The 144,179-nt window shown below is 47.3% G+C and overlaps 1 protein-coding gene across 1 annotated transcript; it reads left to right on the top strand.

Annotated features, from left to right (window-relative positions):
- The first annotated feature begins 26,829 nt into the window (after nt 1-26,829).
- Nucleotides 26,830-142,936, top strand: LOC135057128 (uncharacterized). Its single transcript, XM_063963024.1, has 17 exons — nt 26,830-26,904; nt 27,022-27,119; nt 40,061-40,670; nt 42,073-44,888; nt 45,242-45,317; nt 47,808-47,945; nt 69,754-69,836; nt 71,629-71,670; nt 76,385-76,544; nt 77,010-77,135; nt 77,475-77,893; nt 81,605-81,711; nt 102,194-102,416; nt 128,609-128,726; nt 128,807-128,904; nt 130,417-131,293; nt 139,900-142,936. The coding sequence occupies exons 1-17, from the start codon at nt 26,862-26,864 to the stop codon at nt 141,573-141,575; spliced, it is 7,710 nt and encodes a 2,569-aa protein (XP_063819094.1). The 5' UTR covers nt 26,830-26,861; the 3' UTR covers nt 141,576-142,936.
- The last annotated feature ends 1,243 nt before the right edge of the window (nt 142,937-144,179 follow it).

Below are 144,179 nucleotides of genomic sequence, written 5' to 3'. Positions count from 1 at the left end.
TCTGATTTTCCATACGGATAGGGCAGAATTGAGGACTCGTCCCCAGTTTCTCCCGAAGGTGGTGTCAGCGTTTCACCTGAACCAGCCTATTGTGGTGCCTGCGGCTACTAGGGACTTGGAGGATTCCAAGTTGCTAGACGTTGTCAGGGCCCTGAAAATATGTTCCCAGGACGGCTGGAGTCAGAAAATCTGACTCGCTGTTTATTCTATATGCACCCAACAAGCTGGGTGCTCCTGCTTCTAAGCAGACTATTGCTCGTTGGATTTGTAGTACAATTCAGCTTGCACATGCTGTGGCGGGCCTGCCACAGCCAAAATCTGTCAATGCTCATTCCACAAGGAAGGTGGGCTCATCTTGGGCGGCTGCCCGAGGGGTCTCGGCTCTACAACTTTGCCGAGCAGCTACTTGGTCAGGGGCAAAAACGTTTGCAAAATTCTACAAATTTGATACCCTGGCTAAGGAGGACCTGGAATTCTCTCATTCGGTGCTGCAGAGTCATCCACACTCTCCCGCCCGTTTGGGAGCTTTGGTATAATCCCCATGGTCCTTTCGGAGTCCCCAGCATCCACTAGGACGTCAGAGAAAATAAGAATTTACTCACCGGTAATTCTATTTCTCGTAGTCCGTAGTGGATGCTGGGCGCCCATCCCAAGTGCGGTTTATCTGCAATACTTGTACATAGTTTTCTCTGACGTCCTAGTGGATGCTGGGGTTCCGAAAGGACCATGGGGAATAGCGGCTCCGCAGGAGACAGGGCACAAAAATATAAAGTTTGACCACTAGGTGGTGTGCACTGGCTCCTCCCCCTATGACCCTCCTCCAAGCCTCAGTTAGGTTTTTGTGCCCGACCGAGCAGGGTGCAATCTAGGTGGCTCTCCTAAAGAGCTGCTTAGAAAAAGTTTTGATAGTTTTTTTATTTTCAGTGAGTCCTGCTGGCAACAGGCTCACTGCACCGCGGGACTTAGGGGAGAAGAAGTGAACTCACCTGCGTGCAGGATGGATTTGCTTCTTAGGCTACTGGACACTAGCTCCAGAGGGACGATCACAGGTACAGCCTGGATGGGTCACCGGAGCCGCGCCGCCGGCCCCCTTGCAGATGCCGAAGACAGAAGAGGTCCTGGAATCGGCGGCTGAAGGCTTCTCAGTCTTCATAAGGTAGCGCACAGCACTGCAGCTGTGCGCCATTGCTCTCAGCACACTTCACACCAGCGGTCACTGAGGGTGCAGGGCGCTGGGGGGGGGCGCCCTGGGCAGCAATGAAAATACCTACACTGGCAAAAGATACATCACATATAGCCCCTGGGGCTATATGGATGTATTTAACCCCTGCCAGGATCTCAGAAAAACCGGGAGAATAGCCCGCCGAAAAGGGGGCGGGGCCTATCTCCTCAGCACACAGCGCCATTTTACTACACAGCTCCGCTGCTAGGAAGGCTCCCAGGCTCTCCCCTGCACTGCACTACAGAAACAGGGTAAAATCAAGAGAGGGGGGGCATTATTTGGCGATATTTTGATATATTTGAGCAGCTATAAAGGGAGCACTTATATTAAGGTTGTCCCTGTATATTATAGCGCTTGGGTGTGTGCTGGCAAACTCTCCCTCTGTCTCCCCAAAGGGCTAGTGGGGTCCTGTCTTCTATCAGAGCATTCCCTGTGTGTCTGCTGTGTGTCGGTACGTGTGTGTCGACATGTATGAGGACGATGTTGGTGTGGAGGCGGATCAATTGCCAATAATGGTGATGTCACCCCCTAGGGAGTCGACACCGGAATGGATGGGCTTATTCATGGAATTACGTGATAGTGTCAACACGCTGAAGCAGTCGGTTGACGACATGAGACGGCCGGACAACCAATTAGTACCTGTCCAGGCATCTCAAACACCGTCAGGAGCTGTAAAACGCCCATTACCTCAGTCGGTCGACACAGACCCAGACACTGATTCCAGTGTCGACGGTGATGAATCAAACGTATTTTCCAGTAGGGCCACACGTTATATGATCATGGCAATGAAGGAGGCGTTACATATTTCTGATACAACATGTACCACAAAAAGGGGTATTATGTGGGGTGTGAAAAAACTACCTGTAGTTTTTCCTGAATCAGATGAATTAAATGAGGTGTGTGATGAAGCGTGGGTTACCCCCGATAAAAAACTGCTAATTTCAAAGAAGTTATTGGCTTTATACCCTTTCCCGCCAGAGGTTAGGGCGCGCTGGGAAACACCCCCTAGGGTGGATAAGGCGCTCACACGCTTATCAAAACAAGTGGCGTTACCCTCTCCTGAGACGGCCGCCCTTAAAGACCCAGCAGATAGGAGGCTGGAAAATACCCAAAAAAGTATATACACACATACTGGTGTTATACTACGACCAGCTATAGCGTCAGCCTGGATGTGCAGTGCTGGGGTAGCTTGGTCAGAGTCCCTGATTGAAAATATTGATACCCTGGATAGGGACAATGTTTTATTGACTTTAGAGCAAATAAAGGATGCTTTTCTTTATATGCGAGATGCACAGAGGGATATTTGCACTCTGGCATCAAGGGTAAGTGCGCTGTCCATTTCTGCCAGAAGAAGTTTATGGACGCGACAGTGGTCAGGTGATGCGGACTCCAAGCGGCATATGGAAGTTTTGCCGTATAAAGGGGAGGAGTTATTTGGGGTCGGTCTATCGGACTTGGTGTCCACGGCTACAGCCGGAAAATCCACCTTTTTACCTCAGATCACCTCCCTACAGAAAAAGACACCGTCTTTTCAGCCGCAGCCCTTTCGTTCCTATAAGAACAAGCGGGCAAAAGGACATTCATATCTGCCCCGAGGCAGAGGAAGGGGTAAGAGACTGCAGCAAGCAGCTCCTTCCCAGGAACAGAAGCCCTCCCCCGCTTCTGCAAAATCCTCAGCATGACGCTGGGGCCTCACAAGCGGACTCGGGTGCGGTGGGGGGTCGTCTCAAGAATTTCAGCGCGCAGTGGGCTCACTCGCAAGTGGATCCCTGGATCCTGCAGGTAATATCTCAGGGTTACAGGTTGGAATTCGAGACGTCTCCACCTCGCCGGTTCCTGAAGTCTGCTTTACCAACGTCTCCCTCCGACAGGGCGACGGTTTTGGAGGCCATTCACAAGCTGTACTCTCAGCAGGTGATAGTCAAGGTACCCCTCTTACAACAAGGAAAGGGGTATTATTCCACGCTATTTGTGGTTCCGAAGCCGGACGGCTCGGTGAGACCTATTCTAAATCTGAAGTCCTTGAACCTGTACATACAAAAGTTCAAGTTCAAGATGGAGTCGCTCAGAGCGGTGATAGCGAATCTGGAAGAAGGGGACTTTATGGACATCAAGGATGCGTACCTCCATGTCCCAATTTGCCCTTCACACCAAGGGTACCTTAGGTTCGTGGTACAAAACTGTCATTATCAGTTTCAGACGCTGCCGTTTGGATTGTCCACGGCACCCAGGGTCTTTACCAAGGTAATGGCCGAGATGATGATTCTTCTTCGAAGAAAAGGCGTATTAATTATCCCTTACTTGGACGATCTCCTGATAAGGGCAAGGTCCAGAGAACAGCTAGAGGTCGGCGTAGCACTATCCCAAGTAGTGCTAAAACAACACGGGTGGATTCTAAATATTCCAAAATCCCAGCTAACCCCGACAACACGTCTGCTGTTCATAGGGATGATTCTGGACACGGTTCAGAAAAAGGTGTTTCTTCCGGAGGAGAAAGCCAAGGAGTTGTCCGAACTTGTCAGGAACCTCCTAAAACCAGGAAAGGTGTCTGTACATCAATGCACAAGAGTCCTGGGAAAAATGGTGGCTTCGTACGAAGCGATTCCTTTCAGCAGATTCCACGCAGGAACTTTCCAGTGGGATCTGCTGGACAAATGGTCCGGGTCGCATCTTCAGATGCACCAGCGGATAACCCTGTCTCCGAGGACAAGGGTATCTCTTCTGTGGTGGTTGCAGAGTGCTCATCTGTTAGAGGGCCGCAGATTTGGCATACAGGATTGGATCCTGGTGACCACGGATGCCAGCCTGAGAGGCTGGGGAGCAGTCACACAGGGAAGAAACTTCCAGGGCGTGTGGTCGAGCCTGGAGACGTCTCTTCACATAAATATTCTGGAGCTAAGAGCAATCTACAATGCTCTAAGCCAGGCAGAACCTCTGCTTCAGGGTCAGCCGGTGTTGATCCAGTCGGACAACATCACGGCAGTCGCCCACGTCAACAGACAGGGCGGCACGAGAAGCAGGAGGGCAATTGCAGAAGCTGCAAGGATTCTTCGCTGGGCGGAAAATCATGTGATAGCACTGTCAGCAGTGTTCATTCCGGGAGTGGACAACTGGGAAGCAGACTTCCTCAGCAGACACGACCTTCACCCGGGAGAGTGGGGACTTCATCCAGAAGTCTTCCACATGCTTGTGATCCGTTGGGAAAAACCAATGGTGGACATGATGGCGTCCCGCCTCAACAAAAAACTGGACAGGTATTGCGCCAGGTCAAGGGATCCTCAGGCAATAGCTGTGGACGCTCTGGTAACACCTTGGGTGTACCAGTCAGTGTATGTGTTTCCCCCTCTGCCTCTCATACCCAAGGTATTGAGAATTATACGGCAAAGGGGCGTAAGAACGATACTCGTGGCTCCGGATTGGCCAAGAAGGACTTGGTACCCGGAACTTCAAGAGATGCTCACGGAAGATCCGTGGCCTCTACCTCTAAGAAGGGACCTGCTTCAGCAGGGATCCTGTCTATTCCAAGACTTACAGCGGCTGCGTTTGACGGCATGGCGGTTGAACGCCAGATCCTAAAGGAAAAAGGCATTCCGGAGGAAGTCATCCCTACCCTGATTAGAGCCAGGAAGGATGTGACCGCACAGCATTATCACCGTATTTGGAGAAAATATGTTGCGTGGTGTGAGGCCCGGAGGGCCCCGACGGAGGAATTTCAACTGGGTCGATTCCTACATTTCCTGCAAACAGGATTGTCTATGGGTCTCAAATTGGGATCCATTAAGGTTCAAATTTCAGCCCTGTCGATTTTCTTCCAGAAAGAATTGGCTTCAGTTCCTGAAGTCCAGACCTTTGTCAAGGGAGTGCTACATATACAGCCCCCGGTTGTGCCTCCAGTGGCACCGTGGGATCTCAATGTAGTGTTGGAATTTCTCAAATCTCATTGGTTTGAGCCACTCAAATCTGTGGATTTGAAATATCTCACATGGAAAGTGTCCATGCTACTGGCCCTGGCTTCGGCCAGGAGAGTGTCAGAGTTGGCGGCTTTATCTTACAAAAGCCCATATCTGATTTTCCATTCGGACAGGGCAGAACTGCGGACTCGTCCGCATTTTCTCCCTAAGGTGGTATCAGCGTTTCATCTGAACCAGCCTATTGTGGTGCCTGCGGCTACTAGCGACTTGGAGGACTCCAAGTTGTTGGACGTTGTCAGAGCCCTGAAAATATATATTTCAAGGACGGCTGGAGTCAGAAAGTCTGACTCGCTGTTTATACTGTATGCTCCCAACAAGTTGGGTGCTCCTGCGTCTAAGCAGACAATTGCTCGTTGGATTTGTAGCACAATTCAGCTTGCACATTCTGTGGCAGGCCTGCCACAGCCAAAATCTGTGAATGCCCACTCCACAAGGAAGGTGGGTTCATCTTGGGCGGCTGCCCGAGGGGTCTCGGCATTACAACTCTGCCGAGCGGCTACGTGGTCAGGGGAGAACACGTTTGTAAAATTCTACAAATTTGATACCCTGGCTAGGGAGGACCTGGAGTTCTCTCATTCGGTGCTGCAGAGTCATCCGCACTCTCCCGCCCGTTTGGGAGCTTTGGTATAATCCCCATGGTCCTTTCGGAACCCCAGCATCCACTAGGACGTCAGAGAAAATAAGAATTTACTTACCGATAATTCTATTTCTCGTAGTCCGTAGTGGATGCTGGGCGCCCATCCCAAGTGCGGATTGTCTGCAATACTTGTACATAGTTATTGTTAACTAAATCGGGTTATTGTTGTAGTGAGCCATCTTGACAGAGGCTCCTCTGTTATCATACTGGGTTCAGATCACAAGTTGTACGGTGTGATTGGTGTTGCTGGTATGAGTCTTACCCGGGATTCAAAATCCTTCCTTATTGTGTACGCTCGTCCGGGCACAGTATCCTAACTGAGGCTTGAAGGAGGGTCATATTGGGAGGAGCCAGTGCACACCAGGTAGTCATAAATCTTTCTAGAGTGCCCAGCCTCCTTCGGAGCCGCTATTCCCCATGGTCCTTACGGAGTCCCAGCATCCTATACGGACTACGAGAAATAGATTTACCGGTAAGTAAAATCTTATTTTTCCTTTGTAACTACAAAAATACCTATCTATGCACTTTAGACTATTCACCAATATAGTGGAAGATTCAATCCGGATGAGGCAATAAAATATTCCTGTCATTTCTTAGCAATGCATCAGCACAGAGTTAGGAAAATAACAACAAAATGTATAATTTATCATCTAGTATTTTGATGTGTGCTATTTATATTTACTTATGCATGAATAATACATCACCAGAACTCACCAACATACGGGTCTCGAGTTCAATGACTAGCGTCCCATCAGCTACAGAATACTTTGACCAGGCAACAGAGCAGAGTATTATTTACTGTGTGTATAAAAAAGGGTATATAGTTACCTTCAAGTCGCGGCTGTCCACTCTGTCTGTGCCTGGGAAAGGTGGCCTCCGTAGGAGATGGGTGGTCGTATCCAGTCGGACGTAGCCACCAAATGATGATTCCTAAATATTTAAAAGAAGTGGGGAGTCTCCATAGTGATGATATTCAGCATATAGAATTTATTATTAAAGAGGCCACGCCTATTTCATCTGCGCAGAGTGACGTGACCCAATACAGACTTCAATGATGCCCGTCCCTTCAGGGGAATTCAGGCTCACATATATAGTACAGAATTATACAATAGTTCATAATTGATTAATCAATGGGGTGTATTTTCAGATAACAAGGGGAATATTGATTGGCTGGTGATCACAAACAGGAAATCCAAATATGGTCAGCTGGGCTTAGGTGAAATGGCTGATCTTTTCCTGAGGATGGCAGATTGGTTCCACTAGTCTCGGATCTCCCATTCAAACCAATGGAGTTTCTTAATATGCCTTGTAAGCAAAAAGGTCATCTCTGTTCATGTGTCATGATGCTCTTTTCCAAAACCGAAGGTCCATCTGATATGTACTTATCAAAACCATAAAATGTCATTAAGTTCTGGTTATCTAAACAAGAGGGTCTTTATCTAAGTACCACGTAGGCACGTAGGCATTTATGTTCTTAGTCACAAGCTAGGGCAAAGGTTGGCAGAAACTTTCCACTGGAAGAAAGCTGATCATTATTGGAATTTAAAAGAGCCATTTACAGATATATAATTATAAGTCTGAAAGCAATACAGATATTTGATTTTTCTTCATCATGCAGTAATGTTTTTTCCTACCTACAGTGCATCCGGAAAGTATTCACAGTGGTTTACTTTTTCCACATTTTGTTATGTTACAGCCTTATTCCAAAATGGAATAGATTAATTTTTCCCCTCCAAATTCTACACACAATACCCCATAATGACAACGTGAAAAAAGTGAATTTGAGATTTTTGCAAATTTATTAAAAATAAAAAAAAAAGGAAATCACATGGGTCGCTGCGCTGGCGTGGACCCCACTAGACCACCTGGGCATATTGAGTACAGGTCAGGTGTACTAACACTCCCATTTAATAAGGCTCACAGAACCCCGGGTGGAAGTCCAGCATAGGGGAGCCAGCGCTTCACCTGTAGCCCCTCCCCCGGCCCAGGGTGCCATTTACTGCAGATTTCCCGCCCTGCAGCTTCTTCACACTCTCCCTCACTCCCTGACTGAGACGCTGGGCGCCATCTTATAAGCATAGCTGCAGCTGGTCTCCGGGACTTCAGGCCAAGGTCTCCCTTGTAAAGCCACCTGTATACAGCACTATGTCTTTACAAACACTTGGGTATTCTACATGTCATTATACAGACAATGTTAGTGATATATACCTCCGGTCTAGGACCGCGCTGTGTTTTATTTATATATATATATATATATATATATATATATATACACACACATACTAGTCCAGTGCAGCTTTATTGTTGTAATATTTTCTGCATTGCCTGTGACTGTGTGTGCCTGTATCTGCTCTGAGGTTTCACTCTCAGTGTTTCCCAGATATAACTGTCACTAGATTCTGTACCCTACGAGGCTAGGTGCGTCAGGGTCCGCTAATATAGTGCCTCACAGTATTTATCCAATACCGATATTCTACTGTGTATTCAGTCACATACTAACCGATTTATTTGCAGGTATTGTACTTTGTCTGGCTTTATGGTGGTCATTCCAAGGTGATCGCAGCCAGCAACTTTTTGCTGCTGCTGCGATTAACTAGCCCACGCCTATGGGGGAGTGTATTTTAGCTTAGCAGGGCTGCGATCGCTTGTGCAGCCCTGCTAACCTAAACATTTTTCACACAAAACAAGACTAGGCCTATACATACTTACCCTGTGCGATGGATCCAGTGATAATGTGCTTGGCTTTGAGGTCACTCCTCTGCCCTCCGTTCACCTGGGCACGTCTGTGTTTTACTCACCACTCTCTGAAAACGGCTCCAAACGGTCCTGATCCGCCTTGCACCGCCGTCTTCCTGTCGATCTTTTTTGCTGTTCGTCCTGCGACTGCTTTCTTCGTTAGCTGTGACATCACCCGGCGACCCCTGTCACCGGGGCAACGTCGCACACGCGCACTGTGGCCACCGCGCATGCACATTCTGCACCCGTTCGCACTGCAGCAATAAACCGCTACGTGCGAACGGGTCGGATTGACTCCATAAGTCGCTCTGTTGTATTTATATACATTGTCTAACAAAATGGGAAGTAAATCAGTGTAAGCTCCTGCAACATGCAGAGCGTGCTCCAAATATTTACCAGAGGGGGAAGTGTTATATGATGGTCATATGCCTCCCAGTCATCCCGCAGCTCCTGCATCTGTCAGGAAGCCACCCTGTGCTGCATTTACTAACCTACTGGGTACTCTGGTGGTACATCTAGTGCCCCCTTTGGGACCACTGGTGCCATTGCCACCTCATACTGTCCCTATGGTTAATCCGCCTTGGGCGGAAGATTTGTCTAACCAACTGCAGCAATTGAATCAGTCTCTGGTTAGACAGAAACCTACACCAGGTCACTCCCGTGTCTCTGGGTCCTCTAAGCGGGCTGCTTCCTCCTCACAATCCACAAACCTCTCTGATGTCTTATCTGAAGAGGAGGGGCAGCATACGGTCCTGTCAGACACTGAATCAGGTGTTCCTGACGAGGATTCTCCATTGCAGATTGATGTCCCTGCCCTAGTGGCTGATATTAAGCATATCCTACAAATCACTGAAGATGAGGATTCCACTACTGTGGCAAAGTAAACTGATAAGTTTAATCAACAGAAGGTGGTTAAGACTATATTGCCCCATTCTGATTATCTTGTGGACATCAGAGGGGAACCCTGGACTAGTCCAGGGAAGAAATTTCCCTTGCCTCAATGGGCTCTGGCTCGCTATCCTCTCCCTGCAGAGTTATGTAACAAATAGGAGACTCCACTGCCGGTGGATTCTCATGTCACTCGCCTCGTGGTGTCACCCACTCTGCCTGTCACCACTGTCACCTCACTGAAGGAACCAACAGATAAGCATGTGGAGGGATGCCTGAAGTCTATTTACTCCCTTACTGGAGCCATTCATAGACCCACTATAGCAGCCACCTGGGCTGCAAAAAGTACTGAGGCATGGATTCAGGCATTAGTGGAAGAGCTGCCCGAGGATATATCCACCTCCGCCTATTACATTCAGGAGGCGTCCTCTAAAGGCGGGTGTTTGGCAGCCAAGGCGTCGACCAAGAAAAGGAGTACCCCTTTTACTGGGGACATTTTGTTTGGGGAAGACCTGTCTGAATTGGCAGCCGCTAAGACGGCATTTCTCCCCACTACTAATCCTTCTGCACAGAAGGTAAAAGGTACCACTTTTCGTTCTTTTCGACCACAAGGGAAAGCGAAAGGCTAGGCATACCGAGATAATCTCGTGCTCCCAAAACCACAAAGCCCAAGGGAAAACAATCCTGGGCATCCCGTCAGCCTGCTTCTAAACAAGACTCCAGGGTGGGAGGCCGACTTCTATAGTTCGCCCATGTCTGGTAAAAGACTACTTCAGACACATGGGTACTGGAAGTTGTCTCTCACGGGTACACTGTCTCCTTCAAGAGACGTCCCGCTTGCCAGTTCTGCACTACGGCCCTCCTTTCGGATCCGTTAAAGGTGCAAGCTCTACAAACTGTGGTGAGTTCCCTCCTGAATACAGTAGTGGTTGTGCCAGTACCTCAGTCCCAGAGAGGCAGAGGCTATTACTCGACCCGGTTTTTGGTCCCGAAACCCAATAGATCCTTCCTGCCTATACCAAATTTTTGAGTTTGTGAGAGTGCCTAAGTTTCGTATGGAAACACTGCATTCCATTGTACTGGCTATGGAACCCGGAGACTATATGGTATTCCTGGATATACAGGGTGCATATCTGCATATAACTATTACCATGCCGCATCAGCAGTTCCTGTGGTTTGCTATTGGCATCCTTTACTACCAATTCCAGGCTCTGCCATTTGAACTGGCTAAGGCTCCTTGGATATTCACCAAGGTCATAGCAGCGATGACAGCCCACCTCTGTCACCAGAAAGTCAGAATCCTGCCGTATTTGGACGACCTGCTGATTCTGGCGAACTCCCATGAAGTCCTCCTCAGTCATCTGCAACTGATGGTAACCTTCCTGCAAGCCCTCGGGTGGCTTATCAATTGGAAGAAGTCCTCACTGGTCCCAGCTCAGAGCATGGTACACCTGAGTGCACTCCTGGACACACACAGTCGGAGACTGTTTCTATCTCCAGAAAAAGTCCTGAAGCTTCAGGATAGGATATGATGCTTCCTTTGTCGCCCCAGAGTGTTGATACACTCGGCAATGCAAGTAAGACATGGTGGAATACGCTCAATTTCATTCCTGCTCACTACAGAGGTTATTCCTTTCCAAGTGGGACAGACTGTCTCATCGGATCAGATCTCACATGATTTCTTTGACTCCGGAGGTTCGTCTGTCGCTGACCTGGTGGCTCCAGGATCAGCATTTGAGCATGGGCCGTTCTTCCTGGATTCCCGACTGGGTCCTGCTGACAACAGACGCCAGTCTGAGGGGATGGGAAGTGGTGTTGGAGCAACACTCTTTTCAGGGTCGTTGGACCAAAGGAGGTCCTTCCAATAAACATTCTAGAGCTATATGTGAGTGTGTGTGTACTGCGGATTCAGACTCCCTATGTCCCTCCTGTGGCTCCTTGTGATCTAGCTGTTGTACTAAATGCCCTGCAAGAGTCTCCATTCAAACCTCTTGACTCAGTGGACCTTAAATGGCTCACGGCCAAGGTCCTGTTCTTGCTGGCTATTGCCTATGCAAGACGGGTGTCGGACTTAGGCGCTTTGTCCTGTCATCCGCCCTTTCTGAAATTTCACAGTGGCTGGGCAGTTCTAAGAATTTGCCCAGGATATTTGTCTAAGGTGGTGTCATCTTTTCACCTTAATAAAGATATTGTGGATCCGCCCTTTATCTCTTCAGATTTGTCCTCCAAAGAGAGGTGTTTGGATGTGGTAAGGGATTTCCATATATACGGTATGTGGAGAGGACTTCCTCTGTCAGGAGGTCAGATGCCCTTTTTTGTCCTGTTTATATATACAGGACAATATGTATAATAACACTAAAGACAGACACTGGGAGTCTTGTTGGGGGAGACAATTTAATAGCAGATCATCTTAATAATAATTTTTGCTCAGTATTTACTACTGAAAGGGAGGGGAAGGGGCCACAGTTAAGTTGCAGAGATATTCAGGAAAATGAAACAAGTACATTTACAGAGGAGAAGGTCCTAACAGAACTCTCAAAGCTGAAAGTGGACAAATCTATGCTGGTAGCACCATTGACAGAATTATTCAACCAGTCATTAGCTACAGGAGTAATTCCAGAGGACTGGAAAAAAAAAAAACGTCCCACTGCACAAAAGTGGAAGCTAGGAAGAGGCAAACAACTACAGACCAGTGAGTCTTACATCAGTAGTAGGGAAATTGATGGAAACACTCTTAAAAGAAATAGTTGTAGATTATCTCAAATCTGGCAATTTACAGGATCCCAAACAGCATGGATTCACTGGGGGTGAGATCATGTCAAACAAATCTTATTGACTTTTTTGAATGTGTGACTAAAGTGATGGATATAGGTGGAGCCATGGATATAGCTTATCTAGACTTTAGTAAGGCTTTTGACACAGTTCCACATCACAGACTGCTAAATAAACTTGAAAGTTTGGGATTGGATATTAGGATTATTGAATGGATAAGATCTTGGTTGAAGGATAGAAAACAGAAAGTTGTGGTAAATGGAGTGCATTCACAGGAGGGAAATGTTACCAGTGGAGTACCCCAGGGATCTTTACTTGGACCAGTGCTTTTTGATATCTTTATTGGTGACATTGCAAATGGCATTAAAGGGAAAGTATGCCTTTTTACAGATGACACAAAAGTATGCAACAGGGTAGACACACCAGGTGGGGTAAAACAAATGATTGTGGATGTAGGTAGGCTAGAGGAATGGTCAAGAGTGTGGCAATTACAGTTTAATGCCAAAAAATGCAAAATCATGCACTTGGGTCTCAAAAATCCTAAAGCTAAATACAGTATTAATGGCACTATACTGGAAACTACTGAGGAGGAAAGGGATCTAGGAGTCACTATTTCAGATGACTTAAAAGCAGGTAAGCAATGTAACCAGGCAATGAGGAAGGCTAGTCAGATGCTTGGCTGCATTGGGAGAGGAATCAGCAGCAGAAAGAAAGTAGTAATAATGCCACTGTATAGGTCATTGGTACGGCCTCATCTAGAATACTGTATTCAGTTCTGGAGGCCATATCTTCAAAAGGATATTAATACATTAGAAACTGTACAAAGGAGGGCAACTAAAATGGTGCATGGCCTACATCACAAAACATACCCAGAAAGACTAAGAAATCTCAATATGTATAGTTTGGAGCAGAGAAGGGAAAGGGGGGACATGATAGAAACTTTCAAACATATCTAGGGTTTTAACAAAGTCTAGGAGAGAAACATTCTCTAAATGAAGAGAAGCAATAGGACACGAGGACATGCACTGAGACTGGAGGGGGGTAGGTTCAGGGGAATTTTGTGGAAAAATTACTTCACAGAAAGGGTAGTAGACAAGTGGAATAGCCTCCCATCAGAGGTGGTAGAGGCTAAGACAGTAGAGCAATTTAAACATGCATGGGATAGACATAAGGATATCCTTACAAAGAAATAAGGATCAAATAAGGTTAGAGATAAAAATAATGTAAAAAAAAAAGAAGGGGCAGACTAGATGGACCAAGTGGTTCTTACCTGCTGACAAATTCTATGTTTTTATATATATATATATATATATATATATATATATATACAACACGTTCTTTTATGTTTCATTGCTAGTGTGACTGCTGACTTTAAACTCTGTTTCGGTTAGCCGTTTCTCTCTGTTATTCAAATCCTCAATGCTGGTGCAAAGCGGGATAGTATCTGATTGTATTTAACTTTAAAGTATTAAATTGAGAATGGTTACATTCATGCATAGACTTACACTGTTTATTGTGGTATTGTTGCTATGTCCAAGAAAGACAAAAGTGACGAGGCACCTACATTCACATCATGTCCTGCAAAGCTGGGTTACCCGCCCAGGATCTGGTACAAGATGACTTGTGTGCAAAGTGCTATAATTTCCATAAAAACCATATGAATAAACCAGCTCCAAGTCAGGTACCTGGTCAGTCACAGGAACCTCCTTGGCCAGCATTTGCACAGACGTCTAAATTAGTAGACTGTATTGTGCCTGCTATGGTATCAGGTATGGGGTTCCCACTTAACCCTTACATGCAACATCCCCCCTAGGTCTTACCATATCCAGAGTTAGGTTTAGGTCTGTCCTCGGGAGTTTTCAGCAGAAACCCAAGCCCAAGGATTGGAAGTCAGATAGACATGGAGATACACTGTCGACACACCTTTCAGTTTCAGAGGATACTTCAGGTGATGAGCCTGAATCCTCCCATTCTGAATCTGCATCTAGAAAGGAGGAGCACTCTTCTTCGGTGGTTATACCTAAATTTAATGTGGCGGTAAAGTAAATTCTGTTAATTGAGGAGGCAGCAGAGCCTGTGTTAAAATCTATGGCTCCTGTGTTTAAATGTCCAAAAACAGTAAAAGTATAATTTCTCTGACGTCCTAGTGGATGCTGGGTACTCCGTAAGGACCATGGGGTATAGACGGGCTCCGCAGGAGACTGGGCACTCTTAAAAGAAAGATTAGGTACTATATCTGGCGTGCACTGGCTCCTCCCTCTATGCCCCTCTTCCAGACCTCAGTTAGTATCTGTACCCGGCCAGAGCTGGATGCACACTAGGGGCTCTCCTTAGCTTCTAGAAAAAGAAAGTATTTGTTAGGTTTTTTATTTTCAGTGAGATCTGCTGTCAACAGACTCACTGCTCCGTGGGACTGAGGGGAGAGAAGCGAACCTACCTGCGTGCAGCTAGCTTGGGCTTCTTAGGCTACTGGACACCATTAGCTCCAGAGGGATCGAACACAGGCCCAGCCTTGGTCGTCCGGTCCCGGAGCCGCGCCGCCATCCCCCTTGCAGAGCCAGAAGACGGAAGACACAGCAGAAAACCGGCGGCTGAAGACTTCGGTCTTCAATAAGGAAGCGCACAGCACTGCAGCTGTGCGCCATTGCTCCCAAGCACACCACACGCTCCGGGCGCTGGGGGGGGGGGGGTTGGGGGGCGCACTGGGCTGCAATATGTATATACCTTTTTTGGGCAAAATGCACATAATACAGTGTGTAACACTGTATATGTGCCAAATCCCCTGCGGGGCTATCTTCCTCAGCACACCGGCGTCATTTTCTCTTCACAGCTCCGCTGGAAGGAAGCTCCCCAGGCTCTCCCCTGCAGTATATACTACAAGAAGGGTAAAAAAAAGAGAGGGGGGGCACATAAATTTAGGCGCAAATTGTGTATTATAGCAGCTATTGGGAAAAATCACTCAGTATAGTGTACATCCCTGTGATATATAGCGCTGTGGTGTGTGCTGGCATACTCTCTCTCTGTCACCCCTAAGGACTTAGTGGGGTCCTGTCCTCAGTCAGAGCATTCCCTGTGTGTGTGCGGTGTGTTGGTACGGCTGTGTCGACATGTTTGATGAGGAGGTTTATGTGGAGGCGGAGCAGGTGCTGATAAATGTGATGTCACCCCCTGCGGGGCCGACACCAGAGTGGACGGATATGTGGAAGGTTTTAACTGACGGTGTCAACTCCTTACATAAAAGGTTCGATGACATAACAGCTGTGGGACAACCGGCTTCTCAGCCCGTGCCTGCTCAGGCGTCTCAAAGGCCATCAGGGGCTCAAAAACGCCCGCTACCTCAGATGGCAGACACAGATGTCGACACCGGAGTCTGACTCCAGTGTCGACGAGGACAAGACTAATGTACATTCCACAAGGGCCACCCGTTTCATGATTACGGCAATGAAAAATGTGTTGCACATTTCTGACATTAACCCAGGTACCACTAAAAAGGGTATTATGTTTTGGGGAGAAAAAGCAACCAGTGGTTTTTCCCCCTTCAGATGAGTTAAATGAAGTGTGTGAAGAAGCGTGGGCTTCCCCAGATAAGAAACTGGTGGTTTCAAAAAAATTACTGATGGCGTACCCTTTCCCGCCAGAGGACAGGTTACGTTGGGAGACATCCCCTAGGGTGGATAAGGCGCTCACACGCTTGTCAAAAAAGGTGGCACTGCCGTCTCAGGATACGGCCGCCTTAAAGGAGCCTACTGATAGAAAGCAGTAGGCTATCCTGACGTCTGTATATACACACTCAGGTACTATACTGAGACCTGCAATTGCTTCAGCATGGATGTGTAGTGCTGCAGCAGCTTGGTCCGATACCCTGTCAGATAATATTGTTAACCTAGACATGGATACTATTTTGCTGACCATAGAGCATATTAAAGACGTAGTCTTATATATGAGGGATGCACAGAGGGATATCTGCCGGCTGGCATCTAGAATTAATGCAATGTCCATTTCTGCCAGAAGAGTATTATGGACTCGGCAGTGGACAGGTGATGCTGATTCTAAAAGGCACATGGAGGTTTTGCCTTATAAGGGTGAGGAATTGTTTGGGGATGGTCTCTCGGACCTAGTATCCACAGCGACAGCTGGGAAGTCGACATTTTTACCTCAGGTTTCCTCACAGCCTAAGAAAGCACCGTATTATCAGGTACAGTCCTTTCGGCCACAAAAAGGCAAGCGGGCCAGAGGCGCTTCCTTTCTGCCCAGAGGCAGGGGAAGAGGGAAAAAGCTGCACCAGACAGCCAGTTCCCAGGAACAAAAATCCTCCCCCGCGTCCTTTAAGTCCACCGCATGATGCTGGGGCTCCACAGGCGGAGCCAGGTGCGGTGGGGGCGCGTCTCCGGAACTTCAGCGACCAGTAGGTTCGCTCACGGGTGGATCCCTGGGTTCTGCAAGTGGTATCTCAGGGATACAAGCTAGAGTTCGAGGCCACTCCCCCTCGCCGTTACCTCAAATCTGCCTTGCCGGCTTCTCCCAAAGAAAGGGAGGTAGTACTGGACGCTATTCACAAGCTGTACCTCCAGCAGGTGATAATCAAGGTACCCCCCCCCTTCAACAGGGGCGGGGTTGCTATTCCACAATGTTTGTGGTACCGAAACCAGACAGTTCGGTGAGACCCATCCTAAATTTAAAATCCTTGAACACTTATATAAGGAAGTTCAAGATGGAATCGCTCAGGGCGGTTATTGCAAGCCTTGAAGAGGGGGATTTTATGGTGTCATTGGACATCAAGGATGCATACCTGCATGTCCCCATTTACCCACCCCACCAGGAGTACCTCAGGTTTGTGGTACAGGACTGTCATTACCAATTCCAGACGTTGCCGTTTGGTCTGTCCACGGCACTGAGGGTATTTACCAAGGTAATGGCCGAAATGATGATACTCCTTCGAAAGAAGGGAGTTATAATTATCCCGTACTTGGACGATCTCCTGATAAAGGCGAGGTCCAAGGAGCAGTTGCTAGTCAGCGTAGCACTATCTCAGGAAGTGCTGCATCAGCACGGCTGGATTCTGAATATCCCGAAGTCGCAGCTGATTCTTGCGACGCGTCTGCTATTCCTGGGTATGGTTCTGGACACAGAACAAAAAGTTCAGACGTTTGTTAAGGGAGTGCTGCATATTCAGCCTCCTTTTGTGCCCCCAGTGGCACCTTGGGATCTCAACGTGGTGTTGGATTTCCTAAAATCACATTGGTTTGAGCCACTTAAGACCATGGAGCTAAATTATCTCATGTGGAAGATGGTCATGCTATTGGCCTTGGCTTCGGCCAGGCGGGTGTCAGAATTAGCGGCTTTGTCGTGTAAAAGCCCATATCTGATTTTCCATATGGACAGGGCGGAACTGAGGACTCATCCCCAATTTCTCCCTAAGGTGGTATCAGCGTTTCATTTGAACCAACCTATTGTGGTGCCTGCGGCTACTCGGGACTTGCAGGATTCCAAGTTACTGGACGTAGTCCGGGCCCTGAAAATCTATGTTTCCAGGACCGCTAGAGTCAGAAAGACTGACTCGCTATTTATCCTGCATGCACCCAACAAGCTGGGTGCTCCTGCTTCGAAGCAGACAATTGCTCGCTGGATCTGTAGCACGATACAACTTGCACATTCTGCGGCTGGACTGCCGCATCCTAAATCTGTAAAAGCCCATTCCACAAGGAAGGTGGGCTCTTCTTGGGCGGCTGCCCGATGGGTCTCTGCTTTACAACTTTGCTGAGCTGCTACTTGGTCGGGTTCAAACACTTTTGCAAAATTCTACAAGTTTGATACCCTGGCTGAGGAGGTCCTTGAGTTTGCTCGTTCGGTGCTGCAGAGTCATCCGCACTCTCCCGCCCGTTTGGGAGCTTTGGTATAATCCCCATGGTCCTTACGGAGTACCCAGCATCCACTAGGACGTCAGAGAAAATAAGAATTTACTCACCGGTAATTCTATTTCTCGTAGTCCGTAGTGGATGCTGGGAGCCCGTCCCACTTGTGGACTCTCTGCAATACATGTATATAGTTATTGCTTAACTAAAGGGTTATTGTTTTGAGCCATCTGTTAATGAGGCTCATTTGTTATTAATACTGTTAACTGGGTATAGTTATCACAAGTTGTACGGTGTGATTGGTGTGGCTGGTATGAGTCTTACCCTGGATTCCAAATCCTTTCCTAGTAATGTCAGCTCTAAAGGCACAGTTTCCCTAACTGAGGTCTGGAGGAGGGGCATAGAGGGAGGAGCCAGTGCACACCAGATATAGTACCTAATCTTTCTTAGAGTGCCCAGTCTCCTGCGGAGCCCGTCTATACCCCATGGTCCTTACGGAGTACCCAGCATCCACTACGGACTATGAGAAATAGAATTAACGGTGAGTAAATTCTTATTTTCCTAACATGGATCAGCTGGAAGAAATTATGCAAGAGGCATGGGTTACACCCGGTAAGAAGTTTAAGATTCCCAAAGAATGGGGTTCTTTTTATCCTTTTCCTACTGTAGACTGGTTAAAAAGGGAGGTTCCTTCCAAGGTAGATGCACGCGTAGTGCGACTTATGCATAAATCTACATTACCCCGGCCTTCAACATCATTAAATGATGTGACTGACGGAAAGATTGATGGTTTTCTTAAGACTGTGGTTTCCTTAGCAGGGTCAGTGACTAGCCCAGTTATGGCTACAGCCTGGGTGGCTAAAGCAGTGGCAGGCTGGGGAGATGCGTTGGAAGATCTTTCATCAGCTACAAGAGAACATTTACCCCATATTGCATGTATAAAGCAGGCAGCTGCTTTTATTGAAGAAGCTACCCTAGATATTGTTACAGTAGCTTCTCAGGCTGTGCCTTCTTGGTAGCAGCTCCCAGAGCTATCTGGCTACGTGCATGGAAGGCTGATTCGGAATCCAAGAAGGTCCTGGAATCTTTGCCTTTTGTTGGAGAGATTCTATTTGACACAGAATTAAATATTATTCTTGTGTCTGAGACTCCAAAAAGGTGAAGTTTCCTTCTTCATGTAAGCCAGACTTCTGGCTTTCAGGCTCATAGTAAAGCAAAGGGAAAATTTTACAGCAAGCAGCCTCAATCAGATAAAACTGGTAAGATTAAGACCAAGCAGCCTTAGTCAACCAAACGCGCTGCTTCTAAACCAGAAAGCAAGCCATTGGCCTTATGGCGTGGACCTCCACCTGGGGAAACCCAGGGTGGGAGGCTGAATTCTTTTTGCACAGGTATGGCAGCAGTCCACCACAGATATCTGGGTGCAAGGAGCAGTGTCTCACTGTTACGCTTTTTCCTTCAGTAAAAACCTCCATCAAAGATTCTTTTGTACCAGCCCATCTCCGGTGGAATCGAAAGCCAGGGCTTTAGATGACGCAGTTCGGAATTTGCTGCAGTCAGGAGTAATAGTGCCGGTTTTCTACAGCACAGAGAGGACGAGGTTTCTATTCCAACCTGTTTTTGGTTCAGAAACCGAATGAATCTTACCAACTCATTTCCAATCTTAAGACTCTGAACAAATATATCTGGGTGCCCCGATTCTGTATAGACACCTTGCGGTCCATTCTAGCTTTTGAGCCGGGGAATTTTATGGTGTCCCTGGGTATTCAGGATGATTATGTCCATGTACCGATAGCTTCTCATCAGTGTTATCTCAGGTTTTCTATTCTCCAACAGTATTTCCAGTTCCAGGCTCTACCTTCTTGACTGGCTTACAGCTCCAAGGGTATTTACCAAGATCATGGTGGGGTAGCTCATCTCCGTCGTCAGAGAGTAAGGATTTTCCCATATCTAGATGACTTGCTTATCCTGGCTCAGTCCCAGGAAACTTTGCAGTGCTATCTCCAAGTGACAATAGCCCATCTACAGGATCACGACTGGCTCATAAATTGGGCAAAGTCCTCGTTAGTTCCATCACAACGAATGACCCATCTAGGGGCTGTATTGGATACCAGTATTCAGAGAATCTTTCTACCTTTGAGCAAAATAAACACATTACAGACGAGGGTTCAGGAATTGCTACACAATCAGAGAGTATCCATCCAGGCTGTAATGTGAGTTCTGGGATCAATGGTCTTATCATTTGACATGGTAGAATATGCTCAATTCCTTTCAAGACCCCTTCAACATCTGCTTCTCTCCATATGGAATAGACCGCAGCAGACGATAAAACCCCAGACAATTTATTCTTCCTGAGGAAGTGCATCGGTCATTAGCCTAGTCGCTACAGACACGTCTGGATAAAAGGTGACCCTTTTGGATCTCAGATTGGGAGGTGCTGACAACACACACAAGTCTTCATGGCTGGGGAGCCGTGACAGAACAGTACTGGTTCCTGGGACGCTGGACCAAGGAAGAAAGTCATCTGCCAATCAATGTCCTGGAGCTTCGGGCCATATACATGGCACTCACCCAAGCAAAATAAATACTTCAAGGCAAACCGATTCAGATTCGCTCGGACAATGCCACAGCAGTAGCGTACTTCAATCACCATGGAGGTACTGAAAGTTGAATGGCAATGGAAGAGGTAAGCCACATGATAAAGTGGGCGGAACTTCATCATCCAGCCTTGTCAGCATTTTTCATACCAGCAGTCCTAAAGTGGGAAGTGGACTTTCTCAGCAGGCGCGGTATTCTTGTAAACTAATGGGCCTTACATCCATGAGTCTTTCAGATCCTGGTCAACAAGTGGGGACTGCCGGAAGTGTATCTCATGGCCTCCTGTCAGAACAACAAGGCCCCCGCATACGGGGCAAGAACAAGGGATCCTGAAGCAATCTTCTTGGATGCTTTATCAGTGAGATGGAATTTTCATCTGGCTAACGTGTCTCCACCAATTTCTCTGGTACCCAGAGTGATTCGAAGTATTCAAACTGGAAGGGGGCGCTGTGATACTAATAGCTCCAGGGTGGTCCAGGAGAAATTGCTACACAGATCTGCAGATGATGTCTGTGGACGCTCTGTTTCTTCTGCCTCAACGTCCAGATTTTCTATTTCAGGGTCCCTGTCTCTACAAACATCTGTCTTGACTGTCTCTGACGTCATGGCTCTTGAAACATCTGTCTTAAAGGCAAAAGGTTTTTCACATGAGGTAATCCAAACAATGCTTAAAGCAAGGAAACCATCCTCTGCTCACATCTTTTACCGAATATGGCATGCTTATTTTCTGTGGTGCGCTGCCATAAGTTTAGATCATAGGTCTTTTAGAGTTTCTAGAATTCTAGGTTTTCTTCAAGCAGGAATGGACAAGGGTCTCCGTATAGCTTCCTTGAAGGTACAAGTGTCAGCATTATCTGTATGGTTTCAAAAGAAAATTTCTAACCTAGAGGATGTTCACACTTTTTTCCAGGTATTGCTTCACATTCAACCTCCTTTTGTTCCCCCCTACAGCTCCCTGGGATCTAGAATGAGTTCTCAGGGCACTTCAAGTTGCTCCTTTTGAACCACTGATTCGAGTGGATCTCAAATGGTTGACAGCTAAAGTTCTTTTCTCTTACGTCCTAGTGGATGCTGGGGTCCATTTTAGTACCATGGGGTATAGACGGGTCCACTTTGAGTCATGGGCACTTTAAAAGTTTGATAGTGTGGGCTGGCTCCTCCCTCTATGCCCCTCCTACCAGACCCAGTTTAGAAAAGGGGCCCGGAGGAGCCGGTCACAGCTAGGAGAGCTCTTAAGAGTTTTTATTGTTTTCTGAGTTGTTAGGTCACAGTCAGGCTCCTGGCAACAGCCTCCCTGCTTCGTTGGACTCAAGGGGGGGGAGTAGGCACCAACTCTAGAAGTTAATGGTTCTCTGTCTCCGCTGACAGGACACTGAGCTCCTCAGGGTGTTGATCACAAGCCCCCGAGGCAACTGCTCATTCCTGCAGCACGGACGCCACCCCTTAACAGCCAGAAGAAAGAAGAGGTGGTGAGTATGATGCCAGCGACCCAGTTAGAGGGAAGCCGGCGGGTATGGCTGCACAATTGTGGGAGCGCAGCTCTCACAGGCTACGCTCCGGCTGGCTCAGAACACACTGTGTTGGTGCGTGAGGGGCGTCTTGGGCCGGCGCTTGTACCCTAACACTGGTCACGCCAGCCTGGGTATCGGTTCATCAGTGCATTCGCCTTCTGGTGAAGATGGTAGCGTCTTAGGAGGCTCTACAGTACAGAAGATTCCACGCACAGTCTTTCTAACTGGATCTCCTGGACACATGCACCAGCGGAAACTTCTGTCGCCGAAAGCCAGGATTTCGCTCCTATGGTGGCACCAAGCTTCTCACTTTCTCGAGAGCCGCTGGTTCGGAATTCAGAATTGGATCCTTCTAACCACGGATGCAAGTCTCAGAGGTTGGGGAGCAGTCACCCAAGGGGAAAACTTTCAAGGAAAGTGGTCAAGTCTAGAATCCATCCTTCCGATAAACATTCTGGAACTGAGGGCCGTATACAACGGTCTTCTACAAGCGTCACATCTTCTGCAAGATCGGGCCATTCAGGTTCAGTTGGACAATGTAACGGCATTATCCTACATAAACCGTCAAGGCAGAACGAAGAGCAGAGCGGCGATGTCAGAGGTGACACATCGTCTGCAAGATCGGGCCATTCAGGTTCAGTTAGACAATGCAACAGCAGTGTCCTACATATACCGTCCAGGCGGAACGAAGAGCAGAGCGGCGATGTCAGAGGTGTCAAGAATCCTCCTCTGGGCAGAAAAACACGTGCTAGCGCTGTCAGCCATCTTCATTCTGGGAGTGGACAACTGGGAAGTGGACTTCCTCAGCAGACACAATCTCCATCCAGGAAAATGGGGCCTCCACCCGGAGGTGTTCACAAAGGTAACAAGTAGGTGCGGAGTTCCTCAGATAGACATGAAGGCCTCCCGCCTCAACAAAAAGCTTTGGAGGTACTGTTCCAGGTCAAGAGACCCACAAGCAGTAGGGGTAGACGCTTTGGTAACTCCGTGGGTGTTCCAGTCAGTGTATGTGTTCCCTCCACTTCCACTTATTCCAAAAGTTCTCAAACTAATAAAGAGAACAAGAGTTTAGGAAAGCCTCATTGCTCCAAACTGGCCAAGACAGGCTTGGTATGCGGATCTCCTGGAATTACTGCTGGAGGATCCGAGGCCTCTTCCTCTTTGCGAGGACCTTCTCCTATAGGGGCCATTCGCCTATCAAGACTTACCACAGCTATGTTTGACGGCTTGGAGGTTGAACACTGGATTTTAGCTCGGAAGGGTATTCCGAAGAAGGTCATCCCTACCTTGATCCAGGCTAGGAAGGTAGTAATGTCTAAACATTACCATTAGATTTGGAAGAAGTATGTGTCTTGGTGTGAATCCAAGAAGCTTCCTACAGTGGAGTTTCAGCTGGACGGTTTCACCTCTTTCTGCAAGCGGATGTGGATGTGGGTCTACGCTTGGGCTCCATTAATGTCCAGATTTCGGCCTTATCCATTTTCTTCCAGAAACAATTGGCTGCTCTCCCTGAGGTTCAGACTTTGTTGAATGGGGTTCTGCACATCCAGCCACCCTTTGTGCCTCCTACGGCACCTTGGTATCTTAATGTGGTGCTGCAGTTCCTACAGTCGGATTGGTTTAAGCCTTTGCAGAAGGTGGAAGTCAAGTTTCTTACTTGGAAGGTGGTCACACTGTTGGCTCTAGCATCTGCTAGACATGTGTCGGAATTGGGAGCTTTGTCCTGCAAGAGCCCCTACTTGATTTTTCATAAAGATAGAGCCGAGCTCAGAACGCGCGAGCAGTTTCTTCCTAAGGTTGTGTCAACGTTTCATATCAACCAACCTATTGTGGTGCCAGTGACTACTGACTCCTCAATTTCCTCCAAGTCCTTGGATGTTGTGAGGGCTTTGAAGATTTATGTGAAGAGGACTTCTCGTCACAGGAAATCGGACTCTCTCTTTGTCCTTTATGATCCCAACAAGGTTGGGTGTCATGCTTCTAAGCAGACGATTTCTCACTGGATCAGGTTCACTATCCAGCATGCTAATTCTACGGCAGGATTGCCGTGTACAAAATCTGTTAAGGCGCACTCTACTCGTAAGGCGGATTCCTCCTGGGCGGCTGCCCGGGGTGTCTCGGCTTACAGCTTTGCCGAGCAGCTATTTGGTCAGGGTTAAACACGTTTGCTAAGTTCTACAAGTTCGATACTTTGGCCTTTGAGGACCTGATGTTTGGTCAGTCTGATCTGCAGAAGTCTCAGCACTCTCCCTCCCATACTTGGAGCTTTGGTACATCCCCATAGTACTAAAATGGACCCCAGCATCCTCTAGGATGTAAGAGAATATAGGATTTTAATTACCTACCGTTTAATCCTCTCGTGGTCCGTAGAGTATGCTGGGCGCCCACCCAGTGCTTCGAAAACGCACAGCAGCGATCAGATCTGAATTAGGCCCAATGTGTCTGGCCACTTTACTCATAAGGTAGGACCTTCTTGGACAGCCTACCATGTCGCCTCAGCTGATCAAATTTGTAAGGCAGCCACATGGTCATCCATTAACACATTCATTAGACATGCCTTTGACACATTTGCCTCTCAGGATGCTGTATTTGGGTGAAGAATTATTTGCAATCAGGAGCATCTCCTCCACTAGTAGCTACTTTGGGATGTCCCAAGGTAGATCCTGTAGATCACTGTGGACCCAGATAGAGAAAGCAGAGGTTATGGTAGACTTACCTAGATCAGTGTTCATTCTAGCACCCTGCACCTTTAAAAACTTGTGCAGTTCCTCTTTCCTGCCTGGGGTGTCACTCTGCTCTGGCGCTTCTCAGAACACTCTGCTCTGTATCTCAGCACTAAAATGCAGAGCAGAGTGTTCTGAGAAGCACCAGAGCAGAGAGCGACACTCCAGGCAGGAAAGAGGAACTGCACGTGTTTTGAAAGGTGCAGGGTGCTAGAATGGAACACTACCTAGATAACCCTCTTTCTCTGAAGTCCACAGTGTTCACAGGGATCCCACCCTGAGGCACCTGATTTGAGAATCTGTACACTTACTAACCCCTTCCTGTCCTTTGGTATAGAAGTGTGTATGTTCTTCTCAGTAATAGGTCTCCCTCTTGAACTGCTCCTGCCTTGAGCTTTGAAACAAACTGAATTGCCTGAGCCAGGAGGCGGGAATATAGGGGGCTGGCCCATAGCATCCTGGGAGTCTGAAAAGCTTAGCTGTTTGGTGCCTGTTCCGCTGTCGCTACTATATATCCCAAGGTAGATCCTGTGGACTTCAGAGAAAGAGGGTTATCTAGGTAAGTCTACCATAACCTCTGCTTTTGTTATTTATGGGCTGTTTTGTGAGGATTTCTATTACCGTATATACTCGAGTATAAGCCGACTTTTTCAGCACGTTTTTTTGTGCTGAAAAAGCCCCCTCGGCTTATACCTGAGTCAGTGGAAGGAGGGACACGGAGGGCACAGCGCGCGGCTCTCCTGTGTCCCTCCTGCGTCTCCGTCTCCGGCAGCGCGTGTGTGTGTTAAATGAACTGCCCTTTCGTGAGCTCTGATTGGCTCACGAACCGGCACTTCATTTAACACATACACGACGCAGGAGGGACACAGGAGGGACACAGGAGAGCCGCGCGCTGTGCCCTCCGTGTCCCTCCTTCAGAAGACAACGTGGGAGCGATGGAGGGTAAGTACCCTTCCTGGCACTGTGGGGCATATCTGGCAGCATGAGAGCACATCTGGCACAGTGGGGCACATCTGGCAGCATGAGGGCACATCTGGCACAGTGGGGCATATCTGGCAGCATGAGGACATATCTGGCAGCATGAGGGCACATCTGGCAGCATGAGGGCACATCTGGCAGCATGAGGGCACATCTGGCAGCATGAGGGCATATCTGGCAGCATGAGGGCATATCTGGCAGCATGAGGGCACATCTGGCACTGTAGGGCATATCTGGCACTGTGGGGCATATCTGGCAGCATGAGGGCATATCTGGCAGCATGAGGGCATATCTGGCACTGTGGGTCATATCTGGCAGCATGAGGGCATATCTGGCAGCATGAGGGCATATCTGGCACTGTGGGACATATCTGGCAGCATGAGGGCATATCTGGCACTGTGGGGCATATCTGGCAGCATGAGGGCATATCTGGCACAGTGGGGCTTATCTGGCAGCATGAGGGCACATCTGGCACTGTGGGGCATATCTGGCAGCATGAGGGCATATCTGGCACTGTGGGGCATATCTGGCAGCATGAGGGCATATCTGGCACTGAGGGCTGTGTACGGCTAGAGCTGCATTTCCCACCCTAGGCTTATACTCGAGTCAATGAGTTTTCCCAGGTTTTTGTGGTAAAATTAGGTGCCTCGGCTTATATTGACTTATACTCGAGTATATACGGTATTTTAATTACTTTTTAATATAAGCTTGTGTTTTATATATGAGATGAGACCGGCGCCCATGCAGCTGCAGATTTCTGCTCTTTGTGTATAAACTGTGGTAGTAGGTAGCGTCTCCTTAAATTCACATTGACTAACATAACACTAAGAGAATGTCAGGATAATCTGTGAGGATGTTCTTTTTCTATAGTGTGTATCATTGTGTGTGTCAGGTGCATATAAGGTGTCAGGATGTCACTGTCTATCTCTCCATGTAGGAAGGGGAGTATATAGAGGAACACAGGGGTCTGTACATGGACGTGATGATGGAGAATCACCGGCCCCTCACATCACTGGGTAAGAGGAGACTGCTATGTATTGTACAGGGAGAGCAGGTATGGGGGCCCCTATATACACACATCATCTGATAATCACATATATACACTGTACTCAGTCACTGTGTGTCTCCTACAGATGGTCCCAGTAACAGAGATACCCCAGAGAGATGTCCCCGTCCTCTGTATTCCCAGGACTGTACAGAGGAGAATCACAGGATCCCACAGGAGGATCAGGTAGGTGGGATTTAGGGTCTCACCAATATACCAAAGTGACTATCTGTGACCGGACACCTGCGACAGTTCCGCCATCACAGAATGGGGTCCAGGTCACAAGGGATCTGGCCAATTAGGGGATTCCCGCTTACCGCCAGTAACCGCCTGTTACTGACTCCACCCACTGCGCAGTGGGCGGGTACTATGCTGCTACCACCAGACTCCTTCCTGTGGTGTCTGGAACCATATTTCTGCTGTGTATGCGTCGACACGCTGTCTTACCACACCTGTGTGGCGTTGACTGATCCCCACTAATCGCTTGCCCAAGCACGGAATGGTAGCTGGCGTAAGGCGGAGCTTGGAGACGCTGGGTGTACCCAAAACAGCCGAATAACGGGACTATGTTTGACATAACCCTGCAGGTCAGAAGATGAAGCGTCGTCTTGAGGCAAAATATGTTTATTCGCTCAAATAGTTCTAAAAAGAACTCTTCCCTAATTCTAGGGGCAGCAGCAATACAGCAGATGTTCACAGCAGACAGAAGATGGTGTATATCCCCCTGAGGCTCGCAGGAACCTTTTTATACAGTAAAACCACTCTGAATCTCATGGGGTAGTCCCACCCTGAGTCTTTTCCACCCAATCACGATATCTTACAAAATATAAATAAATAAATTACATTTCTCTAACGTCCTAGTGGATGCTGGGGACTCCGTAAGGACCATGGGGAATAGACGGTCTCCGCAGGAGACTGGGCACTCTAAGAAAGATTTAGGACTACCTGGTGTGCACTGTCTCATCCCCCTATGACCCTCCTCCAAGCCTCAGTTAGATTTCTGTGCCCGGCTGAGCTGGATGCACACTAGGGGTTCTCCTGAGCTTCTAGAACAGGCCTGGCCAACCTGTGGCTCTCCAGCTGTTGTAAAACTACAAGTCCCATCATGCTTTGCCACAGTTTTGCTATTAAGGAATGCTAAAACCGTGGCAGGGCATGCTGGGATGTGTAGTTTCACAACATCTGGAGAGCCACAGGTTGGCCAGGCCTGTTCTAGAAGAAAGTATAGTTTAGGTTTTTTATTTTCAGTGAGACCTGCTGGCAACAGGCTCACTGCATCGAGGGACTAAGGGGAGAAGAAGCGAACCTACCTAAGTGGTGGTAGCTTGGGCTTCTTAGGCTACTGGACACCATTAGCTCCAGAGGGTTCGAACACAGGCACCGATCTCATCGTCCGTTCCCGGAGCCGCGCCGCCGTCCCCCTTACAGAGCCAGAAGCAAGAAGAGGTCCAGAAACTCGGCGGCTGAAGACTTCTGTCTTCTCCAAGGTAGCGCACAGCACTGCAGCTGTGCGCCATTGCTCCTCATGCACACCACACACTGCGGTCACTGATGGGTGCAGGGCGCTGGGGGGGCGCCCTGAGCAGCAATATTTACACCTTGGCTGGCAAATTAACACCATATATCCCCAGGGGCTATATAGGTGTATATTAACTCCTGCCAGATACATTAAAATAGCGGGAGAAAGCCCGCCGAAAAAGGGGCGGGGCCTTCTTTCTCAGCACACTGGCGCCATTTTTCCCTCACAGCTCCGGTGGAAGGAAGCTCCCTGGCTCTCCCCTGCAGTCCTGCACTACAGAAAAGGGTAAAAAAGAGAGGGGGGGCACAAATTAGGCGCAGTATAAGTATATATGCAGCTATAAGGGGAAAACACTTTTATAGGTGATATCCCTGTGATATATAGCGCTCTGGTGTGTGCTGGCATACTCTCCCTCTGTCTCCCCAATGGGCTTTGTGGGGTCCTGTCCTCTGTAAGAGCATTCCCTGTGTGTCTGCTGTGTGTTGGTACTGCTATGTCGACATGTATGAGGAGGAAAATGGTGTGGAGGCGGAGCAAATGCCTGTGAATGTGCTGTCACCCCTGAGGGGTCGACACCGGTGTGGTTGGACTTATGGAAGGAATTGCGTGAAAGTGTCAACTCCTTACACAAAAGGTTTGACGACATAGGACAGCCGGCTGCACAGCTTGTGCCTGTTCCAGCGTCTCAAATGTCATCAGGGGCCTTAAAACGCCCGCTACCTCAGGTGACAGATACAGACGTCGACACGGATACTGACTCCAGTGTCGACGGTGATGAAACTAGTGTACCCTCCAATAGGTCCACCCGTTACATGATTGAGGCAATGAAAAATGTTTTACACATTTCTGATAATACCCCAGGTATCACAAAAAAGGGTATTATGTTCGGTGAGAAAAAACTACCTGTAGTTTTTCCTGCATCTGAGGAATTAAATGAGGTGTGTGAGGAAGCGTGGACTTCCCCTGATAAGAAATTGATAATTTCAAAACGATTATTGGCAGCGTACCCTTTCCCGCTAGAGGATAGGTCACGTTGGGAAACACCCCCTAGGGTAGACAAGGCGCTGACACGCTTGTCAAAGAAGGTGGCACTACCGTCTCCGGATACGGCCGCCCTGAAGGAACCTGCTGATACAAAGCAGGAGAATACCCTAAAGGCTATATACACACACTCAGGCATTATATTGCGACCAGCGATTGCATCAGCTTGGATGTGCAGTGCTGCTGCTGCGTGGTCAGATTCCCTTCTGGATAATATTGATACCATGGATAGGGACAATATTTTGCTGACGCTTGAACATATAAAAGACGCAGTCTTATACATACGTGATGCACAGTGGGATATTTGCCGGCTGACATCACGAGTAAGCGCTATGTCCATTGCCGCCAGACGGGGGTTATGGACTCGGCAATGGTCCGGTGATGCCGACTCAAAGCGGCACAAGGAAGTTTTACCCTATAAAGGGGTGGAACTGTTTGGGGATGGTCTTTCGGACCTAGTGTCCACAGCTACGGCTGGGAAATCGACCTTTTTGCCACAGACTGCGCCACAGCAAAAGAAAGCACTGTATTATCAGGTACAGTCCTTTCGACCCCAGAAACACAAGAGGGCTAGAAGCTCCTCCTTTCTGCCGAGAGGCAGAGGTAGAGGAAAAAAGCTGCAACACACAGCTAGTTCTCAGGAGCAGAAGTCCTCCCCTGCGTCCGATAAGTCCACAGCATGACGCTGGGGCTGCTCAGGTGGACCCGGGCACGGTGGGGGCCCGTCTCAGAAATTTCAGCGCACAGTGGGTTCTCTCACAGGTGGATCCCTGGGTCCTTCAAGTAGTACTTCAGGGGTACAGGCTGGAATTCGAGACGTCTCCCCCCCGCCGTTTCCTAAAGTCTGCCTTACCGGCAACTCCCTCTGCCAGGGAGGCAGTGTTGGTGGCTATTCAGAAACTGTATTCACAGCACGTGATTGTCAAGGTACCCCTTCTTCAACAAGGAAAGGGTTACTATTCCACACAGTTTGTGGTACCGAAACCGGATGGTTCGGTGAGACCCATCTTAAATCTAAAATCCTTGAACACTTATATCAAAAGGTTCAAGTTCAAGATGAAATTGCTCAGAGCGGTTATTGCGAGCCTAGAGGAGGGGGACTACATGGTCTCCCTGGACATCAAAGATGCGTATCTTCATGTCCCCATTTACCCTCCTCACCAGGAGTACCTCAGATTTGTGGTACAGGACTGTCACTATCCGTTCCAGACGCTGCCGTTTGGGTTATCCACGGCGCCGAGGGTCTTTACCAAGGTAATGGCCGAAATGATGATACTCCTTCGCAAGAAAGGTGTTTCAATTATCCCGTACTTGGACGATCTCCTGATAAAGGCGAGGTCCAAGAAACAGTTGGTAGTGGGGGTAGCACTTTCTCAGGAAGTGCTACAACAGCTACAAAGTCGCAGCTGGTTCCGACGACACGTCTTCTGTTCCTGCGAATGATTCTGGACACAGACCAGAAAAGAGTGTTTCTTCCAGTGGAAAAAGCAGAGGATTTGTCATCTCTGGTCAGAGACATCCTAAAACCAGGAAAAGTGTCGGTACATCAATGCACACGAGTCCTGGGAAAAATGGTAGCTTCATACGAAGCAATTCCATTCGGAAGGTTCCACGCAATGACGTTCCAGTGCGACCTGTTGGACAAATGGTCCGGGTCCCATCTCCAGATGCAACAGCGGATAACCCTGTCGGCAAGGACCAGGGTGTCACTGCTATGGTGGCTGCAGAGGGCTCATCTACTAGAGGGCCGCAGATTCGGAATACAGGACGGGGTCCTGGTGACCACGGATGCCAGCCTTCGGGGCTGGGGGGCAGTCACACAGGGCAGAAATTTCCAGGGGCTGTGGTCAGCTCAGGAGATATCGCTGCACATAAATATTCTGGAGCTAAGGGCCATTTACAGTGCCCTAACTCAAGCAAGACCCCTGCTTCAGAACCGGTCGGTGCTGATCCAGTCAGACAACATCACTGCGGTCGCCCATGTAAACAGACAGGGCGGCACAAGAAGCAGGAGGCCAATGGCAGAAGCCACAAGAATTCTCCAATGGGCAGAGAATCATGTGCTGTTCATCCACTCCCGGAATGAACAGCAGTGTTCATTCTGGGAGTGGACAACTGGGAAGCAGACTTCCTCAGCAGGCACGACCTCCACCCGGGAGAATGGGGACTTCATCCAGAAGTCTTCCAGATGCTGGTAAACCATTGGGAAAAACCACATGATGGCGTCCCGCCTCAACAAAAAGCTAAAAAGGTATTGCGCCAGGTCAAGGGACCCTCAGGCGGTCGCTGTGGACGCTCTAGTGACACCGTGGGTGTACCAGTCGGTTTATGTTTTTCCTCCTCTACCTCTCATACCCAAGGTATTGAGAATAATAAGAAGGCGAGGAGTGAGAACTATTCTCGTGGCTCCGGATTGGCCAAGAAGAGCTTGGTACCTGGAACTTCAAGAGATGCTTGCAGAGGACCCATGGCCTCTGCCGCTCAGACAAGACCTGCTGCAGCAGGGACCCTGTCTGTTCCAAGACTTACCACGGCTGCGTTTGACGGCATGGCGGTTGAACGCCGGATCCTAAAGGAAAAAGGCATTCCGGAGGAAGTCATCCCTACCCTGATCAAGGCAAGGAAGGATGTCACCACATTTGGCGGAAGTATGTTGCTTGGTGTGAGGCCAAGAAGGCCCCAACGGAGGAATTTCAACTGGGTCGATTCCTACATTTCCTGCAAGCAGGTGTGACTTTGGGCCTCAAATTGGGGTCCATTAAAGTCCAGATCTCAGCCCTGTCAATTTTCTTCCAAAGAGAACTGGCTTCACTGCCTGAAGTTCAGACTTTTGTCAAGGGAGTTCTGCATGTTCAGCCTCCTTTTGTGCCCCCAGTGGCACCTTGGGATCTCAATGTGGTCTTGGAATTTCTAAAATCACATTGGTTTGAGCCACTTAAGACTGTGGATTTAAAATATCTCTCGTGGAAAGTGGTGATGTTGTTGGCTCTGGCTTCGGCCAGACGTGTGTCAGAACTGGCGGCTTTGTCCTGTAAAAGCCCCTATCTGATTTTCCATATGGATAGGGCAGAATTGAGGACACGTCCTCAGTTTCTCTCGAAGGTGGTATCAGCTTTTCACTTGAACCAACCTATTGTGGTGCCTGCGGCTACTAGGGACTTGGAGGATTCCAAGTTTTTGGACGTGGTCAGGGCCCTGAAAATATATGTTTCCAGGACGGCTGGAGTCAGGAAGACTGACTCGCTGTTTATCCTGTATGCACCCAACAAGCTGGGTGCTCCTGCTTCTAAGCAGACTATCGCGCGCTGGATTTGTAGCACTATTCAGCTGGCGCATTCTGCGGTAGGATTACCGCAGCCTAAATCAGTAAAAGCCCATTCCACGAGGAAGGTGGGCTCATCTTGGGCGGCTGCCCGAGGGGTCTCGGCTTTACAACTTTGCCAAGCTGCTACTTGGTCAGGGGCAAATACATTTGCAAAATTCTATAAATTTGATACCCTGGCTGAGGAGGACCTGGAGTTCTCTCATTCGGTGCTGCAGAGTCATCCGCACTCTCCCGCCCGTTTGGGAGCTTTGGTATAATCCCTATGGTCCTTACGGAGTCCCCAGCATCCACTAGGACGTTAGAGAAAATAAGAATTTACTCACCGGTAATTCTATTTCTCGTAGTCCGTAGTGGATGCTGGGCGCCCATCCCAAGTGCGGTTTGTCTGCAATACCTGTACATAGTTATTGTTACAAAAATCGGGTTTTGTTGGGAGCCATCTCTTCAGAGGCTCCATTTGTTATCATACTGTTAACCGGGGTTCCTATCACGAGTTATATGGTGTGATTGGTGTTGCTGGTATGAGTCTTACCCGGGATTCAAAAATCCTTCCTTATTGTGTCAGCTCTTCCGGGCACAGTGTCCTAACTGAGGTCTGGAGGAGGGTCATAGTGGGAGGAGCCAGTGCACACCAGGTAGTCCTAAATCTTTCTTAGAGTGCCCAGTCTCCTGCGGAGCCTGTCTATTCCCCATGGTCCTTACGGAGTCCCCAGCATCCACTACGGACTACGAGAAATAGAATTACCGGTGAGTAAATTCTTATTTTTAAAAGGATATAAATGCATAAAGCAATTTCCTCCTTCCTGGTAATTTACAAGTCTCCTTTGATCACACAGATTCTATAGTTTCTACAGCAGTGTCTGTAGTTGTAACAAATGGTACAGGAAAACAAGTTATACAAAGTATAGAAATTGTTTCCCCTGCCATTCATGTATCTGGAGTGAATATACAGGAAATCATTGAAAACAAACTGATTTCCCCAATAGCATAGAGACACCAAAAGAACACCTAGGGGTCATTTCACAGGAAGTGCTGTAACCAAAGCATTGGTCATTTCACTCTTACACCTTCTCACAGGAACTGCAGAACCCAAGCACATTACCTGCGGTGCCCTGACCAACACATCAAAAGATCTGATCACACTAGGAGGTTACGGAGCATATGACTTCCTATGTGAGAGTGTGCTATGACTTATCCTGTAGTTACTAAGAGCATCTTGGATACAAATACATTATAAAACGTGCAGTGTATAACTCTCCAACTGCGCACAGCGCAGTGATATAACATAGACACATCTTTAAACAGGCTGCGCCCGACGCCGTTAGTACATTTGAATGGGGCGCCTAGTGCTCATTGTCTCTGTAAAATGGCGCCGGACACTGAGGAATAACCCCTTCAGTGCCGCTGACGCCATTGTCCCTGTGGCTGACGGGATCTCCGGCTACACTATCCCTATATGATCTGTAGAGAAGCTGTGTGTCTTATACAGTGATATTCTGTTGTTCAGTCTTAAAGTAATCAGACATTACTAAAGTGTTATTTCTCTAACGTCCTAGTGGATGCTGGGGACTCCGTAAGGACCATGGGGAATAGACAGGCTCCGCAGGAGACTGGGCACTCTAAGAAAGATTTAGTAGTACTGGTGTGCACTGGCTCCTCCCTCTATGCCCCTCCTCCAGACCTCAGTTAGAATCTGTGCCCGGCTAGAGCTGGGTGCTTTTAGTGGGCTCGCTTGAGCTTGCTATTAAGAAAGTATTTTAGTTAGGTTTTTTATTTTCAGAGAGCTTCTGCTGGCAACAGACTCTCTGCTATGTGGGACTGGGGGGAGAGAAGCAAACCTACTAACTGCGGCTAGGTTGCGCTTCTTAGGCTACTGGACACCATTAGCTCCAGAGGGTTCGAACACAAGATCTTAACCTTGGTCGTCCGTTCCCGGAGCCGCGCCGCCGTCCCCCTCGCAGAGCCAGAAGACAGAAGCCGGCAGAAGCAAGAAGACATCGAAATCGGCGGCAGAAGACTCCTGTCTTCACATGAGGTAGCGGACAGCACTGCAGCTGTGTGCCATTGCTCCCACATTACACCCACACACTCCGGTCACTGTAGGGTGCAGGGGGGGGGCGCCGTGGGCAGCAATTAGGATACCTCTTGGCAAAAAGACACATATATACAGCTGGGCACTGTATATATGTACGAGCCCCCGCCATTATTTGTACATAGAAGCGGGACAGAAGGCTGCCGCTGAGGGGGCGGGCCCTTCTTCCTCAGCACACCAGCGCCATTTTCTCTCCACAGCTCCACTGAGAGGAAGCTCCCCAGGCTCTCCCCTGCAGTATCAAGGTAGAAAAAGGGTAAAAAAGAGAGGGGGGGAACATAAATTTAGGTGCAAATTATCATAAACAGCAGCTACTGGGTAAACACTAAGTTAGTGTGTAATCCCTGGGTTATATAGCGCTGGGGTGTGTGCTGGCATACTCTCTCTCTGTCTCCCCAAAAGGCCTGGTGGGGTCCTGTCCTCAGAGCATTCCCTGTGTGTGTGTGCGGTGTGTCGGTACGTTGGTGTCGACATGTTTGACGAGGAAGGATACGTGGAGGCAGAACAAGTGCAAATGAATGTGGTGTCGCCGCCAACGGCGCCGACACCTGATTGGATGGATATGTGGAAGGTAATAAATGATAATGTAAGCTCCGTGCATAAAAGGTTGGATAAAGCTGAAGCCTTGGGACAGTCAGGGTCTCAACCCAGGTCTGATCCTGCAGCTCAGAGGCCGTCAGGGTCTCAAAAGCGCCCACTATCCCAGATGGTTGACACAGATGTCGACACGGATTCTGACTCCAGTGTCGATGACGATGATGCAAAGTTGCAGCCAAAAATGACTAAAGCCATCCGCTACATGATTATAGCAGTGAAGGATGTATTACACATATCAGAGGATAACCCTGTCCCTGACAAGAGGGTTTATATGTATGGGGAAAAAAAGCAAGAAGTGACTTTTCCCCCTTCACATGAATTAAATGAATTATGTGAAAAAGCGTGGGATTCCCCCGATAGGAAAGTAATAATTTCCAAGAGATTACTGATGGCGTATCCTTTCCTGCCAACGGATAGGTCACGCTGGGAATTCTCCCCTAGGGCAGACAAAGCGTTGACACGCTTATCTAAGAAGGTGGCCCTGCCGTATCAGGATACAGCCGCCCTAAAGGATCCTGCAGATAGGAAGCAGGAAGGTATCCTGAAGTCTGTTTATACACATTCAGGTACCATACAGAGGCCAGCAATTGCTTCGGCCTGGATATGTAGTGCTGTAGCAGCATGGACAGATACTCTGTCTGAGGAACTGGATACCCTGGACAGGGAGACTATTTTACTGACCCTGGGGCATATCAAAGGCGCTGTTCTATATATGCGGGATGCCCAGAGGGACATTTGCCTGCTGGGCTCTAGAATAAACGCAATGTCGATTTCTGCCAGAAGGGTCCTATGGACTCGGCAATGGACAGGTGATGCCGACTCTAAAAAACACATGGAGGTTTTACCTTATAAGGGTGAGGAATTGTTTGGGGACGGTGTCTCGGACCTAGTTTCCACAGCTACGGCTCGTAAGTCAAATTTCTTGCCATATATTCCCTCACAGCCAAAGAAAGCACCATATTACCAAATGCAGTCCGTTCGTTCACAAAAAAGCAAGAGAGTCAGAGGTGCATCCTTTCTTGCCAGAGGCAGGGGTAGAGGAAAAAATCTGCACCATGCAGCTAGTTCCCAGGAACAAAAGTCCTCCCCGGCTTCCACTAAATCCACTGCATGATGCTGGGGCTCCACAGGCGGGCCAGGAGCGGTGGGGGCGCATCTCCGAAATTTCAGCCACCAGTGGGTTCGCTCACAGGTGGATCCTTGGGCTATACAAATTGTGTCTCAGGGATACAAGCTGGAATTCGAAGTGACGCCCCCTCACCGTTCCTAAAATCGGCCTTGCCAGCTTCCCCCATGGAGTGGGAGGTAGTGTTTTGGCGGCAATTCACAAGCTATATCTCCAGCGGAATAGTAACCCCTCCTTCAACAGGGAAGGGGTTACTATTCCACTATTTTTGTGGTACCGAAACCGGACGGTTCGGTCAGACTCATTTTGAATTTAAAATCCCTGAACATTTATCTGAAGAAATTCAAGTTCAAAATGGAATCGCTCAGAGCGGTCATTGCAAGCCTGGAAGAAGGGGAGTTTATGGTGTCTCTGGACATCAAGGATGCTTACTTGCATGTCCCCATTTATCCACCTCATCAGGAGTACCTCAGGTTTGTGGTACAGGACTGTCATTACCAATTCCAGACGTTGCTGTTTGGCCTGTCCACGGCACCGAGAATATTTACCAAGGTGATGGCGGAAATAATGGTGCTCCTTCGGAAGCAAGGAGTTACAATTATCCCATACTTGGACGATCTCCTCATAAAGGTGAAGTCCAGGGAGCAGTTGCTGTTCAGCGTATCACACTCTCAGGAAGTGTTGCGACAGTACGGCTGGATTCTGAATATTCCAAAGTCGCAGCTGATTCCTACGACGCGTCTGCCCTTTCTGGGCATGATTCTGGACACAAACCAGAAGAAGGTGTTTCTCCTGAAGGACAGGAGCTCGTGACTCTGGTCAGAGACCTCCTAAAACCAAAACAGGTATCGGTGCATCACTGCACGCGAGTTCTGGGAAAGAGGGTGGCGTCATACGAAGCCATTCCCTTCGGCAGGTTCCATGCGAGGATCTTTCAGTGGGATCTGTTAGACAAGTGTTCCGGATCGCATCTTCAGCTGCATCGGCTGATCACCCTGTCCCCCAGGGCCAGGGTGTCTCTTCTGTGGTGGCTGCAAGGTGTTCACCTCCTCGAGGGCCGCAGGTTCGGCATACAGGACTGGGTCCTGGTGACCACGGATGCAAGCCTCCGAGGATGGGGGGCAGTCACTCAGGGAAGAAACTTCCAAGGGCTTTGGTCAAGTCAGGAGACTTGTGTGCACATAAATATCCTGGAACTAAGGGCCATATACAACGCCCTGAGTCAAGCGGAGCATCTGCTTCGAAACCAACCAGTGTTGATTCAGTCAGACAACATCACTGCAGTGGCCCATGTAAACCGCCAGGGTGGCACAAGAAGCAGGGTGGCAATGGCAGAAGCCACCAGCATTCTACGTTGGGCGGAGAATCACGTACAAGCACTTTCAGCAGTGTTCATTCCGGGAGTGGACAACTGGGAAGCAGACTTCTTCAGCAGGCACGACCTCCACCCGGGAGAGTGGGGACTTCATCAAGAAGTCTTCACGCTGATTGCAAATCGATGGGACCTGCCACAGGTGGACATGATGGCGTCCCGCCTCAACAAAAATCTAAAACGGTATTGCGCCAGGTCAAGGGACCCTCAGGCGATAGCTGTGGACGCACTAGTAACACCATGGTTGTTCCAGTCGTTCTATGTGTTTCCTCCTCTTCCTCTCATACCAAAGGTGCTGAGAATTATAAGAAAAAGAGGAGTGAGAACAATACTCATTGTTCCGGATTGGCCAAGAAGGACTTGGTACCCGGAACTGCAAGAAATGCTCACAGAGGACCCATGGCCTCTGCCTCTCAGACAGGACCTGTTGCAACAAGGGCCCTGTCTATTCCAAGACTTACCGCGGCTGCGTTTGACGGTATGGCGGTTGAACGCCGGATCCTAGCGGAAAAAGGCATTCCGGATGAAGTTATTCCTACGCTGATAAAGGCTAGGAAGGACGTGACAGCAAAGCATTATCTCCGTATATGGCGAATATATGTTGCTTGGTGTGAGGCCAGGAAGGCCCCTACAGAGGAATTCCAGCTGGGTCGATTCCTGCACTTCCTACAGTCAGGAGTGACTATGGGCCTAAAATTAGGGTCCATAAAGGTCCAGATTTCGACCCTATCCATTTTCTTTCAAAAAGAACTGGCTTCACTGCCTGAGGTTCAGACGTTTGTTAAGGGAGTGCTGCATATTCAGCCTCCTTTTGTGCCACCAGTGGCACCTTGGGATCTTAACGTGGTGTTGGGTTTCCTGAAATCCCACTGGTTTGAGCCACTTAAGACCGTGGAGCTAAAGTATCTCACGTGGAAAGTGGTCATGTTGTTGGCCTTAGCTTCGGCTAGGCGTGTGTCAGAATTGGCGGATTTGTCATGTAAAAGCCCCTATCTGGTTTTCCATATGGACAGGGCAGAATTGCGGACTCGTCCGCAATTTCTACCAAAGGTGGTGTCATCTTTCATTTGAACCAACCTATTGTGGTGCCTGCGGCTACTCGTGACTTGGAGGATTCCAAGTTGCTTGACGTTTTCCGGGCTTTGAAGATTTATGTAACCAGAACGGCTGGGGTCAGGAAGACTGACTCGCTGTTTATCCTGTATGCATCCAACAAGCTGGGTGCTCCTGCTTCAAAGCAAACTATTGCTCGCTGGATCTGTAACCCGATTCAGCAGGCTCATTCTGCGGCTGGATTGCCGCATCCAAAATCAGTGAAAGCCCATTCCACAAGGAAGGTGGGCTCTTCTTGGGTGGCTGCCCGAGGGGTCTCGGCATTACAGCTTTGCCGAGCTGCTACTTGGTCGGGTTCAAATACATTTGCAAAATTCTACAAGTTTGATACCCTGGCTGAGGAAGACCTTGTGTTTACCCATTCGGTGCTGCAGAGTCATCCGCACTCTCCCTCCCGTTTGGGAGCTTTGGTATAATCCCCATGGTCCTTACGGAGTACCCAACATCCACTAGGACGTTAGAGAAAATAAGATTTTACTCACCGGTAAATTTATTTCTCGTAGTCCGTAGTGGATGCTGGGCGCCCGTCCCAAGTGCGGTCTTTCTGCAATACTTGTATATAGTTATTGCTTAATGAAGGGTTATGTTATGTTGGCATCCATTGGTTGATGCTCTGTTGTTTGTTCATACTGTTAACTGGGTAAGTTTATCACAAGTTATACGGTGTGATTGATGTGGCTGGTATGAGTCTTACCCTGGATTCCAAAATCCTTTCCTTGTAATGTCAGCTCTTCCGGGCACAGTTTCCTTAACTGAGGTCTGGAGGAGGGGCATAGAGGGAGGAGCCAGTGCACACCAGTAGTACTAAATCTTTCTTAGAGTACCCAGTATCCTCCGGAGCCCGTCTATTCCCCATGGTCCTTACGGAGTCCCCAGCATCCACTAAGGACTGCGAGAAATAGATTTACCGGTGAGTAAAATCTTATTTTTGTTGTTATTCAGGATGAGCACCTTTCTGATATGAAGGCCGAAGATACAGAGGGAGAAGAAGAGACGTATGTGATGGATATGAAGGGAGAAGATGAGACGTATGTGACTGATATGAAGGCAGAAGATATAGAGGGAGAAGAGACGTATGTGACTGATATAAAGGCAGAAGATATAGAGGGAGAAGAAGAGATGTATGTGACTGATATGAAGGCAGAAGATATAGAGGGAGAAGAGACGTATATGACGGATATGAAGGCAGAAGATACAGAGGGAGAAGAAGAGACGTATGTGACTGATATGAAGGCAGAAGATATAGAGGGAGAAGAGACGTATGTGACTGATATGAAGGCAGAAGATATAGTGGGAGAAGAAACGTGTGTTACTGATATGAAGGCAGAAGATATAGAGGGAAAAGAGACGTATATGATTGATATGAAGGCAGAAGATATAGAGGGAGAAGAAGAGACGTATATGACGAATATGAAGGCAGAAGATATAGAGGGAGAAGAAGAGACGTATGTGATTGGTATGAAGGCAGAAGATATAGAGGGAGAAGAAGAGACATATGTGAGGAGAGATCAGAAGTGTAATGAAGAGGAAATGCCTACAGATATCACCACAGGTAATCATTTTTATTACAGAAAAGAGTCACATATTCTCCTTGCTGCATCACTACAGAAGTCTCTTCCCCTACACCCTCCTCTGTCAGTACAGACTAATGAGGGAAATGTATCTGCTCAATGTGGGAGTCAGGTAACATCAGCCCCTATTATACTGCTCTCTCCCTCACATCATGTCATTGTCTTACCTGCCCAGAGATCTGGCCAGTATCCTCCCCACACTCTCTGGTGTATCTCATACATCAGGAGCCATCATCCCCTATTGTTCTCCTGCTCTCCACCTCACGTCATGTCACTGTGTGTTACCAGCCCAGAAATCTGACCAGTCTCCTCCCCACACTATCTGGTATATCTCATACATCAGGAGCCATCAGCCCCTATTATACTCCTGCTCTCCGCCTCACATCATGTCACTGTGTGTGTAACCAGCCCAGAGACTTGACCAGTCTCCTCCCCACACTCTCTGGTGTATCTCATACATCAGGAGCCATCAGCCCCTATTATACTCCTGCTCTCCCCCTCACATCATGTCACTGTGTGTGTAACCAGCCCAGAGACTTGACCAGTCTCCTCCCCACACTCTCTGGTGTATCTCATACAACAGTAATTAGGTCATCACTATAATGATTGACTTATTGGCTTAATTTACTAGCATAAGTCTGGTGGGACTATTCTATCTGGGGATGACCAGAGGACCATATAGAAGCTGCTGTTGCAACATACATATCCACCTGGAGCACTTTGTGTAGTGTGGAAGCAGATGTTGGTAGTTCAGCCCACAAGTGTTCTGTATGTATGTGTGGGAGCAGTCTGGATAGATATTGTGTTTAGCAATGTCACTAGCTGAAGAGGCTTCCTGTTCTGTAATGCTGGCCTGTGTACGTTACATAGCAAAGTCTGTATTACGTGGGGGAGAGATAATCATTGGTGATGTGACATCTGCATGTCCCTGTGGCTGGGGCTATGACATCTGTGATTGTGGGAGCAGAAGACAATATTTTATCTGTTCTCCGAGAGTCTTACTTGATGTTAGTTCATTTATAATTGTAATAATGTGGTCATAGCTAATAAGTTGAAATTTAGCAACTAAACATTATTCATAATAGTGACACGGTGGTGTAGTGGTGAGCAGTGTTGTCTCGCAGCATTAGTGATGAGTTCAGTTCCCAACCAAGGTTCTATCTGTGTGGAGTTTGTATGTGTTTCCTACAACTCTGCAAAAATCATACTGGTAGTTTAATTGGCTTCTGACATATATGAACCCTAGTGTGTCATATGGAATATAGATTGTTAGCTCCACCGGGGCAGGGAATAATGTGATTTTCTAGTTATTCTCTGTAGAGCAGAGTAATATGTGTGCACTGTATATAGAACTGTGTATTATAATAGTTATATTATTTCCAGCAGATGGAGGCACAAGCAGGAATTCCTTGGAGGGAGATCTCATCTTGTCTGCAGAAAGTAAAATAGAAGATAACACCACACAGGATTCTCCAGGAGACATCCCCATTTCTCTAACTATACATCCAGTACCTGATACTTCATCTGATCCCTCTAATCCAGATGACTGTTCATGTAATACCTCAGATTTTGTTACACATCATGCAGCTCATACATGTGATAAAATATTTCCATGCTCTGAGTGTGGGAAGAGTTTTGCACGCAAATTACAACTTGTTATACATCAGAGAAGTCATACAGGTGAGAGACCATTTCCATGTTCTGAGTGTTGGAAAAGTTTTGCACACAAACCAGAGCTTGTTCTACATCAGAAAAGTCATACAGGTGAGAAACCATTTCTATGTTCTGAGTGTGAGAAATGTTTTCCACTCAAATCACAGCTTGCTAGACATCAGAGAATTCACACAGGTGAGAAACCATTTCCATGCTCTGAGTGTGGGAAATGTTTTCTGTGTAAATCAGATCTTGTTGCACATCAGAGACGTCACACAGGTGAGAAACCATTTCCATGCTCTGAGTGTGGGAAACGTTTTGCACGCAAATCACAGCTTGCTAAACATCAGAGAAGTCACACAGGTGAGAAACCATTTCCATGCTCTGAGTGTGGGAAAAGTTTTCTGTGTAAATCAGAACTTGTTATACATCAGAGAAGTCACACAGGTGAGAAACCATTTCCATGCTCTGAGTGTGAGAAAAGTTTTTCAGGCAAATCACATCTTGTTGCACATCAGAGAAGGCACACAGGTGAGAGACCATTTCCATGTTCTGAGTGTGGGAAATGTTTTCTGTGTAAATCAGATCTTGTTGCACATCAGAGACGTCACACAGGTGAGAAACCATTTCCATGCTCTGAGTGTGGGAAAAGTTTTGCACGCAAATCACATCTTGCTAGACATCAGAGAAGTCACACAGGTGAGAAACCATTTCCATGTTCTGAGTGTGGGAAATGTTTTCTGTGTAAATCAGAACTTGTTAGACATCAGAGAAGTCACACAGGTGAGAAACCATTTCCATGTTCTGAGTGTGGGAAATGTTTTATAGTCAAATCACATCTTGTTGCACATCAGAGAAGGCACACAGGTGAGAGACCATTTTCATGTTCTGAGTGTGGGAAATGTTTTCTGTATAAATCAGAACTTGTTATACATCAGAGAAGTCACACAGGTGAGAAACCATTTCCATGCTCTGAGTGTGGGAAATGTTTTCTGTGTAAATCAGAACTTGTTGCACATCAGAGAAGTCACACAGGTGAGAAACCATTTCCATGCTCTGAGTGTGAGAAATGTTTTTCAGGCAAATCACATCTTGTTGCACATCAGAGAAGTCACACAGGTGAGAAACCATTTCCATGCTCTGAGTGTGGGAAAAGTTTTGGACGCAAATCACATCTTGCTACACATCAGAGACGTCACACAGGTGAGAATACATGCTCTGAGTGTGGGAAATGTTTTCTGTATAAATCAGAACTTGTTATACATCAGAGAAGTCACACAGGTGCGAAACCATTTCCATGCTCTGAGTGTGGGAAAAGTTTTATAGTCAAATCACATCTTGCTAGACATCAGAGAAGGCACACAGGTGAGAGACCATTTCCATGCTCTGAGTGTGGGAAATGTTTTCTGTATAAATCAGAACTTGTTGCACATCAGAGAAGGCACACAGGTGAGAGACCATTTTCATGTTCTGAGTGTGAGAAATGTTTTCCACTCAAAACACAGCTTGCTAGACATCAGAGAATTCACACAGGTGAGAATACATTTCCATGCTCTGAGTGTGGGAAATGTTTTCTGTATAAATCACTGCTTGCTAGACATCAGAGAAGTCACACAGGTGAGAAACCATTTCCATGCTCTGAGTGTGGGAAAAGTTTTCTGTGTAAATCAGAACTTGTTATACATCAGAGAAGTCACACAGGTGAGAAACCATTTCCATGCTCTGAGTGTGAGAAAAGTTTTTCAGGCAAATCACATCTTGTTGCACATCAGAGAAGGCACACAGGTGAGAGACCATTTCCATGTTCTGAGTGTGGGAAATGTTTTCTGTATAAATCAGAACTTGTTATACATCAGAGAAGTCACACAGGTGAGAAACCATTTCCATGCTCTGAGTGTGGGAAAAGTTTTCTGTGTAAATCAGAACTTGTTATACATCAGAGAAGTCACACAGGTGAGAAACCATTTCCATGCTCTGAGTGTGAGAAAAGTTTTTCAGGCAAATCACATCTTGTTGCACATCAGAGAAGGCACACAGGTGAGAGACCATTTCCATGTTCTGAGTGTGGGAAATGTTTTCTGTGTAAATCAGATCTTGTTGCACATCAGAGACGTCACACAGGTGAGAAACCATTTCCATGCTCTGAGTGTGGGAAACGTTTTGCACGCAAATCACAGCTTGCTAAACATCAGAGAAGTCACACAGGTGAGAAACCATTTCCATGCTCTGAGTGTGGGAAAAGTTTTCTGTGTAAATCAGAACTTGTTATACATCAGAGAAGTCACACAGGTGAGAAACCATTTCCATGCTCTGAGTGTGAGAAATGTTTTTCAGGCAAATCACAGCTTGCTAGACATCAGAGAAGTCACACAGGTGAGAAACCATTTCCATGCTCTGAGTGTGAGAAATGTTTTCCACTCAAATCACAGCTTGCTAGACATCAGAGAAGTCACACAGGTGAGAAACCATTTCCATGCTCTGAGTGTGGGAAACGTTTTGCACGCAAAGCGTATCTACCTAAACATAAAAAATTACACAGGAGTAAAGCATTACTATGATCTGATACACAACAGGGTTGTAGCAACACTTAATTGTATTGGACAGGTCCGGACTGCCCATCTTTCACCTCTGGCATATTCCAGAAGTGCCAATGGACTGTTGGTTTCATCCAGTTCCACAGAGATATAGGAAGGCTGTGTGTAGCGCAGCCTCTGGCTCTCTGGTTTAGCCGCCCCTACTTCCCAAAGTGTCTACCCCACACCCACCCCATAAATAATTACATACAGTGTGCATTAGGGAACACATTGTTTTTTCTTACACAGAATTACCCCTCCCTTTTAGCACCTCAGTGACATCACAATCTGATTGAGCAGCTTGCCATTATGTGCATTGTATTTAGAGAGGCATGGGTGGGTCAGCATTAGGATGGATTGCTTACTCCAGAGTGCCTTTGGAGAATTTAGGGGTGTCTCCAGGTAAGCTGGCTCTCAGATACTGTAGGAGCCATTATCATGTGGCCTTACACTGGGCATTCAGACCCAGACATATATGTAATTATTTGTGGGGTGCAGTGGCCCCTATGTCAGTATGGCTGCAGTGATCGCAAAAACGCGCTATGGCACGTTTTTTACCCGTTTATGAAGACATGGGACTCCAGTTTACAAAGTGGGAGGGTCCCCAGGGACGCGCTGCTCAATAGCCAATCCCTAAGGGGGATTTCTTTCAACTGACACGCTGGCCTCGGGCTGAATGATATAAAGAGGAGGTGGAGCCAGTTTCCCCTCCTCTTTGGCGCCTGGCTGCTTGCGGAGGCCGGGTGACTTGGTGTCGGTGAGTGAATAGTGCGGCTGGTGAACGGTTTACTGGGGGGGGTTGCCACAGCTTCTGCTGGCAATGTGCAGGGATCGGCGTCCTCCATGATCTAGTGGGTAAGGCTGGGCTTTGTGACTGGGGCTTCCCGCGAGAAGCCCCAGTCACAAAGCCCAGCCTTACCCACTAGATCACGGAGGACGCCGATCCCTGCACGTGTGGTGCATTCCCTGTCTGTGTCCCTGTGTCTGCTGCGGCCCGGGGGGTGGGGGGGGGAGGACGACGGTGATTACTGCAGTGTGCCTTAGTGCTCTTACCTGGTGCAGTGTGCCTCAGTGCTCTTACCTGGTGCAGTGTGTCTCAGTGATCTTACCTGGTGCAGGGTGCCTCAGTGCTCTTACCTGGTGCAGGGTGCCTCAGTGCTCTTACCTGGTGTGCACGGTGCCTCAGTGCTCTTACCTGGTGCAGTGTGCCTCAGTGCTCTTACCTGGTGCAGTGTGTCTCAGTGATCTTACCTGGTGCAGTGTGTCTCAGTGCTCTTACCTGGTGCAGGGTGCCTCAGTGCTCTTACCTGGTGCAGGGTGCCTCCGTGCTCTTACCTGGTGCAGGGTGCCTCAGTGCTCTTACCTGGTGCAGTGTGTATAACATGCTCTACCGGGCGCATTGTGTATAACGTGCTTTACTGGGCGCATTGTGTATAACGTGCTTTACCAGGCGCATTGTGTATAACGCGCTCTACCGGGCGCAGTGTGTATAACGCGCTCTGTCTGGCGCAATGTGTATAACGCGCTCTGCCTGGCACAATGTGTATAACGCACTCTAACTGGCGCAATGTGTATAACGTGCAATAACTGGAGGAATGTGTATAACGTGCTGTACCTGGTGCAGTTTGTATAAGTCCTCTACCTGGTGCAAAGTGTATAACATGCTGTACCTGGTGCAAAGTGTATAACGTGCTGTACCTGGTGCAAAGTGTATAACGTGCTGTACCTGGTGCAAAGTGTATAACGTGCTGTACCTGGTGCAAAGTGTATAACGTGCTGTACCTGGTGCAAAGTGTATAACGTGCTGTACCTGGTGCAAAGTGTATAACGTGCTGTACCTGGTGCAAAGTGTATAACGTGCTGTACCTGGTGGAAAGTGTATAACGTGCTGTACCTGGTGCACAGTGTATAACGTGCTGTACCTGGTGCAAAGTGTATAACGTGCTGTACCTGGTGCATTGTGTATAACGTGCTGTACCTGGTGCAAAGTGTATAACGTGCTGTACCTGGTGCAAAGTGTATAACGTGCTGTACCTGGTGCATTGTGTATAACGTGCTGTACCTGGTGCAAAGTGTATAACGTGCTGTACCTGGCGCAGTATGTATAAAGTGCTCTACCTGGCGCAATGTGCATAGGAGGTTCTACCTGGTGCAATGTGTATAAGCGGCACTACTGTGTGGTGTAATGTGAATTGGTACTATTATGTGGTCACGCCCCTTCCCCATGAAGCCACCCCCCTAAAATTTTGTGGCGCGCATTCCCTATGTTTTGCGGTCTGGGAAGTGGGACACCAATTTACTTCCTGCCTAAGGGCACCAAAATGTCTAGTTACACCTCTGGTGCAGGGTGTCCTGCATGCTACACAGCCCAGCAGCATTGTCACCCCATCACCCCAGCTTGCAACACTTTTGTAGTGTCCAAACAAGATTAAGTTTAAAAGAACCTTCATTCCGATGGTACCCAGAAAAAGACCGGTAGGACCCCAATTTTCAAAAGTGAGGGGTCCCTGGGACCCACTTTTTTTTGGACTCAGCGCGATCACTGATGGCTGGGCGGCTTCAGTTTTGCACACCCTAACACTTTATTAACACTTATGATTTTCCCTATCACTTTGTATATATTTTTGTATTATTTTAATCACACTACATATACATAGCACTTAGGTGCTTCTTATTAACCCTTATTAACTTTCACATGTGTACTGACCTGGGGTAGCTGACCTATGCCGACGTGATGGGGTCTTGCACCCCGGACCTATACCTAGTATTAGGGACCCCCAGTGACGGAGAAGCCTTGCCGATCGGCCTTGGGGCTTAACCCTGTAGCTGCAGATATACGCAACTAAGATCTCCATTATATCTGATTATTATGTAGTATTCTTTTTCACTCAGTGTGCATTAGGGAACACAAATTGTTTTTTCTTAGACATCAGAGAAGTCACGCAGGTAAGAATACATTTCCATACTCTGAGTGTGGGAAATGTTTTCTGTGTAAATCGGAACTTGTTAGACATCAGAGAAGTCACACAGGTGAGAAACCCTTTCCATGCTCTCAGTGTGGGAAAAGTTTTGCAATCAAATCACGTCTTGTTACACATCAGAGAAGTCACACGGGTGAGAAACCATTTCCATGCTCTGAGTGTGGGAAAAGTTTTGCAGGCAAATCGTATCTAGTTAAACATCAGGAATCACAGGAGTAAAGCATTACTATGATCTGATACACAATAGGGTTGTAGCAACACGTTATTGCATTGGACAGGGCTGTACTGCCCATCTGTCACCTCTGGCATATTCCAGAAGTGCCAATGGACTGGTGGTTTCATCCAGTTCCACAGAGATATGGGAAGGCCGTGTGCAGCGCAGCCTCTGGCTCTCTGGTTTAGCTGCCCCTACTTTCCAAAGTGTCTGTCTCCATGTAAATGGGGGGGGGGGTGCAGTAAGTCCACGCACCCCTTACAGCACGTCCTCGTGTGTCATGTCCTTGCGCCCCCTCCCCCCCCCCCCCCCCCGTGATGTGCGCTTGCAAGTTTACAAATGCCCAATCCAAATAGGAGCCCCAGTTTGTCCCTGCCAGTAGATATCGGCACCACTCTCCACATCAATACCAGACCATCGTGTTATATAAGCGTCTATGGGCCTAATTCATGGTCGATCGCAAAACGAAAATCTTCCGCTAATGGGAAAATCTATTTGCACTGCAGGTGGGGCAGATGTAACGTGCAGAGAGTTAGATTTGAGTGAGGTGTGTTCAAACGGAAATATAAATTGCAGTGTAAAAATAAAGCAGCCAGTATTTACCCTGCACAGAAACAATATAACCCCCCCTAATCTAACTCTATCTGCACATTTCTCATACATCCTAGGGGATGCTGGGGTCACATCAAGAACCATGGGGTATAGACGGGATCCGCAGGAGACATGGGCACTTTAAGACTTTCAAAGGGTGTGAACTGGCTCCTCCCTCTATGCCCCTCCTCCAGACTCCAGTTTAGAATCTGTGCCCAGGCAGACTGGATGCATTCTGATGACCTCTATTGAGTTTCTCTGAAAAAACTTTGTTAGGTTTTTTTATTTTCAGTGAGAACTGCTGGCAACAGTCTCCCTGTTTTGTGGGACTTAGGGCAGAGAAGCCAGACCTACTACTGTGAGTTTAAAAGCTCTGCTTCTTTGGCTACAGGACACCATTAGCTCCTGAGGTACCAGAAGACAGGTGAGTAGAAGAAAAGAAGACTTCAGTGACGGCTTTGAGGTACCGCTCAGCAATCGGCTCCCAAATGCAGCGGCACTACAGGGCGTGGGGGGGGGGGACTGCGGAGACGCTGGTCCTTCCTTACACTGCTGCATGAGTATCAGGGTGAAAAACGGGGGGGGGCACAATTATTTTTATTTGCATTATATGTACTTTAGAAAAGCGCTGCAGGTCTGGGGCATTTTTCTGTGGTGTTTCAGACCGGGATTGAGTGATGGGGTGTGATCTGGCAATAACGCCCTCTGTCTCTCTGACAGGCTTTACTGTGGGTTTGTCCCCTATAGACCCAGTGTGTCTGTGTGTGTTGGGTGCACGTGTGTCGGCATGTCTGAGGCAGAGTGCTCTTCCCAGGAGGAGACTGTATTAGGGACACACAGCTGTGGGAGTGACCCTGTCGGCACCGCCAACACCATATTGGGTGATTGTTTTGAATGCTAATGTGGCTCTGATAAATAAGAGATTGGATAAATCTGAGTCTCAGAACCAGGCATGGAAGAAATCCGTAGAGGATGTATTGTTTCAAGTCCAGACCCCCTCTGGGTCACAAAAGCGTTCATTTGCCTAACTGGCAGACACGGATACCGACACGGACACTGACTCAAGTGTCGACTATAGTGAGGCCAGATTAGATCCAAAACTGGCGAAGAGCATTCAGTACATGATTGTGGCAATAAAAGATGTATTACATATCACCGAGGACCCTACTGTTCCTGATACTAGGGTCTGTATGTATAAAGGAAAGAAACCTGAGGTAACGTTTCCTTCCTCTCATGAACTGAACATACTTTGTGAAAAGGTTTGGGAATATCCTGACAAAGTTTCAGATTCCCAAAAGGATTCCGGTGGTGTATCCGTTTCCCTCTGGGGATAGGGAAAAATGTGAGTCACCCCCCATTGTGGACAAAGCTTTATCACGGCTGTCCGAAAAGGTGGCTCTTCCGTCCCCTAACACGGCAGCCCTAAAGGATCCTGCAGATCGTAGGCAGGAAAATACATTGTAATCCATCTGTCACCACGGGTACGCTACTCAGACCAGCCATTGCGTCTGCGTGGGTGAGTGGTGCTATCGAAAAATCTGAAATAGATACCCTGGATAGGGAAAGCATTCTTTTGACACTGGGTTATCTCAGGGACGCTGCAGTCTACATAAAGGAAGCTGCAAGGGATATCGGCCTCTTGGGATCAAGGGCCAATGCCTTGGCAGTCTCAGCTAGGAGAGCATTGTGGATTCATCAATGGATTGCTTATGCTGACTCTAACAAAGCTATGAAGTCTCTACCGTATAAAGGTGGTGTGTTGTTTGGTGACGGCCTCGCTGACTTGGCATCTATGGCTACTGCGGGTAAGTCATAATTTTTACCTTATGTGCCTGCACCACAAAAGAAAGCACACCACTATCAGATGCAGTCCTTTCGGTCCAGTAAATACAGAAAGGGCCAAGGGTCTTCCTTCTTTGCTACTAGAGGAAAGGGAAGGGGTAAAGATCACCGGCCGTGGCTAGTTCCCAGGAGCAGAAGTCTTCTCCGGCTTCTGCCAAATCCACCGCATGACGCTGGGGCTCCTCTGTGGGAGTCCGCACTTGTGGGGGCACGTCTCAAGCTCTTCAGTCAGTTCTGGGCTCGTCCGGCCCTGGACCCTTGGGTTTTAGAAAGTGTCCCAGGGGTACAAACGAGTTTCAAGACGTTCCCCCTCACCGATTATTTCAAATCAGCCTTACCAGCTTCTCTTCCGGACAGGGAGGTAGTATGCGCAGCAATACAAAAATTGTGTCACAATTAAGTAATTGTCAAGGTTCCGCCGTCACAGCAGGGAGAAGGCTTTTATTCGAGCCTGTTCATGGTCCCGAAGCCAGACGGCTCAGTCAGACCAATCCTGAACCTCAAATCCCTCAATTTCTATCTAAAAAAAATTCAAATTCAAGATGGAATCTCTCTCCGGGCAGTGATCTCCAGTCTGGCGGAGGGGGATTTTATGGTGTCGGTAGACATAAAGGATGCCTTCTTACATGTTCCCATTTATCCTCCACATCAGGCTTACCTGCGGTTTGCAGTGCAGGATTGTCATTACCAATTTCAGACATTGACGTTTGGTCTGTCCACGGCTCCGAGGGTTTTCACCAAAGTAATGGCCGAAATGATGGTTCTCCTGCGCAAGCAAGGAGTCACAATTATCCCATACTTGGACGATCTCCTAATAAAGGTGAGATCCAGGGACCAATTACTGGAGAACATTTCGCTCTCCCTGACAATTCTGCAGCAACATGGTTGGCTCCTAAACTTGCCAAAATCACAGTTGGTTCCGACGAGACGGCTGTCATTTTTAGGAATGATTCTGGACACAGAATTACAGAGAGTTTTTCTTCCAGGGGAAAAGGCTCTGGAAATTCAGAGCCTAGTCAAACAAATTCTGAAACCAGCAAGAGTATCGGTCCATCAATGCACTCGGTTTCTGGGGAAGATGGTGGCGGCCTACGAGGCCATTCAGTTTGGCAGGTTCCATGCCAGAGTGTTTTAGTGGGACCTGTTGGACAAGTGGTCCGGGTCCCATCTGCACATGCACCGAAGGATAATCCTGTCTTCCAAGACCAGAATCTCACTGCTGTGGTGGCTGCACAGCTCTCACCTCCTAGAGGGACGCAAGTTCGGGATCCAGGACTGGATCCTAGTGACCATGGATGCGAGTCTCCGAGGCTGGGGAGCAGTCACGCAGCAGGAAAGCTTCCAGGGAAGATGGTCAAGCCAGGAAATTTGTCTACACATAAACGTGCTGGAGTTAAGAGCCATTTACAACGGCCTTCTACAAGCGGAACATCTTCACAATCGGCCCGTCTTGATTCAGTTGGACAACATAACAGCAGTAGCATACGTAAACCACCAGGGCGGAACAAAGAGCAGAATGGCAGAGGCCACAAAGGTTCTCCTCTGGGCGGAAAGGCATACAAGCGCTCTGTCAGCGATCTTCATTCCAGGAGTGGACATCTGGGAAGCAGGCTTTCTCAGCAGACACATATCTCCATCCAGGAGAGTGGGGTCTTCATCAAGAGGTCTTTGCAGAAGTGACAAGTTTTGGGGAATCCCTCAAATAGACATGATGGCGTCTCGCCTCAACAAGAAACTTCAGAGATATTGTTCCAGGTCGAGAGACCCTCAAACAATAGCAGTGGACGCCCTAGTGACACCATGGGTGTTTCAGTCGGTGTATGTGTTTCCTCCGCTTCCACTTGTTCCAAAAGTGATAAAGATCACAAGAAGAACAGAGGTGCGATCCTCATGGTTCCAGACTGGCCAAGGAGGGCTTGGTATCCAGATCTTCAGGAATTACTCATCCCTGGCCTCTTCCTCTGAGGGAGGATCTGTTACAGCAGGGGTTGTGCGTGTTCCAAGACTTACCGAGACTTCGTTTGATGGCTTGGCGGTTGAACGCCGGATCCTAGCCCATAAGGGTATTCCCACTCTTATTCAGGCTAGAAAAGGAGAAACGTCTAAACATTACCACCGTATTTGGAGAAAATACGTGTCTTGGTGTGAATCCAAGAAGGCTCCTACAGAAGAATTTCAGTTGGGACGATTTCTCCATATTCTACAAGCTGGTGTGGCTGCGGGCCTAAGGTTGGGCTCAATTAAAGTACAAAGTTCAGCCTTATCGGTTTTCTTTCAAAAACAATTGGCCTCCCTTCCAGAAGTACAGACTTTTGTGAAAGGCGTGTTGCACATCCAACCTCCCTTTGTGCCCCCAGTGGCACAGTGGGATCTTAGCGTGGTGTTGCAATTCCTTCAATCTTTTTGGTTTGAACCTTTAAAGAAGGCAGAGTTGAAATTCCTCACTTGGAAAGTGGTCATGCTGTTGGCCTTGGCATCCGCAAGGCGGGTGTCTGGATTAGCGTCCTTGTCTCACGAGAACCCTTATTTGATATTCCATGAAGATAGAGAAGAGTTGAGGACTCGTCAGCAATTTCTTTCTAAAGTGGTTTCGTCCTTCCACTTGAACCAACCTATTGTCGTACCAGTGGCTACTGACACCTTGCTGGAATCAAAGTTTCTCTATGTATTCAGAGCTTTGAAAATTTATGTCGCCAGAACGGCTCAGTTTAGGAAAATAGAGGCTCTGTTTGTCCTGTATGCTCACAACAAGATTGGGGCTCTTGCTTCCAAGCAGACTATTGCGCGCTGGATCTGTCATACGATTCAGCAGGCTCATTCTACGGTTGGATTGCCGTTAACAAAATCGGTGAAGGCCTATTCTACCAGAAAGGTGGGCTCGTCCTGGGCGGCTGCCGGGGGGTCTCGGCATTACAACTTTACCGAGCGGCTACGTGGTCGGGATCAAACACCTTTGCTAAGTTCTACAAGTTTGATACCCTGGCTGATGAGGACCTCATGTTTGGTCAATCGGTGCTGCAGTCATCCACACTCTCCCGCCTGTTCTAGAGCTTTGCTATAACCCTTTATAATGTAAGCTCTCACGAGCAGGGCCCTCTTCCCTCATGTGCTTATCCTTTCTTACTCTAATAATCTTCAACTGCATCAACTCCAGCAGTCTTCTGCCACCTGATACTTATTCCAGTGTCATCTGCTATGTTTATTTACCCTGTACTTGTCCTATACTGTCATCAACTTTAAGTTGCTGTTTTCTTGTTTGATTATTTATGTCCTCTGTAATTGGGCGCTGCGGAACCCTTGTGGCGCCATATAAATAAAGGATAATAATAACCCCATGGTTCTTTATGTGACCCCAGCATCCTCTAGGACGTATGAGAAAATAGAATTTTGGTACCTACCGGTAAATCCTTTTCTCTTAGTCCATAGAGGATGCTGGGCACCCGTCCCAGTGCATACTGTATCTGCAGTTTTTTGTTACGCTTCAACACATGTTGTGTTACGTTTTTAGTCAGCCTGTTGCTGACGTTGTTCATGCTGTTGACTTGCGTTATGTTGAATGCCATGTTGTACGGCGTGCTTGAGGTGTGAGCTGGTATGTATCTCACCTTAGTTTAACAATAAATCCTTTTCCTCGAAATGTCCGTCTCCCTGGGCACAGTTCCTATAACTGGAGTCTGGAGGAGGGGCATAGAGGGAGGAGCCAGTTCACACCCTTTGAAAGTCTTAAAGTGCCCATGTCTCCTGCGTATCCCGTCTGTACCCCATGTTTCTTGATGTGACCCCAGCATCCTCTACGGACTAAGAGAAAAGGATTTACCAGTAGGTATCAAAATCCTATTTTTACATCTGCCTCACCTGCAGTGCACATGGTTTTGCCAATTAGAGAAAGATTTTGAAAACGCCCATTGCAGAAATTGCTAATGCATTGCAATATGTGGGTTGATCACAAAACCATACATAGTTATCAGAACACCGTAGATTTTTCCTATCTGCGCCAGGCAAGGTCGTCCACAATTCGTGCGACACAAACGCTGGAAGTGGTCATCGCTGACGTCAGAGGGCCTCCTTAAAAACGCCTGTGCACGCTTGCATTTTGTCAGACACAGCCAGAAAACAGCAGGTTTCCTCACAGAAACGCCAACTTCCTGTCAGTCAAACAGTGGCTGCATTGCGCTCATGATCTGTACATAATATATGTTGCTATTTTTGCTAACGCTTGTGCAATGCGAACGCTGCACCTACACAGTCGTTCAATAATCAGCCGGATTGCGAATCACAAATTTTACAGTACTTTCTGAATAAGAACATAGAGAGATTCTTCAAGAATGTATGAGATCAGTGGGTGTGGTAAAAGGATTGGGTGTAACCAAGTATTATAAAATAAGTGCACCATCAAATTTCAAGTTATCTTCCTGTAACCCTGAGAGAAACTAATGCTGTCTGTCTGTACAAGGGCGTGGTCTTTGGAATAAATTCTTTATTAAACTGAATCCAATTCAATCTGTTACTTTATACAACTTGGAAATAAACTATTCAACAGACATAGAGAAGCTAGCGTGAGGACATGGAGCTGCAGGTAAATGGGAAACTTTAGGAGGAAGGTTACTAAACACATAGTGTCTGGACTGTAGGTATAAGAAAAATAGGGAATGTGGGACATTGTACTTTGTACACCTTTGTTGCTAGGAATAAATAGTGCCCCAAGATTTCCTGAAATGCTGGAATACCTTTATCTTTCCATGTCTGATAGTGAGCTATTGTGAGAGAGGGTAAGAGGTCAGGGTTGCCTGAAAATGGATCATATCTGGAAAAATGCTGATCTGTATGTAAACATGTATTAATAGTCACCCAAGTCTTATAATTGTCTGTAAATACAATATGTGACAGTATATCTCTAGAACGTTATGTATGGGGCAGATACAGAAGGGTGGCAGGATAGAATGGTGAAAATAGCTCTTCCTCTAATGGTAAACTAGTGAAACGAGACAATCGTGAACAGTGGGAAATATAAGAAAATGCTTATTTAGAAAACGTCTGAATATCTGGTAGATGAAGGCCTCCTCTAGACTTTGGTTGAATCATCTTTAGTTTGGAAATTCTAGTTTTTTTTGCCTTTCCATTTACATTTAGAAAAGGCTTTTGTCCACCGAAGGTCATCTGATCTTGAAAGCTAGATCACCAAAAATGTGTGCTCAAAGGGTTAATGTTTTCTTAACCAGAACTCCACCTTAATAGTGCCTAATAGAAGTAGCTCCCAGCTGACATAGCCAGTCACAGATAGCTTTAACAAGAGAATGACTGATGCAAGTTACTCTGGTAGAGAGCGCTTATACATTTATTAGAACTTAGTAAAGGTAAAATGACTATAAAAGTAGCAATAATGTATCAAAATGTTAATACAACTCTCCTCCTCAGCAATGGATATAAACAGTGACAGATAGCTTTACCTATAACAGGCAATAAGAACGCAGTGTTCAGTTAGTGAATGGTCAGCCAGCGGTATGCTGCTACCTCACGCTCACATTAGTTATTCTCACCAGCTGTAGCTATAGCCGTCCTGGATATAAAGTCTCCTATGCTCCATTGAGCTGCTCGGCTGTAGTGGAGTGTAGCAAGTGCTTTGTGATATGCAGCGGGAGGGAGGCCGCGGCTCACGTACTTCTGTCTGTCTCCGTGCTGTATGGTGGCAATTGGCAAAAGGAGCGCAGTAGGTGTGGGAGGGTGCTGTCCCTCCTTAACGCGTTTCGCCACTGTCCGTTCTGGCAGCTTGTTCAGAAGGAACGGTAATAGTGTGCACTCCATGTAGTCACCTTTTTAAAGGCATCAGTGTCCAATCAAATGTCTCAGTTCATTATTAAGGTGATTCTCACACCTGGAGATTGTATTCAAAAGCAACTGCCCCATGTGGAGTTTTATAAAGTATATCTTATCATTATAGAAATAGTATTATAAACATGACATCATTGAGAAATTGCTAGTTTAATAAGCAACACATATATAAAAGCTTCATTGTTGATTCATATATATATATATATATATACACACACACACACACACTGCTCAAGAAAATAAAGGGAACACTAAAATAACACATCCCAGATCTGAATGAATGAAATATTCTTATTAAATACTTTGTTCTTTACATAGTTGAATGTGCTGACAACAAAATCACACAAAAATTATCAATGGAAATCAAATTTATTAACCCATGGAGGTCTGGATTTGGAGTCACACTCAAAATTAAAGTGGAAAAACACACTACAGGCTGATCCAACTTTGATGTAATGTCTTTGAAACAAGTCAAAATGAGGCTCAGTAGTGTGTGTGGCCTCCACGTGCCTGTATGACCTCCCTACAATGCCTGGGTATGCATCTGATGAGGTGGCTGATGGTCTCCTGAGGGATCTTCTCCCAGACCTGGACTAAAGCATCCGCCAACTCCTGAACAGTCTGTGGTGCAATGGAGCGAGACGATGTCCGAGATGTGCTCAGTTAAATTCAGGTCTGGGGAACGGGCGGGCCACTCCATAGCATCAATGCCTTCATCTTGCAGGAACTGCTGACACACTCCAGCCACATGAGGTCTAGCATTGTCTTGCATTAGGAGGAACTCAGGGCCAACCGCACCAGCATATGGTATCACAACGGGTCTGAGGATCTCATCTCAGTACCTAATGGCAGTCAGGCTACCCCTGGTGAACACATGGAGGGCTGTGCGGCCCCCCAAAGAAATGTCACCCCACACCATTACTGACCCACTGCCAAACCGGTCATGCTGGAGGATGCTGCAGGCAGAATGTTCTCCTTGGCGTCTCCAGTCTGTCACATGTGCTCAGTGAGAACCTGCTTTCATCTGTGAAGAGCACAGGGCGCCAGTGGTGAATTTGCCAATCTTGGTATTCTCTGGCAAATGCCAAACGTCCTGCACAGTGTTGGGCTGTAAGCACAACCCCCACCTGTGGACGTTAAGCCCTCATACCACCCTCATGGAATCTGTTTCTGATCGTCTGAGTAGACACATGCACATTTGTGGCTTGCTGGAGGTCATTTTGCAGGGCTCTGGCAGTGCTCCCTCCTGTTCCTCCTTGCCCAAAGGTGGAGGTAGCGGTACTGCTGCTGGGTTGTTGCCCTCCTACGTCCTCCTCCAAGTCTCCTGATGTACTGGCCTGTCTCCTGGTAGCTCCTCCATGCTCAGGACACTACGCTGACAGACACAGCAAACCTTGCCACAGCTCGCATTGATGTGCCATCCTGGATGAGCTGCACTACCTGAGCCACTTGTGTGGGTTGTAGACTCCGTCTCATGCTACCACTAGAGTGAAAGCACCGCCAGCTTTCAAAAGTGACCAAAACATCAGCCAGAAAGCATAGGAGCAGAGAAGTGGTCATCACCTGCAGAACAACTCCTTTATTGGGGGTGTCTTGCTAATTGCCTATAATTCCATTTGCACAACAGCATGTGAAATTGATTGTCAATCAGTGTTGCTTCCTAAGTGGACAGTTTGATTTCACAGAAGTGTGATTGACTTGGAGTTACATTGTGTTGTTTAAGTGTTCCCTTTATTTTTTTGAGCAGTGTGTGTGTGTGTGTGTGTGTATATATATATATATATATATATATATATATATAAAATCTTGAACATTCAGTTCCGGCAACAAGAATCCTCTATGTGCTAAATAGCTTAGTGGGTTAAAGCGCTGGTATACCGACCATAGAGGTCCGCAGTTGATCCCCCTGTGGGGCTTTGGTAAATTATTTTTTCTTTCATCACATTATATATTCTTTATATCCTCCATTCTATAAATTGCTTATCTGGCCAAGTCTCATAACTTATCCAAATCATTGGTGCATCACATACAAATGTAATCTCTCATGAACACATTACAGCTATCTAGTTTGACTTTTTCTTTTTAAACTTTAACATTAAATTCCAAAATGATAATTTTTCAATGGGTTAAATAGCCTAGTGGACTAAAGCGCTATTACACTGCGCAGTAAGACCCGGGTTCAATCCTCCAGCGATACTCCAACTTTTCTTCAGAAAATAAAATTACTCAATCTTCAATACTCATTGGTCATCTATTATTCATAACTTCCACCACTTTAAGAGCAAATATATATATATATATATATATATATATATATATCAGTCATCGCGCTGATCCAAAAAAAAAGTGGGTCCCAGGGACCCCTCACTTTCGAAAATTGGGGTCCTACCAGTCTTTTTCTGGGTCCCATCGGAATGAAGGTTCTTATTAATCTTAATCTTGTTTGGACACTACAAAAGTGTTGCAAGGTGGGGTGATGGGGTGACAATGCTGCTGGGCTGTGTAGCATACAGGACACCCTGCACCAGAGCTGTAACTAGACATTTTGGTGCCCTTAGGCAGAAAGTGAATTGGTGTTCCTCCTCACTAGACCGTAAAGGATAGGCAGGGCGCGCCGCAAAATTTAAGGGGCGTGGCTTCATGGGGAAGGGGCGTGACCACATAATAGTGCCAATTCACATTACACCACACAGTAGTTCCGCTTATACAGATTGCACCAGGTAGAACCTCCTATACACACTGCGCCAGGTAGAGCACGTTATACATATTGCACCAGGTAGAGCACATTATACATATTGCACTAGGTACAGCACGTTATACACTTTGCTCCAGTTCAGCTCGCTATACACTTTGCTCCAAGTAGAGCACATTTTACACATTGCGCCAGGTAGAACATGTTATACACATTGTGTCAGGCAGAGCACGTTATACACATTACGCCAGGTAGAGCGCATTATTATACACATTGAGCCCAGTAGAGCTCGTTATACACAATGCGCCCGGTAGAGCACGTTATATACATTGCACCAGGTAGGGCACATATAAACATTGCACCAGGTAGAACACTTAAGACACATTGCACCAGGTAAATCAAATAAACATTGCACAAGGTAGAGCACGTTATTCACAATGCACCAGGTAGAGCACGTTACACACAATGCGCCCGGTAGAGCACATTACACACATTCCAGCAGGCAGAGCACGTTACACACATTGCGCCCAGGCAGAGCACGTTACACACATTGCGCCAGGTAGAGCACGTTACACACATTGCGCCAGGTAGAGCACGTTACACACATTGTGCCAGGCAGAGCACGTTACACACAATGTGCCAGGCAGAGCATGTTACACACAATGCGCCAGGCAGAGCACGTTACACACAATGCGCCAGGCAGAGCACGTTACACACAATGCGCCAGGCAGAGCACGTTACACACAATGCGCCAGGCAGAGCATGTTACACACAATGCGCCAGGCAGAGCACCGAGACACATTGCACCAGGTAGAGCGCCGAGACACATTGCACCAGGTAGAGCGCCAAGACACATTGCATCATACCCCAAGCACACACACAGCAGCTACCCACCACACACCCCGGAGGCACGCACGCACACACACACACACACACACACACACAGCATCTGACCACCTCATTCACCGTGCACACATACAGCATCTGACCACCTCATACCCCGGGCACACTCAGCAGCTGCCCACCTCATACTCCAGACAGACACACACACCTCATAATCCCCCCCCCCTCTTATACCCCGTGCACACACCCAGTAATTGCCCCCCAACCCCCATACAATCCGGACACACAAGCAGTAATTTAACCTTCTCTCCTTATACCCCGTGCACAGTCACACACCCAGTAATTGCCCCCCCCTCCCAAAACAACCCGGACACACAAGCAGCAAATGACCATCTCTCCTTGTACCCCAGTCACACACACACACTAACTGGCCCCCACCACTTACACACCGCAACAGTGCAGAGCACCTCCTCACTGGCAGAGCACGGCGAGAGCCAGCAGCCAGAAGTCCGTTCAGCGCGGAGACCGGGATGGCGGGAGATGTACACCGCACACACACACACTGGCCGGCGCTCAGAGCAGCTGACAGGAGCGGCGGGGAAACTGACCTGCGGAGAGGCGGTGCGCTCAGTCCATGAGGACGTGCGCCTGAGCGGAGGGTTCAGGCAACAGCAGCGCCAAGTCTGTGATGAATCGGCGCCTCCGCGGTGCTCACCTTCTCCCCCACAGTCACAGGCATCAATCAGTCACTTAACAGGAAGTGATTGGCTGCTGCAGCAGAGCGCGTCCCCGGGGATTCGCCCATTTCAGAAAAGTGAGTCACCTTCCCTCAAAATCGGGTAAAATACGCGCTATAGCGCGTTTTTGCGATCACTGTATATACACAAATGTAATGTTCCATAATACACATTTATTTTTATTTAGCTAGCTATTGATGATACCTTATATTCCATACTCAGAGCGATGGATGTTATGGTTTCCAAACAAATTCTGTGAAAGAGAAAGAAAGGGGGAGGGAAAGGAGGTTTTGATATCTGGATGTCACACAAATTAGATGTTGTTCATCTCCGTTGTGTCACTGAGACCTACAGGGGACATGGTATGTAAAGAAAATATCCAGAGAGCTTCCCTTTTACATAGCTGATTGAATCTGTTTCCTCCTCTGTCTGTTCTTTCTGTCTGTTCTATACCCTGCACTGATAAAACATTAACACCCCCTTTATGCTTAAAGTTTACATGACGTGATAAGCTATGTGTTATTTCCACATGTAGAACATTAGGTCTGTGTTATAGGAACCTCAGATTCAGTGTGCGGGTTGTTCTTTCTATATACTGTGCCCCGCACACACAAGTGATTAAATAAACAACTAACGAACTATGACATTTGATAAAGTTTTTGATCTTAAGACTATGTCCAAGTGAACTAGATTCAAATCCAGCGCTTCTGTTCAAATTGTGACTACACGTAATACATTTGGTCTTACCACAGTTATAACATCCTTTAATGATAGTACGAGAACTTATCCAGCTATCCATAGTAGCAGGATCTTTTAAAGTAGTTGATCCTTTTAATGTGACTCGAAGCCAGTACATTCTTAAGATTACTTTTTTTTTTTATAATTCTTGTTTGTTTTTCTACTATGCAATTCACAAGCACATCATGTTTTAATAAAGAATTATTTTTCCTAATAATTAATTTGATTGTGTATTAAACTTTGATATAAAAATAGGACCTATATTTTATTGAACTTGATTCATTTTTGCATTTTGGATACAGAATAAATTATTATGATTTATATTTAGAGCTTCTTTTAATGCTTTTTTCAAAAAGGCCTCTTGGATATCCCTGTGCAACAAATGCCTTTATCAGGTCATCAGCTTGTTGTATAAATTGTGTATCTTTTGAATAATTACTCCTGATTCTTAGATATTGGCTCTTTGGAATGTTCAATAGCCAGGGTTTGTAACGACAGCTATTAAAGTTAAGAAACTTACTGCAATCGACATCTTTTTTTTGTGTGTAGATAACCAAACTGTTCCCTTCTACTTGGAGGGCAATGTCCAAGAATCTAATTCTTGTGGGGTGCTTAGTGTTCATAAATGTCAAACCAAAAGTGTTGTCATTTAAATAATAAATAAACGATTGTGTGGAAAACCCATCACCTTCCCAAATAAAGAACATGTCATCAATGTACCAACCATAGATCTCCAGATGCACCCCAAAGGGTCCCTCCCAGATGTAAGTCTGTTCAAAGAATCCTATATATAGATTTGCAAAACTTGGAGTGAATCTGGTGCCCATGGCGCTACCGTGCTTCTGTAAATACAATTTGGAATCAAAAGTGAAATAGTTACGTGTGAGTATAAAGTGAACGGAATGAAGAATAAAGTTACACTGTGCTAAAGTAAAATTATCAGGAATCAAATAATTCTTAAGTGCATTAATGCCTCCTATGTGTGGTATATACGTATATAGAAACTCAACATCACAAGTCAAATGTACATAATCAGCTTTCCATTTGATGTCTTTAATATGATTGATAAAGGGAGTCGAGTCTAGTATACGATTTTCATAAAATAACGTGAGGATGTAAAAATGAGTCAATGGACTGGATTCAAAATTTCCATCCTCCCCTCCCGCCCCCATCGTGCCCGCCGGCAGTATTCAGATGTTGCTGCCGATGGGCGTGATATCAGCATTTCATCTCGCCACCCCCTACGGAGGTGAGCTGAAATGCATGAAAAGTGACTCATTTGGATGTCCAAATGGGACTTTTCATGATCGCGCCCATGATTTTAGTCGGGTTTAGCTGCTTGACGCTGCTAATCTCGTCTCTTATGGGCGCAATCAGCGCGAGAACTGGGTTCAGTAGAATATTGCCCTGTGATCTCCATTTATTTTAGATGGCAGATCGGGGGTAATAAAACATTTGAATTCCACCCCAAAAAATGCAGATAAATTTGTGGTTAGGAATCCCACTTCAGAAATTATAGGATGCCCAAGAGTTGAAGAAAGAGATTTGTATATTTTAGTTAAGTTATAGTATGTTAGGATAATAGGAAGTGAAGTAAACAAAAAATTATATTTGTTCTTGGGCACCATCCCCTTTTATAGCGCATCCTTGAGTAAACTTTTTACTTAACTCATATGTTCCACTGTAGGATCTTTGGGAAGTATGGTGTAGAACTTGGAATTATTCATTTGTCTAGTGGCCTCACTGATTTAGTCATTCTTGTCTTGTATGACTACACTGCCGCCCTTATCCACTGTCTTTATTATGATCAAATTATCATCCTTTAGGGTTTTAAGTGCTTTTCTCTCATTTGGATGTAAATTATACTTTTGTTTATTTTTATTGGTAGAGGTACATAATTTTCTAAAATCACTAAGAGTAGCTGCATAAAAAGTTTCAATATAACCAGTTTTATGTTGGGTCGGATAGAATTCGGATTTATTTTTAAATCTGGATTTAGTAGAATTCACATCCTAAAAAATATCTTGGGTAGGTTCTGGTTCAGTGCAGAGTTCATTTAATATATCTAATGCTCCTTGATCTTGGCAATCTATCAGAAAGGGTGATGCAACCTCTCCATTTCTCTTCATGTTCTTATTAAAGAAGTATCTTTCTACATAAATCTCAGGTATATCTGTTGAGCTCTATAAATAATTCAAATAGCCTCCTCTAGGTCCTCTGACTATTGAAAGCACCAGAGAGAGCATTTATAAAGGATAAGCAAGTATAGGAAATAAAATATTTGTAACCTTTGCTGTCCTTCCTATCAATAACAGGGGCAGATTCATCCAGTGCAGAGTAGACTGGATAATCCTATCAATGACCACAGAGAAGTTGGCAGAATATATTTTATAAATGGAGTAATAAAAATACCTCATTATTTCCATTTAGATAAATGTACACAGAAAGTGGTACTCAGGAGGAGACATTGCAGAAGTAAATCAGGCCATGTAAGCGGGAGGACTTTTTGTCAATTAGTTTTATATCTTGCAAAAGAGTGAAAATCATTAATTTTGTTTAATATAGCAGGGGTGGAAACAGTAGGGCTGGATACAAAAAGCAGAATGTCGTCCGCGAAGAGAGATAGCTTCAGTTCTTGGTTACCTCAACAAATACCATGGAATGTTGGAGCGAAGAGAGATGACGAAAGGTTCCAAAACGAATGTGAATAACAGAGGCGAAAGTGGGCAACCTTTCCGAGTGCCTCTATAAATGGTAAAAGATTTTGAGATAAAATTATTAGTATTCTGGAAGTAGAAGGAGAGTAAAGAATATTGAGGAGGATCATTTGACTGGGAAAGCTGTAACAGTGTAGGGTTTCAAAAAGATCCCTCACTACCAGGTCAAATGCCTTTTCAGCGTCAAGTGACATAAGGATGTTTGGAGTGTCATCCTGTCATAATTAAAATGGAAGACAGATATATTCTTTCGTATTGGAAACAGAGTTTCTACCCCAAACAAAGCCTGTCTGGTTGCTATGTACTAGAGATGGAACTATATGTTTAAATTGTTCAGGTAGAATTTTTCATAAAGCGTTTATAATCATCAGATGATAAGAACCTGGCAGTGAGGGATCTCTACTGGGAAGGAGTATGACCACATAAGATATAATTGAAAAATGCTGTAAGCAGAGCAACCAGAGAGGATGGCAAAAGTTTGTAGAATTTCCCAGTAAAACTATCTGGTCTCAGGGAATAACCAGGTTTAAGTCCTTTAGTTGCAAATAGTACTTTTTGCTCAGTAATGGGTGATGTAAGCGATTCACTTTAAGGAACAGGAAGTTGAGGAAAGGAAATTTTATCTTCCTGGATTGGTTCCTGCGTATATAAATTTGAGTAAAATTGGTATAAGTCGTCCAAAATGGCCGGTCCACTATGCACTCATTTTCCCTCTGTTTCTTGTAAAGCCAAAATAGCAGAATCAGTTCTATTTCCTCTAAGTAAATTAAAGATGAGTTTGCCATTTTTGTCCCCATGAATAAGAAAAAATATGATTTTATATACCTACCGGTAAATCCTTTTCTCGTAGTCCATAGAGGATGCTAGGGTACATTTAGTACCATGGGGTATAGATGGGTCCACTAGGAGCCACTGGCACTTTAAGAGTTTAATAGTGTGGGCTGCCTCCTCCCTCTATGCCCCTCCTACCAGACCCAGTCTAGAAACTGCCCGAGGTGACAGACATACTTTGAGAGAAGGAAATACACAGATAGTGGTCAGATTCACACCAGCTCACACATAACAAAAGGAAAGCCATGCTAACCAACGTGAAACGATTCAGCAACAGCTGAACCAACAATACTTAACCAAGGAAAGTAGGAAATCGAAGCCATCTACGGACTACGAGAAAAGGATTGACTGGTAGGTATATAAAATCCTATTTTCTCTTACATCCTAGAGGATGATGGGGTCCATTTAGTACCATGGGGATGTACTAAAGCTCCCAGTACGGGAGGGAGAGCGCTGAGGTTCCTGCAGAACAGATTGACCAAACTTTAGGTCCTCAGAGGCCAAAGTATCAAACTTGTAGAACTGAGCAAACGTGTTCGACCCTGACCAAGTAGCCGCTCTGCAAAGCTGAGACACCCCGGGCAGCCGCCCAGGAAGAACCCACTTTACGGGTAGAGTGGGCCTTAACAGATTTTGGAATCTGCAATCTTGCCGTAGCATAAGACTGCTGGATAGTAAGCCTGATCCAGCGTGAAATTGTCTGCTTAGAAGCAGGACACCCAATCTTGTTGGGATAATAAAGGAGAAATAGCGCGTCTGACTTCCTGTGATGAGTAGTTCGCTTCACATATATTTTCAAAGCTCGCACAACATCCAAGTACTTTGAGGTAATCGAGGTTTCAGTAGCCACTGGCACCACAATAGATTGGTTGATATGAAAAGAGGAAAAACCTTTGGAAGAAATTGCTGACACGTTCTGAGATCAGCTCTATCGTCATAGAAAATCAAGTAGGGGCTCTTGTGCGATAATGCCCCCAATTCTGACACATCTTGCAGATGCTAATGCCAAGAGTGTGACCGCCTTCCAAGTAAGAAACTTTACGTCCCCCTCTTGTAAAGGTTCAAACCAAACCAACTGCAGGAACTGCAGCACCACATTAAGATCCCAATGTGCCGTAGGAGGCTACAAAGGGGGGCTGGATGTGCAGAACTCCTTTCAAGAATGTCTGACCCTCAGGGATAGCAGCCAGTTGGTTCTGGAAGAAAATGGACAGTGACGAAATCTGGACCTTTATGGAGCCCAAGCGTAGGCCCACACCAAGGATTCACACCAAGACACATACTTCTTCCATAGAATTTGTCGGCAAATAAGAACCACTTGGCCCATCTAGTCTGCCCCTTATTTTTTTATTTTTTATCACTAACCTTATTTGATCCTTATTTCTTTGTAATGATATCCTTATGTCTATCCCATGCATGTTTAAATTGCTCTACTGTCTTAGCCTCTACCACCTCTGATGGGAGGCTATTCCACTTGTCCACTACCCTTTCTGTGAAATAATTTTTCCGCAAATTTCCCCTGAACCTCCCCCCCTCCAGTCTCAGTGCATGTCCTCGTGTCCTATTGCTTCTCTTCATTTGGAGAATGTTTCCCTCCTGGACTTTGTTAAAACCCTTCATATATTTGAAAATTTCTATCATGTCCCCCCTTTCCCTTCTCTGCTCCAAACTATACATATTGAGATTTCTTAGTCTTTCTGGGTATGTTTTGTGATGTAGGCCATGCACCATTTTAGTTGCCCTCCTTTGTACAGTTTCTAATGTATTAATATCCTTTTGAAGATATGGCCTCCAGAACTGAATACAGTATTCTAGATGAGGCTGTACCAATGACCTATACAGTGGCATTATTACTTCTTTCTTTCTGCTGCTGATTCCTCTCCCAATGCAGCCAAACATCTGACTAGCCTTCCTCATTGCCTGGTTACATTGCTTACCTGCTTTTAAGTCATCTGAAATAGTGACTCCTAGATCCCTTTCCTCCTCAGTAGTTTCCAGTATAGTGCCATTAATACTGTATTTAGCTTTAGGATTTTTGAGACCCAAGTGCATGATTTTGCATTTTTTGGAATTAAACTGTAATTGCCAGACTTTTGACCATTCCTCTAGTCTACCTAGATCCTCAATCATTTGTTTTACCCCACCTGGTGTGTCTACCCTGTTGCATACCTTTGTGTCATCTGCAAAAAGGCATACTTTCCCTTTAATGCCATTTGCAATGTCACCAATAAAGATATTAAAAAGCACTGGTCCAAGTACAGATCCCTGGGGTACTCCACTGGTAACATTTCCCTCCTGTGAATGCACTCCATTTACCACAACTCTCTGTTTTCTATCCTTCAACCAAGATCTTATCCATTCAATAATCCTAATATCCAATCCCAAACTTTCAAGTTTATTTAGCAGTCTGCGATGTGGAACTGTGTCAAAAGCCTGGAACTGTGTCAAAAGCCTGGAACTGTGTCAAAAGGATGTGTTCCAAATCCGATGGTAATGCTTAGATGTTACTCCCTTCCTAGCTTGGATCAGAGTAGAAATGACCTTGTTTGGAATGCCCTTCTGAGCTAAGATCTGGCGTTCAACCTGCATGCCATCAAACGTAGCCACGGTAAGTCTTGATAGGCGAACAGCCCTGTTGTAGAAGGTCCACGCGAAGAGGAAGTGGCCTCGGATCCTCCAGCAGTAATTCCAAAAGATCCGCATACCAAGCCCGTCTTGGCTAGTCCGGAGAAATGAGGATCGCCTGAACTCTTGTTGTTTTTATTATTTTGAGAATTCTTGGGATAAGTGGAAGTGCAGGGAACACATATACTGACTGGAACACCCATGGAGTTACCGGGGCGTCCACCGCCACTGCTTTTGGGTCATGTGACCTGGAACAGTACCTCCGAAGCCATTTGCTGAGGCGAGAGGCCATCATGTCTATCGGCTTGTTACCTCTGCGAATACCTCCAGGTGTAGGCCCCATTCCCATGGATGGATATCATATCTGCTGAGGAAGTCCACTTCCCAGTTGTCCACTCCCAGAATGAAGATTGCTGACAGTGCCACCACGTGCCTTTCTGCCCAGAGGAGGATTCTTCTTACCTCTGACATTGCAGCTCTGCTCTTTGTTCCGCCCTGCCTTTGTATGTAGGACACCGCTGTGATATTGTCCGACTGAACCTGAATGGCTTGATCTTGCAGAAGCTGGGCCACTTTTAGAAGGCCGTTGTATATGGCCCTTAGTTCCAGAATGTTTATTGGAAGGATAGACTCCTGGCTTGACCACTTTTACTTGGAAGTTTTCCCCCTGGGTGACTGCTCCCCAACCTCTGAGACTTGCATCCGTGGTTAGAAGAATCCAATTCTGAATCCCGAACCTGTGGCCCTTGAGTAGGTGAGAAGTTTGCAGCCACCAAAGGAGTGAAATTCTGGGTTTCGGCGACAGGCATATCCGCTGGTGCATGTGAAGATGTGATCCCGACCACCTGTCCAAGAGATCCAGCTAGAAGAGCCTTGCATGGAATCACCATCTTTCCCAGAAGGCGAATGCACTGATGAACCGATACCCGGGCTGGCTTCAGGACATCCCGGACCATTGATTGGATCACCAACGCTTTCTCCACTGGCAGAAACAACCTCGGCACTTCCGTGTCGAGTATCATCCCTAGGAAGGGCAGTATTCTTGTTGTCTCCAAATGGGACTTTGGAAGATTCAGGATCCACCCATGATCGCGTAGTAGTTGAGTTGACAGAGCAATACTCTGCAACAGCCTCTCCCTGGAAGATGCCTTTATCAGTAGATTGTCCAGATAAGTAATTATGGTGGTCATTCAGAGTTGTTCGCTCGCAAGCAGTTTTTAGCAGCTGTGCAAACGCTATTTCGCCTCCCACTGGGAGTGTATTTTAGCTTAGCAGAAGTGCGAACGAAAGGACCGCAGAGCGGCGGCAAAGTTTTTTTGTGCAGTTTTAGAGTAGCTCAATACCTACTCAGCTCTTGCGATGACTTCAGACTGTTCAGTTCCTGTTTTGAAGTCACAAACACGCCCTGCATTTGCCCAGCCACGCCTGCATTTTTTCTGGCACGCCTGCGTTTTTCTGAACACTCCCTGAAAACAGTCAGTTGACACCCAGAAATGCCCTCTTCATGTCAATCACTCTGCGGCCAGCAGTGCGACTGAAAAGCTTTGCTAGACCTTGTGTGAAACTACATTGCTCGTTGTAATAATACGTTGCGCGTGCACATTGCTCCGCATATGCCTGCGCAGAAGTCTCATTTTTTGCCTCATAGCAGCTAGCGATCAACTTGGAATGACCACCTATGTTCACTCCCTGCTTGCAGAGGAGGAGCATCATCTCTGCCATGACCTTGGTGAACACCGTCGGTGCTGTGGAGAGGCCAAATGGCAATGTCTGGAACTGATAGTGACAGTCCTGTAGTGCAAACCTTAGATAGGCCTGATGAGGCGGCCAGATCAGAATGTGAAGGTACGCATCCTTGATATCCAGGGATACTAGGAATTCCCCCTCCTCCAGACCTGAGATCACTGCTCTTAGAGGCTCCATCTTGAATTTGAATACCTTCAAGTAGAGCAGCGTTTTTCAACCGCTGTGCCGCTGCACACTAGTGTGCCGCCAGCGGTTGTCAGGTGTGCCGCAGCCTGCTGCTCACCGGCCACCAGAGATGCCCTGCACAGTGCTCTACCCAGTGGCGGAACTACTAGCTTCATTACTAATGAGACGCTGCCGGCGACTTCCGGGCCATAAAGGAAGCAGTTCTGGAATGTAAGGGGAGGGGGAGCCCGCTCCCCGCTCCATATTCAATTCTGTCCCCTGAGCAGTGTCGCGCAGACATCATAGCACGAAGCTGATGCCTAATGTTTGCCGCCGTGCTGTCACAGAAGAGAAGAGACCCGTGCGTCTGGTGAGTTTAAGTGTGAAGTAGGGTACAGGCTGTCAAGACAGAGCAGAACAAGGTAAGATACCTGGGGTAGGCAGGGAGTTTGAAGGGCCGGAGAAGCACATTAATGGCCATACATGGGGAGGGGTGGAGACGCAGTACTGAGAAAACAGAGGGGGAGAAGGAGCATTCACTACTGTAAATACAACAGGGGGACCACACTATTGAGTACAGTGGGGAGCTGGCACATCACTGCACCATATTAAGGGGCACATCACTAGCAATACAGACGGGATCTCAGGCACATAATACTGGACATACTATATAGATGGGGTGGAAACATGATACAGATTATAATGCAGAACATACAGACAACTATAGTGCAAAACACTTTTTGCAAAACCTACAGATATGAGTGGGTGAAAACAAATACAGAACATGCAGACATTAAGCAGAACATTCACATATATGGGTATGAGTTCAGATAGTGATGGTGAGCTAGGGGTATGTCTGGGTAATGTATGGGGTGGCAGTGTGTTTGATATATACCTGTGGGGGCCAATGTGCTTGATAAATGTCGAGGCCAATGTATTTGATATCTGTGGGGGCCAATGTGTTTTTCCCCCCGTGGGTAACTGATAGCGTGCCTTGGGAATTTAAAGTCTTGTTAGGTGTGCCGCGAGTTGAGAAAGGTTGAAAATCACTGAAGTAGAGGTTCAATGACTTTAGGTTCTTGGTCTTACCGAACCGTCTGGTTTCGGTACCACAAACAGATTTGAGTAATAACCCTTGTTTTTTAGGTGAGGTGGAACTGAACAATGACATTTGTTTGTACCAAGTTTTGAATGTCTTCCTGCAGGATTGTACTTTCTGTCAGAGAAGCTGGTAAGCCTGATTTGAAGAATCTGTTAGGCGGGAGTTCCTGAAACTCCAGTCTGTACCCCTGGGCCACAATATCTTTTACTCAGGGGTCTAGGCATGATGACCCCAGATGTGACTGACATCTTTTAGTGTCGCTCCCACCTGCCCGATCTCCAGGCTGGAAGGTCCACTGTCATGCTGAAGATTTTGAGGAAGCAGAACCTGGTTTCTGTTCCTGGGAACCTGTTGGTGCAGGTTTTCTGGATTTTCCCCGACCTCCTCTAAAGAAGGGGGAACCTTTGGATTTTTAAAATTTTGCGGTCCAAAAGACTGCAGTGTAGGATAAGATTTCCAAGCCGTTGCAGTTGCGGAGGGAAGAAAGGTGGACTTACTCGCATTTGCCATGGATATCCACACACCCAGAGCCACCCCAAACAATGCCTGACCTATAAAGGGTAAGTTCTCCACACTTCTCTTTGATTCTGCATCCGCAGTCCATTAATGTAGCCAGAGTCCTCTGCGTGCCGAGACTGCCATGGATTTAGCCCTTGCATTAAGCAGTCCAATGTCCTTCATGGCCTTTACCATGAAACCTGCAGAATCCTGTATGTGACGTAAAAACAATTCAATGTCATTCCTGTCCATAGTATCTAATCCCTCCAGTAATGTGCCTGACCACTTTACTATGGCTTTAGAAATCCATGCACAAGCAATAGTGGTCTCAGTGCCACTCCCGTAGCAGTGTCTAATGATTTGAGAGAAGTCTCAATCTTTCAGTCAGCTAGCTTCTTTAAGAACGTCGAGCCGGGGACAGGTAAAACAACCTTCTTCGACAACCTAGATACAGAAGCGTTTACTATAGGGGGTTTTCCCACTTCTTTCTATGCACACTAGGGACCGGGTAAGCAATGAGAATTCTTTTAGGGATCTGGAATCTTTTCTCTGGGTTTTCCAGGACTTTTCAAATAAAGAGTTTAACTCCTTAGAAGCAGGGAAGGTAAGCGAGGATTTCTTATTTAAGGTAAAATAATACTCCTATTCCTGCTCAGGTACCTTCTCAGAGATATTCAAAACATCCGTAATGGCTTCAATCATTAGTTGCGCCCCTTTAGCAAGGGATGCATCCCCTCCCTGTATATCCCCATCACCGTCTCCTGTATCAGAGTCGGTATCCATGTCAGCTTGCATTATCTGGGCAAGTGTACGTTTTTGTGGGTATGTAGGTGGGTTTTTAGACAAGGAAGTGGCGGCTAAATATATCATATCCTCCACAGAATTTCTCAAAAAATGCATCTCCTTTTCAGCATGTGACATTATAGTTGAAATCTAGGGCATCACCCCCCCCTTAAAGAATCCACCCATGTGGATTCGGATCCAGAAGTCAGAGAAAGTATTTTGCATTCTTGTGTACATGGAATAGACTCCTCAGGAGATGATAAACATTCTGCAGCACAGGACACCGAGTCCTCAGACATGGTAATGTGGACACGGACACACACACACACACACACACACACACACACAGTCAGAGTTTCCCCCAGAGCCTTCAGAGAGAGACAGAGTATAAGGAGCCAGCCACCCTGCACCCCTCAGGCTTTTGTTATGATAAAAACCCAGCGCTAACTAGATAACCTTAATAGGTTAACTAGTACCTAATCACCTTCCTCCCCCCCCCCCACCCCGTCTAAAACACCCTGGTACCGCAGTGGAGTTATGTGGAGGGAAGCGCTCCCCGTCAGCATTCTGTCTGTGTCTGCAGGGAGAAAACGGCACTGGTGAGTTCTGGATCCGCTCTGAGAAGCCCCCCCCCCACCCCTGCAATGGTGCGCGGCTCTCCCACACTTATCTGTTTTATACTGGCTGTGGAATTTGTGCCAACAGTGGTATTAGCCCCCGTTAGCTACGTACCAGTGTAGGGTTTGCGCGCTTGCTCAGGATTGCCCTCTAGCGCCTACGTACAAGATGTTGCTGAGCCCCCCACAGAGCGCAGCCTTGTGTGAGCTGCGCACCTACCCTTGTGCTGCCATACCCGCTGGCGACATGCTAACCGTGACGCCGACGCTGCACTCACCACCTTCTATCTTCTGGCTCTGTTAGGGGGTGGCGGCCGTGCTGCAGGAGTGTTGGTCGCCTTGTGGACTTACGATCATTTCCCTCAGGAGCTTAATGTCCTGTCAGCAGAGTAGAGAACCATTAAATCTTCATTAAGTTGGTTCCTACTCCCCTACTAAGTCTAACGAAGCAGGGAGACTGTTGCCGGCAGCCTGCCTGTAAAAAAACAAACTCTTAAAAATAGTAAAACTAAGAAAACTGCTAGGAGCTCCCCTAGCTGTGACTGGCTCCCCCGGGCACATTTTCTAAACTGGGTCTGATAGGAGGGGCATAGAGAGAGGGGCCAGCCCACACTATTAAACTCTTAAAGTGCCAGTGGCTCCTAATGGACCCGTCTATACTGCATGGTACTAAATGAACCACAGCATCCTCTAGGACGTAAGAGAAATATATTTATTACCACGTATTTTGCGATCCCCTGCGTGTTGTACAAGGGCATCATAATGGATTCCACATTCCTCAAAAGCCTTTTTGGAGGAAGGTGTAGAGGATTGGCGGAGGGTTTGGTATGCTTCTGTCAGTGCAATCTGCGCCTTACATATACTTTCCAACTGGTGTCTATTATGATGAGCTGTACAAGAGAGTATGTCACCCATATAATAGCTTTTGCTGCCAGCCAATACAGAAGGCGTTACTGGAATGTACGACATTGGTAAAACCATAGTTATTCCAAAAGGTTTGTGGGGAGTCTTTAAATTTAGTAGAAGATGTTAAATATGCGCCAGGAATAGAATGTACCAGAGGAAATAGAAGGGCTAATAGTAAATCAAATTAATGAGTGGTCAGTGAGGCTTAAAACGTCAATAGCTGAGGATTTCGCTTTACATACACTGGCGTTACACAATAAAAGATAATCAACTCTACAGAATGACTTGTGGGGTGAAGAATAAAAGGTGTATTCCCTATCAGTGGGATGTGTAAACACTACACATTAATGAGGTGTAGGTAGGGGTGAGGTAGGGGATACCTAATTTCTTTTCTCTAAAAGGAGTAGAGGCTTGCGACTGGCGATCCATACAACGAGAGCCAACTATATAGAAGTCTCCGCTAAAACTCAAACAAGTATCTTGGATATAATAGCATAAGCATGTTAAGGAAAAAGACTCATCATAAGAGGTAGGTACATATATAATGCATATGTCACAAACTGCTGAGCTTGTGAATCCGTTGGATGAGTGTTAGCAGAGGAAGTGAATGCTTCTGTGAGTAGAAAGCGAGGAGGATGAATGTACTTATACTTTTATTAAAGAAAAGACATAAGACGAAAAACTTCAACAAAGATGAAGAATCCTGGAAGACTTGAATGCAGAATATTCATGGAGCAGAGTAATTTGAAAGAGTTTGTATAATAAAAAAGATTGTTAGACATGGCTAAAGGACACTGAAGGAGTTTTGTAGAATGGATAATTGTTGGGCGTGGCTGAGACAAGCTGGAAGATTGCAGGATAATCCTCGACGGATAATACTCCAGGAGGCATCGTCCTAAGTGGCTCGCGGGGCTGGGATAACCACTTGTGCAGCAAATGGCAGCTGAGGTGACAATTCCGTCAAACTGAAATCCTAGAGACACTGGAAAGGCACACAGGTGAACCTGTGGGAGCGCAGTTGTAAGACACCTGTACTGGGACAGAAACATAAAGCCCTGGCAAGGTCTGAGCCTGAACCAACCCCTTTTACCTGAGCAGCCAGCCCGTGATTGGCTGGAAGAGACCAGAGCCTAAATCTCATTGGCACACAGTAAATTGGTCCCCAACATGGCGGTTCCCAGCACTGCAGAAATGCAAGAGAATGGGCCTTTGCTAAGACAGACTCCCCGCACAGCATTCCAGCAGCCGCAGGCCTCACAGTCACCCGCTCCCCCCTCGGCTGCAACACACCAGCAGCCCCCCGGCAGACCTCCACAGCCGTACAGCCAGCCACTGGAGACTGTCACCGGATGTGAGTCCCCGGTTCATGACAGCATATTGTACATGTAGAGCCAAATAATTAATTCACAATTAGAATGTATCTGCCATCAGGGTCTGCCACCCTACTGTAACAGGAAGATTCTCTTGAGGCAATACGGCCGCACCTTTGGATTTTGAGGAAAAGGCTAAAACTTTCTGTTGGAGCATTGATCATTTTTGTTCTGCATCAGTAAGATGCTTTTTCTGCAGAAATGTTATATCAGACTTCATCAGATTAAGATAAATTATAAATTTACATCTCTTAGCAGGGAAATAATTCCCTGAACATTCCAGGAGCAAAATGTAATGTCAGTCATGAGAGGAGGAAATGGCCATCAAGTCATCAGTCGAGAGAGCCAAAAGCCAAGCTTGAAAATCAATATAGAGCACATAAACACAGTCACTAATAATGACAGATGGTGACCACAGAAGAATAGGCGGTGTGGGACAGAACAATAGAAGAGAAAGAGACAAAAGAGACAAAGATGGGGGGCGTGGCCTGGCTACAGAGGGAGGAAGCAGCACATCCAGTGAGCTCCGGAGTTTTGGGGATAACAAACACTTCAAAAAACCCTCAATTACCTCCTCCTGCCCACCCTTATATTGTTAAGGAGCCCCCCTGGATTGTTGCACCCATTATCACCCTTTGAACCCCCTTCTCTGCTGTATATTTTTTAGACCATGGGATGCTTAGTTATTACCCATGGCTTTCAATGCAGAGATTGCTATAATATGTTGTTTTATATGTTTTTGTTTTTTGTTTTTTCTCTACGTTGAGTTATCCGTGTCCTCCTTTCTTTCCTCATGTGTTTCCAACACCAACCCCTTCCCTCACATACTACCGCCAACTTCAGGTTATTCTTGGTGCTAAAATATATTGGAGCTATAGCTATGGTATATCATTCAGTAAGTCAGTTCTTACATTCCTTCCATTATGGCTATCTTAAAAATCGTCTCTTGCAATGTGAAGGGATTAAATATCCCTGAAAAGAGGTCAGGCATACTACATACCTTGCATACTGATGGGGCGGAGGTTGTTTTCTTACAAGAAACACATTTCAAGAGGGGGGCCTCTCCGGGTCTCCGCTCTCGCCACTTTCTAAACGGTTACTTTAACGATTACACGGAGCGAAGGCTATAGGTGTCGCCATTCTCTTTGCCAAGCATCTGAGACTGTCGGATATTTCCAAAATGCAAATAGGTGATGGGAGGGGGATTCTGGTTAGAGCTACCATAGCCCATCAGACATTCACTTTTGTTAATCTCTACCTTCCTAACCAGGGCCAAACCCGGTTCCCCAGAGACTCCCTGGAGCTAGTTGAGCAAAACCTGGTGGGTACTTTGGTGGCGGGAGGGGATCTTAACTGGGTCCTTGAACCCCACTTGGATTCCTCTTCTGAGTCTCCGAGGACTACTCTTAGAGAATCCAGACGGTTTAGAGCTGTCTTGCATGATTTTCAACTGGTTGATTCTTGGCGTCTTCTACACCCGTCAGATAGGGATTTTACCTTTTACTCATCCCCACACAACTCCTACTCCCGAATAGATTACCTCTGCATGAGCCATGCACATCTAGACCTACTGACTGATGCTACCATCGGCCAAATTGCACTATCCAACCACGCCTAAGTCACGCTCACACTTTCTCTCCAGCATCCACCTCCTAAGCACTGGCGGTTCAATGAACAACTCCTTCGGGACCCTGTTTATCGAGACCAGATTGAGAAGGCAATAGAGGATTACATTTCTTTAAATGCAACTGGCGATGTCTTTCCGGTGATATTGTGGGAGGCGCATAAATGTGTGATACGGGGTAAGTGCATACAACTGGGCACACACCTGAAAAAACAAAAAGCTGAGTGCAGAAACGCCCTGCTAGAGAAAATTAAAAAACTAGAATTGGCACATAAATCCACATTAGCGTCCGACACTTTAGCTGATCTCCAAATGGCGAGACAAGCTCTTAATAATTTGCTCAGCGATGGTACCCGCAGGGCATTTCGTAAATGTCGCCATAAATACCATAGATGGGGAAACAGACCCGGTAAACTTCTGGCACGTGCTCTTAGAGCCCAGAGATCCTTGACGTATATATCTAAGCTCACAGACGCTGACGGGCAACCCCATGCCTCTGATACGGAAATAGCTGGGATTTTTCATACTTACTACTCGGCTCTATACAATCTGACCTCTACACGTACACCGTCTGCGCGCATAGCTCATATACGTGACATACAGGTATTTCTGGACGAAATTACTTTTCCAACTATCCCAACAGGCGTTGCACAGGCCCTAGATGATCCTTTCACTGAGGAAGAACTGCTGGTCGCCCTAAAGTCTTCCCCCAATGGTAAAAGCCCAGGACCGGATGGTTTCCCGATCACATATTATAAGGCCTTTCAAGGTAGGCTCCGCCCCTTTCTCCTGCAGGCCTGCAACGCCATATCATCAGCGGTCCCTCTGTCAGGCCAGTCCCTGAGTGCCAATATTACTGTCATTCCGAAAGAATCCAAAGATCCGACACTCCCTTCCAGCTATCGGCCGATATCGCTGCTGAATGTAGATATCAAATTATTTGCAAAACTTATGGCTAATCGCCTTAAGCCATTATTACCAGATATAGTATACCCTGACCAGGTAGGTTTTGTTATGGGCAGAGAGGCAAGGGATAATACTATCAGAGTCATTGATCTGATAGCGCATGCACAGGCAAATGATGTCCCTCTTATGCTCCTCTCCACAGACGCAGAAAAGGCCTTTGATCGGGTGGACTGGGACTTTATGGAGGCGGTGCTCAGACACCTGGGGCTGGGGGAGGTTTTCTTGCAGAGGATTCTCTGGCTGTATAGAGCTTCATCTGCTCGGGTTAGGGTGAATGACGTTCTCTCCGAACCAATACCGATATCCAATGGAACGCGCCAGGGCTGCCCGCTCTCACCTTTAATCTTTGTCCTCTGTATGGAGGCCCTGGCCCGTGCGATCAGATGTAACCCTAACATTGTGGGCCTGCAGGTGGGCAAGATTGACCACTGCTTGGCCCTCTTCACAGACGACTTACTGGCGGTCATAACGAACCCCTTGATTTCTCTACCCAGCCTTATGAAGGAATTTGCGCGATTCGGAAACCTATCAAATTTTAAAATTAATTATTCTAAGTCCACGGCAATGAATATTATGCTCCCACCTGCTACGGCTTACCTTTTGGCGCAGTCATTTCAATTTACATGGCAGAAATCCCATATTACATACCTAGGGATTCAAATCCCCTTGACGCTAGATGCCATAGTTGCTATTAACCACACCCCTCTCCTCCGCAAACTGCGCCAGGAGATGGCGTGCTGGCTCACGCAGAGGTTCTTATGGCTAGGCCGCATAAATATAGTGAAGATGAACATTCTTCCTAGGCTGTTATATCTCTTTCAAACCATCTGAAACTCCCCCCTTAATTTTTAGCTGAAGCACACAAGGCGATAAGCCACTTCATTTGGGGTGGGCGGAAACCTAGGTTCAAGCACAGCCATTTATCTAGACTGAAGTCTCAGGGCAGACAACAACTGCCTCTGATTTCTGCGTACTACCATGCCACATTACTGCATAGGATTGTCGATTGGTCCCGCCCCGGTCCTAGGAAACAGTGGGTTGATCTGGAGGCTTCTTCCACTAATCTTAATTTACAGGCAGTGCCCTGGTCTCCTAAAATTAGCCGCTCATTCCATCCTACCGTGGGGCCCACTTTAGCTTTATGGCAGACACTTCGCTATAAGCTGGGAGTCTTATCTAGACGGACATCCCTAATACCTATTTTCGATAACCCACTGTTCCCCCTGGGAGAGTCCAATACGATTGCTTCTAGATGGGAGAGGGCGGATGTGACAAGGGTGGTCCACCTTCTTGCACATGGCAAACTCAAAACGTTCTCCGATACAGGCAATGGGTGATATAACCGCTAAGGACTACTGGTTCTTCCTCCAGGTGCACCATTTCATTACCTCGCAGAAAGGAGCAATAGACCTTTATAAGGTTCTTACTCCCTTTGAAGCCATGTGCAATCAGGAGTCGGCCCCATCACATGTAGTGTCGGGTATTTATAAAATCTTACTGCAGGGCTGTTTCCCTGCTGTCCCTTCTTTCTGTGATGCCTGGGATAAAGACTTACTACATCGGGGAATTAAGATCCATTGGGATACACACTGCAAGGTTATGGCACAATGCTCCACTAGCCTGGAAGTTGTGGAAACACAATACAAATTATTGATGAGATGGTACAGGTGCCCCTCTCTTCTCCATAAATTTTACCCTTCAGTCTCTCCCCTGTACTGGCGATGTAGTAGGGATACTGGTACGTTGATCCATATTTGGTGGAACTGCCCGTCAATTGCCCCCTTCTGGAACACAATTATTAAAATATCAGAGGAGATTCTGGGAGGCCCAGTGCCGACGGGCCCGGACTTTTGGCTTCTCTCACACTCGAATGTCCCCTTGTCTCACTACAAGAAGTCCCTCCTTAAACACTTAAATAATGCGGCGAGAGCGGTTCTCCCAGTACATTGGCGGTCTGTAAACCCGCCGACAATATGGGAATGGTTCCAGCGCACTGATTTCTATATGCATATGGAGGATGTTTACTCTGACGCCTTAGATACTCTGATTATTTAGCCACTTGGCTTCGCTGGATAGAGTTCAAGACCACTAAGACCTATGTTGATTACGCACCCCTGAATACACACTGAGGATGGAACTTGCTGGTGCCTCCTCTCTGGTTTCTGAAAGATTTATGTATGTGACCTAGATGGTCATTCCGAGTTGTTCGCTCTGTAAATTTTTTCGCATTGCAGCAATTTTCCGCTTAGTACGCATGCGCAATTTCCACAGTGCGACTGCGCCAAGTAAATTTGCTATGCAGTTAGGAATTTTACTCACGGCTTTTTCATCGTTCTGGTGATCGTAATGTGTTTGACAGGAAGTGGGTGTTACTGGGCGGAAACTGGCCGTTTTATGGGTGTGTGCGAAAAAACGCTACCGTTTCTGGGAAAAATGCAGGAGTGGCTGGAGAAACGGGGGAGTGTCTGGGCGAACGCTGGGTGTGTTTGTGACGTCAAACCAGGAACGACAAGCACTGAACTGATTGCAGATGCCGAGTAAGTCTGGAGCTACTCAGAAACTTCTAAGAGAGGTGTAATCGCAATATTGCGAATACGTCGTTCGCAATTTTAAGAAGCTAAGATTCACTCCCAGTAGGCGGCGGCTTAGCGTGAGTAAATCTGCTAAATGCAGCTTGCGAGCGAACAACTTGGAATGAGGGCCCTAATCCACTTCCTCCCCTTCCCCTTTTTCCCTTTCTTCCCCTTGTCCACCCCCTTTTAATTGTTAAAGGTTTCCAACTGTTTGCTACCTCAAATATCATATGGCTACCATGTTAATGAGTGATACTGTTACGAAGTGCTCTTTATTCCAGAATATGTTTTTTGTTGCATGATATATAGCGTAGGATGACATATATATGTCTGTTAACCTCTTTATTCTTCTTTCTCTTTGTTGTCATCCTTGTAACTACAATCACCGTGCTATGAGACTAATGTCCACATTTTGTCTTTGGGCATGTATTGCACTATATGGAAACTGTTTCAATTTGCATAATGAAAAAAAAAATACGCTTTAGCATCTTAAATATTATGAGAAACACATTGTCCCTTGAATTTCATATCAGCGGCTTACTGATAACACAACAGAACACACGGATATGATTTGTCAGCGTCACGATGCATCCACCATAAGCTGATCGACCACAGCGTCGCGTTTGTAATGTACAGTGCATTATTAAGACCATGATATCCTGACGAGGGCCCATCTGTAAATACCAAATTGCTTTCTAACAAATATTTAAAATGCCCGCTCTAATATATACTGTAGACGCCTGCACATCTTATTACCATGTGCCATGAATGTGCGCTATACATCGCAAAACACTGTATCCCTTAAGAGAAAACAATACACCCACACATTATCGGAGGAGTTCCAAAACTCATTGATGTATATATTTGTTATTAAAAGGATATGTATTCAATGTACAGTATACATATAGTTACATGGTTACAATTAATACAGTAAGCAGTTAATACAAACTAAATCAAATACATACAGTTACAGGCCAGCAAATACATCACCATATCTTTCTCATATAAAAGTCTTCCCTCCATATCACTCTCTCTCTCTCAGTAAAATCATGTAGGAACTGGTCTGGCAACATCTCCACCATCGTCTGGGCCAAAAACAGCAACCGCTGTGTGTCTGAACAGCAATGTGCTATATAGTTTGGGGGAGTGCACACATCTAGTCTAAGGGAGGGAACTTTCTCATTCATGATGAGTCACTGGTCAATTCATATGCAAACCAGGTCCAGCCTTGAAGACATCAAAAGGGCTGGCATCAGTTTCCTGTCCACCACCTGTTTGGAATGTCCATTGTCCTAATAAGAGTGACTTTAGCTTTCATACATTTAATCATAACTACTCATAGCAATGTCCTACAACTTAATAACAAGTATCAAATGAATCTACACATTAATCTGGTTACTGTAATACCAAACACGACATGTCTATCTTGCTCAGCTCCAATAATACACATACATGACGTTACTCCATTATATCATTTTAAATCATTATGATGTCTGGCGCTTGATATGTTATAATTGTGTGCTGTATGAAATATGTGTCGAAACTATCTCTGTGGTATGTCTGTGTAAATGCGTATGTTACCATATATTGCTGTGCTCGCTGCACGTATTTGCAAGCTTAGCGACTCATATGTGTGGAGTCTGTATGTTCTCTCTATGTAATATTTTTTACTTCAACACTAATATGGCTGCCTCATCAGGTTTACCTTCAGTTTGCGGTACTGGATCAACACTTGGCGGAGATGATGCTGCAATTGCTCAACATAGTCCCATACCTGGACGATCTCCTGATAAAGGCGGTGTCCAGGTAACAACTGTTACACAGCATTGACTTGACAACTCGCCTGCTTACAGACCACGGCTGTAATAACAACACAACACAATAACATAACAACAACACAATACAATATTGCCTGGCATATAACCAATTACATATCACCAATTAGTTAAGTACATGGGGGAGGACCAGGGCTAAGAAAGTAACCCCGTGGCGTTTACCACTGTGCGACACGACGCGCAGGCTTTGTCGTCACAGTTCCAACAACTAATTCACCGGTGGGGCTGTCCGCAGATAGACCTGATGGCTTCTCGTCTCAATGAGAAGCTCCGTCATTACTGTTCCAGAATGAGGGATCCACAGGCTGCAGCAGTGGATGCTCTGACGGCGCCGTGGAACTACCAGTTTGTATACCTGTTCACTCCAATCCCTCTCATTCCAAGAGTTCTAAAAAATCTCAAAAGGGAAAGAGTTCTGGAAATTCTATTTGCCCCGGATTGGCCTCAACGGGCTTGGTATGCGGATCTCCTGACCATGTCTCTGGAGGAACCCTGGCCTATGCCACTACACAAGGACCTTCTTCAACAAGGACAGTTAGCCTCCAGACTTACTGCGGCTACGTTTGATGGCTTGGAAGTTGAGAGGGAGATCTTGACTAGAAAAGGTCTTCCATCCAACGTTATTTATACTATGGTCCAGGCCTGTAAGGTGTTTACGTCCAAACAAATATTATAGAAAATATCCTCCTGTGGAATTTTGACTTGACCGTTTTCTACTTTTCCTGCAAGCAGGTGTGGATAAGGGCCTACGGTTAGGCTCCATCAAAGTTCTGATTTCGTCTCTCTCCATCTTCTTCCAGAGACAACTAGCGGTACTACCAGAATAACAGACTTTCCTAAAGGGTGTTCTTCACATTGAGCCACCCTTTGTCCCTCCCATGGCTCCGTGGGATCTCAATGTGGTCTTGACCTTTCTCCAGTTGGACTGGTTTGAACCCTTACACAGGGTAGACTTGAAATATCTAACGTGGAGGCCAGCCATATTGCTAGTTTTAGCCTTTGCAGCTGTGTATCATAATTGGGGGCCTTATCCTCTAAGAGCCCATATTTGATATTTCACAAGGATAGGGCAGAGTTCAGGACTCGCCCGCAGTTTTTGCAGAAAGTAGCATTGGCTTTTCACATTGATCAACCGATAGTGGTTCCGGTACTGTCTGACACATCGGTTGCTCCAAAGTCCTTGGACGTTGTGAGGGCTTTGAGGATTTACATCAAGAGGACAGCTTGTCACAGGAAGTATGACTCCCTTTTTGTCCTTTATGACGCTACCAAAATTGGTCGTCCTGCTTCTAAGCACTCTATTGCTCGTTGGTTCAGGTTGACCATTCAACAAGCCTATTCTTCAGCAGCATTACCATTGCCTAATTCTATCCAGGCCCACTCCACACGGTTGGTGGGTTCTTCCTGGGCGTCTGCCCAGGGTGTCTCGACCTTACAGTTGTGCCTTGCAGCTACTTGGTCTGGTTCGAACATGTTTGTAAAGTTCTATAGGTTCGACACCTTGGCCAGAGATGACCTGAAGTTTGGTCAGGTGGTTTTACAGGGGTCTCAGCACTCTCCCATCCATTCTAGGAGCTTTGGGACTTCCCCACGGTACTAATGTCATCCCAGTATCAACTAGGACGTTAGAGAAAATAGGAATTTAATACCTACTGGTAATTCCTTTTCTCGTAGTACATAGTGGATACTGGGTGCTCACCTCAGTGCTTCGTGTTCCTGCTTACCTGGTTGTAAGTGTTCTTGGTTGGGTCTGCTGTTGCTGTCCCTGTTCCATGTTTGGTTGGTGTTGCTATCCTTTTTATATAGTTTTCATTGCTTTCCTCTGTTTTGGTTAACTCTATCTTTGTTATTGTTGTGTATTGGTTCATTACCGCACCGCTTTTTATGTTTATATCCTTCTCAAAATATGTCCATCTCGGGCACAGTTTTCCTAGACTGAGTCTGGTAGGAGGGGCATAGAGGGAAGAAGCCAGTACACACTAATGATTTCTTAAAGTGCCAGGCTCTAATGGACCCCATGATACTAATGTCACTCCAGTATCCACTACAGAATACGAAAAAATAAGAATTTTCTCACCGGTAATTCTATTTCTCGTAGTCCGTAGTGGATGCTGGGTACTCCGTAAGGACCATGGGGTATAGACAGGCTCCGCAGGAGACTGGGCACTCTTAAAAGAAAGATTAGGTACTATATCTGGTAAGCACTGGCTCCTCCCGTTATGCCCTTCCTCCAGACCTCAGTTAGGGAAACTGTGCCCGGAAGAGCTGACATTACCAGGATTTGGAATCCAGGGTAAGACTCATACCAGCCACACCAATCAAACCGTAAAACTTGTGATAACTATACCCAGTTAACAGTATGAATAACAAAATGAGCCTCATTAACAGATGGCTCAGAACAAAACCCTTTAGTTAAGCAATAACTATATACATGTATTGCAGAGAGTCCGCACGTGAGACGGGCTCCCAGCATCCACTACGGACTACGAGAAATAGAGTTACCGGTGAGTAAATTCTTATTTTCTCTGACGTCCTAGTGGATGCTGGGTTCTCCGTAAGGACCATGGGGATTATACCAAAGCTCCCAAACGGCGGGAGAGTTCGGATGACTCTGCAGCACCGAATGAGCAAACTCAAGGACCTCCTAAGCCAGGGTATCAAACTTGTAGAATTTTGCAAAAGTGTTTGAACCCGACCAAGTAGCAGCTCGGCAAAGTTGTAAAGCCGAGACCCCTCGGGCAGCCGCCCTGAGCCCACCTTCCTTGTGGAATGGGCTTTTACAGATTTAGGATGCGGCAGTCCAGCCACGGAATGTGCAAGTTGAATCGTGCTACAGATCCAGCGAGCAATGGTCTGCTTCGAAGCAGGAGCACTCAGCTTGTTGGCTGCATGCAGGATAAATTGCGAGTCAGTCTTTCTGATTCTAGCATCCTGGAAACATAGATTTTCAGGGACGGACTACGTCCAGTAATTTGGAATCCTCCAAGTCCCGAGTAGCCGCAGGCACCACAATAGGTTGGTTCAAATGAAACGCTGATACCACCTTAGGGAGAAACTGGGGACGAGTCCTGAGTTCCGCCCTGTCCATATGGAAAATCAGATACGGGCTTTTACACGACAAAGCCGCTAATTCTGAATCCCGCCTGGCCGAAGCCAAGGCCAATAGCATGACCACCTTCCACGTGAGATATTTTAGCTCCACGGTCTTAAGTGGCTCAAACCAGTGTGATTTTAGGAAATCCAACACTACGTTGAGATCCCAAGGTGCCACTGGAGGCACAAAAGGAGGCTGAATATGCAGCACTCCCTTAACAAACGTCTGAACTTCAGGCAGTGAAGCCAGTTCTTTCTGAAAGAATATAGATAGGGCCGAAATCTGGACTTTTATAGATCCCAATTTTAGGCCCATAGTCACTACTGCCTGTAGGAAGTGCAGGAATAGACACAGCTGGAATTCTTCCGTTGGGGCCTTCCTGGCCTCACACCAAGCAACATATTTTCGCCATATGCGATGATAATGCTTAGCTGTCACATCCTTCCTAGCTTTTATTAGCGTAGGAATGACTTCGTCTGGAATGCCCTTCTCTGCTAGGATCCAGCGTTCAACCACCATGCCGTCAAACGCCGCCGCGGTAAGTCTTGGAACAGACAGGGCCCCTGCTGTAGCAGGTCCTGTCTGAGGGGCAGAGGCCATGGGTCCTCTGATATCATTTCTTGTAGTTCTGGGTACCAAGTTCTTCTTGGCCAATCCGGAACGATGAGTATTGTCCTTACTCCTCTCTTTCTTACTATCCTCAGTACCTAGGGTATGAGAGGAAGAGGAGGGAACACATAAACCGACTGGTACACCCACGGTGTCACCAGAGCGTCCACAGCTATCGCCTGAGGGTCCCTTGACCTGGCACAATATCTTTTTAGCTTTTTGTTGAGGCGGGACACCATCATGTCCACCTGTGGTCGTTCCCACCGGTGTACAATAAGCTTGAAGACTTCTGGATGAAGTCCCCACTCTCCCGGGTAGAGGTCATGTCTGCTGAGGAAGTCTGCTTCCCAGTTGTCCACTCCCGGAATGAACACTGCCGACAGTGCTAGCACGTGATTCTCCGTTCATCGAAGAATCTTTGCGGCTTCTGCCATTGCCATCCTGCTTCTTGTGCCGCCCTGTCGATTTACATGGGCGACTGCCGTGATGTTGTCTGACTGAATCAGCACCGGTTGGCTTTGAAGCAGGGATTCTGCTTGACTCAGGGCATTGTAAATGGCCCGTAGTTCCAGAATATTTATGTGTAGGAAAGTTTCCTGACTCGACCATTGTCCTTGGAAGTTTCTTCCCTGCGTGACTGCCCCCAACCTCGGAGGCTTGCATCCGTGGTCACCAGGACCCAGTCCTGTATGCCGAATCTGCGACCCTCGATAAGATGAGCACTCTGCAGCCACCACAGCAGAGACACCCTGGCCCTCGGGGACAGGGTGATCAACCGATGCATCTGAAGATGTGATCCGGACCACTTGTCCAATAGATACCACTGGAAGATCCTTGCATGGAACCTGCCGAAGGGAATCGCTTCGTAAGAAGCTACCATCTTTCCCAGGATTCGCGTGCAGTGATGCACCGACACCTGTTTTGGTTTCAGGAGGTCCCTGACCAGAGATGATAATTCCTGGGCCTTCTCCTCCGGGAGAAACACCTTCTTTTGTTCCGTGTCCAGAACCATACCCAGGAACAGCAGACGCGTCGCAGGAATCAGCTGCGACTTCGGGATATTCAGAATCCAGCCGTGCTGATGCAGCACTTCCTGAGATAGTGCTACGCTGACTAGCAACTGCTCCTTGGACCTCGCCTTTATCAGGAGATCGTCCAAGTACGGGATAATTATAACTCCCTTCTTTCGAAAGAGTATCATCATTTCGGCCATTACATTGGTAAATACCCTCGGTGCCGTGGACAGACCAAACGACAACGTCTGGAATTGATAATGACAGTCCTGTACCACAAACCTGAGGTACTCCTGGTGAGGCGGGTAAATGGGGACAGCAGGTATGCATCCTTGATGTCCAATGACACCATAAAAATCCCCATCTTCCAGGCTTGCAATAACCGCCCTGAGCGATTCCATCTTGAACTTGAACTTCCTTACATAAGTGTTCAAGGACTTTAAATTTAGGATGGGTCTCACCGAACCGTCTGGTTTCGGTACCACAAACATTGTGGAATAGTAACCCCGCCCCTGTTGAAGGGGGGGTACCTTAATTATCACCTGCTGGAGGTACAGCTTGTGAATAGCGTCCAGTACTACCTCCCTTTCTTTGGGAGCAGCCGGCAAGGCAGATTTGAGGTAACGGCGAGGGGGTGTGGCCTCGAACTCCAGCTTGTATCCCTGAGATACCACTTGCAGAACCCAGGGATCCACGCGTGAGCGAACCCACTGATCGCTGAAGTTCCGGAGATGCGCCCCCACCGCACCTGGCTCCGCCTGTGGAGCCCTAGCGTCATGCGGTGGACTTAGAGGAAGCGGGGGAGGATTTTTGTTCCTGGGAACTGGCTGTCTGGTGCAGCTTTATCCCTCTTCCCCTACCTTTGGGCAGAAAAGAAGCGCCTGTGACCTAATGAAATATTAAGCATGCCCCCAATGTATGTAGGAGGGACGTCTTTCAAAAAAATATCACATTGACCCGGCAGCAGACGATGCGCAATATATCTGCAGATATATCGGCGCATCTGGCTTGTGTAAGTGCGGTCTGCCAACTTCCTGTACATTTGCTGCAGGGAACGCTGGAGAACATCTCAACTGGGCAGGCATTTAAATACCCGCCCACTTGTGATGACAAGCGTGACACATCAAGGGGGGGGGGCGACTGGTAAGTGTATATGCCCTTCCTAATCCAATATATTAAAAAGTGAATACTGCTCCTTACCTTTACGGGGGGAATTCAAGTGTTATACACACTGGTGGCCACTAGATGGCGCCCCACAGAGCAAGTCAATTGTTGCTCTGTTTGGGGGAACACAGCTACGGGTACTGACATTATTGTTAGATTCTTCTGTCATTTTGTTGGGCTGATAACTAGGTGTTAGATAAGTTGGTGGGCTGGCCAGGTGTGTACCTAGCTTTACTGAACATCTTTTCCAGAAACACTTCCCCATGGGATGTAATCACGATTCTGGTGATCGGGATCCCGACGGTCAGCATACCGATAGGTGGCTGAGGGCCATTCCCACTCATGGGTGTCCGCGACGCCCATAGAGTGGGAATATAACCTGTGGCGAGTCACTGAGCCCGAAAGGGGTTGCGTTGCGCTCACCCCCTGCCGGCATTCTGGTGGCCGGGATCCCAGCGTCAGCATGCTGACCGTCAGGATCCCAACGGTCGTTATCCTGAGCCCAACCCCTTCCCCATACCCTGTAAATAACATAATTTTATGTGCTGGCTGCACAGACAGTATATACAGCTTTAGTAAATATACAGCACGCCCCATCTGCTGTAAGTAACGTTATATAACTATCTGCTGGCTGCACAGAAAGGATCACTAGTGCAGTTTTGCTGGCTTGGACAATACACATTAGTGTTTTATTGCCCTGCTAGCCCAAGTGGTATTATGCCATTGTGCAAATATGCCAGGGCAGTGAAGGGTACTGCATACCTGAATGGCCAAATATAGATAATGGGAGCCCACTTCTTAGTAACCAGGTTATAAGTTGGACACCTCTAACTTAGTGTAGAAATACCCACACAAACACATGTACACATGCATACAGCTACATGCATACTCATATGTACATATACATACTCATATTTTCAGACAGATACATGTACATACTGTCAGGGGTCTATCTAGGGATCCGAGCACCCCTGGCAAAGTAAGGGACTGGCACCCCCCCCCCCTCTCCCTCATAGTTAAAATATGGAAGTCGCGTGTGCCAAAAAAGGGGCATGGCCACACAATTGTACCTTATTTCATATTACACCACACAGTAGTGTCCCTTACTGACATTACAACGCACAATAATATCCGTTATTCACATTATGCTATGCCTCCAAAGATAAAAAATATTTGACCCCCACAGAAAAAAAAAAAACCCACACACACCATTGGCCCTACAGAAAAGAAAACATTAAACAACACAGAAAAAATAAAATAAAAACACACTGGCTTTCACAAGAAAACAAACAAACAAATTGACCACCGACATGAAAAAAAAATTAACATACTGACCCCCGTAGGAAATAAAAAAAACACATTGGCCCCAACATAAAAAAGAATATTGGCATCCACAGAAAAAATAAACACATTGGCCCCCACATAACCCCCCCCCCCCCATATATTGGCACCCACAGAAAACAAACACACACATTGGCCTCTACAAAAAACAATCAAACACATTGGCCCCTACAGGAAAAAAACACAATGACCCCAAACAGGAAAAATAAAATAAATTATACCCCACAGAAAAAAAAATAAAAAAATTGGCTCCCACATTTAAAATATTAAAACACATTGGCCTACAAAAATAAATAAAACATGGGGTGGACTGTGTATGTTCTTGCATTCGGGGGGGGGGGGGGGGGTACTCTGTCTAGGGGGCTGACGCACATAGCTGACACACTGAGACACAAACAGATGCTAACACACTGATGCTGACAGAGACACACAGAAAGATGCTGACACGCTGAGGCTTACACACTGACACAGATGTTGACTCACAGACCCTGACATGCAAACAGACAATGACACACTGACACACAGACAGATGCTGGCTAACTTATGCTGACACAGAGACACTGACACACAGACAGATGCTGACACTGACACACAGAAACATGCTGACACACTGATGCTGACACAGACAGATGCTGATACACTGATAGATGCTGACACACTGACAGATGTTAACACAGACCCTGACTTCCTGACATACAGAAATTGACACTGACAGACGCTGACACACAAACAGATGCTGACACACAAGCTATTTCACCTTCCCATGATGTGTGTCCCTTGCCTCCCCGCATGCAGCTGCCAAGTGGGAGGGGGAGGATACAGTGCAAGCCACAGCCGCCAGGTGGGAGTTGGGGGGCATCACTAACCTGCACATGCTTCCGTCTGAGGACAAGGTCTCGATTCCAGTTGCTGCAGGCTGCTGGGTCCTAGGGACCAAGGGTTGTATGGCTCCAGGGCACCCCCTGCTATTACACTGTTTGCCTGGCCCTGGACGCCTGGCCCCTCTGTGCAGTCGCTGTCCCTGGTCACTTGCCTCAGCACACACTAGCTTCTCTGCCGCGGCTCCAGTTTGAATGAGCTTCTGTTCTGTGCATGCGCAGAAGCTCATATCGCCGCAGCCGTGGATATAGGAATCGGCCAAAGTGAGGCGGAGCGCGCCCACTGAAGTCCACGGGAGGGGAGGGGGGCATCCCAATCCGCCGCTGCTGACCTGTGTTGCCGTCGTCCGATGCCCGACAAAAATCGCAGAAGGCAGCAGCGGCAGACACTGTTCTTCTCGCCAGAGTCCGGCACCGATCCGACTGCAGTCCATGCTACAATCAAGTACAGTAACTCTGCAAAACTACAGGTCCCAGCAGCCATTGCTGCAGGGAGCTCACAGCAGGAATGGCTGCTGGGAGCTGTAGTTTTAAAGAGTTACTTGATTGTAGTGCAGACTGCGGAGCGGTGCCGGACCCTGGCGAGAAGAACAGTGTCTGCCGCTGCTGCCTTCTGTGGTCTTTGCCGGGCATCCCTGCAGGTGGGGGACACAGGGGCATAGTGAATCTGCCCCTTGGCCACGGGTGGCACAACCAGGCGGCGCCCCTCCTCAGCTGGCGCCCCTGGCGAGTGCCATCCTGGCCAATGGCTAGATACGCCCCTGAATACTGTATGCATACAGCCACATACAAAAACACACATACTTATTATATGTACACAGACATAACACAAGCTACCCATCCCTGGGTGGTCTCTAACCTATGTTACCGGGTTTGAGGGTGCCTATTGCAGGGAACCCAAACCGGGGTTCTTCGTGTTCAGGCTTCACAACAGCAGTTTAAGGCAATAGCCGGCACAGAGCTCTCTCCGCTCAGAGTCTCCTCTGCTGGCCGCCCTGAGCTCCATAGCGGTTGTACGGGACACGCGACCATTCACCTCCTGATGTATTATTATGGCCGGCAGTCCGCTCCACTCTCTGCTATGTCGGCCGCGGCTGTGTGTAGGGGAGGCGGCACCAACCATGTTCCACCCTCCCTGTCTATCTATGGTATGTCCAAAGTGAATGACGGTGGCTGGGTGGGCAGGGGATCTGACAGTGACACAGCAGCACCTGACCGCAGTGATTGGAAGGCGAGACAGCATGATTGTAATTAGTTGCGGTGCACAGCGATGATCACAGCGCGTCCTGTGGGACCCGTTAATTTTTCAAAACGGAGTCCCTCAGAGCTTATAGCGCGTAAAATACGCACTATAGCGAGTATTTGCGAACACTGTATAGTACTGTGATTTGGGTGTGGTGTGTTCAAACTGAAATCTAAATTGCAGTGTAAAAATAAAGCAGCCAGTATTTACCCTGCACAGAAACAAAATAACCCACCCAAATGTACATCTCTCTGCACGTTACATCTGCCTCCCCTGCAGTGCACATGGGGGGTAATTCCAAGTTGATCGCAGCAGGAATTCTGTTAGCAATTGGGCAAAACCATGTGCACTGCAGGGGAGGCAGATATAACATGTGCAGAGAGAGTTAGATTTGGGTGTGGTGTGTTCAATCTGCAGTCTAAATTGCAGTGTAAAAATAAAACAGCCAGTATTTACCCTGCACAGAAATAAAATAACCCACCCAAATCTAACTCTCTCTGCACAAGAAATATCTGCCTCCCCGGCAGTGCATATGGTTTTGCCCAACAGCTAACAAAGTTCCTGCTGCGATCAACTCAGAATTACCCCCCTGGTTTTCACAACTGCTAACTCTGAATTATCCCCATAGTACTATGCAAAATGTTAGGCAGATGTGGAAAAAATGCTGCAGAGTAAGACTGCTTCCAAAAATAGAAGTGTTAATAGTTTATTTTTATCAATCAAAAAAAATAAGATTTTACTCACCGGTAAATCTATTTCTCGTAGTCCGTAGTGGATGCTGGGCACTCCGAAAGGACCATGGGGAATAGCGGCTCCGCAGGAGACTGGGCACAACTAAAGAAAGCTTTAGGTCACCTGGTGTGCACTGGCTCCTCCCACTATGACCCTCCTCCAAGCCTCAGTTAGGACACTGTGCCCGGAAGAGCTGACACAATAAGGAAGGATTTTGAATCCCGGGTAAGACTCATACCAGTCACACCAATCACACCGTATAACTCGTGATATTATACCCAGTTTACAGTATGAAAACAACTGAGCCTCTCAACAGATGGCTCAACAATAACCCTTTAGTTAACAATAACTATGTACAAGTATTGAAGACAATCCGCACTTGGGATGGGCGCCCAGCATCCACTACGGACTACGAGAAATAGATTTACCGGTGAGTAAAATCTTATTTTCTCTGACGTCCTAGTGGATGCTGGGAACTCCGAAAGGACCATGGGGATTATACCAAAGCTCCCAAACGGGTGGGAGAGTGTGGATGACTCTGCAGCACCGAATGAGAGAACTCCAGGTCCTCCTCAGCCAGGGTATCAATTTTGTAGAATTTTGCAAACGTGTTTGCCCCTGACCAAGTAGCTGCTCGGCAAAGTTGTAAAGCCGAGACCCCTCGGGCAGCTGCCCAAGATGAGCCCCCTTCCTTGTGGAATGGGCTTTTACAGATTTTGGCTGCGGTAATCCAGCCGCAGAATGCGCCAGCTGAATTGTACTACAAATCCAGCGAGCAATAATCTAGAAGCAGGAGCACCCAGTTTGTTGGGTGCATACAGGATAAACAGCTAGTCAGTTCTCCTGACTCTAGCCGTCCTGGAAACATAATTTTTCAAGGCCCTGACTACGTCCAGTAACTTGGAATCCTCCAAGTCCCTAGTAGCTGCAGGCACTACAATAGGTTGGTTCAAGTGAAAAGCGGATACCACCTTAGGGAGAAACTGGGGACGAGTCCTCAATTCTGCCCTATCCATATGGAAAATCAGATAAGGACTTTTATATGACAAAGCCGCCAATTCTGATACACGCCTGGCCGAAGCCAAGGCCAATAACATGACCACTTTCCGCGTGAGATATTTTAGATCTACGGTTTTTAGTGGCTCAAACCAATGTGATTTTAAGAAACTCAACACCACGTTGAGATCCCAAGGTGCCACTGGAGGCACAACCGGGGCTGAATATGCAGCACTCCTTTTACAATGTCTGAACTTCAGGTAGTGAAGCTAGTTCTTTCTGGAAGAAAATTGACAGAGCCGAGATCTGTATCTTAATGGAGCCTAATTTTAGTCCCATAGACACTCCTGCTTGTAGGAAATGCAGAAATCGTCCTAGTTGAAATTCCTCTGTTGGGGCCATTTTTGGCCTCACACCAAGCAACATATTTCCGCCATATGCGGTGATAATGTTTTGCAGTTACATCTTTCCTGGCTTGAATCAGCGTAGGAATGACTTCCTCCGGAATGCCCTTTTCCTTTAGGATCCGGCGTTCAACCGCCATGCCGTCACAACTACAACCGCGGTAAGTCTTGGAAGAGACAGGGCCCCTGCTGCCGCAGGTCCTGTCTGAGCGGCAGAGGCCATGGGTCCTCTGATATAATTTCTTGAAGTTCTGGGTACCAAGCTCTTCTTGGCCAATCCGGAACCACGGGTATCGTTCTTACTCCTCGCCTTCTTATTATTCTCAGTACCTTTGGTATGAGAGGCAGAGGGGGGGAACATATAAACCGACTGGTACACCCACGGTGTTACCAGAGCGTCCACAGCTATCGCCTGAGGGTCCCTTGACCTGGCGCAATATCTTTTATAGCTTTTTGTTGAGGCGGGACGCCATCATGTCCACCTGTGGCCTTTCCCAATGGTGTACAATCCTTTGGAAGACTTCTGGATGAAGTCCCCACTCTCCCGGGGTGGAGGTTGTGTCTGCTGAGAAGATCTGCTTCCCAGTTGTCCACTCCGGGAATGAACACTGCTGACAGTGCTAACACATGATTTTCCGCCCATCGGAGAATCCTTGTGGCTTCTGCCATCGCCATCCTGCTTCTTGTGCCGCCCTGTTGGTTTACATGGGCGACTCCCGTGATGTTGTCTGATTGGATCAGTACCGGCTGGTTTTGAAGCAGAGGCCTTGCCTGACTCAGGGCATTGTAAATGGCCCTCAGTTCCAGAATATTTATGTGTAGGGAAGTCACCAGACTTGACCAAAGTCCCTGGAAGTTTCTTCCCTGTGTGACTGCCCCCCAGCCTCAAAGGCTGGCATCCATGGTCACTAGGACCTAGTCCTGTATGCCGAACCTGCGGCCCTCTTGAAGATGGGCACTCTGCAGCCACCACAGTAGAGATAACCCTGTCTCCAAGGACCAGGGTATCAGCCGATGCATCTGAAGATGCGATCCGGACCACTTGTCCAACAGGTCCCACTGAAAAGTTCTTGCATGGAACCTGCCGAATGGGATTGCTTCGTAGGAAGCTACCATTTTTTCCCAGGACTCGCGTGCAATGATGCACCGATACCTGTTTTGGCTTCAGGAGGTCTCTGACTAGAGATGACAGCTCCTTGGCTTTCTCCTCCGGGAGAAACACTTATTTCTGGTCTGTGTCCAGAACCATCCCCAGGAACAGTAGACGTGTCATAGGAACCAGCTGTGACTTTGGACTGTTTAGAATCCAACCGTGCTGTTGTAGCACTTTCCAAAATAGTGCTACCCCGACTAGCAACTGCTCCTTGGACCTCGCCCTTATAAGGAGATTGTCCAAGTACGGGATAATTAAAACTCCCTTTTTTCGAAGGAGTATCATCATTTCGGCCATTACCTTGGTAAACACCCTCGGTGCCATGTACAGTCCAAACGGCAGTGTCTGGACTTGGTAATGGTAATCCTGTACCACAAATCTGAGGTACTCCTGGCGAGGATGGTAAATGGGGACATGCAGGTAAGCATCCTTGATGTCCCGGGATACCATGTAATCCCCCTCGTCCAGGCTTGCAATAAACCGCCCTGAGCGATTCCATCTTGAACTTGAATTTTTTTATGTATGTGTTCAAGTATTTTAAATATAAAATGGGTCACACCGAACCATGCGGTTTCGGTACCCCAAACCGTGTGGAATAGTAACCCCGTCCTTGTTGAAGTAGGGGCACCTTGAGTATTACCTGCTGGGAATACAGCTTATTAATTGCCTCTAGCACAGCCTCCCTGCCTGAGGGAGTTGTCGGCAAGGCATATTTGAGGAAACGGCTGGGGGGAGACATCTCAAATTCCAGCTTGTACCCCTGAAATACTACTTGAAAGAAACAGGGATCCACCTGTGAGCGAGCCCACTGATCGCTGACATTTTTAAGACGGCCCCCCACCGTACCTGGCTACACCTGTGGAGCCCACGCGTCATGCTGTGGACTCAGAGGAAGCGAGAGAAGAATTTTGATTCTGGGAACAGGCTGACTGGTGCAGCTTTTTCCCTCTTCCCTTGTCTCTGTACAGAAAGGAAGCGCCTTTGACCCGCTTGCTTTTCTGAAGCCGAAAGGACTGTACCTGATAATACAGTGCTTTCTTAGTCTGTGAGGACACCTGAGGTAAAAATATTTCTTCCCAGCTGTTGCTGTGGATACGAGGTCCCAGAGACCATCCCCAAATAATTCCTCACCCTTATAAGGCAGAATCTCTATGCGCCTTTTAAAGTCAGCATCACCTGTCCTGACAGAATGGACATTACATTCATTTTGGATGCCAGCCGGCAAAATATCCCTCTGTGCATCCCTCATATATAAGACGACGTCTTTAATATGTTCTCATGTTTGACAGGGTCACCGACCACGCTGCAGCAGCACGATCTGCAGGTCTCAGTCTAGTACCTGAGTGTGTAAATACAGACTTCAGGATAACCTCCTGCTTTTTATCAACAGGTACCTTCAAAGTGGCCGTTCCTAAAACGGCAGTGCCACCTTTTTTGACAACCGTGTGAGCGCCTTATCCACCCTAGGGGATATCTCCCAGCGTAACTTATCCTCTGGCGGGAAAGGGTACGCCATCAGTAACTTTTTAGAAATTACCAAAACACTGCCTGCTTTTTCTCCCCAAACATAAAACCCATTTTTAGAGGTACTTGGGTTAATGTCAGAAATGTGTAACACATTTTTTATTGCCGGGATCAAGTCACGGATGTTCCTAGTGGATTGTGTATATGTCTTAACCTTGTCGACACTGGAGTCAGACTCCGTGTCGACATCTGTGTCTGCCATCTGAGTGAGCGGGCCTTTTTGAGCCCCTGATGGCCTTTGAGACGCCTGGGCAGGCGCGGGCTGAGAAGCCGGCTGTCCCACAGCTGTTACGTCATCCACCCTTTTATGTAAGGAGTTGACACTGTCGGTTAATACCTTTCACCTAACCATCCACTCTGGTGTCGGCCCCACAGGGGGCGACATCACATTTATCGGCATCTGCTCCGTCACCATATGTCTCCTCATCAAACATGTCGACACAACCGTACCGACACACACACAGGGAATGCTCTGACTGAGGACAGGACCCCACAAAGCCCTTTGGGGAGACAGAGAGAGAGTATGCCAGCACACACCAGAGCGCTATATAATGTGGGGATTAACACTATAACTGAGTGAATTTTCCCCAATAGCTGCTTGTATATACAATATTGCGCCTAAATTTAGTGCCCCCCCCCTCTCTTTTTAACCCTTTGAGCCTGAAAACTACAGGGGAGAACCTGGGGAGCTTTCTTCCAGCTGCACTGTGAAGAGAAAATGGTGCCAGTGTGCTGAGGGAGATAGCTCCGCCCCTTTTTCGCGGACTTTTCTCCCGCTTTTTTATGGATTCTGGCAGGGGTATTTATCACATATATAGCCTCTGGGGCTATATATTGTGATTGTTTTGCCAGCCAAGGTGTTTTTATTGCTTCTCAGGGTGCCCCCCCCAGCGCCCTGCACCCTCAGTGACCGGTGTGTGAAGTGTGTATGAGGAGCAATGGCGCACAGCTGCAGTGCTGTGCGCTACCTTGGTGAAGACTGATGTCTTCTGCCGACGATTTTCCGGACCTCTTCTTGCTTCTGGCTCTGTAAGGGGGACGGCGGCGCGGCTCTGGGACCGAACACCAAGGCTGGGCCTGCGGTCGATCCCTCTGGAGCTAATGGTGTCCAGTAGCCTAAGAAGCCCAAGCTGGCTGCAAGCAGGCAGGTTCGCTTCTTCTCCCCTTAGTCCCTCGCTGCAGTGAGCCTGTTGCCAGCAGGTCTCACTGAAAATAAAAAACCTAATTCTATACTTTCTTTTATAAGCTCAGGAGAACCCCTAGTGTGCATCCAACCTCGGCCGGGCACAAAATCTAACTGAGGCCTGGAGGAGGGTCATAGTGGGAGGAGCCAGTGCACACCAGGTGACCTAAAGCTTTCTTTAGTTGTGCCCAGTCTCCTGCGGAGCCGCTATTCCCCATGGTCCTTTCGGAGTGCCCAGCATCCACTAGGACGTCAGAGAAATGCAAAGTAACTGAACAGAAATCTAAATCAAATCAATATTTGGTGTGAGCACCATTTGCCTTCAAAACAGCAACAGTTTTTCTAGGTACACTTGCACATAGTTTTTGAGGGAACCCAGCAGGGAGGTTGTTCCAAATATCACGGAGAACTATCACAGATCTACTGTGGATGTAGGCTTCCTCAAATCATTTTCCTGACAGTCCATAAAACTGCCCAGAATACTGATAAATCACAGATCTTCAAACAGAATGAAGCAGGTAATTAAGTGACCCTGGCCTTGCTTGTTTGGCAGAGAAACCCTGTGTTACAGGAACAATGGAGCCCTTTAAACAATCAGGCCGCAAACCATTACTTTTGAAATTGAGTTAAAACTCAAAATGGTGGAATCTTTGGAATAGCTGTCAGAGGGAGGGGTAAGAATGAGATGCACACAGCACAAAGGGGGTAATTCAGACCTGATCGCTCGCTAGCTGCTTTTAGCAGCATTGCACACGCTAAGCCGTCGCCCTCTGGGAGTGTATCTCAGCTTAGCAGAATAGCGAACAAAATATTAGCAGAACTGCTACTAAATAATTCTTTGCAGTTTCTGAGTATCTCCAGACCTACTCACAGATTGCGATCAGCTCAGTCCGTTTAGTTCCTGGTTTGACGTCACAAACACGCCCTGCGTTCCGCCAGCCACTCCCGTTTCTCCAGCCACTCCCGCGTTTTTCCCTGACATGCCTGCATTTTTTAGCACACTCCTGGAAAACGCTCAGTTACCACCCAGAAACGCCCCTTTCCTGTCAATCATTCACCGATCAGCAGTGCGACTGAAAAGCGCCGCAGGATCCACAGCAAAACTGCTACGTTTTTAATTAAATAATTAAGCGCAAGCGCCCTGCGTGCCTTGCGCATGCGCAATTAGCAACAAATCGCAGCATAGCGAAAATTGGCAACGAGCGAACAAATCGGAATGACCCTCAAAGTGTCCACTGCCTGAAAAGAAGTCAACTATGATTGAGGATGCATCAATCTATTTCTGTGAACTTTTCCACAGTAGAAAACTAGGACTCCTTGCAACCTTGTTTTCGTAACGGATTCCTATTCCTGAAATTATTTGCAAATCATAACCTGTATGTCATTCTTATTGTTTTCAGATTAAAATACATTTAATCTAGCGTATTCTCTGTGTTCTTATTGAACTTGCACCTGTGAGGCACAATGTAACATATCTATGTGTAATTAAGTGTGTATTATTACTATTTGTGCATACAACATAACGACTCCCTTAAGATCTTTGGTGGTGGCAGTGAAATATTGTCTTTATCCTGAGTGACCAAAGTGCGCAACCATCATTACCCAGCTGTCTTAGATTGCGGTATCTGAGGGCAGGCTGGAATTGTGACACCAGGCATATATTATGACATTATCAGTGTATCATACAGGTAATAACATAGTGTATTGCTGCAACAGATCAGCGATGATCGGTTTTTCATCCAGCATGTCCAATAAATCACTGGTCGGCCACATCGGGAAGTGTATGGACTGCCATTCACAATGGAGGAACGGGGAAATATCTCCACCCCAGGGAAGTACGGAGACCATGCCAGCTGAACTCTGACTTTTTTAAAAAGGACAATCACAAGGAAACAGCATGCCTTGTGATTGCCCCTTTAAAAAAACGTCTGAGTACAGCCGGCCCTCCGTACGAGTCACCAGACCCGGGCAGGATTACATCCCGCTGATTGTGTGACCATACACTGAGAATTCACAGTATATGGCCACAGTATCTGCTGGTGTTCAGGCTGTCAGATAAAATATCTCTTGGTCTGACAGACATGTTATTTGACAGTGTTTGCCCAACATTACTCAGGGGAGTAATTACAGCACAGGAGGATGCACAGTACAGTGGTCCGAAAAAAGATCTTGAAGTTGTTCAGCAAAGGAGTATTATTATCTCCTAAAACACAACCAAAAGCATCATGAGGAGAAAGAAGCTGGAGGCAATAGCAACCACAAGGGCAGTCTAACAGCACTTAAAATATTGACAACTTCAGACCAATCTCCATTTAGCAGAAGCCATATGTCCCCACATTCTCCAGCAAGACGGGCATCCCAACGTACCAAAATGGGTGTGACTAATACCCTAGCTAAAAGATTGGCAGATCGTACAATAGAGAATGAAAAGGCACAATAAACAGGCACTAGGCACATGGTCATTAGGTCGACATGCAAAAAGGTTGACATGAGTTTTTCACAATATTTTTCACACTTAACTATCCACGTGGACTACAATTGGGAACGGTAACTTTGCTCGACGCGGTGCACTTATTTGGGTTCCCCGTCACTTTACGTAGAAAATGACACCAAAAAAATACACGTCGACCTAATGAACCACACCCGATTACACTGGAAGAGAGGTGGCTGAGATGGGACATTATTAAAATTTATAAATTCATAAAGGGACAATACAAGGATTTATCAGACAATCTGTTTATTAAAAAAATGCTACACAGGACACGAGGACACCCCCTGAGGTTAGTAGAAAAAATTACTCATACAAAACGGCGGAAAGGGTTCTTCACAGTAAGAGCAGTAAGGATTTGGAATTCTCTACCAGAGAAGGTAGTAATGGTGGATTTGGAATTCTCTACCAAAGAAGGTAGTAATGAGGATTTGGAATTCTCTACCAGAGAAGGTAGCAATGGTGGATTTGGAATTCTCTACCAGAGAAGGTAGTAATGGTGCATTTGGAATTCTGCACCAGAGAAGGTAGTAATGGTGCATTTGGAATTCTCTACCAGAGAAGGTAGTAATGGAGGATTTGGAATTCTCTACCAGAGAAGGTAGTAATTATGTATTTGGAATTCTCTATCAGAGAAGGTAGTAATGGTGGATTTGGAATTCTCTATCAGAGAAGGTAGTAATGGAGGATTTGGAATTCTCTACCAGAGAAGGTAGTAATGATGGATTTGGAATTCTCTACCAGAGAAGGTAGTAATGGAGGATTTGGAATTCTCTACCAGAGAAGGTAGTAATGGTGCATTTGGAATTCTGCACCAGAGAAGGTAGTAATGGTGCATTTGGAATTCTCTACCATAGAAAGGTAGTAATGGTGGATTTGGAATTCTCTACCAGATAAGGTAGTAATGGTGGACTCAATCAATAAGTTTAAAATGGATTAGATAAAGTCCTAACTGAAAGAAATATCCAAGGTTACAGCATATAAATTATATAACATTTTATAATACAGGTTGAACTCGATGGACATTTTGTCTTTTTTCAATCTCATCAACTATGTTGGGAGAGATCTCGTGCCACCACATGGGAAGCACTAACTGACCTGATGTGCAAAAAGCAGTTCTACAGCGGGTGCCCTCCAGAGATGAAGCAGAGGATGCTAGTCCAGGAACCACCCACTTTGAAAGCAGAGGTCAAGCTAGCAGACCAGTATATATAAATTCCAGGAAAGTGTCCTGTTATAGGCGAAGCACTCGCCAAGTGGGTTCTGTAAGCTCAAGATCTTGGTGGGCACTCATAACACCATTGAAACCCCAACAGGACAATATGACCGCGGGATATGGCTGCAGGAAAATCGGACATCTAAGGATGAAATGGCCAACATCCCAAACGCATGCCCCAAATCTGAGTGCTGGAGCCTGGTTTCATGTTTCACCCATGGAATTGGAAGGAAGAGTACATGAGGGAAGAGTCAAGTCTATAAGATAGAGCTGGCCAAACCGGTCCTCGAGATCTACCAACAGTTCATGTTTTCCAGGCCTCCTGGAGATCTGTAGAATGGTCAGTTAGGAATGAATGCAGCACATCTTAATTAGTAATGACTACACCTGTGCACCAGCTAGGTGGTCTGGAAAATGTGAACTGTTGGTAGAGCTCGAGGACTGGTTTGGCCAGCCCTGCTATAAGAGATAGACAGTCAGGCATGAGCGATAGAGTCGCTGACTTCTCACAAAGCACAGATACCGCGGCACGATGCACACACGCCCAGACACGAGGCACATACACCTCAGAATCACTCCCAGACATGAGGCACAGACGTCCCAGAATGATGCACAGATGCCCGAGTATGAATCCCACAGACACCCGGACACAAGGCACAGCTACTCCAGAACAACGCCCAGATGCCCCAGAATGATGGACAGATGCAACACACAGACGCCTGGACATGAGGCACAGATGCCCCCGAACGTTGCACAAACACAATGCAGATGCCCCCGAACGTTGCACAGACACAACGCACAGATGTCCCGGAATGACGGACAGACGCAACTCACAGATACCCGGACATGACGGAGATGGCCAAGAATGTCGCACAGATGTCCCAAACCATGGCACAGATGCAAAGCATAGATATCACATCGAGATGCACACAGACGCCGTACATGAGGCACTGACACCCAGGCACGTGGCACAGATACCCCGGTATGACACACGACACACAGATGCCCGGAAATGGTGCACAGATGCCCCAGAACGACACACAGACACCCCGGTACGATGCACAGACGCCCAGATACAGTGCATCGACAGCCGGACATAGTGTACAGACGCCCGGATACGACGCGCAGATGCTGGGTAGATACATGGTGCACAAACGCCCAGTAAACGGTGACAGACCACCCCAGCACCATTCCCCCTCCGCCACCACCACGCCCCGATGAGGCTGCGCTGCAGATGTGTCGGCGCCCTGTACATCTATCTCTGGATATACACACAGAAAGCATTGCACCTATGCAGCCCTTGCTGTGTCCTGCAGCAGCTGCACGGGTACCCGCCCTCTCTCACACCTCCCTGCCTGCCCCCAGCGCCTGTCACACTGCCATGTGCGGGACCCGCGCCCTCTCCCTGTGCTGAGGCCGGGGCTGGAGGAGGGGCCGGGGGCGGGGATAAGAACGTCAGTGTGGCCGGTCACTGAGGAGGAAGCAGATTGCGTTCCCCTGCCAATCACACCTCACTTCCGGCTTGTGCGTTCCATCACACCTACGGTCGCTGCGGTCCACACACAGGAAAATAGTTTTTTTCTTTCGCGGCAACTTCCGGTTTTCACTCGAGCGGGAGTCCGTCGTCCGCCAAAGCAGGTAATGGGGTCCTACTATACAGGGGGAGTGTCCTGTGGTGTCCTGTTGTTATTATACAGGGGGAGTGACCTGTAGTGTCCTTGTTGTTATTATACAGGGGGAGTGTCCTGTTATTATTATACAGGGGGAGTGCTGTGGTGTCCTGTTGTTAGCATGCTCCATGTTATAGCAGTGAGGGCGGCGGAGGCGTGCTGTGTGGTGGGCGCACATGACCCCCTATTGTCCTGGCACCACGCGTTTTGCTTTTGTCAGGGAATCAGTACACAGAGGCTAAGGGAGGGGGGGGCTATGGGAGCACAGTATACTGGGAATGCTGCTGCTGACTATATGCGGCAGAGGCTCCCACTGGTTGGGGCTGCGGGCGCCAGATCCTGCAAGAGCGCATAGGGGAGTGGGAACAGGAGGAGTGGCTTTCAGCAGGGGGAATATGCGGCTATATATATATATATATATATATATATACCATACTTACCTACCTGACCCTCTCCATGAGGGAGAAAATGCTCTGTTCCTGGACTTTCCTGGTAATGTATGATTGCCATCACCTGTGGTGAAACACCTTTCTTACCAAGTAACTAGCTCACCACAGGTGACGGCAATCATACATTACCAGGAAAGTCCAGGAACAGAGCATTTTCTCCCTCATGGAGAGGGTCAGTCAGGTAAGCTTATATTTAGGTCCCATCACCTTGATATCTCACTATGGTATGCAATTATGGCAAAATACGGAAAAATCTGATATCCAAAATACCTCTGGTCCCAAGCATTTTGGATAAGGGATACTCAACCTGTGTGTGTGTATATATATATATATATATATATATATATATATATATACACACACACACACACTTCTGACAAAATACAGAAACCGCAGATAAGCGGGGCCATTGTGCTGTGACTGAGCTCCCTTTATCTGTCAGTGCTCCTGTAATGTAGCCCAGGATGTGCTGAGAGCAAAGGGTTTTCTACCATTTGCGTTAACACCTACAAACATGGAAATAACAACACACGTGTGTCTGTGTGATGTACGGTCCCCTCACTATAGGAGCGCATGAGATGTAGTGACCCTGCAGTGTCTGTATGATGTACGGTCCCCTCACAATAGGAGCGCATGAGATGTAGTGACCCTGCAATGTGTCTGTATGATGTACGGTCGCTCACAATAGGAGCACATGAGATGCAGTGACCCTGCAGTGTCTGTATGATGTACGGTTCCCTCACAATAGGAGCACATGAGATGCAGTGACCCTGCAATGTGTCTGTATGATGTACGGTCCCCTCACAATAGGAGCACATGAGATGCAGTGACCCTGCAATGTGTCTGTATGATGTACGGTTCCCTCACAATAGGAGCACATGAGATGCAGTGACCCTGCAATGTGTCTGTATGATGTACGGTCCCCTCACAATAGGAGCACATGAGATGCAGTGACCCTGCAGTGTCTGTATGATGTACGGTTCCCTCACAATAGGAGCACATGAGATGCAGTGACCCTGCAGCGTCTGTATGATGTACGGTCCCCTCACAATAGGAGCACATGAGATGCAGTGACCCTGCAGTGTCTGTATGATGTACGGTCCCCTCACAATAGGAGCACATGAGATGCAGTGACCCTGCAATGTGTCTGTATGATGTACGGTCCCCTCACAATAGGAGCACATGAGATGCAGTGACCCTGCAGTGTCTGTATGATGTACGGTTCCCTCACAATAGGAGCACATTAGATGCAGTGATCCTGCAGCGTCTGTATGATGTACGGTCCCCTCACAATAGGAGCACATGAGATGCAGTGACCCTGCAGTGTCTGTATGATGTACGGTCCCCTCACAATAGGAGCACATGAGATGCAGTGACCCTGCAGTGTCTGTATGATGTACGGTCCCCTCACAATAGGAGCACATGAGATGCAGTGACCCTGCAGTGTCTGTATGATGTACGGTCCCCTCACAATAGGAGCACATGAGATGCAGTGACCCTACAGTGTCTGTATGATGTACGGTCCCCTCACAATTGGAGCAAATGAGATGTAGTGACCCTGCAGTGTCTGTATGATGTACGCTCCCCTCACAATTGGAGCAAATGAGATGTAGTGACCCTGCAGCGTCTGTAAGATGTACGGTCCCCTCACAATAGGAACACATGAGATGTAGTGACCCTGCAGCGTCTGTAAGATGTACGGTCCCTACGTGTATATCATGTTTAGGTGAGTGATGCAGCCAGCAGATCTCTGAAAATAAAAAACCTAACTAAAATACTTTATTAATAGCAAGCTCAGGAGAGCTCACTAAAGTGCACCCAGCTCTGTCCGGGCACCGATTCTAACTGAGGTCTGGAGGAGGGGCATAGAGGGAGGAGCCAGTGCACACCAGTAGTCCTAAATCTTTCTTAGAGCGCCCAGACTCCTGCGGAGCCCGTCTATTCCCCATGCTCCTTACGGAGTCCCCAGCATCCACTACGGACTACGAGAAATAGATTTACCGGTTAGTAAAATCTTATTTCTCTAACGTCCTAGTGGATGCTGGGAACTCCGTAAGGGCATGGGGAATAGACGGGCTCCGCAGGAGACTGGGCACTCTAAGAAAGATTTAGGACTACCTGGTGTGCACTGGCTCCTCCCCCTATGACCCTCCTCCAAGCCTCAGTTAGATTTCTGTGCCCGGCCGAGCTGGATGCACACTAGGGGCTCTCCTGAGCTCCTAGAAAGAAAGTATAGTTTAGGTTTTTTATTTTCAGTGAGACCTGCTGGCAACAGGCTCACTGCATCGAGGGACTAAGAGGAGAAGAAGCGAACCTACCTAAGTGGTGGTAGCTTGGGCTTCTTAGGCTACTGGACACCATTAGCTCCAGAGGGGTCGAAGACAGGACCGACCTCGTCGTCCGTTCCCGGAGCCGCGCCGCCGTCCCCCTTACAGAGCCAGAAGCAAGAAGGTGGTCCAGAAAATCGGCGGCTGAAGACTTCTGTCTTCTCCAAGGTAGCACACAGCACTGCAGCTGTGCGCCATTGCTCCTCATGCACACCACACACTGCGGTCACTGATGGGTGCAGGGCGCTGGGGGTGGGCGCCCTGAGCAGCAACACTAACACCTTGGCTGGCAAACTGGCACCATATATAGCCCCAGGGGTTCATATAGGTGCTCTTTAACCCCTGCAAGAACTTTTACATTAGCAGGAGAAAGCCTGCCGAAAAAGGGGCGGGGCCATCTCCCTCAGCACACTGGCGCCATTTTTCCCTCACAGCTCCGCTGGACGGAAGCTCCCTGGCTCTCCCCTGCAGTCCTGCACTACAGAAAAGGGTAAAAAAGAGAGAGGGGGCACAACTTAGGCGCAGTATAACTATATTTATGCAGCTATAAAGGGAAAACACACTTCTATAGGTGATATCCCTGTGATATATAGCGCTCTGGTGTGTGCTGACATACTCTCCCTATGTCTCCCCAAAGGGCTTTGTGGGGTCCTGTCCTCTGTAAGAGCATTCCCTGTGTGTCTGCTGTGTGTCGGTACTGCTGTGTCGACATGTATGAGGAGGAAAATGATGTGGAGGCGGAGCAAATGCCTGTGAATGTGATGTCACCCCCTGCGGGGTCGACACCTGTGTGGTTGGACTTATGTAAGGAATTACGTGAAAGTGTCAACTCCTTACACAAAAGGTTGACGACATAGAACAGCCGGCTACTCAGCTTGTGCCTGTTCCAGCGTCTCAAATGTCATCGGGGGCTCTAAAACGCCCGCTACCTCAGATGGCTGACACAGATGTCGACACGGATACCGACTCCAGTGTCGACGACGATGAGACTAGTGTACCCTCCATATAGGTCCACCCGTTACATGATTGAGGCAATGAAAAATGTATTACACATTTATGATAATGCCCCAGGTACCACATAAAAGGGTATTATGTTTGGTGAGAGAAAACTACCAGTAGTTTTTCCTGCATCTGAGAAATTAATGCTGCATTCACACCGCAAATGCCGGATCCTACCCGGTAAGGGAAACGTGTCCTTACCGGGTGGGATCCGGCATTTGCGCTCCGTTGCAGGCTTTCCAACCCGGCAATATACCGGGTCGGTTGCCATAGCAACGGAGCTCAGCAGCAGGGGCGGGGTGGAGGCGGCGTCGGGAGATGAGCTCATCTCCAGCGCCGCCTCTCCCTATCTTGTGAATGGGAACCGTGTCGCATCGACACGGCTCCCATTCACACCGCAACTGACCCGGTAATCAACCCGGGTAAAACCCTTCTTTTTTACCGGGTTGATTTACCGGGTCAGGCGACCCGCTAAATCGGCCAAGGACCTTTCAGATCGTACACTGACCCGGGTCGACACGGCAATATGCCGTGTCGATACCGGGTTATTTGTGCGATGTGAAAGGGGTATAAATGAGGCGTGTGAGGAAGCGTGGTCTTCCCCCGATAAGAAATTGATAATTTCAAAACGGTTATTGGCAGCGTACCCTTTCCCGCCAGAGGATAGGTCACGTTGGGAAACACCCCCTAGGGTAGATGCAGCGCTTACACGCTTATCAAAAATGGTGGCACTACCGTCTCCGGATACGGCCGCCCTGAAGGAACCTGCTGATAGAAAGCAGGAGGTTACCCGAAAAGATATATTCACACACTCTATTACATTATATTGCGACCAGCCATTGCTTCGGCATGGATGAGCAGTGCTCCCGCTGCGTGGTTAGATTCCCTGTCGGAAAATATTGATACTATGGATAGGGACAATATTTTGCTGACAATAGAGCATATAAAAGACGTGGTCTTATACATGCGTGATGCACAGAGGGATATTTGCCGGCTGGCATCAAAAATAAGCGCTATGTCCATTGCCGCCAGACGGGGGTTATGGACTCGGCAATGGTCAGGCGATGCCGACTCGAATCGGCGCATGGAAGTTTGCCCTATAAGGGGGTAGAACTGTTTGGGGATGGTCTTTCAGACCTCGTTTCCACAGCTACTGCTGGGAAATCGACTTTTTTGCCACAGGCTACCCCACAACAAAAGAAAGCACCGTATTATCAAGTACAGTCCTTTCGGCCCCAGAAAAGCAAGAGTGCTAGAGGCTCATCCTTTCTGCCGAGAGGCAAAGGTAGAGGAAAAAGCTGCAGCACACAGCTAGTTCCCAAGAGCAGAAGTCCTCCCTGCGTCCGGTAAGTCCACAGCATGACGCTGGGGCTGCTCAGGCGGACCCGGGTACGGTGGGGGCCCGTCTCAGAAATTTCAGCGCCCAGTGGGCTCTCTCACATAAATCCCTGGGTCCTTCAAGTAGTATCTCAGAAGTACACGCTGGAGTTCGAGACGTTCTTCCCCCCGCCGTTTCCTAAAATCTGCCTTACCGGCACCTCCCTCTGCCAGGGAGGCGGTGTTGGTGGCTATTCAACACTATAATTACAACAAGTGATTGTCAAGGTGCCCCTCCTTCAGCAAGGAAGGGGTTACTATTCCACAATGTTTGTGGTACCGAAACAGAACGGTTCGGTGAGACCCATCTTAAAATTTAAATCCTTGAACTCTTATATCAGAAGATTCAAGTTCAAGATGGAATCGCTCAGGGCGGTTATTGCGAGCCTGGACGAGGGGGATTACAGGGTCTCCCTGGACATCAAGGATGCGTACCTGCATGTCCCCATTTACCCTCCTCACCAGGAGTACCTCAGATGTGTGGTACAGAACTGTCACTATCAGTTGCAGACACTGCCGTTGGGTTATCCGCGGCACCGAGGGTCTTTACCAAGGTAATGGCCGAAATGATGATACTCCTTCGCAAGAAGGGAGTTTTAATTATCCCGTAATTGGACGATCTCCTGATAAAGGCGAGGTCCAAGGAACAGTTGGTAGTGGGGGTAGCACTTTCTCGGGAAGTGCTGCAACAGCACGGCTGGACTCTCTATATTCCAAAGTCACAGCTGGTCCCGGCGACACATCTTCTGTTCCTGGGAATGATTCTGGACACAGACCAGAAAATAAGATTTTACTTACCGATAAATCTATTTCTCGTAGTCCGTAGTGGATGCTGGGACTCCGTAAGGACCATGGGGAATAGCGGCTCCGCAGGAGACAGGGCACAATAATAAAAGCTTAAGGATCAGGTGGTGTGCACTGGCTCCTCCCCCTATGACCCTCCTCCAAGCCTCAGTTAGGATACTGTGCCCGGACGAGCGTACACAATAAGGAAGGATTTTGAATCCCGCGTAAGACTCATACCAGCCACACCAATCACACCGTACAACTTGTGATCTGAACCCAGTTAACAGTATGATAAACATAAAGGAGCCTCTGAAAAGATGGCTCACAACAATAATAACCCGAATTTTTGTAACAATAACTATATACAAGTATTGCAGACAATCCGCACTAGGGATGGGCGCCCAGCATCCACTACGGACTACGAGAAATAGATTTATCGGTAAGTAAAATCTTATTTTCTCTGACGTCCTAGTGGATGCTGGGACTCTGTAAGGACCATGGGGATTATACCAAAGCTCCCAAACGGGCGGGAGAGTGCGGATGACTCTGCAGCACCGAATGAGAGAACTCCAGGTCCTCCTCAGCCAGGGTATCAAATTTGTAAAATTTAGCAAACGTGTTTGCCCCTGACCAAGTAGCTGCTCGGCAAAGTTGTAAAGCCGAGACCCCTCGGGCAGCCGCCCAAGATGAGCCCACTTTCCTTGTGGAATGGGCTTTTACTGATTTTGGCTGTGGCAATCCTGCCACAGAATGTGCAAGCTGAATTGTACTACAAATCCAACGAGCAATCGTCTGCTTAGAAGCAGGAGCACCCAGCTTGTTGGGTGCATACAGGATAAACAGCGAGTCAGATTTTCTGACTCCAGCCGTCCTGGAAACATATATTTTCAAGGCCCTGACAACGTCTAGCAACTTGGAATCCTCTAAGTCCCTGGTAGCCGCAGGTACCACAATAGGTTGGTTCATGTGAAATGCAGAAACCACCTTAGGTAGAAATTGAGGACGAGTCCTCAATTCCGCTCTGTCAGAATGAAAAATTAAGTAAGGGCTTTTATATGATAAAGCCGCCAATTCTGACACACGCCTGGCTGAAGCCAAGGCTAACAGCATCGACACCTTCCATGTGAGATACTTTAAGTCCACAGTGGAAAGTGGTTCAAACCAATGTGACTTTAGAAAACTCAACACAACATTGAGATCCCAAGGTGCCACTGGAGGCACAAAAGGAGGCTGTATGTGCAGCACCCCTTTTACAAATGTCTGAACTTCAGGTACTGAAGCCAATTCTTTTTGGAAGAAAATCGACAAGGCCGAAATTTGAACCTTAATGGACCCTAATTTTAGGCCCATAGACAATCCTGTTTGCAGGAAATGAAGGAAACGACCCAGTTGAAATTCCTCTGTAGGGGCCTTCTTGGCCTCACACCACGCAACATATTTACGCCAAATGCGGTGATAATGTTTTGCAGTTACGTCCTTCCTGGCTTTGACCAGAGTAGGGATGACTTCTTCTGGAATGCCTTTTTCCCTCAGGATCCGGCGTTCAACCGCCATGCCGTCAAACGCAGCCGCGGTAAGTCTTGGAACAGACAAGGCCCCTGCAGTAGCAGGTCCTTTCTTAGAGGTAAAGGCCACGGTTCGTCCGTGAGCATTTCTTGAAGTTCCGGGTACCAAGTCCTTCTTGGCCAATCCGGAACCACGAGTATAGTTCTTACTCCTCTCCTTCTTATGATTCTCAGTACTTTTGGTATGAGAGGCAGAGGAGGGAACACATACACTGACTGGTACACCCACGGCGTTACCAGAGCGTCCACTGCTATTGCCTGAGGGTCCCTTGACCTGGCGCAATATCTGTCCAGTTTTTTGTTTAGACGTGACGCCATCATGTCCACCTTTGGTTTTTCCCAACGGTCTACAATCAGGTGGAAGACTTCTGGGTGAAGTCCCCACTCTCCCGGGTGAAGGTCGTGTCTGCTGAGGAAGTCTGCTTCCCAGTTGTCCACTCCCGGAATGAACACTGCTGACAGTGCTATCACATGATTTTCCGCCCAGCGAAGAATCCTTGCAGCTTCTGCCATTGCCCTCCTGCTTCTCGTGCCGCCCTGTCTGTTTATGTGGGCGACTGACGTGATGTTGTCCGATTGGATCAACACCGCCTGACCTTGAAGCAGAGGTTTTGCTTGACTTAGGGCATTGTAAATGGCCCTTGGTTCCAGAATGTTTATATGAAGAGATGTTTCCATGCTTGACCACAAGCCCTGGAAATTCCTTCCCTGTGTGACTGCTCCCCAGCCTCTCAGGCTGGCATCCGTGGTTACCAGGATCCAATCCTGAATGCCAAATCTGCGGCCCTCTAGTAGATGAGCACTCTGCAGCCACCACAGGAGAGACACCCTTGTCCTTGGCGACAGGGTTATCCGCTGATGCATCTGAAGATGCGATCCGGACCATTTGTCCAGAAGATCCCACTGAAACGTTCTTGCATGGAATCTTCCGAATGGAATCGCTTCGTAAGAAGCCACCATTTTTCCCAGGACCCTCGTGCACTGATGCACTGAGACCTGGCCTGGTTTTAGGAGGTTCCTGACTAGCTCGGATAACTCCCTGGCCTTCTCCTCCGGGAGAAACACCTTCTTCTGGACTGTGTCCAGAATCATTCCTAGGAACAGTAGACGTGTCGTTGGAATCAGCTGCGATTTTGGAATATTTAGAATCCACCCGTGCTGACGTAACACTACCTGAGATAGTGCCACTCCGACTTCTAACTGTTCCCTGGTTCTTGCCCTTATCAGGAGATCGTCCAAGTAAGGGATAATTAAAATGCCTTTTCTTCGTAGAAGAATCATCATTTCGGCCATTACCTTGGTAAAGACCCGAGGTGCCGTGGACAATCCAAACGGCAGCGTCTGAAACTGATAATGACAGTTTTGTACTACAAACCTGAGGTACCCTTGGTGAGAAGGGTATATTGGGACGTGGAGATAAGCATCTTTGATGTCCAGAGACACCATATAGTCCCCTTCTTCCAGGTTCGCTATCACTGCTCTGAGTGACTCCATCTTGAATTTGAACCTTTTTATGTAAGTGTTCAAGGATTTCAGATTTAAAATTGGTCCCACCGAGCCGTCCGGCTTCGGTACCACAAACAGTGTGGAATAATACCCCTTTCCCTGTTGTAAGAGGGGTACCTTGATTATCACCTGCTGGGAATACAGCTTGTGAATGGCTTCCAAAACTGCCTCCCTGTCGGAGGGAGACTTTGGTAAAGCAGACTTCAGGAACCGATGAGGGGGAAACGCCTCGAATTCCAGTTTGTACCCCTGCGATACTACCTGTAGAATCCAGGGATCCACTTGCGAGTGAGCCCACTGCGCGTTGAAATTCTTGAGACGGGCCCCCACCATGTCTGAGTCTGCTTGTAAAGCCCCAGCGTCATGCTGAAGACTTGGCAGAAGCAGGGGAGGGCTTCTGCTCCTGGGAAGCGGCTGCATGGTGCAGTCTTTTTCCTCTTCCTCTGCCCCGGGGCAGAAAGGAGTGGCCTTTTGCTCGCTTGTACTTATGGGAACGAAAGGACTGAGTTTGAAAAGACGGTGTCTTTTTCTGCTGATGTGAAGTGACCTGGGGTAAAAAGGTGGATTTTCCAGCCGTTGCTGTGGCCACCAGGTCCGATAGACCAGCCCCAAATAACTCCTCCCCTTTATACGGCAATACTTCCATGTGCCGTTTGGAATCCGCATCACCTGACCACTGTCGCGTCCATAACGCTCTTCTGGCAGAGATGGACATAGCACTTACTCTTGATGCCAGGGTGCAAATATCCCTCTGTGCATCACGCATATATAGCAATGCATCCTTTAAGTGTTCTATAGTTAACAAAATATTGTCCCTATCCAGGGTATCAATATTCTCAGTCAGGGAATCCGACCATGCGACTCCAGCACTGCACATCCAGGCTGAGGCGATTGCTGGTCGCAGTATAACACCAGTATGTGTGTATATACTTTTTAGGATATTTTCCAGCCTTCTATCAGCCGGTTCTTTGAGGGTGGCCGTATCAGGGGACGGTAACGCTACTTGTTTAGATAAACGTGTGAGCGCCTTATCTACCCTAGGAGGTGTTTCCCAACGCGCCCTAACCTCTGGTGGGAAGGGATATAGTGCTAATAATTTATTAGAAATTAGCTGTTTTTTATCGGGGGAAACCCACGCTTTATCACACACCTCATTTATTTCATCTGACTCAGGAAAAACTATTGGTAGTTTTTTCACACCCCACATAATACCCTTCTTTGTGGTACTTGTAGTGTCAGAAAGGTTCAATGCCTCTTTCATTGCCGTGATCATGTAACGTGTGGCCCTGCTGGACATCACGTTTGTCTCGTCACCGTTGACACTAGACTCAGTATCTGTGTCTGGGTCTGTGTCGACCCACTGAGGTAACGGGCGTTTTAGGGCCCCTGACGGTGTCTGAGACGCCTGGACAGGCACTAATTGATTTGCCGGCTGTCTCATGTCGTCAACAGTTTTTTGCAAATTGCTGACATTATCACTTAATTGTTTAAATACAATCATCCAGTCAGGTGTCGACTCCCTAGGGGGTGACATCACTAACACAGGCAACTGCTCCGCCTCCACCTCATTTTCCTCCTCATACATGTCGACACACGCGTACCGACACACAGCACACACACCGGGAATGCTCTGATAGAGGACAGGACCCCACTTAGCCCTTTGGAGAGACAGAGGGAGAGTCTGCCAGCACACACCCAGCGCTATATATATATACAGGGATAACCTTATATAAGTGTTATTCCCTTATAGCTGCTGTTAATATAGTTATTTGCTGCCAAAAGTGCCCCCCCTTCTCTTTTTTACCCTGATTCTGAAGCAGGACTGCAGGGGAGAGTCAGGGAGCCGTCCTTCCAGCGGAGCTGTGAGGGAAAATGGCGCTTGTGTGCTGAGGAGATAGGCTCCGCCCCTTCACGACGTCCTTATCTCCCGCTTTTTCTGTGTAAAATGGCAAGGGTAAAATACATCCATATAGCCCAGGAGCTATATGTGATGTATTCTTTTTAGCCACCTAAGGTATATACTGTAATATTGCGTCTCAGGGCGCCCCCCCCCCAGCGCCCTGCACCCTCAGTGACCGGAGTGTGAAGTGTGCTGAGAGCAATGGCGCACAGCTGCGGTGCTGTGCGCTACCTTAGTCTGAAGACAGGATGTCTTCTGCCGCCGATTTCACCGGACCTCTTCGTCTCTTCTGGCTCTGTAAGGGGGACGGCGGCGCGGCTCCGGTGACCCATCCAGGCTGTACCTGTGATCGTCCCTCTGGAGCTAATGTCCAGTAGCCTAAGAAGCCCAATCCACTCTGCACGCAGGTGAGTTCGCTTCTTCTCCCCTTAGTCCCACGATGCAGTGAGCCTGTTGCCAGCAGGACTCACTGAAAATAAAAAAACCTAAACTAAACTTTTATTCTAAGCAGCTAAGGAGAGCCACCTAGATTGCACCCTTCTCGGCCGGGCACAAAAATCTAACTGAGGCTTGGAGGAGGGTCATAGGGGGAGGAGCCAGTGCACACCACCTGATCCTTAAGCTTTTATTATTGTGCCCTGTCTCCTGCGGAGCCGCTATTCCCCATGGTCCTTACGGAGTCCCAGCATCCACTAGGACGTCAGTGAAAAAAATGTTTCTTCCAAGTGGAAAAAGCCGAGGAGTTGTCATCTGTAGTCAGAAACCTCCTAAAACCAGGACAGGTGTCGGTACATCAATGCACACGAGTCCTGGGAAAAATGGTAGCTTCGTACAAAGCAAATCCATTCGGAAGGTTCCACGCAAGGACTTTCCAGTGGGACCTGCGGGAGAAATGGTCCGGGTCCCATCTCCAGATGCAGCAGGGATAACCAGGTCGGCAAGGACCAGGGTGTTGCTGCTAGGGTGGCTGCAGAGGGCTCATCTACTAGAGGGCCGCAGATTCGGAATACAGGACTGGGTCCTGGTGACCACGGATGCCAGCCTTCGGGGCTTGGGTGCAGTAACACAGGGAAGAAATTTCCAAGGACTGTGGTCAAATCAGGAGATTTCGCTTCACATAAAATTTCTGGAGCTAAGGACCATTTACAATGCCCTAAGCCAAGCAAGACCCCTGCTTCAGAACCGGCCGGTACTGATCCAATCAGACAACATCACGGCGGTCGCCCATGTAAACAGACAGGGCGGCACAAGAAGCAGGAGGGAAATGGCAGAAATCACAAGGATTCTCCGATGGGCAGAGAATCATCATGTGTTAGCACTGACAGCAGTGTTCATTCCGGGAGTGGACAACTAGGAAGCAGACTTCCTCAGCAGGCACGACCTCCACCCGGGAGAATGGGGACTTTATCCAGAAGTCTTCCAGATGCTGGTAAACCGTTGGGGAAAACCACAGGTGGACATGATGGCGTCCCGCCTCAACAAAAAGCTAAAAAGATATTGCGCCAGGTCAAGGGACCCTCAGGCGATCGCTGTGGACGCTCTAGTGACACCGTGGGTGTACCAGTCGGTTTATGTGTTTCCTCCTCTACCTCTCATACCCAAAGTACTGAGAATAATAAGAAAGCGAGGAGTGAGAACTATTCTCGTGGCTCCGGATTGGCCAAGAAGAGCTTGGTACCCGGAGCTTCAAGAGATGCTTGCAGAGGACCCTTGGCCTCTGCCGCTCAGACAAGACCTGCTGCAGCAGGGACCCTGTCTGTTCCAAGACTTACCGCGGCTGCGTTTGACGGCATGGCGGTTGAACGCCGGATCCTAAAGGAAAAAGGCATTCCGGAGGAAGTCATCCCTACCCTGATCAAAGCCAGGAAGGATGTCACCGCAAAACATTATCACCGCATTTGGCGAAAATATGTTGCTTGGTGTGAGGCCAAGAAGGCCCCAACGGAGGAATTTCAACTGGGTCGATTCCTGCATTTCCTGTAAGCAGGTGTGACGTTGGGCCTCAAATTGGGGTCCATTAAGGTCCAGATCTCGGGCCTGTCAATTTTCTTCCAGAAATAACTGGCTTCACTGCCTGAAGTTCAGACTTTTGTCAAGGGAGTTCTGCATATTCAGCCTCCTTTTGTGCCCCCAGTGGCACCTTGGGATCTCAATGTGGTTTTGAAGTTCCTGAAATCACATTGGTTTGAGCCACTTAAGACTGGATTTAAAATATCTCACGTGGAAAGTGGTTATGTTGTTGGCTCTGGCTTCGGCCAGACGTGTGTCAGAATTGGCGGCTTTGTCCTGTAAAAGCCCCTATCTGATTTTCCATATGGATAGGGCAGAGTTGAGGACTCGTCCTCAGTTTCTCCCGAAGGTGGTATCAGCTTTTCACTTGAACCAACCTATTGTGGTGCCTGCGGCTACTAGGGACTTGGAGGATTCCAAGTTTCTGGACGTAGTCAGGGCCCTGAAAATTTATGTTTGCAGGACGGCTGGAGTCAGGAAAACTGACTCGCTGTTTATTCTATATGCACCCAACAAGCTGGGTGCACCTGCTTCTAAGCAGACTATCGCGCGCTGGATTTGTAGCACTATTCAGCTGGCGCATTCTGCGGTGGGACTACCACAGCCTAAATCTGTAAAAGCCCATTCCACAAGGAAGGTGGGCTCATCTTGGGCGGCTGCCCGAGGGGTCTCGGCTTTACAACTTTGCCGAGGTGCTACTTGGTCAGGGGCAAACACGTTTGCAAAATTTTATAAATTTGATACCCTGGCTGAGGAGGACCTGGAGTTCTCTCATTCGGTGCTGCAGAGTCATCCGCACTCTCCCACCCGTTTGGGAGCTTTGGTATAATCCCCATGGTCCTTATGGAGTCCCCAGCATCCACTAGGACGTCAGAGAAAATAAGAATTTACTCACCGGTAATTCTATTTCTCGTAGTCCGTAGTGGATGCTGGGCGCCCATCCCAAGTGCGGATTGTCTGCAATACTTGTAAATAGTTATTGTTACACAAATCGGGTTGTTATTGCGAGCCATCTGTTCAGAGGCTCCAGTGTTATCATACTGTTAACCGGGGTTCCTATTACGAGTTGTATGGTGTGATTGGTGTGGCTGGTATGAGTCTTACCCGGTATTCAAAATCCTTCCTTATTGTGTCAGCTCTTCCGGGCACAGTGTCCTAACTGAGGCTTGGAGGAGGGTCATAGGGGGAGGAGCCAGTGCACACCAGGTAGTCCTAAATCTTTCTTTAGAGTGCCCAGTCTCCTGCGGAGCCCGTCTATTCCCCATGGTCCTTACGGAGTCCCCAGCATCCTCTACGGACTACGAGAAATAGAATTACCGATGAGTAAATTCTTATTTTTTCCCCCTTCTGAAGAGTTAAATGAAGTGTGTGATGAAGCGTGGGCTTCCCCCGATAAGAAACTGGTTATTTCCAAAAAGTTACTAAGGGCGTACCCTTTCCCGCCAGAGGACAGGATACGTTGGGAGACATCCCCTAGGGTGGATAAAGCGCTCACACGCTTGTCAAAGAAGGTGGCACTACCGTCTCCGGATACGGCCGTCCTAAAGGAGCCTGCTGATAGAAAGCAGGAGGCTATCCTGAAGTCAGTATATACACACTTAGGTATTATACTGAGACCGGCTATTGCTTCAGCATGGATGTGCAGTGCTGCAGCTGCGTGGTCAGATTCCCTGTCTGATAACATTGATACCCTTGACAGGGACACTATATTGCTAACTGTAGAGCATATTAAAGACGTAGTCTTATACATGAGAGATGCACAGAGGGATATTTGCCAACTGGCATCTAGAATAAATGCAATGTCCATTTCTGCCAGGAGAGTATTATGAACTCGGCAGTGGACAGGTGATGCAGATTCTAAAAGGCACATGGAGGTTTTGCCTTACAAGGGTGAGGAATTGTTTGGGGATGGTCTCTCGGACCTCGTTTCCACAGCGACGGCTGGGAAGTCGACATTTTTACCCCATGTTCCCTCACAGCTAATGAAAGCACCGTATTATCAGGTACAGTCCTTTCGGCCCCAGAAAGGCTAGCGGGTTAATGGCGCATCCTTTCTGCCCAGAGGTAGAGGGAAAAAGCTGCACCAAACAGCCAGTTCCCAGGAACAAAAGTCCTCTCCCGCTTCCTCTAAGTCCAACGCATGACGCTGGGGCTCCACAGGTGGAGCCAGGGGCGGTGGGGGCCCGTCTCCGGAACCTCAGCGACCAGTGGGTTCGCTCACGGGTCGATCCCTGGATTCTACAAGTGGTATCTCAGGGGTACAAGCTGGAATTCGAGACGTCTCCCCCTCGCTGTTTCCTCAAATCAGCCTTGCCAACTACTCCCCCAGACAGGGAGGCGGTGCTGGAGGCGATTCACAAGCTGTACTCCCAGCAGGTGATAACCAAGGTACCCCTCCTTCAACAAGGACGGGGTTACTATTCCACAATGTTTGTGGTACCGAAACCGGGCGGTTCGGTGAGACCCATTTGAAATTTGAAATCCTTGAACACTTATATAAATAGGTTCAAGTTCAAAATGGAATCGCTCAGGGCGGTTATTGCAAGCCTGGACGAAGGGGATTACATGGTATCACTGGACATCAAGGATGCTTACCTGCATGTCCCCATTTACCCTACTCACTAGGAGTACCTCAGATTTGTGGTACAGGACAGTCATTACCAATTCCAGACGTTGCCTTTTGGTCTGTCCACGGCACCGAGGGTATTTACCAAGGTAATTGCCGAAATGATGATACTCCTTCGAATAAAGGGAGTTATAATTATCCCGTACTTGGACGATCTCCTTATAAAGGCGAGGTCCAGGGAACAGTTGTTGATCGGAGTAGCACTAGCTCGGGAAGTGCTACAACAGCACGGCTAGATCCTAAACTGTTCCTGGGGATGATTCTGGACACAGAACAGAAAAAAGTGTTTCTCCCGGAGGAGAAGGCCAAGGAGTTGTCATCTCTAGTCAGAGACCTCCTAAAACCAAAACAAGTGTCGGTGCACCACTGCACGTGAGTCCTGGGAAAGATGGTGGTTTTTTTACGAAGCAATTCCATTCGGAAGGTTCCATGCAAGGATCTTTCAGTGGGATCTGTTGGACAAGTGGTCCGGATCGCATCTTCAGATGCATCGGCTGATAACCCTGTCTCCAAGGGCCAGGGTGTCGCTGCTGTGGTGGCTGCAGAGTGCTCATCTTCTAGAGGGCCGAAGATTCGGCATACAGGACTGGGTCCTGGTGACCACGGATGCCAGCCTTCGAGGTTGGGGGGCAGTCACACAGGGAAGAAACTTCCAAGGACAATGGTCGAGTCAGGAGACTTCCCTACACATAAATATTCTGGAACTAAGGGCCATTTACAATGCCCTAAGTCAGGCAAGACCCCTGCTTCAACACTAGCCGGTGCTGATTCAGTCAGACAACATCACGGCGGTCGCCCATGTAAACCGACAAGGCTGCACAAGAAGCAGGATGGCGATGGCAGAAGCCACAGGTATTCTCCAATGGGCAGAAAATCATGTGCCAGTGGACAACTGGGAAGCAGACTTTCTCAGCAGACACGACCTCCACCCGGGAGAGTGGGGACTTCATCCAGAAGTCTTCCAAATGATTGTACACCATTGGGAAAGGCCACAGGTGGACATGATGGCGTCCTGCCTCAACAAAAAGCTAAAAAGATATTGCGCCAGGTCAAGAGACCCTCAGGCGATAGCTGTGGACGCTCTGGTAACACCGTGGGTGTACCAGTCGGTTTATGTGTTCCTTCCTCTGCTTCTCATACCCAAGGTACTGAGAATAATAAGGAGGAGAGGAGTAAGAACTATACTCGTGGTTCCGGATTGGCCAAGAAGAGCTTGGTACCCAGAACTTCAAGAAGTGATCTCAGAGGACCCATGGCCTCTGCCGCTCAGACAGGACCTGCTGCAGCAGGGGCTCTGTCTGTTCCAAGACTTACCGCAGCTGCGTTTGACAGCATGGTGGTTGAACACCGGATCCTAAAAGAAAAGGGCATTCCGGAGGAAGTCATTCCTACGCTGATTTAAGCTAGGAAAGAGGTGACCGCAAAACATTATCACCGCATATGGCGGAAATATGTTGCTTGGTGTGAGGCCAGGAAGGCCCCAACGGAAGAATTTCAACTGGGTCGATTTCTGCACTTCCTACAGTCAGGAGTGACTATGGGCCTAAAATTGGGTTCCATTAAGGTCCAGATTTCGGCTCTGTCCATTTTCTTCCAAAAAGAACTGGCTTCACTGCCTGAAGTTCAGAATTTTGTTAAAGGAGTTCTGCATATTCAGCCCCCTTTTGTGCCTCCAGTGGCACCGTGGGATCTCAACGTGGTGTTGGATTTCCTAAATTCGCATTGGTTTGAGCCACTTTAAGACCGTGGAGCTAAAATATCTCACGTGGAAGGTGGTCATGCTGTTGGCCTTGGCGTCGGCCAGGCGTGTATCAGAATTGGCGGCTTTGTCATGTAAAAGTCCTTATCTAATTTTTCATATGGATAGGGCGGAATTGAGGACTCGTTCCCAATTCCTTCCTAAGGTGGTATCAGCTTTTCATGTGAACCAACCTATTGTGGTGCCTGCGGCTACTCGGGACTTGGAGGATTCCAAGTTACTGGACGTAGTCAGGGCCCTGAAAATATATGTTTCCAGGACGGCTGGAGTCGGGAAAACTGACTCGCTATTTATCCTGTATGCACCCAACAAGCTGGGTGCTCCTGCTTCTAAGCAGACTATTGCTCGCTGGATCTGTAGTACGATTCAACTTGCACATTCTGCGGCTGGACTGCCGCATCCTAAATCTGTAAAAGCCCATTCCACGAGGAAAGTGGTCTCTTCTTGGGCGGCTGCCCGAGGGGTCTCGGCTTTACAACTTTGTCGAGCTGCTACTTGGTCGGGTTCAAACACATTTGCAAAATTCTACAAGTTTGATACCATGGCTGAGGAGGACCTTGAGTTTGCTCATTCGGTGCTGCAGAGTCATCCGCACTCTCCCGCCCGTTTGGGAGCTTTGGTATAATCCCCATGGTCCTTACGGAGTTCCCAGCATCCACTAGGACGTCAGAGAAAATAAGAATTTACTCACCGGTAATTCTATTTCTCGTAGTCCGTAGTGGATGCTGGGCGCCCATCTCAAGTGCGGATTGTCTGCAAAACTTGTATATAGTTATTGCTTAACTAAAGGGTTATTGTTATGAGCCATCTGTTCGTGAGGCTCAGTTGTTATTCATACTGTTAACTGGATATAGTATCACGAGTTGTACGGTGTGATTGGTGTGGCTGGTATGAGTCTTACCCGGGATTCTAAATCCTTTCCTTATTGTGTCAGCTCTTCCGGGCACAGTTTCCCTGAGGTCTGGAGGAGGGGCATAGAGGGAGGAGCCAGTGCACACCAGGTAGTCCTAATTCTTTCTTAGAGTGCCCAGTCTCCTTCGGAGCCCTCTATTCCCCATGGTCCTTACGGAGTTCCCAGCATCCATTACGGACTACAAGAAATAGAATTACCGGTGAGTAAATTCTTATTTTTTCCTCTTCCGTCTGAGACGCTTGTTGCAATACAGTTCATTCAGAGTCGCGGTGCAGCTGTGTTCGCTGGTACGTCTGATTCTCTCAGCCGTCTGTAAGAAACGTGCTGGAATATGGAGTGGGGTTAAGTCTACCTGTCTCCCACTCTCCTCAGGCAGGTGATACAGTGCTGAGTTCCTACCTACCCGTGGCGATATTGAGTAGTGTAATAAGTGTCTGAATACGGTAGCTGGTTTAAGGTAATGCAGTAATGTTTTTTCCTACCTACAGTGCATCCGGAAAGTATTCACAGTGCTTGACTGTTTCCACATTTTGTTTTGTTACAGCGTTATTCCAAAATGTAATAGATTAATTTTTTTCCTCCAAATTCTACACACAATACCCCATAATGACAACATGAAAACTGTGAATTTGAGAGTTTTGCTAATTTATTACAAATAAAAAACTAAGAAATCACATGGGTCGCGGCGCTGGCGTGGATCCCACTAGACCACCGGGGCATATTGAGTACAGGTCAGGTGTACTAACACCCCATTTAATAAGGCTCCCAGTACTTTGGGTGGAAGTTCAGCTTACGGGAGCCAGTGCTTGACCTGTAGCTCCTCCCCCGGCCCAGGGCACCATTTACTGCAGATTTCCCACTCTGGAGCTTCCTCACACTCTCCCTCACTCCCTGACTGAGACGCTGGGCGCCATCTTATAAGCATACCTGCGGCTGGTCTCCAGGACTGCAGGGCAAGGTCTCCCTTGTAAAGCCGCCTGTATACAGCACTGTGTCTTTACAAACACTTGAGTATTCTACATGTCATTATACAGACAGTGTTTGATGATATATACCTCCGGTCTAGGACCGCGCTGTGTTATATATATACATACTAGTCCAGTGCAGCTTTATTGTTGTAATAATTTCTGCATTGCCTGTGACTGTGTGTGCCTGTATCTGCTCTGAGGTTTCACTCTTCATGTTTCCCAGATATAACTGTCACTATATTCTGTACCCTACGAGGCTAGGTGCATCAGGGTCCGCTAATATAGTGCGTCACAGTATTTATCCAAGGATTGGAAATCAGATAGACACGGAGATACACTGTCGACACAATTTTCAGAATCAGAGGATACTTCAGGTGATGAGCCTGAATCCTCCCATTCTGAATCTGCATCTAGAGAGGAGGAGCACTCTTCTTCAGTGGTTATACCTGAATTTAATGCAGCGGTAAAGTAAATTCTGTCAATTGAGGAGGCAGCAGAGCCTTTAATAAAATCCACGACTCCTGTGTTTAAACGTCCAAAAACAGTAAAAGCAGAATTTCCTAACTCAGATCAGCTGAAAGAAATTATGCAAGAGGCATGGGTTACACCCGGTAAGAAGTTTAAGATTCCCAAAGAATGGGGTTATTTTTATCCTTTTCCTACTGTAGACTGGTTAAAAAGGGAGGTTCCTCCCAAGGTAGATGCACACGTAGTGCGACTTTTGTATAAATCTACATTACCCCTGCCTTCAACATCATTAAATGTTGTGACTGACGGAAAGATTGATGGTTTTCTTAAGACTGTGGTTTCCTTAGCACGGTCAGTGACTAGCCCAGTTATGGCTACAGCCTGGGTGGCTAAAGCAGTGTCAGGCTGTGGAGATGCGTTGGAAGAAGATCTTTCATCAGCTACAAGAGAACATTTACCCCATAGTGCATGTATAAAAGCAGGCAGCTGCTTTTATTGAAGAAGCTGCCCTAGATATTGTTACAGTAGCTTCTCAGGCTGTGCCTTCTTGGTAGCAGCTCCCAGAGCTATCTGGCTACGTGCATGGAAGGCTGATTTGGAATCCAAGAAGGTCCTGGAATCTCTGCCTTTTGTTGGAGATATTCTGTTTGGCACAGAATTAAATAATATTCTTGTGTCTGAGACAGACTCCAAAAAGGTGAATTTTCCTTCTTCATATAAGCCAGATTTCTGGCTTTCGGGCTCATGGGTAAAGCAAAAGGAAAGGTTTACAGCAAGCAGCCTCAATCAGATAAAACTGCTAAGATTAAGACCAAGCAGCCTTAGTCAACCAGACGCGCGGCTTCTAAACCAGAAAGCAAGCCATCGGTCTGATGGTGCGGGCCTCCACCTGGGGGAACCCAGGGTGGGAGGCCGAATTCTTTTTGCACAGGTATGGCAGCAGTCCACCGCAGATATCTGGGTGCAAGAAGCGGTGTCTCACTGTTATGCTTTTTCCTTCAGGAAAAACCTCCATCAAAGATTCTTTTGTACCAGCCCGTCTCCGGTGGAATCGAAGGCCAGGGCTTTAGAGGACGCATTTCGTAATTTGCTGCAGTCAGGAGTAATAGTGCAGGTTCCTACAGCACAGAGAGGACGAGGTTTCTATTCCAACCTGTTTTTAGTTCAGAAACCGAATGGATCTTACCGACTCATTCTCGATCTTAAGACTCTGAACAAATATATCTGGATGCCTCGATTCTGTATGGACACCTTGCGGTCCATTATTCTAGCTTTTGAGCCGGGGGACTTTATGGTGTCCCTGGGTATACAGGATGCTTATCTCCATGTACCGATAGCAGCTTCTCATCAGTGTTATCTCAGGTTTTCTATCCTCCAACAGCATTTCCAGTTCCAGGCTCTACCTTTTGGACTGGACAAGGGTATATACCAAGATCATGGTGGTAATGGCAGCTCATCTCCGTCGTCAGAGAGTAAGGAATTTCCCATATCTCCACGACTTGCTTATCCTGGCTCAGTCCCAGGAAACTTTGCATTGCCATCTCCAGCCTATGTACAGGATCACGACTGGTTAATAAATTGGGCAAAGTCCTCGATACTAAGAGCTCCAGGGTGGCCCAGGAGAAATTGGTACACAGATCTGCAGAGGATGTCTGTAGATGCACCGTTTCCTCTGCCTCAACGTCCAGATTTGCTATTTCAGGGTCCCTGTCTCTACAAACATCTGTCTTGACTGTCTCTGACGGCATGGCTCTTGAAATATCCATCTTAAAGGCAAAAGGTTTTTCCCATGAGGTAATCCAAACAATGCAAGGAAACCATCCTCTGCTCGCATCTTTTGCCGAATATGGCATGCTTATTTTCTGTGGTGTGCTGCCATAAGTTTAGATCTTAGGTCTTTTAGAGTTTCTAGATTTCTAGGTTTACTTCAAGCAGGAATGGACAAGGGTCTCCGTATAGCTTCCTTGAAGGTACAAGTGTCAGCATTATCTGTATGATTTCAAAAGAAAATTGCTAACCTAGAGGATGTTCACATTTTTTTCCAGGTATTGCTTCACATTCAACCTCCTTTTGTTCCCCCCTACAGCTCCCTGGGATCTAGAATGAGTTCTAAAGGCACTTCAAGTTGCTCCTTTTGAACCACTGATTCGAGTGGATCTCAAATGGTTGACAGCTAAAGTTCTTTTCTCTTACGTCCTAGAGGATGCTGGGATCCATTTTAGTACCATGGGGTATAGACAGGTCCACTAGGCGCCATGGGCACTTTAAAGGTTTGATAGTGTGGGCTGGCTCCTCCCTCTATGCCCCGCCTACCAGACCCAGTTTAGAAAAGGTGCCCAGAGGAGCCGGTCACAGCTAGGAGAGCTCTTAGGAGTTTTTCTAGTTTTTATTGTTTTCTGAGTTGTTAGGTCACAGGCAGGCTCCTGGCAACAGCCTCCCTGCTTTGTGGGACTTAAGGGGGGAGTAGGAAACAACTCTAGAAGTTAATGGTTCTCTATCTCCACTGAGGGTGAAGATCGCAAGCCCCCGAGGTGACTGATCACTCCCGCAGCACGGCCGCCACTCCTTAACAGAGGCACAAGAAAGAAGAGGTGGTGAGTATGACGCCGGCGACTTGGTTAGAGGGAAGCCGGCGGGTATGGCGGCACAAGTGTGGGAGCGCAACCCTCGCAGGCTGCGGTCCGGCTGGCTCAGAACACACTGTGTTGGCGCGTGAGGGGCGTCCTGGGCCGGTGCTTGTACCCTAACACTGGTCACGCCAGCCTGGGTATCGGTTCATCAGTGCATTCGCTTTCTGGGGAAGATGGTAGCTTCTTACAAGGCTCTACAGTACGGAAGATTCCACACACGGTACTTCCAACTGGATTTTCTGGACATATGCACCAGCAGAAATGCCTGTCGCCGAAAGCTAGGATTTCGCACATATGGTGGCGGCAAGCTTCTCACCTTCTCAAGGGCCACAGGTTCGGGATTCAGAATTGGATTCTTCTAGTCATAGATGCAACGCTTGGGGAGCAGTCACCCAAGGTGTAAACTTTCAAGGAAAGTGGTCAAGTCTGGAATCCATCCTTCCGATAAACATTCTGAAACTGAGGGCAGTATACAACGGTCTTCTACAAGCGGCACATCTTCTGCAGGTCGGGCCATTCAGGTTCAGTTAACGGCAGTGTCCTACATAAACCGTCAAGGCGGAACGAAGAGCAGAGCGGCAATGTCAGGTGACAAGAATCCTCCTCTGGGCAGAAAAGCACATGCTGGCGCTGTCAGCCATCTTCATTCTGGGAGTGGACAACTGGGAAGTGGACTTCATCAGCAGACAATATCTCCATCCAGGAGAATGGGGCCTCGTGTTCGCAAAGGTAACAAGTCGGTGGGGAGTAACTCAGATAGACATGATGGCCTCCCGCCTCAACAAAAAGCTTTGGATGTACTGTTCCAGGTCGAGAGACCCACAAGCAGTGGCGGTGGACGCCTTGGTAACTCCGTGGGTGTTCCAGTCAGTGTATGTGTTCCCTCCACTTCCACTTATTCCAAATGTTCTCAAACTAATAAAGAGAAGAAGAGTTTAGGCAATCCTCATTGCTCTGAACTGGCCAAGACGGGCTTGGTATGCGGATCTTCTGGAATTACTGCTGGAGGATCCGAGGCCTCTTCCTCTTCGCGAGGACCTTCTCCTACAGGGGCCGTTCGCCTATTAAGACTTACCATGGCTACATTTGACTGCATGGAGGTTGAATGTCTGATTTTAGCTCAGAAGGGTATTCCGAAGAGGGTCATCCCTACCCTGATCCAGGCTAGGAAGGGAGTAACGTCTAAACCTTATCATTGGATTTGGAAGAAGTATATGTCTTGGTGTGAATCCAAGAAGTTTCCTACGGTGGAGTTTCAACTGGGATGGTTTCACCTCTTTCTGCAAGCGGGTGTGGATGTGGGCCTACGCTTGGGCTCCATTAAGGTCCAGATTTCGGCCTTATCCATTTTCTTCCAGAATCAATTAGCTGCTCTCCCTGAGGTTCAGACTTTCTTGAAAGTGGGTCTGCACATCCAGCCACCATTTGTGCCTCCTACGGCACCTTGAGATCTTAATATGGTGCTGCAGTTCCTACAATCGGATTGGTTTTAGCCATTGCAGAAGGGGGAAGTCAAGTTTCTTACTTGGAAGGTGGTCACACTGTTGGCTCTAGCATCTGCTAGACGTGTGTCGGAATTGGGGGCTTTTTCCTGCAAGAGCCCCTACTTGATTTTTCATTAAGATAGAGCTGAGCTCAGAACGCGTCAGCAGTTTCTTCCTAAAATTGTGTATTATACTCCAGTTATATAAATCACTAGTGAGGCCACACCTTGAATACTGTGTACACTTCTGGGCACCGTACTACAAAAAGGATATCCTGGAGCTTGAAAAGGTACAGTGGAGGGCGACCAAACTAATTAAGGGCATGGAGACGATGGAATACAAGGAAAGGCTTGAAAGACTAGGCATGTTTACATTGGAAAAGCGGAGACTAAGAGGGGATATGATCAACATCTACAAATATATAAGGGGACAATACACAGAGCTTGCGCGGGACCTGTTTTTGGTTAGATCAACACAGAGGACTCGTGGACACTCGCTCAGGTTAGAGGAGAGGAGATTCCGCACAATACGGCGTAAAGGCTTTTTCACGGTAAGGACAATACGTGTTTGGAATTCCCTGCCCGAGGGAGTTGTAATGGCGGAATCTGTCAACACCTTTAAGAATGGGTTAGATAAATTCCTGTTGGATAAGGATATCCAGGGGTATGGTGCATAGTCATGCATTATAGTTACTATAAATAGGGATAAAATGCAACGGCTGACAGCAGCATCAGTCAGAAATTTTAGTCAAATCATCATGCATAGGACACCACAAATAGGTTGAACTCGATGGACAATTGTCTTTTTTCAACCTCAGATACTATGTTACTATGTTAACTTTTCATATCAACCAACCTATTGTGGTGCCATTGACTACTGACTCCTCAATTTCCTCCAAGTCCTTGGATGTTGTGAGGGCTTTGAAGATTTATGTGAAGAGGACTTCTCGCCACAGGAAATCGGACTCTCTCTTTGTCCTTTATGATCCCAACAAGGTTAGGTGTGCTGCTTCTAAGCAGACGATTTCTCGTTGGATCAGGTTCACTATCCAGCATGCTAATTCTACGGCAGGCTTGCCGTGTCCAGTATCTGTTAAGGCCCACTCTACTCGTAAGGTGGATTCATCCTGGGCGGCTGCCCGGGGTGTCTCGCCTTACAGCTTTTTGGTCATGGTCGAACACGTTTGCTAAGTTCCTCAAGTTCGATACTTTGGCCTCTGAGGACCTCATGTTTGGTCAGTCTGATCTGCAGGAGTCTCAGCACTCTCCCTCCCATACTTGGAGCTTTGGTACATCCCCTTGGTACTAAAATGGACCCCAGCATTCTCTAGGATGTAAGAGAAAATTGTATTTTAATTAGCTACCGGTAAATCCTTTTCTCGTAGTCCGTAGAGGATGCTGGGCGCCCACCCAGTGCTTCGAAAACGCACAGCAGCGATCAGATCTGGATTAGGCCCAATGTGTCTGGCCACTTTACCCGTAAGGTAGGACCTTCTTGGTCAGCCTACCATGGCGCCTCAGCTGATCAAATTTGTAAGGCAGCCACATGGTCATCCATTAACACATTTATTAGACATTATGCCTTTGACACATTTGCCTCTCAGGATGCTGCATTTGGGCGAAGGATTCTCCTTTGCAATCAGGAGCATCCCCTTCACTAGTATCTACTTTGGGACGTACCAAGATAGATCCTGTGGATCACTGTGGACCCTGATAGAGAAAGCAGAGGTTATTGTAGACTTACCTAGATAACCCTCTTTCTCTGAAGTCCACAGTGTTCACAGGGATCCCACCCTGAGGCACCTGATTTGAGAATTTGTACACTTACTAACCCCTTCCTGTCCTTTGGTATTGAAGTGTGTGTATGTTCTTCTCACCTGAATAGGTCTTCCTCTTGAACTGCTCCTGCCTTGAGCTTTGGAACTAACTGAATTGCCTGAGCCGGGAGGCGGGGATATAGGGGGCTGGCCCATAGCATCCTGAGAGTCTGAAAAGCTTAACCGTTTGGTGCCCGTTCTGCTGTCGCTACTATATATCCCAAGGTAGATCCTGTGGACTTCAGAGAAATAGCGTTTTCTAGGTAAGTCTACCATAGCCGCTGCTTTTGTTATTTATGGGCTGTTTTGTGAGGATTTCTATTATTTTAATATTTTTTTAATAAAAGCTTGTGTTTTATATATGAGATGAGACCGGCACCCATTCAGCTGCAGATTTCTGCTCTTTGTGTATACACTGTGGTAGTAGGTAGCATCTCCTTAAATTCACATTGACTAACATAACACTAAGAGAATGTCAGGATAATCTGTGAGGATGTTCATTTTCTATAGTGTGTATCATTGTGTGTGTCAGGTGCCTATAAGGTGTCAGGATGTCACTGTCTATCTCTCCATGCAGGAGCGGGAGTATATAGAAGAACACAGGGGTCTGTACAAGGACGTGATGATGGAGAATCACCGGCCCCTCACATCACTGGGTAAGAGGAGACTGTCATGTATTGTACAGAGGAGAACAGGTATGGGGGCCCCCTATATACACACATCATCTGATAATAACATATATACACTGTACTCAGTCACTATGTGTCTCCTACAGATGGACCCAGTAACAGGAATACCCCAGAGAGATGTCCTCGTTCTCTGTATTTCCAGGATTTTACAAAGGAGAATCACAGGATCCCACAGGAGATTCAGGTAGGTGGGATTTAGGGTCTTACCAATATACGAAAGTGACTATCTGTGACCGGACACCTGCGACAGCACTCATCGTCTCGCGCCCCGCCGTCACAGAATAGAGTCCAGGTCACATGGGACTTGGCCAATTAGGGGATTCCCGCTTACCGCCAGTAACAGCCTGTTACTGACTCCACCCACTGCGCAGTGGGCGGGTACTATGCTGCCACCACCAGACTCCTTCCTGTGGCGTCTGGAACCACGGTTATGCTGTGTATGCGTCGACACGCTGTCTTTCCACACCTGTGTGGCGTTGACTGATCCCCACTAATCGTTTGCCCAAGCACGGAATGGTAGCAGGCGTAAGGCGGAGCTTGGAGACACTGTGTGTACCCAAAACAGCCGAATAACGGGGCTATGTTTGGCATAACCCAGCAGGTCAGAAGATGAAGCGGTCGTCTTTAGGCAAAAGATGTTTATTCTCACAAACAGTTCTGAATAGAACTGTTCCCTAATTCTAGGGGCAACAGCAATACAGCAAATGTTCACAGCAGACAGAAGATGGTGTATATCCCCCTGAGGCTCGCAGGGACCTTTTTATACAGTAAAACCACACTGAATCTCATGGGGTAGTCCCACCCTGAGTCTTTTCCATCCAATCAGGATATCTTACAAAATCTAAATAAATAAATTTACATTTTAAAAGGATATAAATGCATAAAGCAATTTCCTCCTTCCTGTCACATAAAGTTTGATATCGTTTAAACTGCTTTCTTTACCACCTGGTAATTTACAATTCTCCTTTGATCACATAGATTCTATAGTTTATACAGTGGTGTTTGTATTTGTAACAAATGGTACAGGAAAACAAGTTATACAAAGTATAGAAATTGTTTCCCCCTGCCATTCATGTATCTGGAGTGAATATACAGGAAATCATTGAAAACAAACTGATTTCCCCAATAGCATAGACACACCAAAAGACCACCTAGGGGTCATTTCACAGGAAGTGCTGTAACCAAAGCATTGGTCATTTCACTCTTACACCTTCTCACAGGAACTGCAGAACCCAAGCACATTACCTGCGGTGCCCTGACCAACACATCAGAAGATCTGATCACAGTAGGAGGTTACGGAGCATATGACTTCCTATGTGAGAGTGTGCTATGACTTATCCTGTAGTTACTAAGATCATCTTTGATACAAATACATTATAAAACGTGCAGTGTATAACTCTCCAACTGCGCACAGCGCAGTCATATAACATAGACACATTTTTAAACACTCCGCTCCCGGCGCCGTTAGTACATTTGAATGGGGCGCCTAGCGCCCATTGTCTGTAAAATGGCGATGGACACGGAAGAATAACTCCTTCAGTGCCGCGGACGTTATTGTCCTTGTGGCTGACGGGATCTCCGGCCACACTATCCCTATATGATCTGTAGAGAAGCTGTGTGTCTTATACAGTGATATTCTGTTGTTCAGTCTTAAAATAATCAGACATTACTAAAGTGTTATTTTGTTGTTATTCAGGATGAGCACCTTTCTGATATGAAGGCCGAAGATATAGAGGGAGAAGAAGAGACGTGTGTGACTGATATGAAGGCAGACGATATAGAGGGAGAACAAGAGACGTATGTGACTGATATGAAGGCAGACAATATAGAGGGAGAAGAAGAGACGTATGTGACTGATCTCAAGGTAGAAGATATAGAGGGAGAAGAAGAGACGTATGTGACTGATATGAAGGCAGAAGATATAGAGGGAGAAGAACAGACGTATGTGACTGATTTGAAGGCAGAAGATATAGAGGGAGAAGAAGAGACGTATGTGACTGATATGAAGGCAGACGATATAGAGGGAGAAGAAGAGACGTATGTGACTGATATGAAGGTAGAAGATATAGAGGGAGAAGAAGAGACGTATGTGACTGATATGAAGGCAGAAGATATAGAGGGAGAAGAAGAGACGTATGTGACTGATATGAAGGCAGAAGATATAGAGGGAGAACAAGAGACGTATGTGACTAATATGAAGGCAGACGATATAGAGGGAGAAGAAGAGACGTATGTGACTGATATGAAGGCAGAAGATATAGAGGGAGAACAAGAGACGTATGTGACTGATATGAAGGCAGACGATATAGAGGAAGAAGAAGAGACGTATGTGACTGATATGAAGGCAGAATATATAGAGGGAGAAGAAGAGACGTATGTGATTGATATGAAGGCCGAAGATATAGAGGGAGAAGAAGAGACATGTGTTACTGATATAAAGGCAGAAGATATAGAGGGAGAAGAGACGTATGTGACTGATATGAAGGCCGAAGATATAGAGGGAGAAGAAGAGACGTATGTGAGGAGAGATCAGAAGTGTAAGGAAGAGGAAATCCCTACAGATATCAGCACAGGTAATAATCCTTATTACAGAAAAGAGTCACATATTCTCCTTGCTGCATCACTACAGATGTCTCTTCCCCTACACCCTCCTCTGTCAGTACAGACTAATGAGGGAAATGTATCTGCTCAATGTGGGAGTCGGGTAACATCAGCCCCTATTGTACTCCTGCTCTCCCCCTCACATCATGTCACTGTGTGTTATCAGCCCAGAAAGCTGACCAGTCTCCTCCCCACACTCTCTGGTGTATCTCATACATCAGGAGCCATCAGCCCCTATTATACTCCTGCTCTCCCCCTCACATCATGTCACTGTGTTATCAGCCCAGAGATCTGACCAGTCTCCTCCCCACACTCTCTGGTGTATATCATACATCAGGAGCCATCAGCCCCTGTTATACTCCTGCTCTCCTCCTCACATCAAGTCACTGTGTGTTACCAGCCCAGAAAGCTGACCAGTCTCCTCCCCACACTCTCTGGTGTATCTCATACATCAGGAGTTATCAGCCCCTATTATACTCCTGCTCTCCCCATCACATCATGTCACTGTGTGTGTAACCAACCCAGAGACCTGACTAGTCTCCTCCCCACACTCTTTGGTGTATCTCATACAACAGTAATTAGGTCGTCACAATAATGATTGACTCATTTGCTTCATTTACTAGCATAAGTCTGGTGGGACTATTCTACCTGTGGATGACCAGAGGACCATATAGAGGCTGCTGTTGCAACATACATATCCACCTGGAGCACTTTGTGTAGTGTGGAAGCAGATGTTGGTAGTTCAGCCCACAAGTGTCCTGTATGTATGTGTGGCGGCAACCTGGATATTGTGGTATAGCAATGTCACTAGCTGAAGAGGCTTCCGGTTCTGTAATGCTAGCCTGTGTACGTTACATAGCAAAGTCTGCATTGTGTGGGGGAGAGATAATCATTGTTGATGTGCCATCTGCATGTCCCTGTGGCTGGGGCTATGACATCTGTGATTGTGGGAGCAGAAGACAATATTTTTTCTCTAACGTCCTAGTTTGATGCTGGGGACTCCGTAAGGACCATGGGGAATAGACGGGCTCCACAGGAGGCTGGGCACTTTAAGAAAGAATTAGGACTACTGGTGTGCACTAACTCCTCCCTCTATGCCCCTCCTCCAGACCTCAGTTAGAATCTGTGACCGGCCAGAGCTGGGTGCATTTTAGTGAGCTCTCCTGAGCTTGCTAATAAGAAAGTATTTTAGTTAGGTTTTTTATTTTCAGAGAGCTTCTGCTGGCAACAGACTCTCTGCTACATGGGACTGAGGGGAGAGAAGCAAACCTACTAACTGCGGCTAGATTGCGCTTTTTAGGCTACTGGACACCATTCGCTCCAGAGAGATCGAACACAGGAACTTAACCTTGGTCGTCCGTTCCCGGAGCTGCGCCGCCGTCCCCCTCGCAGAGCCAGAAGACAGAAGCCGGCGGGTGAAGCAAGAAGACGTCAAAATCGGCGGCAGAAGACTCCTGTTTTCATATGAGGTAGCGCACAGCGCTGCAGCTGTGCGCCATTGCTCCCACATTACACCCACACACTCCGGTCACTGTAGGGTGCAGAGCGCAGGGGGGGCGCCCTGGGCAGCAATTGAGTACCTCCTGGCAAAATAGGGCATATATACAGCTGGGCACTGTATATATGCATTGGCCCCCGCCATTATTTTACACAAAATCGCGGGACAGAAGCCCGCCGCTGAGGTGGCGAGGCTTCTTCCTCAGCACTCACCAGCGCCATTTTCTCTCCACAGCTCCGCTGAGGAGAAGCTCCCCAGGCTCTCCCCTGCAGAATCATGGTAGAAAGAGGGTAAAAAGAGGGGGGGGGCACATAAATTTGGCGTAAAAACAATATATTCAGCAGCTACTGGGTTAACACTAAGTTACTGTGTGATTCCTGGGTCATATAGTGCTGGGGTGTGTGCTGGCATACTCTCTCTCTGTCTCTCCAAAGGGCCTTGTGGGGGAACTGTCTTCAGATGAGCATTCCCTGAGTGTGTGGTGTGTCGGTACGTGTGTGTCGACATGTCTGAGGTAAAAGGCTCCCCTAAGGAGGAGATGGAACTAATATGTGTGTGAGAGGGTGTCTCCGTCGACAACGCCAACACCTGTTTGGATATGTGTAACTGCTAAGGTGAATTTATTGCACAAAAGATTAGAGAACAGACAGGAAATCTAGCCATGTCTGTCCCTCTGTCGCAGAGACCTTCAGTGTCTCTCAATGCTCACTATCCAAAATAATAAACACTTATGTCGACACGGAGGTTGACTCCAGTGTCGACTACGATAATGCAAAGTTACAGCCAAAATGGCTGAAAAGTATTCAATATATGATTATTGTAATAAAAGATGATTTGCATATCACTGATGTCTCATCTGTCCCTGACACAAGGGTACACATGTTTAAGGTGAAGAAAGCTGAGGTAAATTTTCCTCTCATGATGGAAACGAGCAGGAATCTCCAGACCAGAGACTGCAGTTTCCCACAAAGAATTTTCAGGCAGTATTCTTTCCCCACTAGGGCTAGGATACGATGGGAATCTTCCCCCAGGGTGTCACGTTTGCTCAAAAGGTAGCCCTGTCGTAACAGCTATTCTCAGGGATCCTGCAGATAGCGTGCACATTCTGGACACTACTCAGACCGGCGATTGTGTCGGCATGGGTTTATAGCACTGTGGCAGCGTTGACAGCTACCTTATCAGCAGAGATTGAGACCCTAGTATGTAGATATATATAGATATATGTATATATATATATATATATATTAAAGATGCTGTCTTAAGAGATATATATAGATATATATATATATATAAAAACATGCTCAAAGAGACATGAGTATACTGGGTCCTAAAGACAAAGCTATGTCGATTTCTGCTTGACGTGTCCTGTAGAATATGCAATGGACAGATGATGCCGACTTAAGAGGCATATGGAAGGCTGAGGATTGTGTGGAGAAGGGTTCTCGGACCTGGTCTCCACAGCTATAGCTGGTAATTCTGATATTTTGCCATATATTCCTGCACAGCCTAGGAAACCACGGCATTATCAAATGCAGCCTTTAGAACAAAGAAACAAGAAAGTCTGAGGTGCGTCCTTTCTTGCCAGAGGCGGGGGCAGAGGAAAGAAGCTGCACAACACAGCTAGGTCCCAGGAACAGAAGTCCTCACCGGCCTCTACTAAAATCCACCGCATGTCGCTGGGGCTCCACAGGCGGAGCTAGGCCCGGTGGGGGCACGCCTGCGTAAGTTCAGCCACAAGTGGGTTCACTCCCTGTTAGATCCCTGGGCAATAGATATTGTGTCTCAGGGATGCAAGCTGGACTTTTAGAAGAAGACCCCTCACCGACGGTCCTGCCGGCTTCCCTCCACGAGAGGAAAACAGTGTTCACTGCAATTCACAGATTGTATCTTCAGCAGGTGGTGGTCAAGGTTAGCCCCTCCTTCAACAAGGAAATGATTATTATTCGACCATGTTGTGGTACCGAAACCGGACGGTTCGGTCAGACCCATATTGAATTTAAAATCCCTGAACATGTACCTGAAAAGGTTCAAGTTGGAATCGCTGAGAGTGGTCATTGCAAGCCTGGCAGAGGGGGATTTTATGGTGTCTCTGGACATAAAGGATGCTTACCTGCATGTCCCCATTTATCCACCTCATCAGGAGTACCTCAGATTTGTGGTACAGGACTGTCATTACCAATTCCAGACGTTGCCGTTTGGTATGTCCACGGCACCGAGAATATTTACCAAGGTAATGGCGAAAATGATGGTGCTCCTGCGAAAGCAAGGAGTCACAATTGTCCCATACTTGGACGATCTCCTAATAAAGGCCAAGTCCAGAGAGCAGTTGCTGATCAGCCTAGCACACTCTCGGGAGGTGTTACAACAGCACGGGACGAGACTGCCCTTCCTGGGCATGATTCTGGACACAGACCAGAAGAAGGTGTTTCTCCCAGAGGAGAAGGCCCAGGAGCTCGTGACTCTGGTCAGAGACCTCTTAAAACCAAATCAGGTGTCGGTGCATCAATGCACGCGAGTCCTGGGAAAGATGGTGGCGTCATACGAAGCCATTTCCTTCGGCAGGTTCCATGCGAGGACCTTTCAGTGGGATCTGTTGAACAAGTGGTCCGGATCACATCTTCAGATGCATCGGCTGATCACCATATCCCCCAGGGCCAGGGTGTCTCTTCTGTGGTGGCTGCAGAGTGCTCACCTTCTCAAGGGCTGCAGGTTCGGCATACAGGACTGGGTCCTGGTGACCACGGATGCAAGCCTCCGAGGGTGGGGGGCAGTCACTCAGGGAAGAAACTTCCAAGGGCTGTGGACAAGTCAGGAGGCTTGTCTGCACATCAATATCCTGGAACTAAGGGCCATATACAATGGCGTGAGTCAAGTGGAGCCTCTGCTTCGCAACCAACCGGTGCTGATTCAATCAGACAACATTACCGCAGTGGCTTATGTGAACCGCCAGGGCGGCACAAGAAGCAGGGTGGCGATGGCAGAAGCCACCAGGATTCTTCGTTGGGCGGAGAATCACGTGCAAGCACTGTCAGCAGTGTTCATTCCGGGAGTGGACAACTGGGAAGCAGACTTCCTCAGCAGGCACGGCCTCCACCCGGGAGAGTGGGGACTTCATCAAGAAGTCTTCACGCAGATTGCAAGTCGGTGGGAACTGCCACAGGTGGACATGATGGCATCCCGCCTCAACAAAAAGCTACAGAGGTATTGCGCCAGGTCAAGAGACCCTCAGGCGATAGCTGTGGACGCACTGGTGATGCCGTGGGTGTTCCAGTCGGTTTATGTGTTTCCTCCTCTTCCTCTCATACCCAAGGTGCTGAGAATCGTAAGAAAAAGAGGAGTGAGAACAATACTCATTGTTCCGGATTGGCCAAGAAGGACTTGGTATCCGGAACTGTAAGAAATGCTCACAGAGGACCCATGGCCTCTGCCTCTCAGACAGGATCTGTTGCAACAGGGGCCCTATCTGTTCCAAGACTTACCGCGGCTGCGTTTGACGGCATGGCGGTTGAACGCTGGATCCTAGCAGAAAAAGGCATTCCGATGATGTTGTTCCTACGCTGATAAAGGCTAGGAAGGACGTGACGGCTAAACATTATCACCGTATATGGCGAAAATATGTTGCTTGGTGCAGGGCCGAAACTAGGATTTTTGTCACCCGGGGCAAGGTAGTCATTTGACACCCCCCCCCCCCCCCCCCCCCCCAAAAAAAAATTTTTTTTTTCTTACAATAAATAAAAAAAAAAAAAAAACAATTTTAAATAAATAAATAAAATTATTATATATATTATATGGAGATGACCTCACTGCAGGAGCCCCAGACACCGCAGTGCATCGTCAGAAGGGTGAGTATACATGAATTGCTACTTATTACAGCTATACATCACATCGAAGCGATGCGATGTATAGTGATAAGTAGCAATACTGTTTTCGTTTTCTGTATGAATAGACCTGTAAGCCAGGCATGTCAAACTCAAAATCCCAACTGGGCCGAATAATCAAGGTTTAAGGGGTCTATTTATGAAGCAGTGAAAAGTATGGAGAAGTGAGCCAGTGGAGAAGTTGCCCACGGCAACCAATCAGCATTGAAGTAACATTTATAATTTGCATACTATACAATTGTACGAAGCAGCTGATTGGTAGCCATGGGCAACTTCTCCACAGGTTCACTTCTCCACTCTTTTCACTGCTATATAAACAGACCCCTAAGTCTGGTGTGGGCCGCAAGAAAAAGAGGCTTATATGCAATTTCCAAAGGTTTTTTTTCAAATCCAACAACAACGTATAATCAAACAGATGTCAAGTATCGTGAAGAAAACATTTACTTTAAAACCTGTATCAATATAGGCAACTTGTAGCAAATGTTGGCAAGCAAACCCAATCATTTCGGAATGTGCAGTCCCAATCATTTCGGAATGCTGGCTCCCATGGCCTGCTTGGCGTGTTGCTAACAACCTGCACCTGGGGGGTATCTAGGATCCGCCACTGTCAGGTTACAGCAGATTTTCATTGCAATCAAAAGTTTAGTCAGACATAAAGCCAGAAGCATCTTCAGAACTACAATTATATTGTTTCCAATGTGGCACCTAGTTGTGATGATAGTTCATAAGGAGACATGCTAAGACAGTGACTAGGGTGTAATAATGAGAGAGAAATCCCTGTCTTTGCATAGCATAGTTGCACCTGTGAGAGCTGGCATGGGGGTGTGCTGTACTCCAGTGGCCACTGCACCTCACAGACGTCACTGCCTGTGTCACTTACCCCCTCTCTCACAGACAGGCCAGCACTAATGAGCCCTGGCTGCACTTGCAGCAGTGAGTGTGCTGTGGTTGCACTCGTGAATGCGATGTGATGTCACTGGCTGCCTCCTGTGTATAGGCTGCAGTGAGTGGGCCGGCTGTGTGCAGGGACTTACCACTCCACTCACTGTCATCATCACCACGCACACACAGTCCCGGGCCGGTGACTGCCTCGCACGCTCCTCCCAGCTGCAGCAACAGCTTTCCTAATAGGCAGCGCCGCGACATCTGTGCACAGTCAGTGTAGCCTGTCCCGCCGTCCGCACTGGCCGGAGTCACATATATATATTCCACAGGGTTTCGTGGAATGACGCGTTTGCGTCACGACGCAATCGCGTCATTCCGCGAAACCCCGCCCCCCCCCCCCCGAGCTGGGCACTCGGGAGGAGGGAGAAGGGGGTTTACAAAGAAGTGCCGCGGCGGGTGTTAGGGGGTCTCGGCGCCCCCTCCAATCCGGCGCCCAGGTCGCCTGCCCCCCTAGCCCCCCCCCTAGTTTCGGCCCTGCTTGGTGTGAGGCCAGGAATGCCCCTACAGAGGAATTCCAGCTGGGCCTTTTCCTTCACTTCCTACAGTCGGGAGTGACTTTGGGCTTAAAATTAGGGTCCATAAAGTCGCCCTATCCATTTTATTTAAAAAGAAACTGGCTTCTCTATCTGAAGTTCAGACGTTTGTAAAGGGAGTGCTGCATATTCAGCCCCCTTTTGTGCCCCAAGTGACACCTTGGGATCTTAACGTTGTGTTGAGTTTCCTGAAATCACACTGGTTTGAGCCACTTAAAACCGTGGAGTTAAAATATCTCACGTGGAAGGTGGTCATGCTATTGGCCTTAGCTTCGGCTAGGCGTGTCAGAATTGGCGGCTTTGTCATGTAAAAGCCCCTTTCTGCCGAAGGTGGTGTCATCGTTTCATTTGAACCAACCTATTGTGGTGCCTGCGGCTACTCGTGACTTGGATGATTCCAAGTTACTTGATGTGGTCAGGGCTTTGAAGATTTATGTAGCCAGAACGGCTGGAGTAAGGAAAACTGACTCGCTGTTTATCCTGTATGCATCCAAGAAGCTGGGTGCTCCTGCTTCAAAGCAATCTATTGCTCGCTGGATCTGTAACACGATTCAGCAGGCTCATTCTGCGGCTGGATTGCCGCATCCAAAATCAGTAAAAGCCCATTCCACAAGGAAAGTGGGCTCTTCTTGGGCGGCTGCCCGAGGGTTCTCGGCATTACAGCTTTGCCGAGCAGCTACTTGGTCGGGATCAAACACGTTTGCAAAATTCTACAAGTTTGATACCCTGGCTGAGGAGGACCTTGTGTTTGCCCATTCGGTGCTGCAGATTCATCCGCACTCTCCCGCCCGTTTGGGAGCTTTGGTATAATCCCCATGGTCCTTACGGAGTCCCCAGCATCCACTAGGACGTTAGAGAAAATAAGATTTTACTCACCGGTAAATCTATTTCTCGTAGTCCGTGGTGGATGCTGGGCGCCCGTCCCAAGTGCGGACTTCTTCTGCAATACTTGTATATAGTTATTGCTTAAATAAGGGTTATGTTATGTTGCATCAGGTTGTCTGATGCTCTGTTGTTTTTCATACTGTTAACTGGATATGTTATCACAAGTTATACGGTGTGATTGGTGTGGCTGGTATGAGTCTTACCCTGGATTCCAAAATCCTTTCCTTGTAATGTCACCTCGTCCGGGCACAGTTTCCTTAACTGAGGTCTGGAGGATGGGCATAGAGGGAGGAGCCAGTGCACACCAGTAGTCCTAATTCTTTTTTAGAGTGCCCAGTCTCCTGCGGAGCCCGTCTATTCCCCATGGTCCTTACGGAGTCCCCAGCATCCACTACGGACTACGAGAAATAGATTTACCGGTGAATAAAATCGTATGATCTGTTCTCCGATAGTCTTACTTGATGTTAGTACATTTATAATTGTAATAATGTGGTCATAGGTTATAAGTTGAAATTTAACAACTAAACATTATTCATTATAGTGACACAGGGGTGTAGTGGTGAGCAGTGTTGTCTCGCAGCATTAGTGATGAGTTCAGTTCCCAACCAAGGTTCTATCTGTGTGGAGTCTGTATGTGTTTCCTACAACTCTGCAAAAATCATACTGGTAGTTTAATTGGCTTCTGACATATATGAACCCTAGTGTGTCATGTGGAATATAGATTGTTAGCTCCACCGGGGCAGGAAATAATGTGATTTTCTAGTTAATCTCTGTAGAGCGGAGTAATATGTGTGCACTGTATATATTACTGTGCAAAGTAATAGTTATATTATTTTTAGCAGATGGAGGCACAAGCAGGAATTCCTTGGAGGGAGATCTCATCTTGTCTGCAGATAGTAAAATAGAAGATAACATCACACAGGATTCTCCAGGAGACATCCCCATTACTCTAACTATACATCCAGTACCTCACAGTACTGATACTTCATCTGATCCCTCTAATCGCGATGACTGTTCATCTAATACCTCAGATTTTGTTACACATCGTGCAGCTCATACATGTGATAAAATATTTCCATGCTCTGAGTGTGGGAAAAGTTTTGCACGCAAATCACAACTTGTTATACATCAGAGAAGGCATACAGGTGAGAGACCATTTCCATGTTCTGAGTGTGGGAAATGTTTTACATTCAAATCACATCTTGTTGCACATCAGAGAAGTCACACAGGTGAGAGACCATTTCCATGCACTGAGTGTGGGAAAAGTTTTTCAGGCAAATCACAGCTTGTTAGACATCAGAGTAGTCACACGGGTGAGAAACCATTTCCATGCTCTGAGTGTTGGAAAAGTTTTGCACTCAAATCACATCTAGTTAGACATCAAAGAAGCCACACAGGTGAGAAACCATTTCCATGCTCTGAGTGTGAGAAATGTTTTCCACTCAAATCACATCTTGTTAGACATCAAAGAAGCCACACAGGTGAGAAGTCATTTCCATGCTCTGAGTGTGGGAAATGTTTTCTGTGTAAATCAGAACTTGTTAGACATCAGATTAGTCACACAGGTGAGAAACCATTTCCATGCTCTGAGTGTGGGAAATGTTTTCTGTGTAAATCAGAACTTGTTAGACATCAGAGAAGTCACACAGGTGAGAAGCCATTTCCATGCTCTGAGTGTGAGAAATGTTTTCCACTCAAATCACAGCTTGCTAGACATCAGAGAATTCACACAGGTGAGAATACATTTCCATGCTCTGAGTGTGGGAAATGTTTTCTGTGTAAATCAGAACTTGTTAGACATCAGAGAAGTCACACAGGTGAGAAACCATTTCCATGCTCTGAGTGTACGAAAAGGTTTGCACTCAAGTCACAGCTTGTTACACATCAGAAAAGTCACACAGGTGAGAAACCATTTCCATGCTCTGAGTGTGGCAAAAGTTTTGCACTCAAATCACGTCTTGTTAGACATCAGAAAAGTCACACAGGTGAAAAAACATTTCCATGCTCTGAGTGTTGGAAAAGTTTTGCACTCAAATCACATCTTGTCAGACATCAAAGAAGCCACACAGGTGAGAAACCATTTCCATGCTCTGAGTGTGAGAAATGTTTTCCACTCAAATCACATCTTGTTAGACATCAAAGAAGCCACATAGGTGAGAAACCATTTCCATGCTCTGAGTGTGGGAAATGTTTTCTGTGTAAATCAGAACTTGTTAGACATCAGATTAGTCACACAGGTGAGAAACCATTTCCATGCTCTGAGTGTGAGAAATGTTTTCCACTCAAATCACAGCTTGCTAGACATCAGAGAATTCACATAGGTGAGAATACATTTCCATGCTCTGAGTGTGGAAAATGTTTTCTGTGGAAATCAGAACTTGTTAGACATCAGAGAAGTCACACAGGTGAGAAGCCATTTCCATGCTCTGAGTGTGAGAAATGTTTTCCACTCAAATCACGTCTTGTTAGACATCAGAAAAGTCACACAGGTGAGAAACCATTTCCATGCTCTTGAGTGTGGGAAAAGTTTTGCAGGGAAATCGTATCTAGTTAAACATCAGAAATCACACAGGAGTAAAGCATTACTATGATCTGATACACAACAGGGTTGTAGCAACACTCTTTATTGCATTGGACAGGTCCGGACTGCCCATCTGTCACCTGTGGCATATTCCAGAAGTGCCAATGGACTGGTGGTTTCATCCAGTTCCACAGAGAGATGGGAAGGCCGTGTGCAGCGCAGCCTCTGGCTCTCTGGTTTAGCCGCCCCTACTTTTCAAAGTGTCTATCTCCATGGAAATGGGGGCATGCAGTAAGTCCATGCCCCCCTGACTCAAAGCACATCCTCGTGTGTCATGTCCTTGCGCCCCCTCCCCCCCAGTGACGTGCGCTCACAAGTTTACAAATGCCCAATCCAAATAGCCCCAGTTCGTCCCTGGCAGTAGATATCGGCACCACTCTCCACATCAATAACAGACCATAGTGTTATATAAGCATCTATGGGCCTAATTCAAGGTCGATCGCAAAAGGAAAATCTTCCTCTAATGGCAAAATCCATGTGCACAGCAGGTGGGGCAGATGTAACATGTGCAGAGAGAGTTAGATTTGGGTGAGGTGTGTTCAAACGGAAATCTAAATTGCAGTGTAAAGATAAAGCAGCCAGTATTTACCCTGCACAGAAACAATATAACCCACCCAAATCTAACTCTATCTGCACATGTTACATCTTCCCCACCTACAGTGCACATGGTTTTGCCAATTAGAGAAAGATTTTGAAAACGCCCATTGCAGAAATTGCTAATGAATCGCAATATGCGGGTTGATCGCAAAACCATACACAGTTATCGGAGCATCGTCGATTTTTTCCTATCTACACCAGGCAGGGTCATCCACAATTCGTGTGACACAAACGCTGGAAGTGGTCATCGCATACGTCAGAGGCCCTCCTTAAAAATGCCTGGGTACGCTTGCATTTTGTCAGACACAGCCATAAAACAGCAGGTTTCCGCCCAGAAACGCCAACTTCCTATCAGTCAAACAGTGGCTGCATTGCGCTCATGATCTGTACATAATATATGTTGCTATTTTTGCTAACGCTTGCGCAATGCGAACGCTGCACCTGCACAGTCGTTCGATAATCGGCCGGATTGCGAATCACAAATTTTACAATCCTTTCTGAATAAGAGCATAGACAGATTCTTCAAGAATGTATGAGATCAGTGGGTGTGGCAAAAGGATTGGGTGTAACCAAGTATTATAAAATAAGTGCCATCAAATTTCAAGTTATCTTCCTGTAACCCTGAGAGAAACAAATGCTGTTTCTCAGTCTGTACACGGGCGTGGTCTTTGGAATAAATAATTCTTTATTAAACTGAATCCAATTCAATCTGTTACTTCATACAACATGAAAATAAACTATTCAACAGACATAGAGAAGCTAGCGTGAGGACATGGAGCTGCAGGTAAACAGGAAACTTTAGTAGGAAGGTTACTAAACACATAGTGTCTGGACTGTAGGTATAAGAAAAATAGGGAATGTGGGAGATTGTACTTTGTACACCTTTGTTGATAGGAATAAATAGTGTCCCAAGATTTCCTGAAATGCTGGAATACCTTTATCTTTCCATGTCTGATAGTGAGCTATTGTGAGAGAGGGTAAGAGGTCAGGGTTGCCTGAAAATAGAACATATCTGGAACAATGCAGATCTGTATGTAAACATGTATTAATAGTTACCCAAGTCTTATAAGTGTCTGTAAATACAATATGTGACAGTATACCTCTAGGACGTTATGTACAGGGCAGATACAGAAGGGCAGCAGGAGATAATGGTGAAAATAGCTCTTCCTCTAATGGTAAACTAGTGAAACGAGACAATCGTGAACAGTGGGAAATATAACAAAATGCTTATTTAGAAAATGTCTGAATATCTGGTAGATGAAGGCCTCCTCTAGACTTTGGTTGAATCATCTTGAGTTTGGAAATTCTAGGTTTTTCTTTCCGTATACATTTAGAAAAGGCTTTCGTCCACCGAAGGTCATCTAATCTTGAAAGCACCAGAGGGAGCATTTGTAAAGATTAAGCAAGTTTAGGAAATAAAATCTTTTTAACCACTGCTCTCCTTCCCATTAATGACAGAGGCAGATCCATCCAATCCTATCAATGCCACGGAGAAGCTGGCAGAATACATTTTATGAATGGAAGGTGAAATAAAAATACCTAATTTTCTCTTACGTCATAGAGGATGCTGGGGACTCCGTAAGGACCATGGGGTATAGACGGGCTCCGCAGGAGACATGGGCACTATAAAGAACTTTTAGTATGGGTGTGCACTGGCTCCTCCCTCTATGCTCCTCCTCCAGTCCACAGTTAGATCTTGTGCCCAGAGGAGATAAGGTGCATTACAGGGAGCTTTCCTGAGTTTCTCTGTGTAAAGAATTTTGTTAGATTTTTTATTTTCAGGGAGCACTTGAGGATAGAGAAGCAGACCTACTTAAATGATAGGCTCTGCTTCTTAGGCTACTGGACACCTTTAGCTCCAGAGGGAGTCGGAACACAGGTCTCACCCTGGGGTTCGTCTTGGAGCCGCGCCGCCGTCGTCCTCGCAGAGCTGGAAGATAG

The sequence above is a fragment of the Pseudophryne corroboree genome, chromosome 3 (assembly GCF_028390025.1).
Source record: "Pseudophryne corroboree isolate aPseCor3 chromosome 3, aPseCor3.hap2, whole genome shotgun sequence".
Taxonomy (NCBI): Eukaryota; Metazoa; Chordata; class Amphibia; order Anura; family Myobatrachidae; genus Pseudophryne; species Pseudophryne corroboree.
The sequence above is the reverse complement of the archived record's forward strand: the minus strand, read 5'-3'. Positions and strand labels throughout refer to the sequence as shown.

Bases quoted from the DNA above. Each gene is read 5' to 3' on its own strand.
- LOC135057128 (XM_063963024.1), top strand. From the start codon at position 26,862: ATGGACGTGATGATGGAGAATCACCGGCCCCTCACATCACTGG. The intron at 26,905-27,021 runs GTAAGAGGAGAC...TGTCTCCTACAG, and splicing joins CCGGCCCCTCACATCACTGG to ATGGTCCCAGTAACAGAGAT. The intron at 27,120-40,060 runs GTAGGTGGGATT...GTTGTTATTCAG, and splicing joins GGATCCCACAGGAGGATCAG to GATGAGCACCTTTCTGATAT.